A 110,187-nucleotide genomic window follows, 5' to 3' on the forward strand; every position below is an offset into this window, starting at 1 on the left:
AAAGTAAACAAAAGGCACAATATGCAAAGGTAGCACACGTGATTTGTCTAAGGGGAAGATACTTGCCTGGGATTACAGCTGTTTTGTGTGTCAGAGTTGTTGTTGAGTTGACCTCAGGGGGCCCTAAATGTCGAACAGTTCCTCTGTCCCTGTGCTGAGGACACACATTTTTACATTTCATCGTTACAAATCGTTGCCTTTGACTTTATTGTTTTCAATTCTATAGTGTTGCAATATTACATTTGCTGTCACAGAGGTCCGCACTCTGAAATAGGTGGATCCTAAATAGAACAGGGGGTTCCCAGTCCTATTCCAGGCAGGCGACGCTGTCTAGTGACAGACGGGATGACGGAGGATTTTAAAATCACCATCACGACACTCTAGAGCAGGTTACCCTCTGACACGCATTAAATCGTCCCTGTTCACCTTCTTGGGAAAATCATTTAGTTATTCATACTATCATAATTCTCTGGAGCCAAAGCAGAGCATCTGAGATTATGAGTTATTATTGCCCTCTCAGGCAGTCCTTACATTCTGCACATCAGATGGGGCACGTATTTTTTAGAATATGAAAAAAGCCCTGTGAACCTGGATGTAGCACACAAGAAGCACAAACTGGTGTTAACTCCCAGGGGTGGAATGTCAAAAATGGTATTTTAAACAAGTTCAGTACTTAATTTGAATTTGAAGAATTTGTACTTGAGTATTTCCATTTTATGCAGCTTTATACTTCTACTCCACTAAATCTCATGGTCAAATATTGTACTTCAGTCATTTTTTATGACAATTTTTTTTTTAAGATGACAGTTTTTCATATTAGATGTTCTTTTATGTGCGGAGAAAAATACACTAAATTACTTTTTAAGCCAAATAAACTATTTTACTTGGATTCACTGGAAAATGCATTGTTTTTCTAAGTTTGTTGACTTTTTAGAGCTGCATGGTTCTTACAGAATAGAAACAATACAAACACATTATAATCCTATGTAGTATGATGCATTACTGTAGATCAAATTTACAAACATGACATAAAGTAGTTAAAATATGCACAACCTTGAACAACTACAGCACTAAAATATACATTCATTCAACAGTAATATTACTTTGAAAACATCATATGTAATAGTAAAACACTGACGGGAGCATTACTACATAGTGTGGACTTTACCTTTAGATAACTACATTTTGCTGTTAATACTTACATAGTTTGACTAAGGGGAGTTTTTAAATGCAGGACTTTAACTTGCAGTGGAGTATTTTCACATTGTGGTATTTTACTTGACGTGATTACGTCTTTCACCACCGTGAACTCCCGAATCTGGTCATTTTGATTGGTGGAGATTTCGGCTGGCCCTTTAGCCTGACAGACCAAATACAGGTGGAATTGATCCCAACGCCTCCAGCGCGCGGCTACTGGCTGACAGTCGCAGCGTGGTGTCTGAGTTGACTATATATGGGCACAGCCAGGCAGAACGAGCGCTGCACCCGCTTCCGTGTTTGTGTGACCAGGGAGTGTAGTGCTCAGCCCGAGGAGCTTCTCTGTCTCCACTCTTTCATTCATTTACAAGAGTAACGCTAAGCAAGAGGCCAACAGGGAAACATGCCAGTCGATCAGAGTAAGTCTGTGTTTTTAATGTCAGCGGCTGGGAGAAAATACGACGAAACGATTTATTTTGGGCGAGACTTTGTCAGGCGATCCGGCTAGCCATCCTGGTAGCCCGCAAGCTAGCTAGCCTCGCCCATAGCTGCATGATTTTGACACTTCATCCCGAAATTGAAAGACAAAATCTCTGTTTGGGCAATATTGTGCCTGGTTTAGCACGAAGCTGTGTCTGAGAAGCACGGTTTGCTGTGAGGGTGCTCTGGCACGAAAAGCAGCCCGTCAAAAGCTGTTCTTTGAAGTCAGCGGTAGCTGGTTGAGCTAACGTCAGCCAGAGGAAATAGTTGTGCCCACATCGCATTGTTATGACATGTCCAGACAGACAGACAGGCTGTCTGACAGGGACGGACTTCTGCCGCGGAAGGAGATCACAGAAATGTGTGGCTGTTGAGATTTTTAACTGTAAATTTCTTGCTCAGTCGGTGCTGCAAGAAACTAATATCGTCGAAAATACAATTGTGTTATATGAGGCAATGCGGAAGCCCAATTTCAAGCGCACCAACCTCCTTACAAGCGTCTTGTTAGTATCAATGTTGTTGGTGCTCACATTCTTAATTAATGCACAATAAGTACATAATTATATGTACCTGTCTATATCGATAAGTGGTTGATCTTTTTTTTTTTTTTTTTAATTTTTGTATATATTATACTTGGAATAAGATGCCAACCAAATCCATGATATCGGCAATTAAAGATTAACAATAAACCTGGGATCATCGTACCACAATCCCTTCACATGGTAATGTTGTCAAAAAATTTACAAGAGCACAGAAGAAAGGCCCCAATACATTTATGTTGTTGTTGTTGTTATTATTATGCATTTTCATATGAGACAAGATATTGTCTTTGATCGCCTTGGTCCTGTACTATTTCCACTTTACATGCCTGCCACTGGGAAACATCATTAGAGAGCACAATGTTTGTTTTTATTGTTATGCAGATGAGCAATAATTTCCTTAAATTAAACGAGGATCCTCTTAGTCAGCCCCAAAACAAAAAGAGAAATCGTAGGAAATGATCTGGGGCAACTAACTCTGTGGATAAGATCAGACGTAACATGTCTTGGTGTAATCTTAGACTCAGATCTAAGTTTTCAGGCCCACATTAACAAAGTGATGAAAACATATTTTGTCCACCTTAGAAACATAGTCAAGGTGTGGCCGTTTATAAATCAGACAGATGCCGAAAAGTTGATTCATTTCTAGCTGACTGGACTACTGTAATGCACTTTTTACTGGCCTCCCAAAGAAAACAACAGATAGACTTCAGCTCATCTGCAGGAGTATTAACCAGAACCAAGAGGAGAGAACACATCAGTCCAGTTCAGGCTGCTCTGCACTGGCGGCCTTGTAAGACACAGGATTGACTTTAAGGTCCTCGTCCTCACCTACAAAGCTCTTAATGGGCTCGGACCGAGTTACATCTCCAAAGCTCTGGTTAACTATGAGCCTTCAAGAACACCGAGATCACCTGCTTCTGATTTATTGGAGGTTATCAGCAACAGTCGAAAGAAAATTGGGGATTCAGCTTTTGTCAGCTACGCTCCAAAGCTGTGGAACAAACCACCAGTTAGATATCAGGGAAGTGAGCTCAGTTAATACTTTCAAAAGAAAGCACAAAAATCTCTTTACATCAGCCTTTTAACTAGCGCCTCTTGAAGCTCTCTTGAACCTACCTGAACTTGAACTACTGCGCCTTTAAAATGCATATTGCTTATTTTACAGTTTGACTCTATTTGTGTTTAATTGTATGCATTTTATTGGTTCTCATGCATTTTATCTGTTCTTATGCATCTGAGATATTTGGTCAAAAATATTGTGATGTCTCACTTTGTCCATATTGTCCATTCATATGTTAGAAGACAATTTAAGCCCAAGAGACATGCCCTTTTATCTGATTGGTTTTCAGGTGTTTTGTTGCAATGGCTAAACATGCTAGCATTTTAAGTTGTTTCCTTTAAGGGGAGGAAAAAAAACCCACTGACCTGACCAATACGGATAGGCTGGGCCATGTATCTGTGGTTGTGTTTTACATAATCTGTCTGCCTCTCATCTTTCTTTTCGTGTCTTCTCTTTTTAGAACATGTCTTTGCCAGTCTCCCACAGATGGAGAGGGGAGTTGCAAAAGTGATTGGTGGTGACCCCAAGGGCAACAACTTTCTCTACACCAATGGAAAGTGTGTCATCATCAGAAACATTGAAGTAATTTGATTTAAATTTTTTTTTTTTTTTTAAGTTGCATCCACAAATGTTGCTTATTATTGTTTTCTTTCATTTATTTTAACAAACCTGGGTCTTGTTTTGGCCATTATTCATGTTAGTCATGATGACATTTTACTAAATAATTGCAGTTAATCGCGGAATGTAGTGAGTCAAGTTTTAAAGACTATTTAACACCAAACTCAAAAGCTTAATTTCTTTGTGCTTGTGGTTAAAAGTTCTGTTTACTGCCCTTCTGGGTACACTCCAAAATGTGACTCGCATAATGCTGGTTTAATCTAATTTCAGCACTGTCTGTGCCCTTCCCACTACATAACATGCTGCACACCAAAATAGAGTACAGCTTCTTTTCCACCTTTAACCACACCTGAGGGTGATGTCAGTTTGTATCGAACATGGATTACAGCAGCATAGAGAGAGCCTCAAACACTGGATGTCAGCAAAAATAAATACATTTCAATTGTCCTTTAACCAGGAAGGAAGTGAATGTTTTCAACTGATAATATGCAGAAGAAGTTTTGACTTTCATGTTAGCTTGTAGATTTTTAGTTGGTGGTTGAACTGAGTAATCGATAAAATGGGTATCACCTGAACACAATCAGAAACCTACGTAAAGCTTAGAAGCCACAACCTTGTAAATTAATCAAAGTTATAGGCAATGGGAATGATTGGCAGTTTTCCCTTGACCTTGTATTGATTTGGGAATGAACCACATATGTGCCATTTGTCAGATTTGTCAGACCTGCTGATATCTCATGTTTCCTGTGTTTTAAAGAACCCGGCTATCGCAGAGATTTACACTGAACATGCCCATCCAGTTACTGTTGCCAAGTATGCCCCCAGTGGATTCTACATCGCATCTGGAGGTAAAAGACACGCATGAACACATGTGGACGTATGTGTGCACATAGTTACCACAGTAATGTTAATAATAGTGAAATCATTGTTTTAAATTCTTAGATGCATCAGGAAAGATCCGTATCTGGGACACCACCCAGAAGGAACACCTGCTGAAGTACGAGTACACCCCTATTTCAGGAAAGATCAAGGACATTGCATGGACAGAGGACAGCAAGAGGATCGCTGTTGTTGGGGATGGGCGAGAGAAGTAAGTGTTTTTTTTTTTTTTTTTTTTTTTTTTAAACTTTAGACTGTATACAACTATTTAATAGTTTAAAGTTAAGTGTTAAATGAGACCAAACCTCATTTAACAATGACATGATCACTCAGTCTCATGAGATACTCTTCTCACTTCAAGCAGTCTCACTGATTAATTCCCACTTGGCTCAGATGTACTTTTTTGCTTTAGATATTTAATAGCTTTTATGTACAATGATAAAGTATTTAGTGTTGACTGGCTTGATCGTTGTCATGCTTGTTGTCATGCCTTTTGTCTAAAATATGAAGAAATAACTATTTGTGCTGTCAACCTAACGTGTAGGGAAGTGGTAAATGAAAAAAAAAAAAAAAAAAGAGGGCGAGTATTTTAGTGTGTTTGACTGCAAGTTGAAGCAGTGTGTTGTCTAAGCTCTGCTTTTGTCCTTGTTAATATACAAGAAAAACTCATCAGGCTTCACAATCCCACAAATGTGTAACAATTGTCTGCGTCTTCACCTGATTGTAGGTTTGGGGCGGTGTTCTTGTGGGACTCTGGCTCATCAGTGGGAGAGGTGTCTGGCCATGCAAAATTAATCAACAGTGTAGACATAAGGCAGAAGCGCCCTTACCGCCTGGCCACTGCCAGTGATGATACCTGTGGTTCCTTCTTCGAAGGGCCTCCCTTCAAGTTCAAATTCACATTACGGGTGAGTTGCAAAGGTTCAAATTTGCTTTTTAATTTTTCTAACCTCAGCCTTTTAAGCAGCTTTTAAAAAAAAATGGAATATTTCTGTTTAAACAAAGTAACTAGAGCCTGTTTGAGTTGGCTGCACGTGCAAGCATGGCTTTAGCTTTAAGACGTTTTCAACCAGATTTTGAACTGGTTGCCTTTTAACACCCGTTGGGAATTTCAAATCTGTCACACCCTGGTGGTTTGTGACAGTGTTGCCTTGTTTGCCTGTTTCCATATTACATAATCCACTTCTCCCATAAATTCTTGGCGAGTGTGAGTCACATTCACAGAAAAATCAAATGTTTAAAACATTTTTAAGCAGGAAGTGTTGATTATGTATTATTTCTAGAATGGTTAGTATAAATCTTCTTGGATTAAAGTAAATTGTTTTGTTTTGTTGTAAATAATCACATTTTAAATTGAATTACAGTTTTGTTAAGAAAAATATTGTTAACTTGTTGCACAGCTTTTTGAAGTGAAGAAGCATCACTAAATTCCTCCTCAGCCTATATCCTGTTGTTTAAATACCTTCCTCTGCATATCAACTCATGGGACTGGATGTTGTTAGTAGTGAAGGCTGCAGAGTTCAGGATGAGCAGCAGTTTATTGACATTCCACAGAGCCCTCCTCATGTAATTTTCTTATCAGGAACAAGGTTGTTTAGGGAAAGCAGCCACAAACTATTTTGATAATAATGTTCTTAAGAGTTGGCCCGGGACATCCATCGCTATTTCCTTATGCTATTTTCTGGTCTTATGCTGGTTTATTATTACATATTTTTGCAATGTCTCCCAATGCCCCCTTTTTTTTAATCAAACTGAGGCGTTGGTCAGCCATTATGGTCTGAAATGAGGAAGGACTGCGAGCTTCTGTCTGTCATAAGGATGACTGAGAGTGATAAACACATTCATTTGTTCCGCCTGCCAGTCATGTCATGTTTTATTTAAATATATTAGAAGTATGAAAGTATGCGACCTGTGTTTTCAGTGTACTGTTTAACCTATTTGATTTTAATAATAAATGAGAGCATGTACCCTCCACTTTAATTTAAAATGGTCACAATAAGATAACAGTTAAAATTGTGAATTTTTGAATGATTTAACATTTTGGTGATATTGCACAGGATCTTACTCAGGTTTCTTGTGTACTGTAAAAGAAAAGATGCTACGGACTGTATACTAATGTGCAGAAACCTCTATTTATGGATAATTTCCCACTACTTTCTTCTCTCCTGTCTCCACGGTGATGACTAAAGGACCACAGCCAGTTTGTCAACTGCGTTCGTTTCTCTCCTGATGGAGGTCGGTTTGTAACAGCTGGCGCCGATGGCCAGGTAAATATTGGATTACCAGGTGTGGACATGTGACAATAGGAAAATCTTTAAGGGATGGCTTCACCTAAAGATGCAGACTTGTATAGAAAAAGAAAATCACACAAACCTTATTTGAGTACAGAACTTTGTTCTCGTCTTCTTGACAAGTATAATTTCCACAGATTTGTATCTATGATGGAGCGACTGGTGAACGTGTTGGCTCACTGGGTGGAGAGAAGGCCCACAAAGGAGGAATCTATGCTGTAAGTGTTCTCCTTTAAAAAAATATATAAAAAATAATATATATATATAATAAAAAAAAAAATTATAACTCTACATCACTCAACTTATCTTTGTCTGTGTTTTCTGAACTGATCATCACTTGTGTTCAACATCTTTGAAACATAACAGGAACTGAGATGTGTGGGCTTTCAGCAGGCTAGTGAGTTCACATGCAGTCTGCCTAGAGTCTTTGGGCACAAAAGCAGACTTGACATCCCTATTCAAATGAGGGATTATGTGCCCTGAAATGACCGCTTTCTGTCCTCAAATTACTGCTTAGATGTTTCAATCGATTAATTTGTTTACGTACTAATGGACTTAGTGTTTCTCTTGTTGAATGGGCATTAATGGGTCACCTAAAGATTCATTATACACCCTTTACGCCCAAAATTTGCAACTTAAGTTACCTGCATAATACACTTATATATTTTTCTTTCAACCCATTTGCGTCATATCCTACAGGTCAGCTGGAGCCCTGACAGCTCCCAACTGATCTCTGCCTCAGGGGACAAGACCGTGAAGCTGTGGGATGTCGGCGCAGGTACGGCTGTCACCACCTTCAACATGGGCTCTGATGTGACAGACCAGCAGCTGGGCTGCCTGTGGCAGAAAGACCACCTTCTCAGCATCTCCTTGTCAGGATACATCAACTACCTGGACAAGAACAACCCTGACCGGCCCATACGCACAGTCAAGGTCAGACTCAAGAGTTTAAGGATTTTACTTCTGAATATTATCAATAGTTTCTTGATGGTAATAAAACTTTGTGCTACAATTGATTATTTTTTTTTGTATTATTTTTTTATTTTGTTCTTTAAGAAGGGGACAAGGCTGCTTTTAACCTTTTATGTTGAAAATGTTTTGGTAAAGTAGACAACATCACTGGATGCAACAGGTATTGTAATTTGTGAAATGTAAATAAGCATAAATGAATACCGAGGTAACCGTCCAAAATGTGCAAATACATTCTGTGATTTGCAAGTGTGTGATTAAGGAGCGTGTATTTAAAACTTTAACATTTAAAATTGGTTCACCCTCAACCCTGGATATATTTTCAAATTGTAATTTCTGAAAACAGTTGTGATCCATGATTGGGAGGTAACATTGTGCAAAACTGGTCTTAAACACATATATTCTAATAAACATGAACTTGTTCATCCTCCAGGGTCACAGCAAATCCATCCAGTGTCTGACGGTTCAAAAAAATGAAGGGCGAACATACATCTACTCGGGGAGTCACGATGGACACATCAATATCCTTTCCTTTTGAACATGTACACATAAAATGGGCTGTGCTTGTGTTTTTTATTTAATCAATAGCTGAAAACTTGAACCAACAGAATTAAAAGGTAAATGTTGAGAGCCTTGTTCTTGCAGTGTTTTTCCAACTGTGAACAAACTGCCCGTGTTAAACAACTTTAGGGAGCAATTGTTAAACTTAAATATTTTCTCAGATAATGTTTTATTTCATGTATTAAAGTGTGCAGGCAGTTAAAGTAGCCCAAAATCTTGAAACTCATTGGCTGTCAGTCTCAGGCTGATTTAACCTCCTGAGGGTAACAGCCAATATTTCAGGGGTTCTGGTTTAGCCAGCAGATATCAGGGCCAAGACTTCTTTTTACATATGGCTGTTGGAGATGTTGTTTACGATCCGATTAGCAACTTTAGACACGAGAACAGAGTTGTGAAACATGTTTGATGGGATTGTTTCACAAGAAGATAGTTCACTGTTAATGGCTGTCCTGTTCCCTGCAGATTCTGCAGTCTTCTGTTTACAGAGAGCGGGTAGCTCCATGCTCATTTGTCTTGTGGGCTCCACTCCACTATGTGAATTTATATCTTGCCGTATGCACTTTGTCATCACTTTTCTGCCACAGTAATTATTCATGTCTGCAGTTATTTCTTTCCTTAATATTTGCCTCACATTACTGGAATGCAGAAACTGGAGAGAATGATTGTTTCTCTGGGAAGGGCCACAGCAACCAGGTGAGCAAGATGGTGACGGACGATGCCAACGAGTTGGTGACGTGCAGCATGGATGACACTCTGCGCTACACCAACCTCAGCAAGAAGGAGTACAGGTGGGTTCATCACATGATGCTGTGTGGGTAGTAATTATGATATGAACATGGTGGTGATTGTGTTGTTTAGCATTTGGTCTGGTGATGATACTGGAAGTCAAATCTGGGTAAAGTAGTTTTCTAGTTATAAGGAGATTAGGTTTTGATGGAGCAGTCATTGAACATTTACAAATGCTGTATGTACTTTATGTTTTGTTTTATCTTATTTTTTTCAATATTGGCTTTCAGAAATCCACAATTGCCCCATGTCAAAATGTTTTAGTGGTTGTTTTCCCCCCATTTCATATAAATAACCCTAACTGTTGTTTTTCAGTGCCTCTGATATGGTGAAGATGGATTTCCAGCCTAAAAGTGTGTCAGTAGCAGTGGGAGGGCTGTCTCTGGCTGTGTGCATTGGCCAGGTAATATCTTTATATTAATCATCACAGCAACACTGATTCAAGTATAAAGTCTACTCATATCTTGATGATTAATTTTTGAGAACTGACACTCCTTATTCATTGCTTTTCCTAGATTGTCTTGCTGAAGGATAAGAAGAAAGTCTTCACATTGGACAATCTTGGCTACGAAGCAGAGGTTGGAGTTATCCATCCTGGAGGCACCACCGCTGCAGTCGGGGGAGCCGTAAGTGGGCATCTAAGAACACAGATGAACTTGGCACACATGAGTTTATTTGGCTTAGCTCCAATTTTGGAAAATTCTTTTGAGTACAAAGTACCATCAGTATGTCTTCGTAAGTAACAATGATAAATCTTAGAATTTTTGTTTTCCTTTTAGGATGGGAAAATCTACCTGTACTCAATTCAGGGTAACACTCTGAAGGACGAGGGTCAAACTCTTGAAGCTAAGGGGCCCATCACAGACATGGCCTACTCTAATGATGGAGCTTATCTGGCTGTCATTGATGAGAAGAAGGCAGCCACAGCATTTACTGTGGCTGACGGCTACTCGGTAAAAATCGCCTGTCCTGCACATCCTCTCTGTGGAATATTCAGTGTTTACCTCTTATAGCTGTTTTGTATTAATTTGAATTTTTAAATTTTTTATTTATTTTCTTGTCAGGTCAAAAATGAGTTTTATGGACACCATGCCAAACCCGTGACTTTGGCCTGGTCACCTGATAATGAGCACTTTGCAACTGGCGGGATGGACATGTTGGTGTATATCTGGACGGTTGGTGATGCAGACCAGAGGATCAAACTGGCAGGTTGGTCAAATATACAAGTGCAAATAATGGATGTTATCAAAAAACAGGCTCAATTTCATGAAGAATTTTAAATTAAAACTGAGCAGCTCAGCAAGTATTGATTGATAAGCAAACTGAACCTCAGATGTTTGTCTTGTAATGGAACACCTCTTTTTCAAGACATCTGTGTAACAAAATTGTTAAATACTTTGATGTACACAGACGCGCACCGGTTGCACCATGTCAGTGGCCTGGCCTGGATAGATGAGCACACTCTAGTCACCGCCTCCCATGATGCCACCATCAAGCAGTGGACAATTAAATACTGAGCTGCAGGCAGTCAAACATCCACATCTGCAGGGACAAGGACTACTCCAGAGTTCAAGCTTTCCTTTTTTTTTTTTTTTTTTCTAAACTGTACTTTCACTCTCTAAATGGTGTTCTGTAAACATCTGAATTGTAAATGGTTATGGTTGGGAAAATCTCCCGTAAAAAAATGATCTCTGTCTTTGTCTCTTTTAACCTGAACTTACACAGAGACAAAATGTTGAAGTATACAATGTAATCAGTGCTTTTACACCTCTTTGAGCATTATGGACCCAGGAAAATATTTGTAAGCTCATCATTCCGTAAGTGACTTCAGTTTAAACTGAAATCCTTGTCTGTGGTTGGGGTCAATGGATCCCAGCTTAAGGGAAGAACCAAAATCATGTTTGAAAGAAATGAAACCTTTTGGTTACATTCCTGAAATGAGCAGTAACTGGTCCTAACTGCAGCTGCCTGTCACTTTTTATTTTCTAGGTTTGAAGGGGGCGAGTGTGTTTGCTTTTTCCTTTGTCCTCGATTTCCTACTTTTTGTGATTCACAACTCTTCCTGTTGGACTGGGGAGCAATAATGGAAACTGAAAGAAAAAAGTATGTATACAATCAAAATGCTGTCTGCTCAGTAAAAGGTTCGGTGTTGTTGCTGTGTTTTGTTTGGGCCCACTTTGCTTGTCTCAATTAATTTGATTTTCTATGTCTTTATGCATCCACTTACAAAGTGGAAGTGATTCATTAATAATAATAAAAAAACTTTTTATGCATTTGCCCTTTTATCCTCAAATCCTGCTTGTCAAACATCTTTTTATATCCAGGTTTTCCAGTAAGAATGGTCACATTTCATGTTATTCAGGAACTGAACTGTATATGTTCACCAGTAGTTGCCCTGAGTGGGGTGTAAAAAGTGGGAGAAGTAGATGGTAAAGCTTTATTAGTTTCATTAATTAATGCTTTAGTAAACCTTTCTGATAAATTATGTGCAGAGACCTGATCATACCCATTACAGGGGACACAAGTTACTCTTATTCTGTGTATGTTACAGTGAAAGCACAATATAGATGCTAATGACTTAATCCTCATGTAGCCTGATTATGAGAAGCCTTTTACTGACATTGAATTTGTAGTGACGCTACATATTGTAATACGTTATAAGCACACTAAAAAGGTTCAGTCTGCAAAGAGTTTCTTTGTGTCAGAATTACAGTAAATGATTCTTTTTTGTGAATCTAAATTTCATGTGTGTTGTTGAGCTGATAGTTGCTGTCTCATGTGGTCTATTAAAAACTTAAAATTCATCCTGTATCACAGGGACTGTGGGCAGGTTGGTTCAGTATTTGAAGCTTTGGGGGGGAAGCGGCTACAGCTACTCCTGCTCACACTCCAAGAATGCAACTGCTCTCTACTTTTAAGATTAGTTTTAAAACTTTCTTTGTTGATGAAGCTATATAGTTAGGGATGGCTCTGATGACCCTGGATCATTACTTGGTTATCTTGGTACAGGCCAAGCCTTCTTGGAGACTTTCCATGATCGAAGGATCTTCTTATTTTTATTCTACTCTCTCTTTCACTCTCTGTGACATTTTTGCATATCATTAACTTTGTCTTTGCTCCCATTTTTTCTTTGTGTTTGTTCTGCTGGTATCTCTTTGTCTCGTGTTGCACTAACCTGCCACGTTTTTATTCTTTATTATCTTTCTATGCTTATCTTTTCCCTCTCTGCTCTCCCCTTACTCCAACCGGTGGAGACTGCAGGTGCCCTCCCACCACTGAGCCTGGTCAGAGGTTTCTTCCTATTAAAAGTTAGGTTAACCTTCCAGCTGCTGCTCAAGTGGTAAATGTTGAGTTGTTGGTTTTCTTTTTATAATACGTGTCAACCGGCATCAACCTTACAAAGTGCCCTATAAAATGCTGGGTTATTTTAATAACCCAAATGCTGGGTTGATGCTGTAGGTCACATGTTGGGTTGGTTTGACCTGACGTTGGATTGGAGAGGCGACTGGTCACTTTTGCAGTCTGCCATTATAATGCCAACTGCAACCCGTCCAGTACTTGCAGACGCTTTGCCACAGCATGTCAAAGGAAAAGGTAAGTCAATAAACTGTCATAAAAATTATGAAATCCAAAAAAGCGGGGTTATTTTTTTCCTTTTAAAACAGATTTACTCAGTTTTGTACAATAACAATAGCCCATTACTGCCTTGTCATTTATGTCAAGTGGAGAGTGGTTTGGTGTTTAACCTTTTGAAACAACTGTTAAGAATCTTCTTTTTCTCAGACTGGATCTCACATGGTGGACGACCTGACCAGAGACAACAGTGTCCACATGTTCTGATGCTGGGGAGCCCATCAGTGCATCAGTGTCAGTCCTTATGGTTTATAAAAAATTAAAAACTTTTTTTTTTTTTAACTGATGACAATTTAATCCCTGAAAAGAAAACCTTGCTTTTTGTTATGAATTTTGCATTGAAAGTGCAGTTGTTTTACAAAAGAAGGTTTGTTGTGAGTAACATGTATATGACATTAATTTGACATATTTCAATACCATTTTGTTCATGTTTTAATTAAATGTATTGGATCGTTAAATTAGTTATGATTATATTGTTTGCTTAAGGCAATAAAGAAATAGCTGGGACATGATGTGCTTGTTTCATAATTTCATAACAATTTAATTTTATTGATGCATCTTTTAAGTCAGCAGTGAACTGAAATGTAATTTATTAAGTGTAATGGACAACCCGGAATTTGGGTTGTATTTTTTTAACCCATTTTGTGATAGCTTTTTTTCTTTCAACAAAGTAATTATTTTACCCATTTTTGCATTGAAAATATAACTCAACATGATGGTTAAATACTTAACTCAACCCTAGTGATTTATAATAATGCATGGCTGGGTCGGTCCCTTTTTGGCCCAGCACTGGGTTGCCAAAATAACCCAAATTGGGTTCATTTTAACAGCCTTTTTTTGTAAGATCACTAAGGTGATGTGGCGCTATATAAATAAGTTGAATTCAATTAATGTAAATAATCTTAAACATGGTTAAAGTGAAAGTTTCCTGTGGTTCTTTAGATTGACTTCAGAACTGACAGGTCCAGACTCTTTCCTGTATGCACACTGTTGCTCCAGAGAATAGGTAGATGGATAGATGTGGAAAATAACTAAAATAAATAGTCAGAGGGGTTGTATTTCTCTCACAATATTTAAACACAGTTTGCTGCTTGAGCCGGTGAAGAAAGTGCTAAAGGTTAATGCAGGATTTATTCTTCTTTCCCTCTAGCGCCACAGGTGGGTCATGTGACTAACCATCTATTGGTTGACTGCACGGTATATTAGCACTGAGGTGCTTCTTTTAAGAGAAGCAGAGGAGAATTGAACAATTTCACTGAAACCCACCAGTTTTTGTGTTGAGATAAAAAGCAGCGTGGCCGTGTTTTTCAGAGCAACCTGCGAGGGGAAATAAAAAAAGGCAAGTGGAACATGAACATTCATGTAATTACTTTAAAAAAAATGTCCAATGGGCAATAAAACCTTAGTCATTTATTATACTATAATACATTATGTAACTTCACCAGATAGGTTATTGACCCAACTGAAAAGAAGGTTGCTGCCATCACTCTACACTGTGTCTCTAGTCCCTTTTGGTTGATGTCCATTTGCAAAACAAAATTAAGTTAGCCTGCTAGTTCTCATGTGATGATGGTGTCTTTTTAATTATGTGCTTACAGTTGCTTTTGTTTGTGGAATCTGCAGGAGGAGCTGGATTTTGGATGGCGAGAGTCATGAGATTGGTAAGTTTTCCTTTTTTAACAGATTTTTTTTTAACACAAGAAATGGTTCTGTAATGCAATGCAAATTCGACAGCTTCTAACTATTTCATACATTCTTGCAAGTAGTTTGCGGGCAGTCATAACAGTACAAATTGTTGCGTGTGGTGACATGGCAAAGTCAATGTTTAACACAGCTGCTGACATCAGTTTAGGAGCAGTGCACAAAAAAAGGGCTCTGAGATAAAACAAATTAGAAAATAACTTTTAATGTTGGCAGATTCACCCTTTGGTGGCTTTAACTATTTACTTATTTATCACAGGACATGAAGACACATGACACAAAGGCATTGATACTTATAGAGTGGACTAGTGGTATAGTGCATATGCAACACTATACAATATAATCTCAGATTTGTTATTAGTCTGTCACTGAGCACATTTAAACAGAGAAGTATAGAATACAGAGGCAGATTTTGGAAAAGTCCTGTATAGAAATAGATCACATTAAATTAATTAATTACACACATGTTGTAAATTATAAATAAAGGGGGAAAAAAATAAAGATTTTTGTCATCCCAACTATTGTCAGTAGTTTGATGCAGTGTGCCTGTGGATATTTTTCCTTTTGAAAGGTCTATCCTCACATGGGGAAACCCAATACCTCTGTTACCTAGACTCCAGGGCTGACAAAAGACGTCCCAAAGGAGGTATTCAGCTTACAACCCAGAGTTTCATTACTTGGCCGTATCTTTTTCCCACGGCAGCTCCTGAACCCTTATTTTTCCTGAGGATAGTCCACAAACCAAATAACACACACTCAGAGTTGCTCAATCCTCTATCCATGTGCAGCAGCTACCGAACTTAAACCATGTTTTTGGGTTTGTCTGTTTATGATGCTGAAGGTGGTATTTCATGCAGTTTTCAGATGGCAGAAATGTAGCTCACATGTTTGTAATATAGCTAGCTGCCAAGCAGCAGTTTCCTAAATGTAATTATAGTCAGGCCAAGGGAGAATAAAGCAGCCATTGATCAGTGAAATAGCTGCCTGAGGATAGTTTAAATTTTTTCTTCTTTTTTTTGGGCTTAAAGACCATTTTGTCTTGCTACATTTATGTAGCAAAATGCAGTGAGTCTTTAACAGCTCCAGCAGCAGAAACCTCTTTTTCAGCGTTTGAATGGTGTCGTTGCATCATTTTAACAGGAAAATGCATCCAACATTTTTCTGTGGAATAACTCTGATTCGATTCGCATTGTAACTGGACTGCTTGTAGAGATCTCTGATCTGCGAACCATCTTATGTAGGTTTTCCTTTCTGGACTTTGGCCACTTGTTTTGATGAAGGGATTGTACCTCTCACAAGGTCAAGGAATCTAGCAGAACAATGGAATGTTGGAAAACTGGAAGGCCACTCTTCATTTTCCAATGGCATGGGGTTTGTACATTTGTGATTTTAAAAACCTTGCAACTCCTCAGTGACAGGATGTACTTCATGTCCACTTTTCAAGGTGAGTGCCAGGATATCTTTGATTGACTTGTAACTAGCCTTGATTTGACTGTCCTAGCTGCAGAATTCACATGCACTAAGAAGGAGAGGGCTTAACTTTCATTTGCATTTTGTTTTTGATAAATCATATATTTTGGTTAACATACAAGGCCCTGGCAATTAAAAAGGGGGGAACTGGGGTCATGATATGACGTCTGAAGCAATTCGATTCTTCATTGACTCTCACTGTCTGGTTCGGCTATCAGAGTTGGGAATTTTAACATGAGGTTTGTGTTGCATTGTTTTTATAGTATATGTAGAAAGGAGACATTTTTTATCCCCAAGACTATGAAGAGAGTACAATATTATTTTCAAAGTCCTGCATGTGGGCCTTATCTGAGACACTTAGATCATCACTATCATTGTAATCATGTTTTCATTCTGGAAGCATTTAAACCACGTGTCTAAATCCAGCTCCAGGGGGGAATTATATGGCATTTCAAATTTTAAAGGCATAGTGCATGGGATTTAGTGGGCTTTAGTGGGCTCTAGTGGTGAGGTCGCTGATTGACTGATTGACCTTTTGCCTCAACCACACCCCTTCCAAGCTGTAAGAGAGCTGAAGATGCAAAAAGTCTGTAGAGTCAGTGGTTTGTCCATTCTGGGCTACTGTAGAAAAATGGCGGTGCAGCATGATGTGCTCCTCTAAGGTAATGAAAACATAACAATTCTTAGTTTCAGGTGATTTTACACATGAAACTTAAAGACCTGATTGAACTTGCATTTTAAACTCCATTACAATTCCACAGTATAATGTTACAGCAGTGTTTTCTAAGGAAGTTTAGTCACTATTTAATATCATGTGTTATGTATTTGTTATAATGTGCAGCCACAAATACTTTCAGGGCTATAAAACAGCCTGTGTTCTTCCTCATACAGTTTTTTTTTTCTTTTTTAAAATCGGATTAGACTGCCGATCACTTGCTGAAAATATTAATCAATAAATGATTAAATAGAAAAATTAAATCCACTCCAGTGCTCTGTGACATGTTGTTTTTTTGCAAATTAATTTCATGTGATTAATTGTTGCCACTATGGTCTCATTAGTGTAACTGGTTATGTTTAATAAAATTGTGATTATAGCAGGACAGTAGACGGCTCAGGTAATGCCTTGTTTTTCTTTACAACTACCAGCTAACACACCTGTCATTCATTTTTCTCCTGTATGCAGTGAAGCTGACCTCAAACTGATAACATAAGAAAGACAGTCATGCACAGGGAGGGAGGCGAGTCTTTTAAGTTAATCATTTCTAAGGGTTATTTTCACAGTTATGTCAAATGTTCCGGCAGTAGTCTTCTTTGGACACGCACGGCCTGACTACGGGTGAGCATGCCCATAGTGATACTTTTCACTCAGGGATATTCCTCACTTGTGGAATCACAGTGGGTTTTTGAGATTTTATTTTACAATGATGCTCAAAAGTGTGGTCTGTTAGTACTGCTTCTAACTATTTTTAGTTGCTGCCTTTTAATGTTTATTATAACAGTTAAATGAAGTTGGCACTTGCTCATTAGATTTATTGTTATTTTGTAACACACAGTGGATGTGTGTGTATCATGTTTTTGTCACATTTTGGTCTATTATAATGCAAAGAAAGTATTTGAAACTGCTTGCTTTTTTTGAAACATTTTGTTTGTTAGATCGTGGAATATGCACGTAATAGAGTTCTGGTGTCGATTCTCTCACTATCACATCAATCCTAACCCTCATGGTTCACTATGAGGATTTATTCTTGCCTGTTTGCTGCTTGATGGATATCAGAAGTGAGCAGAACATGTGATGGTGTGCAGAACATCCTCAGGACATCAAGAAACACGACAGTTAATGGTTTCAAAGAACCTCGGTTCCAGCCTGAGAGTTTGCGTCAAAGTAAACAGGTTCCTGAAATCAATGACTCCTGTTAATGAACTGAAAATGCCCTCGAGTGAGCGTTAAACAAACAGCAAAAACAGCTGACTCATCTTCATGCTCTTGAATGAGCTGAATCTGCTGCAGGTAGTGATTACAGATAGAGCCACTCCAGTCAAAATGCTAAGCACATGTCGTTACAAATAATGTAAATAGGATGCTAAATTGACTCTCATGCATCAGCAACTTCTCAGGCTCATAGTGTATTATGTCTCATGCCTTACTGTATTTTAGTTTTTTAACAGATCCTAACTGTAATTTTAAATTCTATTTTTTTTTTTAGTTTTTAACTCCATCGCACAATTTGTGCAGCTGGTATTTCTCGCTGTAACTTCAACATGATGTAAGATTTTCTATGTACAACGACTGATGAATTCTCACAGTTGTATGGTGATGATGGAGCTGTCAAGGTGAGTGCAAATTGTTAAAACAACCTGTATAAGTTTCTTAAATGCTCAGATTAGACTGCAGCCTTTACAGTTTTTTAGACTGCAAATGATCTCTAAAATCTTTGCATTTACACAGTAATATAAAAATCATCGACTTTGAACTGTTATTAAAATGAATGGTATTTAGTACTTTAACAACATTAGCATCCACATCAGTACGCGGAAGTTATGAAAAAAAATAAAGTATTGGTTTAATCAAATCACTAGTTAACAGTAATCCAGACTAGGTTAGGTTATAATTTTTTGATCTGTAATGCGTCTTCTTAAGAATCACTCCATGGCTGTTAATTCTGCTCCTCACCATTCAGATTCATGCTGGTTTTCATTCATATCCAATCAGGGACTCATTTACCTTCCAGAAGGCGACTGAATGCCATTACATGTAATTAACTTTGCAATAGGAGAGGAACCCTGCAGTACTATGCAACACTGACTTTTATCAGCAGCATGTGATATGTTTATTTCTGGATGCTGTTGTCTTTTTGTTATGAATCATAAAAGTTCAGTTGTCTTTTTTTTTTTTCCTCACAAAGGGCTTTTAATCTAAAATACATTGGACAGTCCAATGCCCTGTAACAACAGCATTGGTTGAAACCTTGCCTGTGGTTTATACTAACACTAATTATGAGACTTTTCTCCATCCAGTGTTGCTGCTTTTCTACCCACTAGGTGGCAGACTCAGTCTTTGTCCAGTTATGTAGTGCACTTGGCCGCCTTTGTGGAATCCAACACTGTAGTGCAGTACAAATCCAAACCATTGTTTATTTCCTTGTTGTTGAAAAACTCGGTAAAAATCACACACTTCACACTGCTGTCTGGGTGAGATTTCACATAAGATAAAGTTTTTGGATGCTAGAAAACTAACTTGAATGTTAGCACTTAAGGGGTTCTTCCTGTGTATTAATCCTGAACTTGTGACAAAGTTCTGATCTAAAATCCTGTGTGTTTTCATACCAGCTTTTGAACTGTATGTCAGCACACAGAGGTGCTGCCATTTCCTTTTCAGCAGATGTTTCACTCAGTAGTTTTTATGAATTTTACTTCCCCATGCTTGTTGTGAAACGTTTCTTGGATGTCTCATATAATAAATATGACCTTCTAATTTAAGGTTGCTGAAACTTGAACATGGACAAACAGGAGGATATGAAGGCAGATCCCAAGAGCAGCAACTCTCAGAAGAACTCTGGAAAGGTTAGTGATTAAGTTCCTTATGGCCCTGTACATATTTTTGACACATGCCAAATGATAGGAAATTATATCCTTTTTGAGGTAATAAATTTGACCAGTCTGAGGGATAGACAGTACTACCCTGGTAGCACTATGTAAGTCAGGGCTGTTCTTGTTATTTGTCAGTTGTGTAATATATTGGTTTGTATTCTTGACAATATTGCACTTCAGTAAATATGTACACGACCTTTATTATCTTGGCATCTATCCTGTTATCCGAAATCCTGCTGCTGCTTTCGGTGGCTTTGATCTGCTGAATGTGAACCCTCACCCCTATTTGTGCTAAAATCACATCAAAATTAGATTTCAGTGATGCGCTAAAACAGAATTAATGACAAAAAAAAGCACATCATCATCACAAGAAAATTTGCTGATTTACCACAATATAAAATGTGTAATGCAAGCGTAGAGGCAAAAACTATAATTCAACCATTTAGTCCAAAAAGATGTCTTTATACGCCACACACAGAAAATATCCCTTATAAGAAACATTTTCAATATTCTGGTTATGGCGGTCTATAATTGTCTATTAATGACAACTTAAAAGATGAAATGCAGACCACTCATTCATCCTACTCCCTCACCACCAGGGACAAACATTAGCTCTGATCTAGCCGCCTTTCCTTTGCCAGTTTTATTGACCACGTCCCACTAGTCCACATTAAACCATTCCACAGTATACGCTCCTGAACTTTGTAACTGTGCCTGCTCGGTCCCAGCGGACATGTGTGTAATATTTCTATGTAAATCTCACTAAAAACAGTTGTATAGCAGATGTATGGTACCTTCGTACCTGTATTTCTTTTTATACTTGTATTCACAACCAGCCACCTCAGACGAATGTGAGTGTGATGTATCTTCCCCTCAAAGGAGCTCTAATAAACTAATCCAATCTCCAAACATTACATTAAACATAAAATAACTTAATTAGTTATTAATTAATTAGTTTAGATTTTTCAATTCTTTTTTGTCAGGTATTGAAATCACATGTATCTGAATGTATTTTATAAGGGAGAGTCCAAGGACAGAGGATGTTACATGCTGTACAAATGGTGAAGCACCTTTGCGGAGAAGTTGTGAAGTGATTTTGTTTAATATAAATACATTGTAGTTGACTTGACGACTGACTTCGTCAAAACTATTTTTAGTGTCATTCATTGACATCTGCATTATAAGCCATATAATGAATATCTGTTCTTTACCATGGTTTTGCAATATTGGATTAAATGTAAATATGAATATAATTTTCTCTTTCTTAGCTTTTAACCTGCATAATTCTATCCTACTAATGTTTCTGCTGTGCATGAATTTATGAGATGTTTTATGTTCCTAGAAAAGTGACAGCGTGTATTTCTCTGTTATCTGTGTAACACCCTTTCCCCCCACTCCCACCAAGAGTCACATGGTAGCAGAAAAACAATCATGTGGAAATTTGTGCACAAAGATTGCTTCACTGTGCACAGAAACTGCAGAGCGATTTCTAGCCTGAGCACATGAAAGATTACATGGTGTAGTAGTCTGTGGACAGATTCAACTTTGAGTGCAGGAGACCATGTTATATTTTTATATCCCTCCGTCCTGTTAATGAAAATGTGCATGTGAAATACAGAAGTTTGTACATTCAAAAAGTTAAAGTTCAATTGTACAGTAACCAAGCAGGAAATTACAGCATTATAGGTTGAGTTCAGCTCTAGCTGATTGTCATTCTCCACTCAGTGTGTACAGAATTCCACATAAGTATTATTATTATTATTATTATTTTCTTCATGGTGTGAGCCTTAGAAGGTGGGAAATGTGCGCTGGTTTGTCATCTGATGTTACACAGTGCTGTGCTTAAAAAGTAATTGTCATACTGCACAGTGGGTTTGAATGCATCATTTTATCAATTTGCCAATACGATACCATCCCAGTAGCTTCCTACATGTATTTCTGAAGGATTGGTTCCTGCACACTTCAAGATTCTTTTTATTTTTTTATTTTAATTTTTTATATTCTTCAGTGAACACCTTTGAGATTGGCACCTTTAAGAAGCCCAACGACTCCACAGTCTTTGCGATACTGTAGCCTCTTGATGCACTCTATCATGTCTTTTTTCAAAGTCTGAATAAACTGTAAGCTCACTTTTGAGAATTTATAACCATGCAAAGGAAGTGTGGTGAAGGGGATGCTGTTGCATTTCTGGTAACATATGTAAATGAAAAAGAGGTACTCCACAGGAGCTCTGCCAGAGCTGCATGTGTCATATATTACAAGCTCCTCTTGCAAGCATGCTGTTCCCAGCGAGCTATCACCTTTAAAAGAGGAATGAAGATCTACTGTGGAGCCAGAAATAACAGATTTAACACACCCTATGCGTAGTACTTATTTCTCAGCTGTTAGTTGGTTGCTTCCAAGTTTGCACGGTTAAAAGTTAATATACAGTGAACCCTCGTTTTTCACGGGGGTTACGTTCCAAATAGAAACCGTGATAGGCGAAATCTGTGAAGTAGTAACCTTTATTTTACAATTGAAATAGATAGAACTGGACATTAAATATATATACGTTACATATAGTTGTAATGTGATTTCAATGCACGATGCAAATCTGTGAAGCAGCGAGACCGTGAAAGGTGAACCGCGTTATAGCGAGGGTTCACTGTACTGTAGAAACCCTGTTAATAAAAAACAATAATACCTTACAGTAGCCTTGTTTTTTTCCAGCTTCACATTTAGTCTCTCAGTAATATTTGTTGTTTCTCTGATCGTCACTGCAAACTGTTAATCTCCTTTCACTGAATGTGGTTCCTTTTATTTTGACCTCTTTTTTGGGAAGTAATTTAACAGCCAAAGTCAGTTTAAATGTGTCATCCAAGTTAAGCTAGCCCCCCTTACAGAGTCGGCTTACCACCGCATGTGCCTGATTTATTTTCTTTAGACTTTAGATATGATTTCTCATCACTGATAGAAGCTGATCATCCGATCACAGATACAAAAATAAAAAAAATGAAAAGGGAGATGCGTTGAATTAATTGTACCTTCTTTCTGCCTCACTACATTTTAGCAGAAAACATTCTGTGCTTATCATCAGGAGCTCCGAACGTTAACTTTGCCTTCATTTTCTCCTCCTACAGACTTAATCTCCCTTTTTATAACTCTTCCTCGTATTAGCCCTGCTTCATCTCATTCCTGCATGTACTAGATGTCCTGGCTATGCCTTCAGGTTGCTGCTCTCGCCTGTGGCCTGTTGGTGCACAGTATAGTGTTGACGCTGTATATACAAAAGTTCTTCAGACTTGACCCAGTAATGGATGAGACACACACAGGGGAGTGTTGAATCTGAACTCAGATCTGTGTCTTGGGAGGTGGTTTATAATGACTGCAGTCATTTATAATTCTACTTCAAAAAGAAAAACTCAACGAGCTCATCAGTATTGTTTTGACTTTTTATTATTTTTCATTAAAATAAGTCAATGCTTGAAACTCGTGAGCATATGAGGCTCTACTCAGGCACAGTGGTGCTTTGAGCTAAATGCTACAAAGTTCTGACACTGAATTCTGCTGCAGGTTGTCATTGGTTATTCCAAATCATCCATCGTGTCTCACACTGTTTTAAAGTGACGACCATTTTTCACTGTACTACTGTAGATCTCTGTTTATGGTGAACTCCGCCCAGGAATGGTCATTAATGTCTATCTAACTCGGGTCCAGAGCAAGACACTGTAAAACAATGACAGCCTGGGTTGCCCTGGTATTTGGGATATTCATAGTCCCCAGAGGATGCGTCCCAATGTTTCTGGTCCTCCCTTAACCCCTTCCTCTGCTCTGACAGTGAGCCCAATATTTCAACCTTAACATTTGACATATTAAAACCATGCAGACAAACGAAAATAAAAGTCGCAACTCATTTGTGCTCCAGAGAGTATGACTCATTCAATTAATACTCGACACCATCTTCTGGCCTAAATGTCAACTTTGCACATGGGATATGTCATAATGTAATTGTGCCATAAAATCTGTGACGCACGCTCACTCTCCCAGGGGAAACAATGGTTTGCATTTAATGACTCTGTGGCCTTTCCTCTTGTGCCAGCCTTTGGACAAACTTTACGATTTTAACCCCTCAAGTGGTGAAGGTCTTTGAGTGGCAAAATCTACTTTATGTTTTTTGTTCTCTTCTCTTTTGTATAATGGGCTTCAATCAGCTGCTTGTGGGCCTTCACTCTTTCAGTCTTGTTAAAATGTATTCACTATTTCCCATCATCCTTTCAATCTAATAATAAAACTATGTCCTGGCAATTTCATTCATTCTGTTCAGATTATCATAATGTATCCCCCTGGTACATTAAATATCTTCTGTAACAGCTGCTTTTAACATTTCAGCTACTGGTTTTGCTTTATTCCTGCACTCAACCTGTGTCAAACAGAGCTTGCACACACATTGAACTTGTCACTGTTTTGTTAGTATTTGTCGTTTAAGCAGTGACCTTCTCTAGTGTAAAGTGAATTTAATAACCCAGTTTCCCAGCCTGGATACCTGGACCTATCTAAAACGTCCTCTGTTGAGTTCCCTTGATTTGTTCTGATTTTGACATTGATATGCGACAACCAATAATTAGGCCTGTGTTTGTATGACTAATATGAATCTCTGTGTTCTGTTTGCCCTCTCTCCAGCAACCAATAACAGGGTGCCTATTGAGCGCAGCCTTCTTCGGTGCCCTGGGCTCATCTTTCCTTTACGGCTACAACCTCTCTGTGGTCAATGCTCCTGCTCTGGTGAGTCAAAGGTTGTCTCGTAAGCCTTTTTGGAGGGGGAACCACCATTGATTTCTCATGTTTTCTACATGTGTTAGCACACTAGAAATCAATAAGCGTTCATTTGAATGGTAATTGGGACTTGGTTTAAATACGAATATTTATCACAACTGAACTAGAGGAAGGACCCAAAAGCACAACTTCAAACTAAAATGCAAACAAAAAGACCATGACTTACAATGAGGATTGAGACACAACAAAATCCAGGACACAGGAAAACACTAGGGAAAAGCAAAGTCCTAAACCTGAGGAAACAGATGAGTTCAAAACACGAGGGAACAGATCAGTACAAAACACGAGGGAACAGATGTGTGGAAAAACACAAGGGAACAAGCACAGGTACAAACAGGATGTGCTGGAGAACCTGACGTACTGACAAACTGACTGTACAATCAGGCACCAAGTTAAGCCAAGCAGGGAATATATGTGGCTAGTGTGAAGGGTGAGCTGATTGGGGATCAGGGAGCAGGTGAGGTGGGTGTGGCAGGAAGGAGACCAAGATGAGGACGGAAAGAGGGAGAGACAGGACAAGAAGTCACCTCTGGTGGGCACATGGAGTGACACAAGGAGAGAGAAAAACTTTGTCCGTTCCAAATCACATACAATTTCTTTTTACTTTTACTATGGACTACAGCTACCCTTAAAAAGTATCTACTGTTGCATGTAGTATGAATACAATTGGTGGTGGCAGCTCAGTAGATGTGACGTATCTTCCACTGCGCAAAGGATTGTAGGTCAGAACAGCTCAAGTAGCATGCTAGCCTGCATACTGCAAAATACGACCGGATGTAAAAGGACATCCTGGTACTTTTGGCATCCTACGTCTAACAATCTAAATATTGTGACACACTTAATCTTTTTTTTGCCATAAATAATCTTCTGTTTGAATACCACAATGTATGAAGGGAACTGTCCTATTGGCTTCACTCTTTCTCTTTTAGCACACACAGTAGGAAATAATGAGCCTCAACTTACTGTGAAACCAAACACATGTAAAGCTACAACACTACATATGCATATTGTATACTAGTTCAGTTCAAATTAAATGGTCCACCTATTACTTAGAAATTGTTAGTTCATATTCTATAACCAGAAGTAATTCAGTCATCACAACACTTTGTTGTTCCATAGAACTTTAATTCGAACATCGATACAGAAGAACTTTGCATCCTTATTTTTTCAAAGTTTTCTTTTTGTGCAAATATGCTTCATTGACGTTTTTGTTTTAATTAAATATTAGCCGACAACATAGGGCCTTTAGCCAAAAGAGTCATCAGAGACACACATGTATTTAGTATTGCTTGGACGAGACCAGACATTTTCACAGTCTGTAAATCCCCTTTTGGTGGTGAATCTAAAATTGCAATTTCAAATAGCTTCTGTGTTCCAGTTCAGTTAAGTGGTGCCACTTTTATATGAGAAGCCGTATTTCTTTCAGAGGTCATCATTTCCAATCTGGCCTTGTGTTTGTTCAGTGGTAATTAGATGTCTCACAGGTCATTTAATTAGTATTCAGACATTACAAACCTTCAGCTCTGCGGCTGTCCATACAGGGAGCATTGTAGAAAGTGCAGAGAGTGCATTACTGAAAAACACTGAAGTAAATATTCAATTATGTCCCTTTTTCCTGGGAAGACTGCCGCTGGTTGTAACCACCAGCACTGTTTCAAAGATAATGAGAGGAGCTGCTACTCAGCTCTGCACCAACCACTGTCTGGACTGATTGATAATGACTGTAACTGGGATTGTGGCTGTAGCCTTGGCTCTGCTTTGGCTTTAACACATTATTTTGCAGCATGTAACACTAACTACTGGTTACATGCTGGGATTATGTGTGCGCAGTGGATTGACATAGTTGTGCTGCTTGGTGAGCATTGCTTTAAAGCAACTTTATTTCTGCAACACATTTGTCATATCCAATCGAAGAACAATGGGTTCAAATCTTTTGTGACATAGCAATGCTTTCTTGGCAAATGTTAATAGGCACAAAATAATCACGATTAGTAAGTGAAGGAAATTGGCAGAACCTTGGCAGAGAATGTTTTGTTCATGTGGGACTCCACCACTCAAAGGATTAAAAATATGTTTTGGCCTTTAAGTTTTCTTTTTTGCATTGTTCTTTTCTTTTTTTCTTTTTCTTTTTACTGTTTGACAACCTGGGCAGTCTCAAAGTAAAGTAAAGTTCTTTTAAATCCCCACATTTTTGTTTGACCTGATCTGACATACTGGAATAAAAGCAGATAGAAAAAAAAAAGCAGTGAGGTAACAATGTCAAATAGAAAATTGTTATTTGAAGCATTTAAACCTGTGAAATATAGGCAGGAAATTAAAAGGAAAATTATTCTTTCACTTTACCATAATATTTACTGTGATGGAACACTTCCATGTTTTACAGTTTATTCATTGACTGAGGTTTAAATGGTCAAAGGTCATGTGTGAGTTAATGTAACATTGCAAGGTATTGTGCTTCCATGAGTACATTACAGCACTGAGAAAGAAATATGAGAAGCAACTGTCTTTGCCATACAGCTTGTTATGCAGCTGCTTTCATGTGTTAATTCTTGTGTTCTTGTGCGTGGTACAAAAGGTTTAAAATAAAAATCTTTTACAGGAGTCATGAGACATCCAATGCAATCAGATAACAGTGGGGTTCTTCTTTTAATTAGATCTTGTCTCAATGACTTGAGCAACACAGACAGCAATCATGATTGGTGAGGTGAATTCCGCGAGGAAAAGGGAAAGCGAGGAAACCTGGCAGCCCTGACCTCTGTGTCTAATTGATGATTGCACGCTCTTCAGGAACAATACTAGTGTGCTTTAATGCTATATACACATTTATAGTGCAGTAGAGGAGGATAACCTCTACTCTTATAGGAAAGTGACAGAAAAATACTAGTGCAAAAAAAATAAAAAATTCTGCCACCTGGTCAGAATCCCAAGGAAGGCATCACAAGGTCTGCTGTTTTAATGTGTCCCCAGTGAAAAACAATGTCCCTAGTGTACCCACTAAGTGTCCATTTTCCTTTTGCTGTGTCTTCCTCGCCTTTCATTATTTCTGAAAAAGAGCCTATGATAGGCTCGTATTCCTGCAAAATCCACCCATTCCTCTTTTGTAGTACCTGCTGTAGCTGCACCCAAGTGCTTTCTTGTGTGTAAACACTGTACGTGAATGACTTCCCAGATATCCCCTAAATTTCTGGGCAACAACTGACTTCATGGGCAGTTAAAACGGAGTCTGCGTTGCTTTCAATATAAAATCTCTTTGGTTTGGCTTTATTAGACCCTGATTACAATTAAAGAGCTATATCCCACTCTACACTTTCTAGTAGGTATCAGCTGTAACATTTCAAATAGTTCACTCTTCGCTGTGCCACCTACCTATTCGTTTGTGCTTTTAATCTGGTCTTCATATTAACAATTTGGCCTAAAATTACTTCAATACATAGAAGTAATGGGGTTGTTTGAGATTGAAAAAAGAAAATAACATGTTGGACATATGGATGCACTCAAATAAAAAGCCTGGAGAAGTTAAAGTATCCCAATGACACATCCTTTCAACTCACTTAGTAAAAACTGAATCCACCTTAAAACTCGTTTGCACAAAATCCCAATTTGCAGGACTCACTAATCCATAGCCGGGGTCATTTCTGAATAGCTCCTCTCAGATACTGTTCTTCTGCAGACACAGCTTATTCTCTAGTTTATGTGAATGGAGAGGCACTGCTAGCTGTGGGAACACAAGCTGATCATGAACGTAGGGTTGACTTCTCTCTACCTCTGTACAGGCCCACAACTGCCCTGCTGTCTTTCCTGAATTCATACAAAATAAATCACCATGCATGTTACATCCACTGGTGTGTGTGTGTAGTCTCCCCACTCTCTTTTTGTTCTTTTAAATTCATATTTCATATTCATATTTGGTTTATACAGATTTTCTTCTTCTTTAATGTTGCTGCCATTGTGCCTGAATTGTTGTGTTATGTCCCTGCTACTCTGCAATTCAGTTATTTGCATCCTTGAGTAGTGCAATAGTTCATACTTGAGTAGTTTTAAAACTTTGTGTTGTTGCTAGCTTGTCCTTTTCGTTGTATGCATCTTATGATGATTGATGGCAATTAAATTGCCTAGCTGAAATGAAATGTACTTGCTACTTACTTTGTTAAGTGCTTGTTTGCGTGGAGAGAGCTTGTTTTTGCCGCTTTGTGTGTAGATACATTACTTTCCTCAGACACTTTGTGGTGTTTATTGGGACAAATTCATTTAACACCAGGAATTGTAATTTCAGTTTTTGTGATCCCATTGTCTGTAAGCACAGTCCTATTTAAGGCAGTTTGTACCCTTTGGTTTTTGTGTGTGAAACAAAAGTACAGCGTGGGTTTGTTTTCTGTTAAAATAAAACATCATTATTGATTGATTGGATAACATGTGGGCAGATGCCCCCTCAGGGATCAGGGTGGTGTTCCTGCAACATTTACATCGATGTTTGTTGCTGAAAAATTAAATGCCTGGTTAAGGCAGGCTTTTTTGAGGAAAAGGTGTTAGAGCCACTGGTGTGTCTGTATATCTGCTTGCTTTAATGGTGACTTTTAGGAAGTCTAACCAACACAATTCTCCTGACCAATCAATGGCACCTGACAAGGTTTTAAAATGTCTCCTTCCACTCTCTCCCTCTCTCCCAAATGTGATAGTTGGTTTATCCAATTTTTGCTAATCCCTAATGTTGCTGTGATTGAGCCAGTTGTAACAAGCATTTTTACTCTTTTATGTATGTTTTCCATTTATGCCAGACAGTTATGATCTTCAAGGAGCCTCCTGTGTGCTCCCAACATGAGCTCATTTGTAAATGTATAACAGAATACACCATAATGCCAAAGTTTCTTACAATGTAAATAACAGCATGAGTAATGTGTGTATTTTTCCTGTCTGTTACAGAATAGACAGGAAAAATACACACATTACTCATGCTGTTTTACAGTCCACTAAAACACAGTAAGCTCTCCATCATATGAAATCTATAAACCAACACTCAGTTTTCCTCATGCACAGCAGGTCCACACACATGCTTCAGATGTGATCAGCCCTCTGAATGAGTTATCAGGTGTGAACAGGAGAACAGATATGGCTTTTAGGCCCCTCCTCCACCTCCTACTCAGCTCAGGAGGCAGTTATTAATATAACCAACAACATATATGATCGTTGGAGAGTACCAGTGGCAGGTGTACCAGACCCGTTGTAATGGTAATGGTAACAATAAACATGTGGTTACCATTGTGACATGGCCAAAGTTTGGTTTTATTTAGGGAAAGTTTGTGGTTTAGGTTTAAAGAGGGTACTTACAAAATTTACACAATTTACGAGATATATGCACATAAGTTAATTTATGGACATAAGCTGACGTTGAGTTTTGTTTTTACGTGGGACAAGAACAGCGTTCTCCAGGGTGAAAGTGTTTAGTAACTCTTTATACTTTGTAGCGTGACGTCAAAAAGGCTAATACTGTTTTCTCAAAGCCGCTGGCGTCACAGAGAAACACACAAAGAAGGAAGTCAGGTGTGGTTGAATGGATTGAACATGGGACTTTCACCCAGGTGACAGGTGTTTTATTACCTCACAAATCAAGTCAACGTGGATTCATTTGAAGTAACGCAAATAAGTTAACATACATTACTTTATTCAAGGAGCATACTTAGTTTAACACATACCATTATCTTCTAGTAAACCAAACCATGTGGTTTCTTGCCTTAACCTAAGGCACTTTGTGTGTTTGTCTGAGACACCAGTGGGCTTTCACTAAACAACACCTGGGATGAGTATGGGTTAAATTACTATGGCCACTAGAGTGCATAGTGGGTGCAGTTGGCCCAGTTGGAAGCATACTTATGGGAATGATGACAACTGATACATTACAATTAATGGGCTGATCATATTCAAATCAGGTGGTCTACTTGTAGCATGCAGTGAACCATCTCAAAATATTGGCAGTTAAATTAGAATTAAAATTGTATGTCCATTGAATTTTAACAAAAATTTAGCTGTTTAGAAATCAGGCCTTAAATATATAATGAGAGTACAAGCGTCTTTTCTTGCCTCCTACATAAAAAGCAGGAACAATAAACACTTACTCTTCACTAATTTTTCATTATAGTTCCAATAAATGGCAAGGTGATGGGAATTTAGCCATCAGTGGTTACACTGAGTGTCTTTTCTGCAGAAATTCAATTTCCCCAGCTAAACATCTTTTCAGCAAAACAAATTTTCTTGGCCTTTACTGGCTTTCTAATCAGCTTTTTTACAAGCTCACATGTGCATGGATTACACGGGAAGAACGGCTGTGATAGCAGTGCAGTGTCATAAAAGGAAAGATCAAGACAAGCAGTGACAACCTCTCCTGTCCATTTACAGGCCACCTGTAAGGTCAGTGGCGCTAAGCCACGCCCATGGTCACGCCCCCAATAGTGATTAGACAGTTGATTTTCATTTTGACATGGACAGTGTATGTTTTCTCTACAGTAACACCACTCCTCAGTATATATTTTTTTGTTGTGTTTTTATATTAAACTAAGAAAATATAATGAATATGACAGTAAATATGTATATAAAAAGGAAATACAAATAGTGTGCATTGCATTTCACTGTTTTTTCTTTGACTTGTTTCATTTATGTATTTCAAATCTTACATATATGATAAGGGCAGAAGAAAGAAAAAAGCTGTTCACTGACCACTGACAGTAACCAGTGCACATAAATACAGTTAAACTGATTTCACATAACCTGATTTGTCTGGTAACTACCAAGTTACACTGATTGTGTTTAGAGGAAAGGATGCTGTTCAGGAAAAAATGTTAAGAGGAAGTTTTGGGTGAACACATTACTGACTGAGCTTAGTGTCTGCTTGCAGGAAATGATTAAGTAGTTAATATACTTGGTAATTATTGATCTTTTCCATGTAAGTTGGCTGGTCTGCAATGAAAATAGGGAGAAGGGTGATGAAAGCCCTGTGGAAACCAGTGTAACCTGTGACCCTCTTCTTCCTTTCTTTTTACCGCATAAAACAAATATATATACACACTGATATATTTCCGTAGCTCTGAAGTCACATCAAAGGTAACTTTTTATTCTCATGTGAAAACAAAACTGGCACTCGGAACTGTTATGCATAATGCTTGTAATTACAGCCACATGACAGCTGAATCACAGCAGACCCTGAAGTCACTATGGGACCAATGCCATTACTCTTTTCAGCACCGTCAGGAAAGTGGCCTGTTTTAATGTTCTCTGGCTGTATAATTGTTCAAGGGAGTTGCAGCTATGACATGAAAGTCAAAGCCGTTTTGTTTTTTATGCTTTTCCAGATGCCATCATCCATGACGAGAACACAGTCAAAACTTAATGCTTTCACACAAATGCCAATAATTTCAAAAACTGTACTCACTGGTTTATTGTAGCATGCACCACAATCAATACTTTGACATAATGTTGTTTATTTTCTGGGGTTACCAGACCACATTTAGAAATTTTGAGTGAATGCAATTAAACACATTAAGTCCATTGATAATTATGTATTTCACACACATACACACCAAAAATGGCTTTCTCTGTGATTGAGTGCCTTTTTTTTTTTTACAGACAAATATAAAACTATGCAGTATATTAACACTACATTAAACAGACACATTTACATTGTAAATCATCCCACATATCTATACACCTAAATGAGTAAGAATACCTCATATGATTGGGTACTCCTTTCTTGACAACCATTTTTTTATGTCAAAATCTGGGTCATAAAGCAGCATGAAAAGCAAATGTCCAGGTTCCAGGTTAGGAGAAAACAAGCCAGGCCTTGTCTGAGTTTTCAACCTGGTATCACAACAAAGATGCCCGTCCACAACAGCAAAACGTGAGATAGCAACGCTTTGCGATGGCTAGGTTCCAGGTTCTTGCATTTTCAGTTTTAAGAGCTGTTTTTACATTTGATTGTTACCATCTGTTTGAAAGATGTCTTTCTCTCTGTTGGTCTTTAATCTGCAGTACATTAAAGCTTTCTACAATAAGACGTGGATTGAGAGATATGGGGAGCCTATTTCAGCAGAGACAGCCACCATCCTCTGGTCCGTCACAGTGTCCATATTTTCTATTGGAGGCCTTTTTGGAGCGCTATCTGTCTCTATAATACTCAAAGTATTGGGAAGGTGAGTGGAATCATATGTGCTTCGAATAATGTATCTTTCCCGCAATTGTACAGCCCTGGGGATTTGATCTGGGAGCCTATTAACTTTGGGCTTAGCCGAGTATCATGAACAGTGTTTCCCCAATGCAGGCAGCCTTGGAGGGGCAGGAAATTCTATCTCTCAGTGTGTCTTCATGTAATCCCAGGCAGTCTATAATGTTAAGATCAGGGCTCTGTCAGGGTCACACCATCTACTGCAGGACTCTGTGTTGTTCTTATAGCTAAATGTATCTTTTCTGATTGCAATTTTACATATTTCTTACAGTTTAGGAACATTTGAATTAAAATCTGATAGTAGTTTTAAGTTTGTTTGCTAATGTTGCTGACAATAGCAAAGCACGTTTTTTTCTTTCCAAATTTAAACTTCGATCGATGCTTAACTTGGTACAATATAGCCATATTATGTACCAACATTTGTCCTATAGTGTACTTTTAAACACTTGGCATCAGTTGAGGTTCAAATCAAGGAGGTAATCTTTTTCTTTAGTTATCCAAACCCTAACCATGTTCTTTTCCTAACCCCAACCATGTGTGTTTTTTAGTAAACCCGACCATGTGTTTTTGCTAAAGTTTTCATTTTCCTGTAAATCACATATTGTAAGCATGCTGTAGGTTTCATTTTCATCCCCTAGAGGAAAACGTGTAATTTTCATGCCTAGCTATCGCAAAGCATTGCTATCTCACGTTTTACTGTTGTGGACGGGCATCTTTGCTGTGATACCGGGTTGAATACTCAAGACTAAGCCTGGCTTGTTTTCTCCTAATTTACCTGATGGCTCAGTGAGCGAGACAGACAGTCCTGTAAAGTACCGGCAGTAATGAAGTTGATTTATACTCGGTGCTCGTCTCAGCCTCCATTTAGAGTCATTGTGTAGTCTTGTGTTTTGGGATATTTTTCTCTGACTGATAGACAAAGGAACAGTTACTCATATATAGACTCCAAGGGCATTAATGTGAGGAGGAGCTGGAGAAATAGTGATTTGCTTCTGACTGAGCGGTGTTAGCTTATACAATTTATTCTGCACTATGAGATCCAATCTTTGCAGACAGTGTGATGAGTTTCTCAGGTTTCAGCTCAGCGGGGTTCTTTGGTGCAGGACTGCAGAGCTGTGTTTCCTCCTACTCCTCCAGGGACAAACTCAGGCACTGACAAAATAACCCCAGTGCTCTGAAATTATATACTTTCAAAAGAATCTATTATCCACTAATGATGAGGGTGTCACTCTCAGAGCAAGGAAAGACTTATGAAGCTTTTGTTCAGTCATTTGAGAAAATTAAGATGCCCTCAAGATTCACCTTGGATTTCTCAAGTGGCGATCATCACTGTGTTGATTAGGAAGACATCTGTGGGCCAGCTGGTAGTTTGGCCCAGAGTCTTGGAAAGGTTGAAATTCAGATGTCAGGGAGAAGGGTTGAATACATATTAGCAGATGAAGACTCATCGAGGAATGGAAAAGAAAAGTACTTCAAAGAATGACCAAGTGATTCATTAAAAGTTTGCCAGTGAAGCCATTGTAAATGTTTCCCTCTTTAATGATGTATATTTCATCTAAGAAATCATTTTGAGAATGAAGAGAGGATAAGAAGACATTACTATACATTTATGGCCAAATACATTACTTCAAAAGTGTGTTTATGTCATTTTAGAATCATTTCAGAAACCACACCAACAGCTCCAAAAAAAAAAAATCCCCTTAAATGGCTTCAACTATCCTGTCTTCTTTCTTGACTTTACATAAACTCTGTCAGGCTTTTCAGTTTCATCTGTACAGAAAAGAGTAAATCTCTACTATGCAATCGTACAGAACTGATAATGAATAAATCCATGTCCATCCTTAAACACAGTGCAGTTTAAACCTATGGGTAAATAATGGTAGATAAAAATAATAAGAATCACTGTAAAGATCAGCTTTAAAGTAGCCTCGGTTCAGTATTTCTTGTAATAACTTTGGACCATAAGGATTGAGGAGATGTTCAGTCAATAAATAAGATACATGTCATACCTTTGTTGGTTTCAAGGGCCAATTTAAGTCTGGTTTTGGAGTGGAAGGGTTCGAAGGGGTCCTTGATACTTACCAGGTTATCCGCGGTTTCTTGTCATATTCAGAGTAAGCCAAGGAAAAATCCCGTGCAAAGTGTAAATATGACAGCCAGACTTCAACAGCAATATTTGTTCTTGTTGTGAAGCACAGGGCACACACGGTAACAGCACTTAGATGGAAGACTTTACATTGACCCTGCCCTGCCCTGTTTTTTTGTGTGTTTTTTTCCAATACTGAGGTGAAACTATATAATTAGTTATCATACAGTTGTCCCAGTTTGTCGGTCATCTGAGGGCAACATCCTTGTAATGAACCAGATTGTTTTATGTAACAAGTGGATGAAAGCGGCTTGAGATCACCATTAGTTTGAGTCTCTTTGAAGTATCAGTTATGGAGGAGAGATCAAATCCAGTCTGGCCTTCAGATCCTCTCAAAAACCCGTACAAGAGTCTGTCTTCTTTGAGGAGCGGGCTACAATCCAACCACACGCGTGATTAGGTTGATATAATGTAACACCATAACAGATGGTGATAATCAAATGGTTTAGGTTTTCAGGCACATTTTTCAACAGATCCTCATGTGAAATTTCCAATGACATATGAGTATTTTCAGCGCCCTCTATGAGACCAACAAGTCCTCATACCTAAGTGACAGAATAACCCATTTACCAAAAATATAATATAGGCTATGATCGTTGTTGAGTACCATCACGGTAACAATAATAAATATGTATTATTGTTGAAATGTTTGTAGTTTGGTTAGCTTTGGGCACCAAAACTACGTAATTAGCATCAGAACCAGATTATGTTTGGGTAAAAATAAGTATGTTAGTTAGTTGTGTTAGGTTTGTGATGTAAGTTAAGTCGTAACATAGTAGTAAATATAAGTTCATTTAAATATGTAAGTTATCATAATTTTATGTTGACTCTTCACATAGGACACATACATACATACACTCTGGGGTAAAAGTGCTGTATTTGATCCATCCTTCCAACCCGACCATGCCCTCCTTGTGACTCTTTATACTACTTTGCCTGACTTCCTCCTTTGCTTCTGTCACAGTTACTATGACACAAGAGGTTGCACGATACAAACATAGGTCGCGTTAAGCTGTTCGCACAGATGACAGACGGCCGTGTTTTGCGGGAGGATGGATTTACATATATAAACATTTGTTACTATTCTCGATTTCATTGTTTTCACCTTAAAGCTTCAAAAAAAATTGCCAGAACAAATAAGAATTGATCCTTTATTAGTTGCTTTTTGTTGGTTTGGCACAAGCATCCACCCATGGAAAGCTGATTTGTCTGCTCGGATGGCCTTAAAGATTCTACATGTCCACTCTTTTCTTTATCCTCTTAAAGCCACAAAAGCCACTCAATAACTCTTTTTAAAAGCCTGCAAAACCTTGGCTGAAATGTTTTGACACATGTCAGATTTATTTTGTATCAAAAGTAAATCATTGTACATACATCATTAATAAAATGAATTTAAATTAATTAGGATTTGTATAAGATGTCTTTTTTATGTGTATACATGGTTTTTAAATGCAGCATTTTCTCACCATATTCTCTTATTGTATTTAGAAAGAGAACCCTCCTGGTGAATAACAGCTTTGCTGTAATTGCTGCTCTTCTGCTGTCCTTTGGTGAGATGTCAAGATCATTCGAGATGTTCATCATCGGCCGGCTAATTATGGGGGTGGACTCTGGTAAGTGTTTACACTACCACGCTGAAGAAGTATGTGTTTTTATACTCACCACCAATCAGGCAGTTTACAACAATAACATGAAGCTTATTTTGTTTAACCATATAATAAAAGCGATTCCACGATAAACCTTGAACAGTCGATCCTCCAAACAAATACACACACTGTATACCTGAGTTACTGAACGCTGCCTCAGAGAAATAATGTGTATATTGTATTAAAACAATGCTCCTTTCTTATGTATTTCTTCAAATATGATGAAGGTTTATAGATTAATTTCTCAAGAGGTTTGTTCAGCTAAAGCTATTTCCTCCTGGAAAAAAAAAAATATAATAAAGGTGGAAATCAGCAAGATTAATCTGGGCTTTTGGTGTTACTCCCTCACCCTGAGGGAAAAGAAAAAGCTGTGGGAATTGAGAGCGATCGTTGATAGTTTACTCGTCAAATATGAGTTTACTGGTGGTGTCCTATAAGAATCAAGACTTTGATTACTTTTTCTTCTGAGTGCTCGTCTGCAGTCACAGAGGAGGAGCCGAACATCAGTGCTCATTTATCCCTGACATTGTGGGCTATGTTGCTTGAGGACACCCGTTTTAGGGAGATCAAATTACAACAAGACAATGACTTCTTATCAGATATGTGAAACATGCAAGTAAAACACACTTATTTTCCATGTCTGACAAGTGGTGCCCAGGTCCTCAAGAGATTGTGAGGCCTTAATACTGAGGTACTCCTCAGTTTTGGTAACATCCGATTCATTGCATCCACTTAACATTGAACATAGCTTGTTGTGTTATGGAAAAAGGGCTAGAGTACCTCTGCATCAACATCAATGAGTTGCTGCTTACTGAAATTACTAGACACGCTCACCAAAGAGCACAATCACTTGTTTACAATTTGCAAACTGTGGAAATTGATTTGAGCTGAAACAGTTTAAGGATTTAATGTTCTTTTAGTGCCGACCACTTCAGATGTACAGACCATCTAATGAAGTATCCATGACAATGCCCCACAGTTTCAAGTCATTGAACAGTAAAATGTTTTTTTCCACTGGTGAGAGGAGTGTTTAGGCCATGCAAACATAAATCTGTCTGTGTGTCCTTTCCAGATGTTGATATATTATATTTTTTTGTGACAGGTATAGCTCTGAGTGCCCTCCCCATGTACCTGGGAGAAATTTCCCCGAGACATATCAGAGGTTTCATCGGCCAGTTCAACTCCATCCTGATCTGTTTGGGGGTGTTCACAGGACAAGTGCTGGGTCTGCCTGAGCTGCTGGGTCAAGTCAGTGCTATTGGAGGCTATAAACCATGAAAATATGAAGGTTTATGTTTTATGTTAAACTTGCAGGAAGTAGGTTCCTGAAGGAATGAAGTAAACATGTTGCTTTCTTTTTTTAACACACACGTGCCAGAAAATGTAAACTGGGACACCATAGTGGAGCATGGGTTGAGAAAATGATGCAAGACACAACCAGGAGAGAAACCCCCACAGGTTTTACTTCACTGTTTGTGGAGAAGATTTGTTGACATGTCTGAGGAGAGTTAATTGTTTTTTACCTCTTGACTTTAACAAAGTCTCAGTGTGCATTGGAGCCAGTATCCAGCAATCACATTGGATGTGCATCGAAAGGCATTTCTGCAAGCATTCAGTAAGTGTGAGTGCTGTAGGTCATCTGAATTAGATATTGAATTTTATACAGACTACCAGCAAAATGTCCTTAAATTAAATACATGTAGACATCTGTTTCCCCGGGAAAAACTCATCTCACTTTGTTCTGCTAAGTGAAAATAGAATGAGACGACTGATGTGCCTCGAGATGTCATCAGTCTTTCTTCCATTGAGTGAAAATATCAATACATTTGAGATGCCTTCGACATGATTTTTTATCTTTCACTCCAAAGCAGGGATAAACCTGTAAGAAAACAGGTTATACTGTATAGTGCTGCAGTTTTTTATGGCTTTGAAGTATTTTATCTTTTGCAAAGAATTGCACAGACAATTCCAGATGCTGCACAGTTTAATGCCGTTTTATATCACTCTGTATGCAGAAACAGGTGTTGCTGTGATTAATGTACCGGCACACTTTTATGTATCACCTTTACATTATTCAACAGTTAAGAGGAACAGATAATTACAGAGGCACTCAGCTTCTGTAAACGCTGTACATTGTTCTCTCTATTACTTGACAGTTGTTTTATAATAAAAGGTTAATGGAGGAGGTGTTGGACCAGCGTGACTCTCAACGAACAGTAATGAATTTGTCGTACCATTAACAACTTGATTTGATGACAAATTAAGAGACATAAAACGTATCCTGCTATTTGTCAGGAATTTAAATGGAAATGGATTTTTAAACCATGCACTGCACACAGTGACTTAATGTTATGTTAATGTGTGTACCTCTTCCTGTCGCGTGTAACAACAGGCAGACAGCATTAGATTCAAAGCAGGCAGGTAGTGGGTACTGTAGGTTTACAGTTATTAAGTGGCCACAAAACATAATGCTGCAGAGAAGAAGATGGCCATTCGAGACACTTGAAATTTTCTCCTGATTAATTTTATTATGGTTTAGAGAGTTCACATCAACTATCCCTACTTCAATTTATGGTGGCAAATCTTATGTGCCTTTAACTGGAAAAAAAAAAAAAGTGTCTGAATTTTTCGCTCATATTAATTCATTTTAACTTCGTCTTAAAAGAATCGGACATTAAAAGCCATCTGAACTCCTCAGTTTATCAAGTATTCATTTTTTTTTATAGTTTTGTTATGCATTTTTTTTTTACAACCATGACCCTCAAACTTTCTAAACAGACACAACTGCCAAAAGAAATGATTGAATGCTAGAAATTTGGGGGAGCAATTTAGAGAAAACAATCATTGATTTTGTTTAATGCTATGCCAAAAGTAAGCAGCGATCTGAAAGTGCCAGGACTCAAGCATTTTATACTATTGGCTTTCTGTACACATTACACATGGCTTCCAAGGCATGTGTGCGTTCGGCTAATATCTGTTTTGAGCCCAAAAAGATAAACGGAAAATCTGGCAGATAACTAGCACATCAACTGAATAGATGACGAATGGATCCCTGTTGTGAAGATGCACCGGCGTGCATAAAGTGAGAAGGTTGAAATAGATAATCTCTATGGATAAACAAGGTGTCTCTGTTGATACTTAATTGAAATAAGACAGATAGAACCATATCACTGCTGGAAATGGTTTGCAGGTGATACATTTATCATACACACACTATAAATAATCACAGCTGGGCATAGTAATAGCGTATAATGTCAAATGCTCTGATAGTGTTGAAGAACCTTGGTGATGCGGCACCCTGTTATTCATAAAACACTGTAAGCCTAGTTAGAGGGGCAAACAGGTAATTAATGGGGGGCCACATGAGTAGCAAAGCAGGGATAAAAATCAGGCACATGCACTCAGTAGAATGATTCACATTAATAAAAGAGAACCCTGTATAAGCACAGCTTCATAACTCTTGCAAAATGCACTTCCAGCTCTGTGCATACACAGAGTTCCAGCGATGAATCAATATAGAGTGTTAGGCTGTTGATATACTCGCTTTTTTAACCATGCGTTCTTGTAAACATCCAGCTGCTTTGTGAACATAACTATTGACATACTGGCCTATGTTATATGTGTGTTACTGGAGGGTCCCAGGGGAAGGTACACCAGTGAACAGAAACTGAAAACACACAGGCAGGCGCTGTCTGTTTTGAGCAGGTTATATTCGACATAAAAGATCAAAATATTTAAAAGCACTGCCTATTGACCAATTCATTATCAAGGAAAATGTCATCCCCAAATGTAGAAGACCCCATGGAGCTCGGTGTGCTAAGTGTGAGAGGGTCTGTGTGGAGGGCTGAGTGTTCAGAGATCAGCAAACCTCTTTGGCTTTCTCTGACAATTTATATGATATAAATTCCATTTTGCAATGCTTTTGTACATGATACCATTCAGCAGAGACTGATTCACACACTAAAGCCTTGTACTTGTTGTCGTAGTTCAGTCAGGACGACATTTGTCAAAGAATGTGCCTACATGGAAGATTAAGGCACGGAGAGCAGCAGCACGAACTCAGCAGAACAGAGCAGACATCAGTAGGAATGAGCTACTTGGCATATTTGATCATTTTCAGGGCAATTTGTGTCAAAACACATCTTCAATCATGGATATACAGTATCTGTTTTTCTTGGGGCTTATGTTTTGCACCGTACCCTATGTGCATAATGCACATTTTCCAGCAGTGCATTTCTTTTCATTCCAACAAAGATGATATAAGAGCCGCAAACATCCAAGCCATTGAATTTCGACGGAAGCTCTTTTACATAATTTCAATGGACCCGTGCCCATCCTTACTAAAGGCATGAGCGTTGTTGTGATTCATCTGTTTTCTGTTATCTTTTTGTGTCTTTTCCATTTTGGCCTTTTGATGTAACTCAGTGGAACAGAAAAATATGATACGATTCTTTGTCACATTTCTTGCTTTGCATTAAAAAGTGACTGCAACCGTAGAGCCAGAAAGTACACAATTTTCCAAACCAAATTCATTCTTTCAATAATTATTGGGTGTTTTTACTTTTGCTAAAGTAAAATAAACAGAGAAATCATTTCTATGTGGATTTTGATGTATGCAGCGATGCAAACCTCCTTGTTCTTGGTTTGATCAAGCTCCCCCACCCATTACCTTCCACTATTACTTTGCACTGACATTTACATATTGCTGTCGTGTCCAAACTCCTGTCAAAGCAGGGACTTATTCTTAATTCATAAGTATTGATTTGTCCCATCTGTCATTTTAACCCACAGACCACCTTTATAAATATCATATGAAGTTGTGTGTCTTCATACAGCAGCTGTTATGTATTCCATGTCACCCTCCTTGCGTCTTTCCTTGTCATTTCACGAGAGAATCACAGACATGTGACATATCTGATGATAATGCCTTGCCATGGTTTGTGCTGGCCTTTGGTTATGAGACTCAAATAGACTTCCTCTCAGTGGAGGCATCTGTTAATGGGAGCTGGTATAAGATGTCACTTGTTGAGGGGTGTAAAGTGGTGATGAGCTTTGACAAATGATGATAAATCTAACCTTCATGGTTAGTCACTGACCTTCTCCCAGTAGAGAAACATGCTTATTTGGGCATTACAGCATGAACAGGCTTTTAGCCAGACTGTCGCTGAGCATCCATGAGATACTGAAGCCTGCCAAACGCAGCTAAGCATTCAGTGGCCCAAGTGAGCCCTTCTCTCAAACACACATCTTTGGCTTCAGAAGGTTGTGTAAATAGATGGAAGAATTGATTATGGCAAAGTGCATTTTATGTTAAATGGTTGTTGGAGTGGGTGCCAAACAGTGGAGTGATGTAGTTGTACTGTGTTGTGTGTGCATTATGTGTCAAAATGCAGCATTTGATGCTACGGGATGAGACCTGGTTGGACTGCTGGTGATGGCTACATATTTAATTGATATTTATAAGAGTGCTTATATTTTCTAACTCTTGGCAACACATTGAGTAAATGTATTACTGAAAAATGACAGACAATTCAGTGTATTAATTCTTTCTGGACATATACTGTTTCAGTAGTTGAATATCATTGTAATGTATTACTTAAAATAGCCAGAGGTTTATTCCTTAAAGATACTCCTAATTAGCCTTTTCTGTAGGTGTGAGTCCCAGTGTGCCCAGTTCTAGGAATGTGGCGGAAAAATTGGCCTCCACCAAGGAGATTATGTTTTTTTGTGTGGTTTGTCTGTTTATCTGCAGGATTACAAAAAAACTACTCGCCAGATTTTCATGAACTGACATTGTCTAGATTTAAGAATAATACATACGTTACCAGAGGCAGGTCTTGTTTTATTAATTTTTTTTTAATTTTTTTTTATAACCCTAACCATGTGCTTATCCATTAATCCTAACCAAGGTTTTTGTTTCCAGACTCTAACCATGTGGGTTTCCATGTGGCTGTTTTTTCCCATGTGACAGTAATACGCCTCGTGTATGTATTACACAATTTGCTTGTTGTCTGCGATACTCGGTTAAACTTAATACAGGAAGCAGTTCTTCCAAAACTGGCACAACAGTTGAGATGTGACGCTTCAGCTTGCCGTATTTTGAAATCACCCCAATAGTTTTGGATATATATCCAGATATACAGTATATAGTGGTTGCAGTTGCAGATTTGCACATCATAGAAGAGTGAAATATTAGCCTTGATGGGTGTCTGCGCTTTTAAGTGCCTTCTTAGTTAAAGAATGAGGCACCTGCAAGGGCCAACTGTCAATTTGCTCTTCTGACAGACCATCAGGAAAATAGGCTCACAGAAAAGGTGACATTCATCCCAAACAGCTCCCGGCAAAGGGATGATGGGCTTTTCTTCTGATCCTGGGAGATGTGATGCTGTTGACGTGAGATTTTTTTTATCAACCAGGGTCTCATTTTGTGAGAATTCAGTGTGGAAGTGTTGCTAACTTTTTCTCATAAATGGACATAAAATAACTCCGGAGATATGTTTATGTTCCAAGTAATGTGTAATGGAACTGGAAGCAAACACTGTCAAAAATGAGTTTAAAGGGAAAAACACTGGATATATATGTGGGTGGATACTTTCCAATTTCAACTCATTTGGTGTGCCACATGTTCTTATTTACTCACTGATTAACTGCTCTCTGAGGAAAACAGATTTATATTAGTATCCGATCATGCCCAGGTTTCTTCCTGTAATACACACTGTAATCCTTCCTGCGTTAGTCTTAAACCAGCAAACGGTGAGTGACAGTCTTAATCTCACCACCTGCTGCAGGTTTTTATGATTTGCAATTAACTGTTGAGGCACCGAATTTAACATAGATTGCCACAGAACATGTACATTTCTCATCTGGGTAACTGACTGGTTAGGTGAAGTAATTGAGACTGATTTAGCACAGAAAATGTTAGCTTTTACAAATGGATATATCAAAGATGTGGTCCACTTGACATTTCCATTATCTCTATCTGAGAAGTTACCTGTTCAGACCAACCCCCTTTTTTTTAGCTTCATAAAGCCAGAGAGTGAGGATTCAACAGAGGCTTCATGAAATGCTAAATTCTCAGATCCAGACAACAAAGAATGCATCAACCTCTGTGTTTGTTCAATCACAACATGACAATGTACTGCCTCCAACCTCTGTGTTCTCCCTGAAAATAATTGAAAGGAAAAGTTACATGGCTCTTGGAATACAGCTATAAACAACCTCTCTGCTTTGTTTGTTTGCTGGAAGCAACTGTTGCTCCAGGTAAAAGCCGGGCTTTCTGAGCTATGATATGTTTTATCAGTCAGGTGATGGGATAAGGGCCCAAGAAGGGGGAGAGCGGGGTTGAAACTTGTCCTACTTAAAATTGACAGCTGGTAGACACCAAAAGGGGTGTGTTTAGTTTATACTGGTGACTACATGTGTGTGTGTGTGTGTGTGTGTGTGTGTGTGTGTGTGTGTGTGTGTGTGTGTGTGTGTGTGTGTGTGTGTGTGTGTGTGTGTGTGTGTGTGTGTGTGTGTGTGTGTGTGTGAATATTTGATATGAGTGTGGGATAGTGACAGGCCCCCCACTTGCTGGTGTTTTGATGCTTAACAGAAACCGTCATGAAGTGGCTCATGGTTTACAGCAGAGAGGCGGTTGGAAACCAGAAAGCAATTTCTCAAATGAAATTATTCATGAAAATGAGCCCATTAGGTATGAAACAATAGTAAAAATCAATGATATGTGGATTCAGGGACGATTGCAGAAAGAATCATGAAAATACTGGTTGCTGAAAGAAATGACAAAACAGACAGCGATTACATTACATTACAGAGATGTAAGGAGTATGGAGGCAAGTGGGGTCACTGCAGCATTTAGTTAAGATGGTTCTTCTTTTATATACTTGACATACCTGTTGAATAGAATTTTTTAGTTTGTGAGTGCAGTCGGCATTAGCAGTTTCCATTACATCCAATGAGATGCTTATAATTAATAATAACTACAGAAATCGTTCAGCGCAGGCTGTGAAACATTTAATCCAGTCAGCCACTCTCATCTCCAGCTGGGATAAGCTCATCCACCACTCGGCAGACCTTTGGTTTGTGCAGCATGCTTACATATAAACAGCCCACCCACGATTTGGTGTACAGGATCCTTGAGAGGAGTTGGACCGTTACCAATGTAAGCAGAGAAGAAAAGGCACACATCTTTTCATATTTTAAGAAATGTCACCGAATGCCAATAATGAGGAGCATAACTGAGCGCTGCACAACATAAAGTAATGATTCACTCATTCAGTCTGCTTCCTCTTCTTCCTTTCCCTCCTCACTTTCAGTGATTGTTAAATGTAAATGTAAAATTTCCTTCTATGACTAATTAAGTTTCTTGTAAGTATATAGAAATCTATGACATTCACACATCTTTAATGAGTGAGTACAACATAGGGGAAATATTCAACTCATGAGGGATGAGTTATGGAGACAAAGAAATACCTTAACATAAAAACAGCAGTAATCCCTGTCTCCAGTTTGTGGGAGTAGATTCTGTAAAACTTTGGATTCTTCTCACTGCGTTAAATGTAAACATAAAGCCTTTACTAAAATGAAGAAATATGCCTTCACCCCTGGCACAAATTTAAGATTTGTGCCTCTTTGCTTCCTGATAAAAGAGGATTTTTTTTTCCCACCGGTAATGGTCTAACTCCTCTCCAGGATCCAATCAAACACACTGAAACACATTTTTTACTTCGTGCACCAGCTGAAATAAACATTTCTACTTGGAATACAATGTCTTCCCTAAATGGTCTCTCTCCTCATGAAAGCAGCCTGCTCCTTTGATATGTTAAAGCCAGTAAAACAAATTCATCAGGTATTTCAATTATCATTTAAAGATGCCCTATTCCATATTTTTGTTTTCACTTTGGATTAAACTACGTGTGATGTAAACGGTTTCACTTGTAGAGACAAACCCACAAAAGACAAATCTAGTTACTCTCGATTTGCTTTAAAGTGATAAATTGTTCCTGCAGCTGGAGAAAAAACAACAACTTTAAAAGAGCCAAAAATGATCCCACCTAAATGGTTAATTTGAACAAGTTACACTGTTGAACTATTGGTTTTCCCATATTGTTGGATACAGTATAGCACATTGATACTTTCCTCCAGTCTGCTGACATTATGGTGGATAAGGACTGTAACTTACTGTATGAAATAATTCAGAGCTTTACACTGAATACACTGGAGTCATTAAGAAAAGATAATTTCATTAGTTAAAGAGTTTTGCAGTCGCTTTTCCTCACCTATAAAGGTTAGGGAACTGAATCCCCAACACACTTCCTATAAGTTGAGAGCTGACATTTTCTGTCCAAAGGTCATCTCCGTCCAAGTCTCTGCATAACCACCCCATAAACACTCACCCTTTCCCTCCCCTCCCTATGCATTATTCAATTCAATTCAATTCAATTCAATTCAATTCAATTCAATTCAATTCAATTCAATTCAATTCAATTCAATTCAATTCAATTCAATTCAATTCAATTCAATTCAATTCAATTCAATTCAATTCAATTCAATTCAACTTTATATAGCCCCAAATCACAACATAGGTTATTTCATGGCACTTAACACATTAAAGTCCTTACAGCAAGACTATACAAGACTATACATTCCATCATCTTACACAGACAGACAATGTTTTGTATGCATGTGCATACAAGTCAGTGTGATGCACTGTTAGTGGTGTGTGTGATGACAAGTCAGTGATCCTTCATTAACACAGACTCCTCACACTGTTCTTATTTTAAATCTGAAGTCCATGGGAGTGATGACAACTGGGTTTGGTGGATTCTTGTGATGCATTCACTTTTGAATGAAATCAAATCTATCTGAGGAAATGGAAACATTTTTGGAGTAAAAAGATGGGAACCTGTATTTTCAGGGGCTCTTTGTTATTGTTACGTATGTTTTGAAAAGTGAGCTATTGAAAATACGATGTTCAATATCTGCTTTTATAAATCTACATTTGATACATTTGTACTCTGTGAGGCATTTTGGGAAGAAATCACTGTTTTGCAACTGACACAGCAGATGACTGATAGCATCCCAATGAATGCACTCCAAAATATACAGTCATTCTGATACAGTATAAAAGGCACAGTTCCTTGCCTCTTGACGTTTGAAGATGTTTGAATCACAAGGATTTTTCTATGTTCTACTTCTCTGATTATGTAGTTGGATTTTTTTTGGGTTTAGAAACTTTGCAGAATTAATTTTAGTTGAGATTCACACATTCTCAGTATGCATTGATTCCTTGTAACATTGACTTTGGCATTAAGCATGAGACCATAAGTTGTACACTAAGCCTTCACATTCTTCAGGGAGGATATGCAATGAAATATTTTAAATGATAAACACATTTTTTTCCACAAATTCCTAAAGAAAGGATTTTGTGCATCCACTCATTCAATGGAGCGTTATATAATCCATCTGTTTTGCCCAATGTTTATATGCTGTGTCATGCTTCCGTATCTGAAGCTTTGATGTAGTTATTTTGTTTATGTTTCAACTGCAGGAGTCCAGGTGGAAATACCTGTTTTCCTTCCTGGCATTACCAGCACTACTGCAGCTGTGTGTGCTGCCCTTTCTTCCCGAGAGTCCTCGCTTCCTGCTGATGGAGAGGAGGGATGAGGCTGCAGCAGAAAGAGGTACTGCATACACAACAGAAACACATGCTAGTCCTCAGATTTCACGCTGGATGCCACACTCTGGGCTCTGATGTCTCAGAATACATTTGTGCTAGTTTGAAAAACAGCTCTCTGGTAATTACAACAATCACCACAAATCCACATACTTCTGACACTTGGAAAAGTGATTCTGCAGGGGTACATGCTGTCACATTACCACTGCACAGATTACCATAGCGCATCAGCAGGGGATTGAGAGAGTTCTTCACAGACCAGAGACTCACGATGACTTTCCCATTGCTGGGATTTTAGGTTTTTACAGGATTTTACAATTTTAGTCATGACTTCTCACACCAAAGTTTCAATGTGTAAAACTGTGAAAGAAGAGCTACACAATTTGTACATGTCTGTGAGCAATAAAGGAAATCTGACTTGCTACAAACACTTACAGTGCATCCGGAAAGTATTCACAGCGCTTCACTTTTTACACATTTTGTTATGTTACAGCCTTATTCCAAATGGATTAAATTCATTTTTTTCCTCAAAATTCTACACGCAATATCCCATAATGACAAAGTCAAAATAGTTTGTTTAAAATTTTTGCAAATCTATTAAAAATAAAGAACGAAAATATAACACGTACATAAGTATTCACAGCCTTTGCTCAATACTTTGTTGAAGCACCTTTGGCAGAAATTACAGCCTCAAGTCTTTTTGAGTATGATGCTATAAGCTTGGCACACCTATTCTTGGGCAGTTTCTCCCATTCTTCTTTGCAGGACCTCTCAAGCTCCATCAGGTTGGATGGGGAGCGTCGGTGCACAGCCATTTTCAGATCTCTCCAGAGATGTTCAATCGGGTTCAAGTCTGGGCTCTGCCTGGGCCTCTCAAGGACATTCACAGAGTTGTCCCGAAACCATTCCTTTGTTATCTTGGCTGTGTGCTTCGGGTTGTTGTCCTGTTGGAAGATGAACCTTCGCCCCAGTCTGAGGTCCAGAGCGCTCTGGAGAAGGTTTTCATCAAGGATGTCTCTGTACATTGCTGCATTCATCTTTCCCTCCATCCTGACTAGTCTCCCAGTTCCTGCCGCTGAAAAACATCCCCACAGCATGATGCTGCCATCACCATGCTTCACCGTAGAGATGGTGTTGGCCAGGTGGTTTGGTTTGGTTAGGGTTAGGTTTGGTTTCCTCCAAACATGACGCTTGGCATTCAGGCCAAAGAGTTCAATCTTTGTTTCATCAGACCAGAGAATTTAGTTTCTCATGGTCTGATAGTCCTTCAGGTGCCTTTTGGTAAACTCCAGGTGGGCTGTCATGTGCCTTTTACTGAGGAGTGGCTTCCGTCTGGCCACTCTACCATACAGGCCTGCTTGGTGGAGTGCTGCAGAGATGGTTGTCCTTCTGGAAGGTTCTCCTCTCTTCACAGAGCAATGTTGGAGCTCTGTCAAAGTGACCATCGGGTTCTTGGTCACCTCCCTGACTAAGGCCCTTCTCCCCTGATCGCTCAGTTTGGCCGGGCGGCCAACTCTAGGAAGAGTCCTGGTGGTTCCAAACTTCTTCCATTTACGGATGATGGAGGCCACTGTGCTCATTGGGACCTTCAATGCTGCAGAATTTTTTCTGAAAAAATGAATTTAATCCATTTCGGAATAAGGCTGTAATATAACAAAATGTGGAAAAAGTGAAGCGCTGTGAATACTTTCCGGATGCACTGTATACCATTAATACTGGTCAATGTATGAAGATAAACTGTGAAAATCAAAAACTGGCTTGCTGTACACCTTTTAAATACAAAATGCAATCCTTACATATAGCCTCAAACACTGAATCATATTCTCTCTCTAGAATACAGCCACCTCATTAATTTACTGTAAAATGTGTTTAAAATGGAGGGCAGGGAGCCATGACAGTGAACCAGCATGCACAATAGTAGAAGTTTTTAAAAGACAGGAAGCCTTGAAACTCTCTCCTAACATAAATACAATTTATATACGCTAATAGTATATACAGTACTCTGCATGAATCCTTTTGTCTAACCAACATTTTAATGCGATCTTGTGAGATGCTCCGATGTTGTGACTCTGTGAAAAGAAGCAGCATGTGGGTAGAGCTCAAACTGCATGTGTTAACGAAGCATGTAGAAGGATGAGACGTCAGACACGACTTTGATCATGTTGTCTCTGGGATGGTTTGCGCTCTTTGATGTCTATGTCCATTAAAGATGGGTGCTCTCTGGAGGTTTGGATGCTTTGGTTCTTTGTAACATTGAACATTTTGTTTGTTTCTTCTGAAGTCATTGTTGCGCAATTGCTGAAGGACTTTAGATAAAACTGTATTTATGATGAGCATATTTTTTGAAAATAATCTATTTATCTGGTTTGTTTTACTACTTTTGTCTGTACAGTAACTTTCAGGCAGTCACAAAAATAATACCATGTGAAACACACGAGTATACATGAATTATTGGCTTGTTTGCAAATAACAACAGTGCATTATCAAAGAAAGAAAACATTCAGTGTCTCATTACATGACAGTTGATTATAGTTGATGAAATTGCCACCAGTGTACAATATTTGGCTCGACTATATTATTGTGGCATCTGTTCCCTTGTCCCTTGTGTTAGTTTTAACATAATAACCTCTCAGCAGTATCTAATAGAACCCTCATATATTAAAGATAATACATGATGCCACCACAGGATTTGTTCCAAGGAGCACATATGGAACAATTTGAATTGCACTGAGGTTTAAAGTGACAGTGAAGCTCAACAAAATGTATTTTTTATTGCATTTAGTTTGTGTGCTGTTGGAAAGTTCAGACATGCAGATACGTCTTACATATTAGGAAGAAGGTTTCACTTTTGGTGATCACTGTTCTTTAAATGACAAATCTCTGTAATTGTGTCTTGTTAAAAACACAATCTAATTTTGCCGTGTACAGTTAATATTCAACCTTTCAAGGACAATTTTTTATTCTTGTCTGGATGGAGCACTTGTATTTTTAGCTCACTTTCTCATTTTGCTATCTGTCTGTGTTTATTGCTTTTGTGTTTATTGCGGTTGCGTTAATAATTCCAACCTTGAGTTGTTTGAGCAAATTGGAATCAAGGAAATATGTTTCTTTAATCTCTCTTCTTTACTTACAAAAAGGCAAAAACAGAAGTGAGCAATTCGAGGAAAGTAACAGTATATCAACAACTATAACAAATATATTCTGTTTGCAATGTAAAAGTCATGCTGATCTCTGAATCTATTTATCTGCTAAACTGTGCTGGAATATGCTCATGTCTGTTATTTATCCCAGAAATAGACAAGTGGTGACAATGACTGGCTGCATGATTAACTCCTGAAGGAAGAGAAGAATGGTTGGTTGAAGGACTCCCTGTCCGAACTCCCTTCACATCTTCCCTGTTACTGCCAGCCAACATTTTGCTGGCATGAGTCTTGACACAGTGCCGCGGGTCGTGTTGTTGGCTTGTGTTACAGCGCTGCAGTGGGGGGAGTTGTTGCCAATGCACACAAATCTTGAGGGCTGGCCCTGTAGTGTCCTGTTATCATCACCCTGTTCCAGAAGGGAACAGCATGTTCTCTTGCACCCTATCTTGTCTCTTGTCATGTCATGTATTTGCAGCCGGCCTGCCTGCCATTTAAAGGTCAAAGAGGTTGAAGATGAGATAAGTCTGTACACTAAAGGCTGTCAGCGCGATTGCAAAACTGCTCTTAATTTATGATTGCCTTGACTCCACAGTGTTCAGTCTGAGTGTATCTCCTTTTTCAGCTCGAAGCTCACCCATTGTTACACAGCATACATTTACTTTCTAACCTGCCAAGACTAGAAGCATAAATTGGGAAATATGACATGAGCTGTCACCTTCACAATGCACCAATCTAATTCGTAATGCATTGTAGTATGTGCGTGTTTATTTATTTTTTGCTTTTCTCTGTATTGTTATTTTTAGGGAGATTGAAGTCAGGCTGCCAAGGTTACAGGTATCTGACTTGTATTAGTGGGTGGGACGATTCCAGCAGGGTTATTACGTCGCTGGCTTTCAGTTTCTGTATGATTTTGGTCATATCAGAATGTGAATCCGCAGCTAAAAATAGTGCCCACGAAATGAATGACTTCCCTTTGTTTGCATGATTTTGCTAAAAATTGCAATACGCAGCTGAATATTCAGTGTTGTAGAAGAAAGCATTTTTTTTTTTTTACAAATTTAGAATATACATAAGAACAGGGTTAGGAACTATGAACCACAGACAATGTTGGGAAACCATAATTGAAAACTGAACTCAGGTTGGCTTCAGGACTGTAATGGGTCATGTTGACAATAATAAATTTTTTTTAAATAACATCATCTTTATCCTTTAAATTCATTCATGCCTCCACCGTAAAACACTTTTACTTCAGATCATCTTTGAATATTTTGACTTTTCACACATCTCTTGATGAAGGTTTTATTTCCAGTGTAACATTAGAGAATCAGTCAGGCTGTGTGGTTCATCGAGGGTTTTTTGTTGTGCCACATCCCTCAACCTTGTGGCTCTGTGTGTCTGGTGACACCGCCATCATCCTCCGTCAGGGAAAATAACATAGGACGTCTTCACAGTGACAATGACACTGTTGGACATCCTGCCATACTCTTACAAACATCAATATCATATCATGTCATGTGACTGACATGGACAGCCCCAGCATGATTCCTGATTAAACCAGGTTTCCATATTTTCTATCAGCAGGGTAAGACAATTAAATACTCATTTACATGCAGCAATCTAGATAATAATTATGTTGGGGTAAAGTTTCACAGGGGCAGTCACTCAAGAAAGAGAAGATCACCAAAGCGGAAATGGCATTCAAACAACTCTTTTTTTGTTGGTTTATTTTTTTCAATAATGGTTTCTTTAGACATTTTCATTATTCTTAGGTGTCTGTAATTTAAATAATAATTAAAAAAAAGTTTAGCAAAACATTTTGCACCTGTACCTGCTTCATTGGTGGCGTGACTTGGTCATCATTAATACATAACACTTTAGAGTTGAAAATATTTCCTGTTGGATGACATTTTAAGAGATGATTTACAGTAAAATTTCTGTCTGCATCACAACAGTTGTGAGAGGTACCTGTTTCACACAACTAATGGCATTTTACATTTAGAAATGATGACGCAACCTCAAAACTGCATACAGATGGCCATTAGTGGAGTGTAAATATTTTACCAAAGCCCCTGAAATCTTATCATATCATGATTCTCTGCATTCAAATCTACTTTTTAAGGGTTATATTAAGTCATGTTTTAGTTTGGTTAGATCGGCTTGTGTGTGCAGATTGTATTTACCCTGCACTAAAATTAGGCCGTGTTTGTGATCATATACTGTATATGTGAAAAATCTACTTGTGGGTACAGAATGTTTTCTCGCTCTGTTACGTTTTACGTGGAAGAACTGTACCTATAAGAATCCCAATATAGAGTATCAAAATCCTGTGCAGCGTGCTAAAGCTTGAGTGGTTGTGTGTGCACCCACAAACTGAACACACACAGACACACTCACACTGTCCCCATGCAACCCCGGAGACCGTAGACCAGGCTTTACTGTATCTTGTCTTGCCATTGAACTGCCACATCCTAATGACCTGTTTTAGTCCCTGCCTGTTTGCAGAGATTTGCTGTTCTGGGTTGTGTATTTAACCTGTACCCATGTGAGCTGCCTATAGCCTCTGGGATTTACCTTTACAGGAGAAAGGATCAAAGTGTGAAAAGAAGTAGCACAAGTTCAAATAACCTTACTGAAATATGAATTACTGCCAGAAAGTCAGTTTTTCAAATATTTCTCCAAATATGGACACCACAACAACCATGTTGTAGGCTAGCCACCAGTTTGAATTATTTACACCTGAGACTCCAGTCCGTACTGTGGTATCCACACCAATAACATATTACCATGGCTGTTAGACTATATCATTATAATTTATAATGTTACCCATGATGCTCACTTTGTGGAGGTAAAAGAACCAAAGAATTGGGTATATTTTAAGGTTAAAATACAGACTGTAAAGGTATGGGACCCAGTTTACCACTTGTAAATACATGTGATAAAGCTGCTGAGAAACGTGTTTGGATGTTTATAGTCTGATTCAATATTTGAATTTGAACAAACTGCTCCATTTTTGCGGATATATTCTTATTTGCTTTGGGCCTAATCCTCAGCATCTTTATCTCAGTATGTTGGGTGTTTATTAAGGTTTTCTCACTATCTGTATTTTTAAAGCTGTGCTTGTTTGTGTGTCAGCCTTCCAGAAGTTTTTGGGGAAGACAGATGTGTCCCAGGAGCTGGAAGAGGTCCACGCGGAGGCTCGAGTTCAGGACAACCTACACACCGTCTCTGTGTTACAGCTGCTGAGGAGCCCAGCTGTTCGCTGGCAGCTCATCACTATCATCATCACCATGGCCTGCTATCAGCTTTGTGGCCTCAATGCAGTAAGATGCAGATCTTATTTTCTTCAGATTTTCAGTGTAATTGTCGTCTACATACTAAATAACGGTGTTTTTTAGTTGCATTTAAAACACACATTTTTTATTTAAAAAAAATTTGACTATCTAGATAGTTAAAATCATTTAATCTGATTGAAATAATCAATAATGCAAGATTTGTGTGAACATTTCTTTATAAACGTTCCTTCTTTCAAAACCATTTCAAGTGCAAACATTGTGTATGCCAGCCAGAGACCCTTTATAGAGGTTCTCTCGGACCACGAGTTGCCTCTTGACCTGTTTTGGACCTTTGTTTATTTATTTATTTTGCAAAATTAAGTGCCAAAGCACTTCTTCTACAGCACAGTCCCAGCTGATTGTGATGTTTTCCAGGTTCCCTAATTTTAGGAAGTACTACCTCAGGCAAAAAGTACATGCTTAAAGCATTATTTGATTTGTTTTAGCCACTTGGGGGCAGCAAAACAAATTGAAAACCAACCATCTGCATATTGTTACCTGATACAGTTGTTATGGTGAATGTGTTACCAAACAGTAACTCCTACCTCTGGTGCATTAAATTATGTCCAAATAAGACATTAACATTTCATAGATTTTTTTTTGGTAAGTTTAACATATTTCAATGCGAGCATTTCAAGATCTTTAAAAATCAGCAGGCACGTGGGTTTGACTAAAAAAAAAAAAAAAAAAACAGGATTGTTGGTCTCCTGTGGAACCGCTCGGGTGTGCTGTCCAATCAGACACCTATAAGGAAGAAAAAAAACATACCGTCACAGGCCTGTTTTGCAGTGGATCAGGTGTGACAGCGTATTGCAACAATTCTCCACTGGGATGTGAACATTCGCAGGTGTGACCCCATATGTGCGATCTCCCTTGAAATTAATCTATTTTGTTTTGAAAAGGTAGTGTTTTAAAATCACAATTTGCAATAGTAGATATGGCATTGTTTAAATAAAAGGTTAAAGGAAAGGTTCAACAACAAAATGAGAGCTTTTGTGCAGCTGGTTTCTTACTCCTAATTGAGTGACTCACGAGGACTTGTGTGTGTGTGCAGAAGACACTGTGACTCACTGTGTCTTGTGTACACATTGTCTTGTTGTTGGCCAGTTGACAGTTTTAATAATCTTTTACCTGATTTGCTGCAATGCACTTGGGTGATAATAACTGTTTTCCAATGATGTGACTTGTCTGTCATGGGCTGATAGATAGCAAGAATAGCTCGCCATCCACTGTTGAAAATAAAGAAAATAACAGCGTAATGACAAAAGAACAGCAATGGAAACAAGTAGCAAAAGCTTCAAATTAAAACAGTTAATAGTGACCTTTAAAAGGCACTGATTTGTGTTTAAGTGCCTCAGAAAGGTAAGATCCCGAATGGAGATTCAAATTTATATTTGTCTATAAAGTGTTTGCAAGCAATACGAATAAAAATTAAGTGTTTGTTAGGATGTAAATAAAAAAATAACGAATATATATTAATGATGGTTGAGCTCAGGTTGTCATTAACAGCTCTTTGTATTTGATAGGTTGATGGTCCATCAACCTTTTAGTAATCTGCCGTAAACCTGGAAATCACAAAGCTCATCTGAATTATAATAGATATGAAAATGACTTCATTTACATACATTTTCATTTCAAGAAGATGGTAATCTAATTGACATTACTCTGGAGGTCTTTATTTTGGAGGAGGGGAATGACTCCTATAAACACCACAGTCTGACAATGATGTGCTGTTTTTTTCAGCAGCTTGTTTTGCTGTGATGAAATTCTTTAGTGTTGAAACTACGAGGACAGATAATAAATATTCCTGCAACTGTTTTCAACTTTTTATTGTTTCACCTTGTCAAATCTCATGATTTGTTTAATCTACAGCAAATACTTCTCTTTAATCTTAAATTCACTTCCTTTAGTTCTGCCTTAGATATCCACAGTGAATGGTACTGTATGTAAAATTGGATGTCGTTCATGTAAAACATATGAAAGACCAGTTGTATTTGATGTAATTATTTCTTGTAGATCTGGTACTACACCAATGGGATCCTTCGAGAAGCAGGCTTTGCAGAGAATTTACTCCCCTACATCACACTGAGCACCGGGGCTATAGAGACTCTGGCCGCCATCATCTCGGTAAGCGTGGCTATACTTGAGTCATTACATTAAGTCAGCAAAACATATCTGCTTTGGTGGATAAATAATGAACAACCACAATTCAGTTTGGTTGAACTGTATTGGTGCTTTTGACAGTCATTGGTTGGTTGTACAGGGGAATTTTAAAAGTAGGTTGATGTCGGTATTCTAATTGACAATGGTCAAAAAGAAGAGACTTCACAGTAAAATGTACATCTGTCTATTTGCCATATAGATATTTATAGTGCTGATAGTTTTAAAAAAAAAAATCCTTCAAAGTTTTAATTTAAAATATTTCTCCACCGTAAATTATTATGCAGAGGATCTAGTACTTTAAATAGGCAGTCACTGCCATTGAAATATGAATGTGAAAAGCCATAGTGTGGTGGGTGATGTGTACAATATTTTCCCTCATCTCCTACAGTAAATATTTTCCACAGAAAGGTGTCAAGGTAATCTGGCCATTTTAGAGGGTTTTTGCTAATGAGACCCAAATGATCCTCTCACACGCTGACTCTTTTATTTCAATATACTTATTACCCGCGTGATTCTAATGCTCTTGGCCAAAGCTGCTTGGGCTCGAGGAACCTTGCAACTGCAAGTTGCTCAGACATTGTCAACTCAGTTGTCATGATAAAAGCTTGGCTGTCAGCAGTACATTCCTGCTCTGGCAGATCTGTTGCTTAATGATGAAGCAGAAAGCGCTTTAAACCAAACAGCTTAATGTAGTAATTTGTTGGTTGGGGTGTCTCTGCTGGCAACTCATCGAGGAGTTACGGTGGCATTTGAAATTATATGATGATTTTCATGCAATAATAAATGTACACAGCATGCACAAACGTGTAACTGGGGATTAAAAAAAGACCAGTGGTGAAACACATAATCATATAAAAGCCACTAATGAGATCACCTTGCAGACGATCCAAACGAGTCACATTTCAGGCAACAGTATATCCTGACTTTAAGCAGCAGTATGTACCCAAGATATAAGTCCTGCTGCAACCTGCACGTTTTTTTTTTACCCTCCACAGTATAATCCTCTGTTTAACTGTAAATGTGTCAGAAAATCTGAGATTACATTTCGCTTGCCAGAGGAAATTTGTGATGAGGCATATTGGGTAAAGTTGAAGTGTTTTTAGTTAATTTACTGTATTCATCTTCATCGTTTCTTCTGCTCCCAAGCAACAAACTTCTTGAAATGACTTCTACTTATTAGAGGCTGAGTGGTTTGAGACTATTGTTAGTTGCAGCTTTGACAGAGAAGAGGAGTCAGTATTTTTCCTGTGTTCACTTCAAATCCTTTTTAACTGTTGCTCGAGGAACAATGACCTATTGATGACGGTTTGCTATTGATCCAGTTTCTATTGAATAAGTAACAAGTGTGCTGCTCATTTAGACGGCAGTGTTAGGGTAAAGTTGGCGATGTCTTTTAATGGTATTTGATTACATTTGCTTAAATTATGTCTTCTCACCAGCCAGTCGCTGACCTTGACTGTCTGCTGTTTAGTGCTACGCAGGTTGTGTACAGAGGGTTCATCGTGGCCTTGTCACTGAAAACAACAGCAGCTTGCTTCTGAACCAGAACAGTAAATTTGCAGGTACTAAAAGCAAAATAATACTGAAAGACAAAGTAAATCTCTGTAGAGGATAATAATCAGTGGGTTTCTCATCACGGAGGACCTATTTACATTACACATCTTACCCACTGTTATTATAAAGATATGGATCACAGCAGGTTTAAATTAATCTGCTAGTTGATTAAATATGAGTTTTCGTTTTAAAGAATTAAAAAATATTTTACTGTATTCAGTTGGTGATTTGTTGTTTTAACAGGGAAATGCACCAATTAGAGCATTTATCAATACAAGGATAATTACAAGGAATTTCTACTGTACGACCCTAGCCCGCTATTGCTCACAGCTTCATTTTTCTTTGCTGTGATTGTAATCTGGAAACGCTGTTTGCATTCATGTTTGAAGGGTGGACAAATCAGAGACCAATAACCAGAGATGAAGTTGAGATTAAGCGTTATTGGTTTTTTTCTTGATGTAGTTGCAGCAGTGGTAGAGCTTCAGTGCAACCAATGCCAAAGGGTTAAAAGCTGCTTGAATAGTTTCAAAAGCAGTCAGTGGTCTCCGCCCAGTAGGATGCAACAACTGTAAATTATTCTATATTATTCTCTATTGGCCAAAACCCTATATTCATGCAGGGAATTTGGGTCTAGCAACACCAGGCTGCTTTGGCCCATTACCATGGCCAAATATGCCAAATGAGGCCCAACAAAGCTCCCAAATCATTGTGACACAAAAACTCTTTCACTGCGATAGTGGGGCGATTGTTGAAGGACTTTGGGGTCTTGTTCATGAGTGGTGGTGGACAGGAATTGGAGATAGACAGGTGATTCTGACACTGCACCGGTCTGTCGTGAAGAGAGAGCTGAGCTGCAATGCAAAGATCTCGATTTACTATTCGATCTACATCACTGTTCGATCATCTCACGAGTTCTGGGAAGTGACCGAAAGAACGAGGTCGTGGATACAGGCATACGATATGTGTTTCGTCCATTGAGTCTGGACTCATATTCAAGGACAGAGAGAGGAGCATCATGAGGGAAATCATAGTAGAACAGCTGCTTCTTTCCATTGACAAGATCCAGCTAAGGTGGTTCAGGCTTCTGACCAGGAGGTCACCTGGATGCCTTACAAGGAGGATATTCTGAGAACATCAGACTGAGAGAAGACCACAGGGAAAACCCAGACAGGAGGGATTATATGACCTTCTCTGACCTGGGAAGGCCCTGGGATGGCTTAAACTACAGAAAGTGGCCAGAGACTGGGACACCGGGGCTAATTATAGGCTGCTGCCTATATCACAATTCCAGATAAGTGGCGGCAGAGAATGAGAAAAATAAGCTCTTAAAAAAGTATTATTGTTCTCTCTTCAAGCATCAGTGAAGTACCAGTAAATTAGAAAAAACAACGTGATGGCCATGTGTTATATCTCAAATGTATTTACCCCTTTTTAATTCCTCTGTGCTGCTCAAATGAAGAGGAAATATGAAAATGAACAACCTGAAGCAAATTTCCCTTTTGTTGAAGAACTATACTCTGAGGCACTTTAAAAAAAAATTGTATTAAAATAGTTCAGCTGTTTAATAATGCACCCATGCATCAGTATGAATTTCTGTGTATCAAGAGTTACTTTTCTTACAAGAATACTTATGCAGTAGGAAATGCACTCATTTATTTATTTATTAGGTGTGTTAATAGCCTGTGTGGGCTGCTATCTATTTCTATTATTACTGTCAGCGTGAAACCATTAAAGATAATCTTTGACCTGTAGCAATGAGAAGACCCCACTGAGTGATTTAGCTTCCAGGTGACTGACTTCAAACATGACCATGTACTCTCCAGATACCAGTATTCCCTCCAGCACTGCAGCATCTCCCCATCAGGCACAGCGAGCTCACCCAACAACCGCCTTTACTGGCCAACACCCTTCTAATGTGGCTGTTTTTCTTACATGCGCTAAGTAGTCAGAATCAAAGTTAAGCTCACACATCTGTCAGCTGTACAACTAAATTTCTCATCCTTCAGTATGACAGATACCATATACTGTATAGGACTAACTTCAGCTGACTTTTGCTTATTTTTGTTCATGCTAATGCTCCACTTGTTATGCAACAGACAAGATGTTCAAACCATAAACACTTGAGCTTTACTTTGTAACAGTATCTCAACCCCTGTCAGGCAGCTGCAAACACTTAAAAGATAGTAGTTTCTTTGGGAAAGCGTAATCTATCTGAAAGGGCAAACTCAAGAGCTTTACAGACCTGTATTAATATTTTATTGCCATTAGACATTTGTATGATCTTCATGTTCGCAATCAGGTATAGTTTGACACCCGATGAGAAAGATCAATTTGATTTGCGGTTTCAGGAACTTCAAATATTTATGATATTTAAATCAAAGTCTACCCCGAGCTTTAAAATGTGATTTAAGGGTCAAACATTTCAAAGGTGGGATTTAATCCTCAAATCCGGTGGTATGTGCCTCTTAATATGACAGATGAATGCACCGCGGGGTGCATTTGGCTGTTGCTGTATCTTTATTCTACCAACATTACCGTCCCACTGTCCAAAGCTGCCAACACACAAAAAATTATTTCGGGCATATCATACATACATACAATTTCCATATTGCAGGATAAATGCAATAAAGACCTAACGTCATATCATTTTCACTTGTTCATATACCTCAGACAAACAGAAAAACGTTCCTCCGAGCTGATGGCCAGTCAGTAATTTGTGTCTTCTCTTGAAATGAAGGTCCAATTTTCAGGAGCAGCACTTCAAGCTTTGTCCTACTCATACGAAAATACTTCTTGAACAGAGCACCATCCAACTTCATCTCTTGAACCAAAGCGATGGTACTTGCTAGGTAGTTTCCTTGCACACAAAATCTCATGAAGCCACACTGACTGGCAGGTCTATCCTCTTTTTCTACAAGCCTTAGCGTTTCCTTCATCCAGAGTAAGGGCCAGAGCAAGTACTCTACTCTGTGCTGACATTTTCACAACCAGTATTTGTTGATAACACAAATTATTGGTAAAATTAGGTACTTTCAACACAGAAATTAACCGTACTTCTGTATCACAGCAAACAAGTAATCTCAGCTGAAAAAAAGCTTTGCTTCTGAAGCACTCATGATCGCTACAAACTGGGCATTTTCAGAAGAGTCTCCACAAAGGTGTTTTTTCCCAGCAAAAACCACCTTTGTGGAGACAGGGCCTTACTTACTATAGATGGTGTTGCATGTGCTTGCTCACATTTAGGGCTTTCATGGTGTATTTAGCAACTGACTGTTTAACCTTCCCAGGTTGTCAAATACTGCGGTTGTGTCCCTGCCATTGGAATCTGAAAAATAAAAACAAGATAGTTGTGTTTTATGTGCTGTGACGCAGTGGGTTAAAAAAGGTCATATGACAAAGTACAAAGAGGGTTAGGTAGGGAGAAGGTCGGGGGTGGTTGTACTCCACTCAGAGATTTTCTTTAGCTCTTGTATTTTTTTTGTATTTCCTTTGCCAGTGTACAGGAACATATTCATCATATTTATACATGTGGTGCTTGAAGGAGAAAGGTGAGGGAGCAATTGTTTTATATATCCTCTCATGTAGTTCATGTAGTTGTGTAAAACAATAAAATTGAGGCAGAAAGTGTCAGAAAGTCTCCCACTGCCACCAAGATAGTGTGTGTGTGTGTGTGTGGGGGGGGGGGGGGACACATGGGGGTTAAAATTTCACAAAGCCATCAGGGTCCTTTTGATTTTGCTTTGTGTTGTAACCATGCATTTCTTCCAGAAGAGAAAAATAAATGAACACTGGAAAGTGTAGTTAGGATTGTTGTCAGTGTGCCTTAGAACTGTGATAAATAGGATGGAAGAGTCACTCCAGACTTTTGTTGGATTACTATTTTTTTACTTATTTTTACTTACTTACTTATTTTTTATTTTTTTTATTACTACTTTAGGGTGGCACGGTGGTGCAGTGGTTAGCACTGTCACCTCACAGCAAAAAAAGGTTCGGGGTTCGAATCCGGTCCTGGGCCTTTCTGTGCGGAGTTTGCATGTTCTCCCTGTGCTTGCGTGGGTTCTCTCCAGGTTCTCCGGCTTCCTCCCATCATCCAAAAACATGCACCTCAGGTCAGGTTACCTGGCGCCGCGGTCGTGGCAGCCTGCTGCAGCATCTCCCCCCTGAGAGCCCCCCTGCTGTAGTGAAGAAATTTCCCCTCGGGGATTAATAAAGTGTATTAAATAAAAAAATAAAAATAATAAAGTGTATAAAAATATATATTTTTTCAGCTGTGAATGAACACCTTCGGATACCTTTGGGCCAAATAGGAAAATCGCTTGGAGCTAAAAGGCTAAACAGAATACTTAGTTAATTAATGGCTACAAAAGACTCGTACAGTATAAAGTTAATAGTTGATGGTATCATTATAATAAATTACAAACAGCAGCCTGCTTCATTAACTGTTGTGACTGACAAAATATATAAGTACCTGTGAGTTCATTTGGTGATTTTTGCAATCAATTATGTGAGGATTATGTGGCACTCCACATTACTTCACACACATCCGGCTGTGTCATCACACTCTGGCGATTAGACGTCTAAACAAAAATGAATTAGCACGGAATACAAAAAAGACCTTCTGGTGGCAAAGAAGCACTTTAAAGCACAGTCATATACAAAAGTCAGTTAACATATGAATTTGCTTTCATCAGAAGATTCTGTCAGAAGATTCTGTGACAGACATGGGTGGATTGATATATCAACATACCGTTTTGACTACAAACCTGTTATTATTTCCATGCAATATGAATATAATGATCTCCAAATTATGACAGCAGTAAAACATGCTCTAATATCTTCAATACTCCTCCTTACTGCAGGAATAAAGGAAGCAGAACAGCAGCCTAAATCCTGTTGACTGTTGGCATAAAAGACAAACATTTTAATACCTGTAATATTCTCTTCCTCCAAAGTAATTTAGATGTTGATTGTTGTTGGTGTAAAACCAGCCACAGCATCAGTGTCAGTGTGTGTTTTCCTCAGTCATATCCTGGTGTTGTAGTGATTGCAGTGGAGATGAAGGGCCGGTGATGCCTTAAGCTGTGGCCAGTTGTCTTTAATGGCTCATCTGCTTCCTGATGTGATGAATAGTGACCCGACATTTGAATCCTGCCAACCGTGAAGGCTGAAGTTACCAGTCTGACCTCTGTCGAGTCTGCCAAGAAGTGGGATATTGTCTTGGGTGTATTATTATATCCGAGCTGTCATTTAATCCATTTGTCAGTAGCTCATTGCGTAATTTATATTTCACAAAATAGACCAGCCCTGGAAACATATGATCATAATTTGTAATTACAAGTTATTAAAGTGATTTTCTTTGTCAGGAAGTGATATGACCTACTTGCCTGCAGTGTTACTGGTAAATTTTCATTAGCAAAAGAGTGCTGTAATCAGATATTTTTCAGCACGTGCTCGTCCAATCTAGGAATTACAGTGACATGCAGCCAAATTTGTAACGGTGATTACTAAATACACGAGAGCAGGAATCAAATGGTCAAAATGCTTCATGCACACAGAGGACTAAATGAAACAATCAGATATTCACACAATAACTGTCTCACAGGTCTCATCATGTTACACTCTCCTACAATAGACAAACATCTGTTTGTCACACAGGCTCATTCTCTCACACACACACACACACACACACACACGCACGCACGCGCGCACGCACGCACGCACACACACACACACACACACACACACACACACACACACACACACACACACACACACACACGTGCAAGCTCATAAATATTCAGCCTCTCTCACACACACATTCAGAGACTTCAGAGACCTTAATGAGCAGCGGGCATACCAGTGAATCTGTCTGTGTGTGGATGTAGAGTGGGTACTGTCTCAGAGAGGATTGTCTTGTGCCTAGGGACCAGTGGGTTATGTGTACTTATTAAGTGAATTTGTGTGCTTTTGTAGGCAATCCAAATCTAAATCTTGTGCATTATGGAGTATACCGACAGGAAACTGCTCAAACGAAGAGGATAACAGTCGATTTAGACTTTGAAACAGCGGGATGTTCTTTTTGAGAGGGTTTCCTTGTGTACATACTACACACAAACACACATCTTACCTTCTCTGCTCAGAAACCCCTCGCTACAGGGATACATACTGTACAAATACTAGTGACCCTATCCTGGAACTTCATGAAATCCCACTGGTTAGGTGAGAGAGGTGCCATAAATACTTTAAATCTCTGAGGCTATGGTAGTGCTTTGGTCAGGCTTTCATCTCATACTCAATGCTTCATTCATAACCTGGAAAGACACTAGGGTGAAGAGCAAAAACGGGACTCCGAATTATTGATGAGCCACGTTAAGTGTTGAGTATGAGTAAATCTTTATGTCACTATGTACAGTATGTACAAAATAGTCTCGCATAGTCACACCTGTCTGGCTGCAGCCATATGTTATGCTGGTGTAGTCAAAAAAGTCACCGTGGTTTGTCTGAATTTCTTTTAACTAATCGCAACTACCTTGGATGGATGCAGCAAAAGTACCTTTGCAAAATAGTGTGTAGGGCAACTTTATTGTAGATATGATGGATTATACATGGGGCAACTTGTACCCCTAAAATGGAATTAACTCATTTTTGTTAGTATTGATTACATGTACGTTTCCCCTTCTTATGCAAGTCAAAACGTCTGCTGTGAAAATTGAATTTTGACCTAAGAAAGATGCCAAGCGCTCATTTTTAGAACTCATTCTTTTGAATTCAATCTAAAGTAGTAAAGACATTTAAAACAAACAAAGTTATCGCAATCCATTTGGTTGATTTAAGTCTGGACCCATTGGCAGGCTGATTAGTTGATGAATTGACATTCCTGGAGCCATGATTATAGCTGGGATGGAAATAGGTCTATCATCATAATTTAATTGTACAGAAAGCCCCAGAGTTTTATACTGTTTTTGTGCTTTATCTAGGGGTTGGTGGTTGAACGAATCGGTAGGAAGCCCCTCCTCATATTTGGTTTCACTTCCATGGCCGTGTTCTTCAGCCTACTCACAGTTTTCCTCAATTTCCAGGTAAGCCATACTTCCTCTTCTTGCTGCTAGACATACAGTATGTGAGTGTGCACATAGATGCTGTGTGCTCCAGTTACTCCATGCAGTGAAAAAATGACCATCAGGATTTCTATTCTGTGGAAACACAGCTGTTATCACCACACATATTAAGACACATTTTGGGCATTGTTCCATATTTTCAGAACTTTGAACAGTAAGTGCTCATCAGCAGAACTTCCACATTTCAAAAAAGTAAATATTACACAATACGTGTAGCTTAAAAATAATAATGATGTCCCCTGCAATATGATCTCTCCCCCTGTGTCCTCCCAGGATATTGTATCATGGATGCCCTACCTCAGTTACATCTGCATACTGGCTGTGATTGCATCATTTTGCTCTGGACCAGGTAAAACTACTGATATACATATTTACTGTCTAAGATTTTCTCAATTTCTCTGTTTGGATTTTTCCCTCTCTGTTTATTATTCATTCCCACTTCACTTAAAAATGCACTGGAAGTAATCTGAGTAAATACCCTGCAGATTTTTAGCAAATTAGCTAATTCATGTTTTATATTTCAGTGAAGTAGGTGTTGAATAATGAATGTGACTTTCCCAACGCTGGTCTAGAATAATCAGGCCGCGAGAGTGTCAGTAATCATCACAGTGGAAGTTGTTGTCATATATTAGCATACTAAATAGAAGCCACACCGTGTATATTGTATATGGAATGACACCGCGAATGCCCAGTAGAGAGTGTGAGTGTGCACAGTGTCTTGGTGGGAGGTTGACTTTCAAGGTGAGGCTATTGTTGTCAACGCACATACATATTCTCTAAGAATAATAATGCCTCCAGGGAGGAGTTCGCTCAGAATACTGCCTCAGCTGCATCAGAATGAGTTGAGACCAGTGGAGTAGCAGAAAATATGGAAAAATGGAGACCGCCTCACAATTATTACAAACAGTGGGTGTATAAACATTTGCTTTTTCAGACCAAGTTCTGTAAAAAAGACAGTGCTGCTGCTATCCTCTGTTAGAACTCCTCTAGTCATTCGATGCCCTGCTCAGGCACACTTATCATTAAGGGAAGAGATTGTTTCACTGCCTAGTGATGATTTATGACTTATTGACACACATGAATTCTCACACTGCTTTGAAATAGTGAAAGACTGGGAGGGGAACAAAAGGAAATTTACAAGAGAGTTGGCCCCAGTAGCGTTTTGAGCCCTTGAGTGGGTAAATGAGGAGCTACAATTCCTCTTAAGTCAATTCACTGTGGCAACCATGACCCAGATATTTCACAGTTCAACAAAAACACAAAGATTGTTTTTCTCAATAGCAAAATGGGTAATGTTTTTTGTTTTTGACTTAAGTGTATAACTTCAGCATATTTGTCCTTTTTTTCCCCCACTAAAATATTCATCAAATCTTTTGAAGTTTTTTCTTTCTCTCTTTCTGTGAACCTTTCTTTTTTCTTGAATCTTTCCTTGATCATTTTTTCTTCTTCAATATGTATATGTATTTATGTGGAATCTTTCAATTTCCTTGGAATCTTATTGATTTTATTTTAATTATTTTTTTAATGTACATTTTCTTTCTTTCTTTTTGAAACTTTTTAATCTTTTACTTTTTTTCTTGAATCTTTCTTTGCCTCTTTCTTTGAACCTCTCGTACATCTTTTAAATAGTTCAGATGAAGTCAGACAGTATATAGGTTCCCGACAGCTGGTTTTCCCCCTCTGTGAGAAATCTAAAACCATTTTTAATGAGTCACCTGCCCACAGAGCTTTTCCTTCATTCCCAATTATAGACAACCTATTTTTCTGTATTTTTGCAAGATGATGAATATTGCCTCTACCCATTCTTGTTACCTACTGTAATTTCCTGGTTTGACTACTTGTTAAAAAATATCCAGTATGTTTCCCTTTTCCAACCTGCCCTCAGTGCCAGATTTAGATGATACTGTTTTTCCTACACTTCTCATGTTTCTGCTGCCTGAAATAGACTCCTGTTGCCTTGATGCCTGCTGCCCATCTGGGGCAGAAAATACCAAGAGTACATAACATTAAGCCAGACTTATTATTTAATTTGCAATTGAAATACAAACTGTGATGATAAAACAGGTGCAGTGTGTCCCATGAAGGTTCTCACTGTCTGTAATCACAAAATCAAACCTGATCTTTTTGTTTTGTTGTATTCAAAGAATATTTTTGTTTCTAAGAAACCATCATGAAAGATGCATCTGATTGTACTCTGCTATTTCTTGGCATTGTGCTCTACATTCCTATCCGTGCCCACTCAGTATAGAGTCCTCCTGGACAGTATTTCCTTTAGTCGTTTCTATGGTTCTCAACAAATAAGGGGTGGATATGGCTGTCATGAGCCATAGTGCAGTTGTCAAACTTGCACAGTGTCAGCACAACACTGCAACACACTCGCATCAGGAATGGCACACCAGTGGTGTTGGTACAGTACTTGGAAAGTGGTAGGACATTTTTAGAGAGCCTGTATTAACCTCAGAAACAGATCAACATAGTGGGTCTTTGTTGGTTTTGCTGATGTTGCAGAAAGACTTGCCAAAAGAAAAAAACAGCCAATTTGACATCAGTTTTAATTTCTTTCTTGTGGCCTTAAGTATGGCCGATTTGATTAAAATTTAGAGACGAAAATGTGTAATTTACTGCAAGTCGTTGCCCTGTGCTGGTTTAAAGCATGGATGTGGAAGTTTCTGATGACTGTTTGGTGGCCTCTGATTTACTATCATTATCAATATTCAATATTATACTAAAGCCATAGTAGACTTTATTTGGCTTAGTATTTAACTTTTAAACAGTATGCCAGCCTTCTAAGATAAGATGTGTGTAAAACAACAGAGAAATATTGTAAGAGTTCACTCCTGAACACATGCCATGTCAAATGACACAAGGTGGAAGGCCAAGAAAAATAAAAAATAAAGCTGCAGTCTAGTGAAATTTGTTACAAAATCCATTAAAAAAATAGTTTTTTTTCAGCTGCAATTTCCCCCTTTGGAACGTGTTTTGAGTTACAGGAGGCACTTTCTCAGTAGGCTCTTTAGTGTTTGGGTGAAATGATAGTGATAATAAATCCTACGAAATCCAGCACTGCATGCATCTATGGCAGCATGGGAGCAAATAAAATCTGATAAAAATCCATGTTGAAAAATGAAAAGGATAATGTGGTGCTTAGTTCCCTGTAGTCCAAAAGCAATGAAAAAGACATCAAACTACCACTGCATTGGGTGACATTGTCCTTCATTATTATACTGTCATCTGTAGTGTTGCATTAGAATAAATTAGCCTTGTTACACTAATTGGATTTACTTAAGTTACTGTAAAAGCTTTACAATTAACCTACATTTGTAAGTTAAAATATGTAAACGTTAGATTTTTTTTTCACATGAACAGCAGTCTCCTGGGTGAATGTCCCATGTTTGACCGATCTCACCACACATCAGCTCCTCCCTGTTTGGGCTTTTTCACAGATCCCCCCATGTTGCACTGCTGTGTTTTTACAGTAGCCCAGAACACACGAACCAGACGCTGGCTCCAGAGAGGGCCCTTTGTAATTTTCATGAGTTTCACTGCCACCATAGATTCTCTTACATGCACTAGGTCAAGGGTCTTCAACCTTTTTCCTCCTGCAATCTTGTAGTTGGAGACCCCTGCACTAGATTCTGCTAGATCCTACATACTACTCCTTTAAGCTGTTTGTACTACCTGTACAGATATGTTTTAGGGGAGGACCGACTCAACTCTATGACGCAAATCAATTCTTCTGCCAAACACCGGAGCTGGTGAGGAGCACCCTTGGAGCAGATACATCTAGTCAAGGTTAATTGGGTCCTTTCATTGCTAGAGGCTGTATCTGGGAATCACTGTATATGCTCCTGTATGGAGAGCAGACCTGATTTTTTTTTTCAGGCATGAATACTGTTAGATTATAGTTACAGAGAAATTCTTGCCATGTTCCGTTCCCTGGTTTTATGTTTTCTGATAAATCAACGATGAGTATTGCTGTAGAAGCTGACTTGTATACTTTATATTCCACACTGAACTAGTTGCTGTTTAAAACCATTTCTATATTCGAAAACAATTCAGTGATTTTCTTTTCTGCTTCTGTGAGGCTGAGTCTGTCATCTCATTAACTGGAGATAGGGGGCAACACTATTGAGTGTTGCCCCCTATCTCTATGCCCCCTTGTCAAACCAAACAACTCTCCCCGAGATGTTCCACCACCCATGTAACTCTGCTGCCCATATATGAAAACTAATAAGACCACATATAGCAAACTAACAGGACAATACACGACTGAGTCACATCACCACTCTGTTTCTGCATTCTGCAAGAAGAATGGGATCTCTGCTGGCCTTTCTTTTTTTTTATATGCGTTGTATATAATAAAACAGCTGGAGATGCTGGTGTAGAAGGTATCACACAACAGAAGTAAGTCAATAAACATTGACATGTGAAATTATATTTCCTGCAACACTGGGGCTGGTCTGTTAAAAAGTTAACAGCAACTCCAGTGAGCAGGTGGTGACTGTTCCATCGTGAGACAGTGGAAACAGACACATCCCCAAAGGTGTTGTGTTCATTAGTTTGCTGTCTCTGTAAGTGGAGGTAGCATCCTTTTTTATAAAATGATTATAAATCAAACCACATAAATTTTTTTCTCAGCAAAGATGTGGTGAAAACAAATGCAGGATGATGATAACATGTGTTCAGTTTTACATCAATGACTGAGGTTATTTTTTTTATTTTTTATTTGTTGTCATTTTATTAACATTTTGGACATGAGGGTTTGTACAGTATATAATGTTTCTGTGGCATTATATAAATTCACAGTCATTAATATCCTTTCCATTTATCTCAACAGTCGAAAACATGCAAAACTGCTGCTTCAGAGTATTTGATGTTTACACTGTGGTTCTAAGTCTAACTTTCATATGCAAATTATTCCAGAAATTATGATTGTTTCAAAACTGAGGTCCCTTTGATTTATTCTGCATGCAGTGTAACTATACGGCACTCATCTCATTCAAGGTTGCATTATTGTCAGCTCGTTTCTTCTCAGGATATTCAGTGCAGCTTGAGTGCTTTATGGTCCCATAGCTCTCAGTGATAGCGGTGACTCAGTTACATGTTTATCCACTTGTTGCTCCACAGCCTGAATTATTCAGATTCAATTTAAATTTCAACCCTTGTGCACATCACATAGTTTTTTAAGCAACACAGCGGCTGCAGAAGGGGAAGTTATTACAGCAGCAATCATTTTAACAACAAATAAACCAGAATCAGAGGGGTGTACTTTAATTAGTGGGTTAGTGAGGTATGTTGAGACTAAAGCCAGCATCCTCAATGTAACCTCTCATTTCACCTTGGTAGATCACCATAGTAACAAATCCTGCAAACTTAACCTACAGTGGGTATGGAAAGTATTCAGACCCCTTTAAATTTTTCACTCTTTGTTTCATTGCAGCCATTTGCTAAAATCAAAAAAGTTCATTTTATTTCTCATTAATGTACACTAAGCACCCCATGTTGACAGAAAAAAACAGAAATGCAGAAATTTGTGCAAATTTATTCAAAAAGAAAAACTGAAATATCACATGGTCATAAGTATTCAGACCCTTTGCTCAGTATTGAGTAGAAGCACCCTTTTGAGCTAGTACAGCCATGAGTCTTCTTGGGAATGATGCAACAAGCTTTTCACACCTGGATTTGGGGATCCTCTGCCATTCTTCCTTGCAGATCCTCTCCAGTTCCGTCAGGTTGGATGGTGAACGTTGGTGGACAGCCATTTTCAGGTCTCTCCAGAGATGCTCAATTGGGTTTAGGTCAGGGCTCTGGCTGGGCCAGTCAAGAATGGTCACAGAGTTGTTCCGAAGCCACTCCTTTGTTATTTTAGCTGTGTGCTCAGGGTCATTGTCTTGTTGGAAGGTGAACCTTCGGCCCAGTCTGAGGTCCAGAGCACTCTGGAAGAGGTTTTCTTCCAGGATATCTCTGTACTTGGCCGCATTTCCTTCAATTGCAACCAGTCATCCTGTCCCTGCAGCTGAAAAACACCCCCATAGCATGATGCTGCCACCACCATGTTTCACTGTTGGGATTGTATTGGGCAGGTGATGAGCAGTGCCTGGTTTTCTCCACACATACCGCTTAGAATTAACGCCAAAAAGTTCAATCTTGGTCTCATCAGACCAGAGAATCTTATTTCTCATAGTCTGGGAGTCCTTCATGTGTTTTTTGGCAAACTCTATGCGGGCTTTCATATGTCTTGCACTGAGGAGAGGCTTCCGTCGGGCCACTCTGCCATAAATCCCCGACTGGTGGAGGGCTGCAGTGATAGTTGACTTTGTGGAACTTTCTCCCATCTCCCTACTGCATCTCTGGAGCTCAGCCACAGTGATCTTTGGGTTCTTCTTTACCTCTCTCACCAAGGCTCTTCTCCCACGATTGCTCAGTTTGGCTGGACGGCCGGGTCTAGGAAGAGTTCTGGTCGTCCCAAACTTCTTCCATTTAAGGATTATGGAGGCCACTGTGCTCTTAGGAACCTTGAGTGCTGCAGAAATTATTTTGTAACCTTGGCCAGATCTGTGCCTTGCCACAATTCTGTCTCTGAGCTCCTTGGACAGTTCCTTCGACCTCATGATTATCACTTGCTCTGACATGCACTGTGAGCTGTAAGGTCTTGTATAGACAGGTGTGTGCCTTTCCTAATCAAGTCCAATCAGTTTAATTAAACACAGCTGGACTCCAATGAAGGAGTAGAACCATCTCAAGGAGGATCAGAAGAAATGGACAGCATGTGAGTTAAATATGAGTGTCACAGCAAAGGGTCTGAATACTTATGACCATGTGATATTTCAGTTTATCTTTTTTAATAAATTTGCACAAATTTCTACATTTCTGTTTTTTTCTGTCAAGATGGGGTGCTTAGTGTACATTAATGAGAAATAAAATGAACTTTTTTGATTTTAGCAAATGGCTGCAATGAAACAAAGAGTGAAAAATTAAAAGGGGTCTGAATACTTTCCGTACCCACTGTATACCTGAGCAGGTTATGTTTGAGATATCAGATCAAAAACGGACAAAAGTACCACCTACTGACCAATCAATTCTCTCAGAAAAATGTCATCACGAATCAGAGAAGATCCCACGGAGTGAGATGGTCCTCTGTGGAGGGCACAGTGTTCAGAGACCGACAAACTTCTGGCTTTCCCCTACGATTTTTATATGAGGTATACATTAATTGAATTGTTTTTTTTTTACTAATATCATCCTACAACAGAGACTGATTGACTGGTACTTATAAGATATGATAGCAAACCGACCTGCTGCTTTGAATTATGTTTTTATATTTATCTCTTATTTGCTGTGTAGTCTGTTTGCCACGTCTGGGGCAGCAGGTGAAAGGATAAGATTGTAACTGTCATACATGTCACGAGAATGCATCTAAGAATGAATTAATTTAATGAAATACATACATGTAATTAGAGTCAGATCTACGTGTGCTAGTGATGGTAAGCTAATATAAGTATTTCAACTTTGCCTAAACATTCTCTTAGTCAGCATTTTTTGGCATATCCCTCTTGCATTTGGCAGCTGCAGCTGTGTTTGCTCTCGCCCTGGATTATGTGTTTAATTTCCGCATATTTTTCAAAAATTATAATTTGCTTCTTTTTTGTAAAATATGTCACTCTGCTGTCAGTACTCTTGTCCATGTCAGTGATTGGTCAGACACGGCAAGCATCTCTTATTTTATGTGAACACAGTCAGAGCTTAAAACAGAGCGCCTGGGTTAACAAAGAAACGTGATAACCAAAACCACAAATAATAGTACCGATTATCAATGTGAGCCGGCATGTATTTGACTGGCTCATTCGAAGTGTGTTGAGCTAAATCTGTGGTTGTTGTAGTTGTGGCGGAAATGTGGGACCCAATGTATTTAGTGTGACTGCTGAACCGACCAAGTAGAATATACCTGCTGACATTTTGTCAATAAAGTTCTGCAAGTCAAAACGTTAAATGAAAACAAGGTTAAATTAAAAATCTTTAGCACTATAGTGTGAAAGTTGATTTATTTTTCTCCAAAGCGCCGTAGATAATTTGCGCTCATATTATCCTTCTCCTGACATCTCTCAAATTCGGACACAGTGTGCAACCCAGATGTAAATAAACCCATCTGGCAGTCTTACAATGGTGCTGCACAATTTAACGTTTAATGCTTGCAGCTTATTTTGATTCTCTGCATTGTCCGCAAGCGTTGAGTGTTGATGGACCTCATGCTGTTCGAACAGATTAGTGGCCCAGTGGAGTGGTGTCGCTTAGCAAGTGAAAAAAACACTTATTTGACTGAAAATATCATAATATTATCTTAATATCGAATCAAGTTTGAAGTTTGAATATTAAAACAAAATGCACAGTGATTTTTTTTTATACATATTTGTATATTTGTTTTGGCATATTTTGGATGAGGAACTTCCACATTATATTTGTCACTAGCAAAACTTTCTTACTCCGACAGCGGCCTCAGGAACTTATTTTTTCTCACCTAATATCTGTGATGGCTGTCCCCTTGACTGTCTCTCACATTAATCATAGACTGCATAGTATATTGCTGTCCTGGGGGGTTGTTCTTTTGCAATTAGAACAAGGAGGTCCTCTAACCACAGACAATGTTTTTGATATCTGACAGCAGACACTTGAACGTCCACTGTGTGAAATTCTTCTTTTTACTCTTTGGTACATTTTTAGGAAGAATACTTGGCCCCAAACTGAGTGACACAGGTAGCTTTATATGATTATTTTTACATTTCATAGATTATATACTGCTGAGAAATAAGCAGTGCAAAAGCTAACATTCTCCCACTCATCACTATTTGTATGGTCTAAACTCTTCTCTCCTCGCTTAATTTTTCCTTGTCTCCCTCAATCCCTCTTTGGCAGTGAACACACTACAGATGAAATTTGCAATCTAAAAAATGAGAGACCTTTTCCTCAGCAGGAGAACATGGGCGAGGGATCAGTGGAGGCTGAAATCGAACAAGCCTTGCAGCCAAATGAGAACGTGTTGCCATAGTAAACTTTTCTAACTTTAAGGAGATGACACCATTGGTATTTAGAAAAGAAGATGCTAGGAAAGGGTTTGTAAGGACCTGACAGTGGAGTCAGCCATGTCAGTTAAAACTTGCTGCCACTCCTTGAGCTCATTATTTTAAGAATATCCTCATTTTTTAAATTGATGGTAGCTGATATTATTCAACAGTTATTACTATGGCATGTTCACAGTAAACATTGTAAAAGAAATTTGGAACAAAACAAAAGATTGTCACGCACAAACTTCACATTTTTTCTACCCACTGCAATAAATTGCTATAAACACAAAATGCTGAGAGAAAGCCTTTTGCAACCTTGGTGGAAAGAAACAAAAACATATTGCTTTCCTGTCTTTACATGGCTGTGAATTTTCATAAAGCTATTTTATGATGACATCTGGGAACATTTTGAGTGAAACATAATGACCTTCAGAGCCCTGCTCGCACCTCTTTTCTTGCCTCTTCCTATGTGATCCCGGAATCGCTCCTCCTAGATTAAACCCCTTTAGTGTTGCTGAGATCATTTGTAGAGGAGACAGAAAACAGCCTCCATCGTAGAGGCCCTTTTAGCATGTTTAAAGTTCATTCTCAGCTCAAAACAGTTCTAATAAATGTTCTCATGCATCAATTCTTTGCACCCACCATTCATTTAAAGTGAGTTTAGAAACATTAAAGAACACGTGACAGAGTCAATAATAATAATTTACACACAGCTACAAGCTTCTTTTTTCTGCATTTGTATTTTGGATTATTTAGACGTTGGATTATAGCAGATGCTGTAGCAAAATTCTGAGAAACTGATAACCAAAACCATTAATTTAAATAGCAACTCTTGCTTTCATGCCTTGCACAAATAGAATCCAGAGCAGAGCAAGAAAACATCTGGTATTATCATTTGCATATTGGTCTTCCCAGAAATTAGCTTCAAGCTGTGTTTATATCTGTAGCCTTCAGACCTATTAAGCACCTAATGGACTGACGTCAAAGTACAGGGCACAGTTTTTTTCAACATCAATATGATGTTCAAGAATGAACATCAACAATGTTTTTTCTTCATTATCGTTTCTATTGCAGGATCGAGTCAGGAGTCAAACATTTATTCACGAAAAAAGCAAGCAAATAAGCCTGACCTGTTTCAGATTTTTGTTTGTGAGATAAAATTAAAAAGATATGCTTTTGTTCTCAATAGTCAGAAGCTGCCTTGACTTGATTATGGAATGAGACATTCATGATGCACATTTTTCAGTGATAAAAGGGAAATTATTGTTGCTTCCTGTCAAATCACACTGAACCCTTCATTGTCCAAATGTAAATGGTGTAAAGACAATGAATACGTACTGTTCACGGGCAGATCACGAGGTACAAACATTCGTTTTCTGTTTGCGCCTGCTGAATACATTTTCTATCAAAATATTTGTCTCCTAATTCAAATGAAATATTTGGACACCAGTGCTAAAGAACTTCATTTGCTTTTGACAGTTGATTGGTATTTATCAATTAATTCAAGAACAGGTTAGCCATTCAAGCATATTATTTACTGCTACTTTGTAATCACATAACAGCAAACTATTTGTCAGATGTGTCAAGGTTTTTTTTTAGTTTTGTTTTTTTTACCTGTATGTGATTTTACTGCAGGAAAAGTGTGAATAAAATGTAAACATGGTGCTAAAAGTATGGCTGTATAATGTTGCTAATATCACAATCAGTACTGAAAGGAAGAGTCCTCATACCAAAACCACAAAATAGGTGTATTTCCAATGACTCCAAAAATCACATTGTTTTCAGTGCCCTCTGGAGGACTGAAACATCATCAAACCTAAAGGACAAAAGGTCATTTACCAAAACGACATATATGATGGTTAGAAAGTATCAGTGACAGGCGTACCAGGCATTCGTCATCATGGTAACAAGACTAAACACATATTAACATAAGTTAACCTGATCCATACCTGCGCCTTTCAGACCCAACTCAAATGAACTTCTGTGGCTCTGCCAGATTTAAGACCTAAACCTTAATCAAGGCTTTCAATTTTGTTACCCCCGCCCTTAAAGACAAAGTGATATGCTTTCTTTGAAATGGCTTTCCTATAAAAAAAAAAAATCCTTTTTAACAGTGGCAAAGGTCCAACAAAGAATTAGGCACCATAATCCACCAGTACTCTAATTAAGAAAACTACCTCCTTAGAGCAGGACTAAAGATTTATGTGCGTACACTTTTATCTCACCAAGTTGTACAGCACTCACTCATCTGCGAGTGAATGACAGCAATGTTTTATGGCACTCATATTTAGCTAAAACATCACGGACAATCCATGTGTAATCCTTTTTCTAATCATGGTGGGTGGTGGAAAGTTTTTAATACGCATATCATTGGAGCTGTGAGGGCCAGTAAATGAAATCACAGCTGCTGTGTTACAAATGATCAGTGTTGTGGATGTAATGAAGATTTTCAATTACTTGTAAATTAAATTGTAAAACTAAAAGTTAGATCAAATATGCATCACTCTTTAAATTGTGTGCCAGTTCAGACTATGAGGAATTGAATGCTTGTTGCAGTGTAAACTTAAATTGTATTACGATTTTTTTTTTTTTTTTTTTAATGCCAAGCCATTAAAAATGTCAATGTTAAAAATAAAAGTCATCTTACTTTTATGTTATAATTCCCAAGCGAATTATAACATAAAAGTAAGATGACTCGATCGTTTCCAAAACTCTCAAGTCTCAGCAGTTCATCCACAATGCACATGAATCACCTGTGAAAGAAATGAAAGATCTTTTTTTTGAACAAGGGATGGATTTTTTGTGGTTGAACAGATTCTTTTGGTCTCATAGTAGCTGGACACCGTATTTGCCTTGAAAGACCATATAGCTGGAGAAAGACAAAGAGATGGCTACAAAGTGCTGACAGACAGGTCATCGCAGATAAGACAGGCGACCACTGAACAAGATGAATCACCTCTTACCTGGGAATGGGACAATAATCATGTTGGGGCACAAGACATGTTATTTTGAGAGTTAGTGGGTATTGAGAGATCCCAGGGGTGAGAGGAGATATCTTTGTGACAAGAGTGGCATGTGCTTCTTTTCAGAAGCAAAAACAATAATAAACAGCGACAGAGATGACAGGAGCAAACTCTCCATTGCATAAACTGAACACAAGCTTAAACTTAATGACGTTTGATAGCCAACTTTACAGAACATTTTGATAAGAAGATCATAAGAAATAAAGAAGAGAAGTAAAGGCTGATAGATTATGAGTCCTTGAGAGTGAACTCATCATTGCACACCTGGTTAATTCATGTGTGGCAGTATCCATCATTTTTGTGTTTACTACCTCATTTGTTTAATGTCCTGTTGTTCATTGAATCTCTACAGTACAAAGATACATACTTGGATGTATACTCAGATATACATTTTTCTTGCAGTTTAGTATATTATTTGAATACTCTATCATTTTGACCTATGAATAAAAACATAAATCAAATAAATGAACCTCGTCAGAACAAGTTTTAAGTGTTTTTAACATAAAAACACAAATGATAATCATAAATCTCCCAGTTGTCCCTGATTTGACTGTCACCCAGTCTTAATAGTTTTCATTCCTTACCTAGTTTCTCACTAATATTTTTGTGCATCCTGATGCTGATGTCTCCTGTGAGAACTACATAAATAATATTTCATCCATGGACTCACTATAAAGCAGTAGATGATGTTTTGTTCGTTGGACTGAAATATTGATCTTCTACCAGGAGCTTGTCATCCACAGGAATTTATTTACTTTTCTTGAGGTCCCAAAACATTCACTGTGATCAGTTCGGTTGAGACACCTTCACCTCGGGATACATCACTGCCTCTACATGACCAGATTTTCTTTTGTTGGAAAGTTAAATGAGGACTATACCCTCGTGTTGAGCTTTTACACAACATCACAGTAAAAAACTGGCAGGACAAGGGGTGTCGGTAAAGATGAGCTCATGGATTGTAATTTTGTTGTCAATTCTGAAATGAAATCATGTTGGGGTTACCATCAGCTCATGAAAACGCATGCCCTACCAGCGCACTTAGACCTGAGCTGCACCTCGATTGACGAAAACAAAGATTTTGTAAAAACCACAGTTGCTTGTGTCCTTATTCCAAACCAGCTGCCTCTTGTTGTTTCCTTTGAACTATTTCTCCCTGCAATATTTGAAACATCTGCTAGATAGAATATTTCCATATCTTGCTGTGAAAACCAGTATTTAATGAAGAAAAGAAAATTGTTCTTTACCCGGCTTTAATTCTTTAATATTTGCCAGTGTTGCCACAGCTGTTTTTATGGCTTTGTCTCCTGTACTACTGCTGCCATTGCTGGATCTACATTTTGAAACAGCTTGACTTCAATGTCATTGCACAAAGCCATTCCCACTGGTTACTGATTGGCCCACCTTTTAGAGCAAACAGGGTTTCCTGACTATAATTACAGCGAAGGCTGAAGTTGTGGGTGAAGCCAGGCAATTAAAGCAGACTGATATCTCAACATGACCATAGGAGTGCAACTACTGTATGTGTCTGAAACACCAGCAGGACAGTCTCGTGATGTGGGTGCAGATCAATAGAAAAGAATAGGCCAAGAAAAAGCAAGCAGCTTGTTATGACACACAATTACGTTTTGAAGTTAATCAACCTCGAGTGGTCATATAGATAATAATGTCTTTTACCAGGGAAGTCACAGTTCAGATGAAGTCTATGTAATGTGAATTTTTCCTTCTTAGGAGGGGTTAGGATGGCGTGGATGGTTTGATCTGAGCGGACATTGGTGGCAAAGATTGGTATCTGCGTTTGAGTACAGTGACAGTTTTATTGGACCCACATTTACTGTTGTCATGAAGATGAAGGTTTCATAACTTTAATGGAAGATCTAACTTTAATGCACAACACAGTTAAAATCATAATTTTAACCCGAACCATTATCTTTTAATTAAAACCCAAACCAAGTCGTCTTTGTGCCTCAACCTATCCAGGGGCGCTGATTTAGGAAGCACTCCTGTGGGTCGTACTTAAAAGCAAGAACAAACAGGACTTCTATGACTCTATTGGTTAAAGGACATGTTTTTCTCTAGCATTAAGAGAACTGATGATTATGGACATCTTACGGACTCTTAAAACACACAGATTCCTACTCAGTACCATCGATATACAGTATTTGCGTCACATTTTAATGGGATATATTTAAAATATTTAAATCTGAGCTCAGTGACAAACATCTACAAAAGTCATGTGTAGAACTACTTTTCTTTCTTTCTTTTTTTTTTTTTTATAAAACATTTGAGATAATTGGAAAGATAATGAGCTGACATTTACAATCCATAGGAGATTTTGTTATTTATTTAATAATAGTTGATTCCGTATGAAGTGACACAAACACAGGCAACCACAGGATTTATCTTCAAGGCCCATTTGTCATTGTGTATCAGTTTAGATCTTGCACTTCTTATCATTTTTTTTGTCACATCAAAATGAAAAATTATGGTTTCCTTTAGTTTTTTTTTTTTTTTTTTTACCCTCTGTGATATGTTTCAAAATCCCCTTCAACCATGTTTTGAGATAAATACTCTACTATGAATTGTAATTTGTGATGTGTTTTTTCCTACCCAATCAAATTAGTTCCTCTCACCCTTTAAAACCGCTGTGGCGCAGTGAACTGTCACTTTGTAATTGCTGAAGAAGGAGCAGACCAGCCAAACTTTATGCAGGAGGAAGCTGTTCAGACTCATAATCACCAGATTTATGGAACTACAAATCGGCTTCCATGGACTGATGATGTCAAAGTGGCTTGGGAAGAGGTGAAAAACATAAATGACTGGTATTATGAGAACCACTGCCTATTGTAAAAAGCGGTTCAATGATATAAGACAAAAACCTTAATTTGTTTGTAATTTAATTGCAATTCATTTGTAGTCAACCACAAGCCTTATATATTGTATGGCTGAGACTAGATACTGCATCAAGACATGTACCAACTGCCTGATTCACATCCAATTCAACAGACAAGAGTCAGTTTAATTTTTCACATGCATAGCTGAATCGGAAGATTGTATTACAAAATCTTGTTTTCATTATTTAAGTGTGATTAAATACGTAAGACATTCACCAAATCCATTTATGGCATTTTTGATTGGTCTGTTCATTTGTGCTCTTGCCCACTAAACCCATGAAAATAGCCCTCTGCTGGTTGCACTGCACTTAGACCTGGTGTGAGCTGGCTGAGCCACAGGTATGCAACTTTACCCCAAAATTGACACCAAAATTGTGTTGTACTGGCGCATCTTTACCACCACACCCTTGTTGTGTCGTTACACCCATCTCAGCGCAGTCAGGTTCACATTGACCCATGAAAATTGCAAACTGATGCAAGCACGGAAAAAAGCCCTTGCAATGCACCTAAATGCCAATGTGCCTGGATCCGGCAACGAAAATAAGACACTTAGTTTTAAACTCTGCACATACATCATTCTGTGCTGTGAAAGTTAAAAAAATCCACTGTATGAACAAGAAGAAAAACAGTTTTGAGTGGAGAAGAACTATGTAAAAATGTAATCCCAAAACTGCTTGCTTACATTAATTATGACCCATAGCTTTCAACCATTTTTGCATGTTGCTGAATAGCTACTATAAACCAAACATTACACACGCACTGTGTCAGTATGCATGCACATTGCATGTGGATTTTCCTGCATTAGTGTCCACGTGTTTTTGCACTATGCTCATGCTGCTGTTTTTGTGACATGGATGTTTCATGGGCTTGTGTGGGAGGGCAGTGTTCTGCTGGTATGACATGATTATCCTATTATATAATTAGTGTATATTTATAGTGCGCAAGCTTTTGTTCGATAATATCACAAGCATACATCTGTGAGCAGTACAAGGGTAAAGGTAATGCTACTAGAAAATCCTCCATACCGAGGGAAAGAAACAGAAGTCATTTATCATTGTTGGCCAGATTAATAAAAATGTTTTTTTTTTTTTCATTATAACCACTTTATGGCATGTTAAAAGAAACAGCATGATCTTAACCTTCTCACCAGAATCAAGCAGGACTGCCGCTACACTGATAGACTATACAGATGAGCTGGTTAAAACCTCTGTCAGAACCAACTGCGAGTGAGAAAACAACAACATTGGCCTCTGGTGCTGCCTTCTCATCGCTGTCCTCTCATCTGCAGCTCTCTGCCTGAGGCACAACAGATCAAGGCCCTGGCACTGGTAGTGTGACCAACCTACCAAAAATGTGATGTCTCAGGAGGTCAAGCTGAAACAGAAGGCAGTGCAGTATTTCTTGTCACCTATCCAAACCAGAAACAAATTTGTATTTTCTGTCTGATCAGCTTTGTGCCATTTTGTCTTTTAGTGCTGTGATTTAGATCTTTTGTAATTGTGCCTTTTATTCTCTGTGCCCAGTAATTATCTCTTTACTTAATTAATCATAAGTATAGTTGTCTATTAGTCCGTACCAAACAGTTTAAGTTAAGTTCATTTAAAACAATGTTTGTGACATATTTCTTTAAAAAAAAAAAGACAGGATGATTTCCCAGGACTGATTTCAAATTGAACTGCTTAGCAAACCAATTTTCAACACTGATTGCGAGGCTCACGGTTGTATGTTTACTTTTGAACTCTCTATACTTTTGGATGTTTGTGATGTACAGTAGGAGGTAGGGGAGCTTTGTAACAGCAAAACATTTGTTGAATATTTTTATAGCTGTGATCTTGAATGTGTTTGTGTCAGAATGGAGGACTTTAGGCATAAATTGCCCACCTGCTCGGTGTGTACTCCACATACAGCATAAACAGATTTTAATATTAAAATGTCCACCTGTTGTAGTGCATTAGAAAATTTGAGACATGTAAATCCATACAGCATAAATACAAATATTTTGCGTACCCATATGCTGGTAGAAATTAATCTAATGCAAACAGGCCACCATTTACACACAGCCACAGGTCTTTTAGATGGATGGTATGCAGAGTAAAGACTAATATTTAGGCAGCACTACAACACAGAGGATATAGAGTGCATTTGGTGTAGTAGGGAATATTTAATCAAAGCAGGTTATTTGTTAAACTAATCATTTGCTCACAGCTTGAATGTCCACTAATCAGTAAGTGGGTGTTGTGGTGTTTGGCTGGAAGGGGAAACCTGCACACTTTTATCCCACATTATTTAATGACACATGCTGTCTCCACAGAGGCCCTCCGCACAATAAATGCTGGCCAAATAACCTAAATGACCCAATTACTGTGCATTCCCTGGGCTCAACCTCAGACTTCTCAGACCAGAACATGCTGTGGCGACAAGTTCACTTAATTAGCCCGCTTAACTCATTTAAGTTTTAAAACTGAAAATACCCAATCACCATTATGGATTGATCATATTTGTGGGAAATATGACAAATACAGGATGCAGCTAACAGTTATCTCTACAGCTGAAGGAGGTCCAATGTATCAGTATTTACTGGACTACTATATTTGAGCTCATATTTTTCCATCCACCATTTTACTTTTCACAAAAACTCTTTTCTGCCTTTCACCCTTTTTTACACGCACACAAGCTTCACATGTTAGTTGGGGCACAACTGTCTGGAAAACACTGTTTTGTACTGTGCGGATTATCTGTGAACAGATTTAAGCTCACACACACACACACACACACACACACACACACACACACACACACACACACACACACACACACACACACACACACACACACACACACACACACACACCCTCCCTGCATCATGTGTGAAGCAGATGTGTCCTTCCCTCTGTCCTTTTCCATTGCTTGGTTGTCCTGCTTGTGTCATTTGTAATGTATTGCATTTATAGTGGACTTTTTCTGTTAGTTTAAATCTTCACTGTTGGGAGAAGCAGAACTATCCAGCTATAATCTCACAGTTAGTTACCTCACATTATGATTCCTCTTGGCATGCAGCTTTGTAGCCAGTAGCAATTGTAAGCACAATGTAAAAAAAAAAAAAAATTATTAAAGCAGGACTGTGTCAACAATAACTCCATCTGTCCTTTAAAGACTTAAAGCATTGATATTTTTTTGATTTTGTTGTTAAATCTCAGGCTGCAATGTGCTACCACTAAAGTGAAAATGGTACTTTATATTTTTTCTCTCTTTTGGCATTTTAGATAAAGACCAAAAATATGTCTGTTAGTTCAGCTTCCCTGAAACACAATTCAAGTAATCAGAAGGAGAGAAGAACGGCTGTGTCCTTACTACTCATTCCCTGCTTTAATGCACAAGGGGATCAAGGCAAGTGATTAGTTTTTAATATGCATGATTGTGCGCAATCTGGTCAACTGTGTGCATGCCTGAACTCACACATGGTCACTTTTAATCAGCTAGTCCCGTTCATTAAACAACTTCTTGCTTGGATAATGACAGGGTTTATTATCAGAAGCAATTAAATCTAAAAGGATGGTAAGAGCCAATGCAAGCCATGCCTCCCTTCATTCAGCTCAAAATGGAAATGCTCCTGTGATTTCTGTTCATTAACTGTCTTCTCAGAAGCAATTATGTGACAACAAAAAGCCTGCTGCGAGGAATAAATGCATTATCCACTGATTTAGAAGGACATTGGAATTGTGTCACTTAAACTGATGTTTTTGTGGGTATTTCAGAAGGCAACAGAACTACTGTCATAAATCAAACCAACACCAATGAGGTTATAAACTCAACCTAGTCTGTATATCTTAATTTAGCAAGACTCATTGTTGGGGAAACTAAGATATGCTGCTATGTGTTCAGCCAACTTGCTGAAATTGTTTACAAGCACCATCTGACTGCATGCCGTGCCCTACACAGACCACGATCTGCACCCCCTTACCAATACCCTGTCCAGCTGCAGCTTATTCAAAAGGAGCCAGATAACACATAGTCCAGATAACACATAATTTATAATAATATTATTGAGAGTGTCTGCACTGTGAATCATAATATTTACTTTTGTTTGTGCCTCTTTACCATCACCTTATCTTGTTGTCTGTGTAGAGCAATGCCTCTAAAATATGCCCGTTCATGTGTGAGCAGGACATATTTGCTGCAAATGCCATGCTGCATATTTGGTTTGATGCAGCATGGCCCCTTAATCATGTTTTGTTGTGTAATATACTGTAAATGCTGCACGCCTGCCACAAATCATCTGGAGCCATAGTTTCTCTGCCACCTCCATCCACCTTAAGGCTCACTGCTGGAGAAGGTGGTTGGCTTGGAGTTCTCTCTGATGAATATGGTTCACTGTCCATTACATTTTTAGCTGTGGCATTCTTGTTGCATTCATAATTAAGGGAGGCAGAGCTATTTTTTTAAATCCTGTCGATATGTATTTTGTGTGTTTAAAAAAACAGTATAACTGCATTCTTTTCTCTTTTCACAGAGTCCGACCTGTGTTGTTGTGTCATTAAGATAGCACTGGTTAGACTTTTTTTTTCAGCTAGAGTGATTTAAGTTGGCTGTTATTCTCTAATAAATGCCTAGTCCTCGATACAAGAATTATTTTTGTCCCTATGCCTAGCAATGTTGCAACCCAGTATCACAGCAAGGCATGAAATATTCACGCCTAGACATGTTATCATCTAGGAGATTGGCATGTCTATTTCACTTTTTGCTGTGATACTGGGTTGAATACTGTTAGTATATAAACTCTTCAACAACCAAAAAATGTTTGCAGTCAAGAGAAATATAAGAATTTTGTATTTTTGTTTTTCATGAGAACAAAAGAGTTGTATTCTTTTCTTTCTTTGCATAGGCAAAGGTAGAAAACGTGCAATGTGACAAACATCAAGTCATTGGGCTTAAAGCCACACTTGATCAAGGAGCTTTAATAATGTCTTACTTATTTAAAACTATAGCTTCAAAATCCTCAAAATTTCCCTCTGCATTCTTTTCATCCCCCAGAATCTCATTCTTTATTTCTGCTGTTTCTGAACTCAACTGCGTTGATGTTGCAGTTCAAAGAAAATAATAGAAGTTGTTGTTCAGAAGAGTAAATTTTTTTAAGTATTGTTTCCCCTGCCTAGTGTTTCAGATCTTATTCAACACATTCCTGAATGGATCATTTAGAGTTCTGGATCCTTTTAAAACCTGAATATGGTACACCCAGCTTTCATGGGTTTCACATAGGTCCAAGGATTCATTCTGATACTGTAACATCCGCTGCCTGTTGATCCACCGAAATTCTGTGTTTCGGACAGACCTATTCTCCGATAGCAAAGTATTTTACTTTAAACTTACTCCTAAATTAGGACAATAGGGTTTTCCATTGTCTCTCGATGCTCTCTTGTGAGTTTGCAGTTATCTGACAGGAAGAATACATTTTAGATTTTAAATCAGGGGGCCAAGTGTTTCGATTTCAGCCTCCTGACATCATCACCACTCAAAGCATCCAAATATCAACATCTGCTCCTGGAGATTTGCAAATGTGTGTTGGACCTTGTACTGGAGGATAGGCCAGAGGAAGTCCTGAATTTGAGCAGTGGGGTCATCATATTAAAAGAGTTCAACTGTGACTGTGTTAGGAATTACTGAAACACATTCATATAACTTAATGAGGCTCAAAATAAGTGTGCAATGTTATTATTCTGTATTAAGTTGAAGTACACATGTTGATTCAATGGTCAACGAAAGTTTTAAAACTGCTCATTTTCATCCTATTAGTCAGACTCAAATGGATACAACCAAGATTTTAATTCAGTCAAATAAATACCTGATGGCATCTTCAAAGTTAAATGGTAACATGAGCTCAGGTCACGATGAGTTTTTCTGGTAAAATGAAGTGTGTGTTATGGAAACAGGAACATGAGGACGGTATAGTAGTGACCGACTTGCACTTCCACAGTTGGTAAACAATTCATTACACTAAGTGGTCAGACGGCACTGAAGAAAACAAAAACAAAGATATCAGTCCTTATTTTTACTTTGTGTGTTCAACCCACAGTAAAAGCAAAAGCTTTGTTGTAAGTAATGGAGGGTCAATGTTTTTCTTTTTCTCTGTCAGGTGGCATCCCCTTTGTTCTGACTGGGGAACTGTTTGAACAGTCCTACCGATCTGCCGCTTTCATGATCGCTGGCACTGTGAACTGGCTGGCAAACTTTGCAGTGGGCCTCCTGTTCCCAATCATTCAAGTGAGTTACAGCATCTAAATGCACACCACACATGTGTACACACTGTATTTAAGGTTGGGTCAGGTTTACAACATCAGAGGAGGTACTTCAGAATACAGAAGTAACTCTTCTTCAACTACACACAATAAATCATTGGCAGATTGTCAGCTAAACCCAACGTACTCGAGCCGTGATTATCACTTCAACCTAAACAGTCCATTGTTGTTGGCTCCTCATTAATCTCTGTAGTGGCTGCCTGCCACACCATGTTGTCAAGGGATTTGTCGCATTTAATCGGAGGGGATTGGATCCAAACGGGCGACACAAAGGCAGGTGTGAGGTAAACTTAGAACTTTAGTAAGAGATAATTGGGGTTACAAAGTCCAGTAAAACGTAGTCCAGAGTCTTTACTGTGTCCCAGGAAAACAGAAGAAACCCTATCGAAGAAAAACTGCACTTGACAACACAAGGACTTGAAACAAGGGTTTCTTTCAAAGCATTTAAGACTGAGATCTGTGCTGCCTTCCAAATTGCTTTGAACACTTGTTTTCATTCAGTCATATAGCCTAATTAGAATTCATGTAAATATGAGCAAACAGGTAGGTGAGTGTGTGCAACCACCTCAAAGCCCAAAATACAACTATAAATGTTACAGAGGAGGTTTTCCTTTCCACGTTTCAGCACCAACATTGGTCCATAAATATCACAGAGAGGGCTCAGCTCATGTGCCTAGTTGTCAGAAGCGCACACACAAACCTCTCCAAAATCACTAAACACCTTTCATGCATGTTGAGTTTTGCTTTTTTGATGTTGCTCTACAACTTTATATCTATCACAAATCATAATGTCCATATAAAAACATCTGTACTGCAATGAAGATTCTGTAACAGGTTCAATTAGTGAGACATACCAATGATGGATGTAAACTGAGTTTAGACTAACAGGAGCTGAGGTGTAGTTTGTTGATTCCAGAAATGAGTCTTTCCTCTGAATTTATTAAATACCTGCAGCTTCATACAGCAGCAGTATCCATGTAAGCGTCTCCAGAGAAAGAGATTTGCACGCATTTACACACGAGTTAACTTCATTTATAAATATGCCCGACATGGAGAGCAAATTGATCAGGATTTAATTGTAGGCTAAATGACAATGTGTAGCTGCTCTCCTTCACCTCAGACAGTTCAGCTGCCACACAGAGTCACAGTTTATAAGCTGCAGTTAAATTACTGTTACACAGCATCCGTCCTCATATTGAGGCTGAGTGTCAAGCTGTCAGGATAATTGTATTTCCTGTCTTCCTGTCAAGTGTTTTATTACAGAAAGATATCCATTTCACGGTTTCAGAGAAGGATATTTGCGGTGCATTATTGTGCAAATTGATGCGCTCCCATGACTAATGAGACCTCTTTGATCAATAAGGTAGCCTAATATGGAAATAGGTAGCGGAGTAACAATAAACACACGTTGAATTGCTTTATAAATTACCATTACACATGGAAAGCATTTTCATTTTTTTAGGGAATCATAAATAAACTATGCTGTTAAAAATATTGTATCAGCTACACACACATCAGATTTGACATGACTGAGATAGGCCATTTATTTGGAGCTGATTCTTGTGTTTTAGGACTTCATGGGAGGTTGTCCACGTTTGTACAGCCTGCATGAGACAACATGGCAAGATCGCACAGGACCAAGTGTCTAAGATATTTATTTTGTAGTCCATCTTCTTAGTCTCACCAGGAAGACTTCATTAACACCCGCAGTTGTACAATTACATTGCCTAGTGTAAATGGAGTTGGATTCTCTTAACACCATGGGTGTCTTTTCCTTAGTCCTAATGAATTCTCCTTTTCATCTTTCCTTGACATACTGCATCGAGGTCAAGTGGTTAGGAAAGGATTTAGGAGGTCATTTTGTTTGACTATTCCACCGCACCCTTATTTTCTAGCAACAAATGCTGTGTTCAAATGAGGTCGCATTTACTGTGTCACAGCCCCTTGTGGTATCCACAACCTCACAACTCAAAATTGGCTATTTTGACAAGTTGTTACGTGTTTGCTGACACTTATGAAAAAGGCAGAGGTCATGGATGTTGTTTTTCGTTGGATGCTAGGCTAATTAATTGTATTTTTAGTCATGCAGGGTTGTTCTTCATAACTTAGATAATAGCCTACGTCTGAGGAAAATATCAATCTTCCTAGCAGCCTCATCTTTTGCCTTTGCATTTCCCGCATTACATTATTTCCTTGTGAGCTTGCTAAATGTTTAGCCTCTGTGGCTTCTAGATGCCATCCATGTTGCTGTTGCCTGGAAACAGTGTTTATATGACATAACCACTTGTATTCAAAGCATACAGTGCACACGACTTCCAAAGTTGTAACTGAGCTGAGAGAGACAGGAGTTGATGACCTCAGTGACACAGAGCGCAAACCACAGTCCCCTCTGGACTCTCATTAGTCAATATACTTGTTATTGAATGTTTCTATAGGCCTATCATGTAACATGTATTTCATGTTCCAATTAGATGCAGTGGCTGAGCTCTAATGACTGGCCTCACAGTGGGCAAGTAATGCCTCCTAAATGCATTTTTTCAATCATCAAGTGAACACGCTTTTTTCTTTTCTTCCTTTTGGAGTATAAGTGCTCCAGCACAAACAAGCTCTGACAGACACTTATGAGAGGAGTGAGTCATCCTTGTTAGCTGAACTGTTAAAGATACAGGGAGGACGCTGATAGAAAAAACAAACAACTGTAACCCATGATACACCAATGTATGTCACTTTACGACATTTTGGAAAGGAGCCGTCTTCCAGGTGCACTCAGATCTCGTGCAGAATACCTAAATAAGGCAAAGAAATGAAAACTCTGGTCCCTCTTCCATTACCAGAAGCCACTGTGATTGTTGCGTCGACTGTCACAGCTGTGAGGTAGAGCAGTTAAGCTTCTCAGGATGTTCCACCAGGCATTTGCTTTTATTGCTCAAACAGGACTTTGGCACAGTTTATATATCCCTTGTTAATGTGTAATGTGTAATGTGTCACATTTTCACTTCATAACTTAATAATAACGGCAGTAAAATGAACTATAAAGGGACACTTCACCCACTTTACACGTTACATTGAATTTTGATGAGAAGTACTGCTAATCCTGTGAAAACAGTTTGATGATGTCCTCTCTGGCTTGGGACATGATTTCAAAAGTTAAACAACAAACCAGATGATGTCATGAATATTACATTACAAACAGGAGGTGGGGAGTTTGAAAGAAGAGTGCACTTAGCAGGAGTTTTAGATGTCTAATGAAAGAGGCTGTTGAGCTGCGTAATGGATAAACGTCAAGACAAAGTGTATTTAGAGCTTGGCCATACTGGATACTATAAAACAGGACATCTCTGCAGCTTTGATTCTCATTTACAGATAATGAACCTTGTCTCCATCGGACACGTTTGCTCGTCCCTTAAGTCATTCAGTGCAGCTGTCTACACAAGCCACATCATCGCCTAATTGCCATTGGCTATTATGTTGAGATGTCGCTGTGACCCTTGTTCCGCAGACTGATTTACATTAGTTTGTATTGGTGGTGAGCTCGGTCAAAATGCCTTTGAGTGTCTGGCATCACTGTGGTGGAACCGATCTAGTGTGGACATTAACTGCTGCCGTGCTGCTGACATGCTGCTTTCACTGCTGGGCATTTGTTAACAAGGTGTTACAGGTGAAACGTGAGACCTGACAGGAATGATGAATGGATAGCTGTAGAGACAGATACATTTTCAAAGCTGTATAGGAGCTGTAGTTGTGTGAGGCTAACAAAATTAAAAATTAAAAAGGGTAACTGATGTTTTGTTTTTACACAAACTATTCCATTCTGGTGGTCCCTATACCGAGACCGTATCAATCGTTATCCGTTATCAAAACACAACCCATTCAGGAGGGGAGGGAATGCCTGATATTGTTATTCTTCATTCCTATTGATTCAAATTGGGTAAAGCTGTCGCTGAGAATTTTTACAATATGTTTAACAGTATCAGTGTTTATTGACTTGTTTATTCACAGCCCTAATTCATTGAGGTACATTTTTCTTTTTTTCTTTTTTTTTTTTTTTTTTTGCTGTTATTGAGATCTTAATGATGTGGACAGAGATATTTGTTGTATTTAAAAATTATTCCAAGTGTCTTTCATCCATAGAGTCAAGGGTTGTTCATTGTGGCCTCACAGTTGTTGAGCTGTTACTGACTGAATTGGGTTTTGACAAAAACATTTTTTTTACGTCTTAAGGATTTAAATGAAGAGATATTCAGGTGCCTTTCTAGTCAGTACAGATACCTTTAGAATAAAGAATAAAGACTGAAAATCCCACTATTGTGTTTTTAGCTGTTCAAAAGAAGTTAAAAGACACCCTCTACAAGAAAATAAACAGAACGGTAAAAGGTAGTGCACAGAGGCTAACAAGGGAAGTGTCTGGCCACACTTTGGTCCTCTGCAGTACAATCCTTTAATGCAATTCCTCCAGTGTTAAACTACTGAAAAGGTCATATGAGTCCCTTGATCCTTGTTTGTTATGAATTACGATCATCTGTGAAGTGCTTCATATGGAACCCAAGAGATGGCCTCTTTCAGGATGATGCATGTGCTTCTTCAGAGTGGAGGGGTAAACAAATACAAGTGTTTGAGACCGAAGGTAGGTAGGTAGGTAGGTATATACTTTATTAATCCCCGAGGGGAAATTTTTTCGCCACAGCAGCATACATACAGGAGCAATAATAGAAACAATAGAATAAAATAATAATAGAATAGAATAATATAATAGAAAAGCAATAAAATAAAAAATAAAAAATATAAAATGCACAGTACATACAGTATATATACAGTACATTAAATATCTATATATATTATATACAACAAACCAATAAACACAGTCAACATATATATATATATATATATACATACGGTACAGTATATATCTATATATATAATATACATATAATATACAAGCAACCAAGAAACACAGTCAACAGTGTTTTTGTACTGTGATGGATTTTGCCAGAGGTGAGTTATTGTAAAGTCTTATGGCAGTGGGCAGGAATGATCTCCTGTATCTGTCCTTGTGACAGCGGAGCTGGAGGAATCTTTTAGAGAAAGTGCTCCGCTGTCCCTGCAGCAGGTGGTTGAGAGGGTGGACAGGATTATCCAAGATGGACAATAGTTTGATCAGCGTCCTCCTCTCCACCACCTTTTCCAGACTATCTAGTTTGTAGCCGATGATGGAGCCGGCCTTCTTAACCAGCTTGTTGAGTTTGTTGGTGTCACCGGCTCCAATGCTGCTCCCCCAGCAGACCCCAGCGAAGTACAAAGCACTGGCCACAACAGACTGGTAAAACATCTCCAGCATCATGCTGCACACATTGAAGGATCGAAGTTTCCTCAGAAAAAAGAGTCGACTCATCACCTTCTTGTAGACAGCATTGATGTTGGTCTTCCAGTTCAGTCTGTTGTCGATGGACACACCCAGGTACTTGTACTCCTCCACCATGTCCACCTCCTCTCCCAGAACTCTCAGCGGTTGTGGAGCCGTCGTCTTCCTCCTGAAGTTGACCACCATCTCTCTGGTCTTGGCCACGTTCAGGAGCAGGTGATTCCTTCCCGCCCACTCCACAAAGTCCTCCACTACTGCCCTGTACTCATCCTCCCGTCCGTCCCTTATACATCCCACCACTGCAGAGTCATCAGAGAACTTCTGCAGATGGCAGGACTCTGAGTTGTACTGGAAGTCAGTGGTGTATAAGGTGAACAGGAAGGGAGACAGAACAGTTCCCTGAGGAGCTCCAGTACCACTGACCACCGTATCAGACAGCACACTGCCCAGACGGACAAACTGTGGTCTCCCTGTCAGGTAGTCAGTGATCCAGGAGACGGTGGACGTGTCCACCCCCACCACCCGCAGCTTCTCACTCAGCAGCAGTGGTTGGATGGTGTTGAATGCACTGGAGAAATCAAAGAAAGTGATTCTCACAGAGTCACCGGTTCCATCCAGGTGAGACTGAGCTCGTTGCAGCAGGTAGATGATGGCGTCGTCCACTCCCACACGAGGCTGGTACGCAAATTGCAGAGGGTCCAGAGAAGATTTCACCAGCGGCCTGAGGTGGGCCAAGACCAGCCTCTCCAGCACCTTCATCACATGAGATGTGAGGGCAACCGGACGGTAGTCGTTGAGGCCAGATGGAGTCTTCTTCTTGGGGACAGGAACCAGGCAGGACGTCTTCCACAGCACCGGGACCTCCTCCTGCTTCAGGCTCAGGTTGAAGAGGTGTTGTAGGACCTCAGCCAGCTGGGCGGCGCAGGTCTTCAGGACCACGGGGCTGATGCCGTCAGGTCCTGCAGCCTTGCGCTGGTGGATTCTCTCCAGCTGTCTCCTAACCTGGCCAGTCGTCACAGAGAGGGGGTGAGGGGTGAGGGGGATGGATGGAGGAAGAGCCCTGTGAGATTGAGGGCTTTATGCAGTTCACCAGGGGGCGCAGAGGGGGGAGGGGGGAGGCAGCAGAGGTGTTTTGGAGGTGTGAGGTGTGGAGGAGACAGATGAGGGCGGTGAACTAAACCTGTTGAAGAAACAGTTTAGTTCATTTGACCTCTCCAGGGAGCCCCCTGGTTGTCTCTCTCTCCCCTTGAACCCAGTAATCTCCTTCATACCGGACCACACCTCCCTCACGTTGTTCTGCTGGAGTTTGGCCTCCAGCTTCCTCCTGTAGGAGTCCTTGCACTCCCTCATCTTCTCCTTCAGGTGGCGCTGCACTCTCCTGAGCTCCTCCTGAAGAGCCTGTTAATGTCTGAAACTGGAATGTTTTCTTGAAAACTGCAGGGTCCTCTTTCAACTCCTAAAACCGCACAGTTGCTCCAGGCAGCTCCACATCACTGCCTCCTCTCATTTTACCCCTCTGTACCACTCTTGCTCCTTTATTGATCTCATAGCCTGTTTTTTTTTTTTTTTTTTTTATCTCTTTTATCTCTAAGTCTTGTTCTTATGTTTAACTTGAGTGTTTTTCACTCTACAAACTGTAGATGTTGTTAGGGGATAATATTCAATAGCTGCTTTGCACGCTTGATGGATTGGCTGTTTTTTTTTTTTTATTAGTCTGATACAGTAGTTTAGGTTGCATTTAAGATGATTAAAACCATGATATAGTAACCCCAAATGTCCTAGTTTTCGATTTAGCCTCTCACTCAAAGGCCCAGAGGGTTAACTACTGAGCGGAAGTGTTGAATTCCTCTTTGTGCTTGGAATATAAACATCCTGCAAGACAGGAGTGGCCACAGTTCTCCCAACAGGAGCTGAAACACCTCCCACACAGTTACTAACTGCACTCTGTCACTTTGGCTCTGATGGTGAAATCAGGCCAAGGGGCTGCGGGGGGGGGGGGGGTAATATACAGCAGACACCACCGGTGTGCCATTGCATTGTTTTCTGCCACACCGAACTCTCAGAGTGGCCTGCACATACAGTATCTCTGTCAAACCTGGCTGACAGACTGAGGATTTCAGAGGGCTCTCGCTGGACTGGAGGTCTGTGATTCCCAGGATCTCCTGGAGTTGTGTGCAGTAACAGGAGATGTGTGCTGTTCCACACTCTTACTGCACCTGTGTGACAGCTCAGCGAAGGTGATATAAGCTACAAAGTCGATGTAACCTGCTGATAGAAGTCATTATTTGGGGATTTTTACTTTCCCTCCTAATCTGAAGATTTGTATGTTTTATTGAGTTATTGAATTAAAATGTGACAGTCAGATTAAAAACTCTGCAACTCTGTAATCTGGGTCATACTTTTATTAGAAACTTTACTGCACACACACCGCAGTACTATCACAGTTTGCTTCTACTGGCAGGAAACAACTTATTGATGTATGGAGCCATGAAAACCACATTAGTTTCAATCCTCATAATTTTGGGTTTTGTTTCCTACACCTAAACCTGCAGTGCAGATCTTTTGTCTCCCCTTTATGCCAGTGAGAGTAATTATAAAAACACTGTCGACACGTGCTTACGTCTCAGACTCCACAGTTACCTACTGTGTCACTGCAGTGTCTCTGAAAGATGGTGAATAAATTGCTTTGAGCATCAGAACCAGTAGCGTTTGGCAAGGGCTTTTTTAAAGGATAACCATTTTTATGTAAAAGTCTTGCACTAAGGGTTTACACACCAGGGATGTGATGAGTAAATGACGCAAAATGCTAAATACTTGCCTACGAATATTTTGCATCGCAACTATTGACAACGAAAGTGATGCGAATATGCTACAGATGTTACTTTTTATTTTTTTTAATTTTTTTATAGATTTGCGTTGGCTCATTCTTCAGAACAGAAAAATGACGGATTCAACATCATCCAGTGATGATGATCTTGTCACAAACTATCAACATTGTCTTTAGGAGTTGTGACGTCTGGTCCTCTTCCACGTTGTGGGATTAGTTGATGTGTTTACTCATGATGCAAGATCGAAAAGACGCTTTTTTTATACTCCCTCAGTGTGTAAAGACTGAAAAATAAAGTCCAGTGTTCCCACTGTAATTTAATCCCATTTTAATTGACAAATACCTTTTGCTGAGATATATATTTCATGAACAATTTCTGTATATCATGTCTTTTATATACTTAGTGTGGTTTCCTTAGGTTCCTTAATGTTATTTATAGAATACACGACCATATCTAAAAAATAATTTTTTGATACATGTTCCATGGCAAACTGTCAATACTCCCACTCCTAGAACCTATTAAGAGACTTGACTGAAATGCTGCTTTATGAGAGAAATTATGAAAATGTCCCATTTTAGCTGGCACTGAGCTGTTAACAGGGTGAGAATTACTTTGTACACATTTAAGTAAGGGAATTACTGGAAACATACAGCCTGGAAAATACATGTAATCTGCAGACAAAATTAGCTAAATCGATAATGTGCCTGATTATGTGTATTTGGTCATTACTGAAGGTTTTTATTGGGTTGAAAAAAGAGAGAGGAAGAAAGGAGTTTTGTTCGGGAGACAAAGCGTATATGACAGCTTAGATATGTTTTCTGAACTTACTGACCCTCCCTCTCCATCTTGAGTCTCCACTATCTATGATCTTTTGTAGCGGTCTTTAATGTCTTGACAGGTGTTCTAAGAAAGTATGTTCTTCATCACAATTACCCAAGATGGATCCAACAGGCTCTGATGTACTTTGAAGCTATATTTAGTCATCTTTCATTGATGTGTTTTATCTTTGCACATCAAATCTTTGCATTCATCTTTAAAAGAAATGTGAAAAAAGGGTTATATACCTTGAAAGATGATATGACAAATCTTTCTCTATACACTACAATATGACATTTTTATTCATGCCTTGGCCCATAGTAAAAATTAGCTCTATGTGTTAATAAACTCAAAGCCACCATTGATAAGCATATGGGTTATATTTGAATTATTGAATAGGTCACATCTATAGAAATATGGTTCCTCATTTTATTTCCCAAGTACTTGTTCATCAGTCCCATGCTCCTTTCCTTTCACTCTTTAACAAAAGCATTTTCCGAGGTCACAAATAAAATCAGTTTGGTGTGTGAGCTCTGCGTTTTAAATGAAACGTGTCAAGAGTAGATTATCTGTTTCGTTGCCAGCTGATGTTTGTCTAAAGGCTTTTTTCCTCTGTACTCTTCCTAGCACATACACTGATTTCATATGCATTTAAAAAATACAAATAAAAAGTAGTTTTAATTTGAGGTAATATGCCTGTCTTCTCCAGACTTAGATCGGAACAATGATACTATTTTAAAGTGTGAATGTTAGGTTAAAAAATATGCCTGCAAACACCTGTAAAGGTCATTAATTAGCATAGTTTATCTTGTTTTTCAGCACGTGTTAAGCAAAACATTCCTCAAATCAAAATTTTTCAGATATTGAATGCCAAAAAAGTATTTTGACACCCAATAGTGGCTTCACTATATTTACAATGTTTTAGTTTGCATCCTTTACCTTGTTCTTGTCAATGTCCAGCTATTGAGTCACCCAGTTTTTGTGGTAAGTGTTTCCTCTATGTTTCAGCCAGCAAAGCTTTTAGTTTATCCAGAGATAATTTCTTTAAGTTTGCATCCAAAATCCCTCTATACACCTTAGGTTTCACAGTTAATATAACTCCCTCAGTTAATATAATTTCACCTATACCATTGCAATTAAAAATACTGCAGACTTTGACGTTCCCATCTCCACGGTTTACCGTAACCTCAGTGCATTCTGTTTGAAATCATCATTGGCATTTCTTTCTTTGAGCTTGTGAATGGTTTTCTCTGTATCACTCTCCATCCTGCTGATCCAATTCTGAATGGTCTGTGAACTGAGTTGTATCTGGTAATTCTCATCTACTGATTTTTATTTTGCTCACAATGTCCAGTCTGCTGCAAAAATTTTCTGGGTCTTCTGGTGCAACTTCTTTTCTTTGTCACAAATCCTGTATTGGTAACTTTAAGACAAAATACCCTAAGTGTGGTCAATCGACAATATTTGTTTTCCAAAACCTGCTTAATAGAGAGGCGCTCTTTGTGCAATCACACCATGACAAACCTTCTCTCAGAGGTCCTTTTTGTGGTACTTTTTATAGTTGCTTTTAACCAACCACTTCCAGGGTCATATAGTGGATGTATAAAATCAGTTCATCTTAAATTCACACAGTTGCCCCTAGCAGAGTAACCTCAGGCACAGTTTACCCCAAGAATGATGGACATGTTCCATTAATTTTGACTTTTAGAACTTGTTCATATATTTTTTCGTGGCCACTTAGAGGGCTGTGCTCATGATTTCTAAAAGAACAACCTGTTTTTTTTTTTTTAATTTATTCTAGTTGAATGTCTCTTTACAGCTGTGCTGCAATATTTTTCTGCAGATCAAATACCAGTTTCTACTGTAACATAATTTTTTTCCTTTAACTCTAAATAATATAATGATTGTATTACCAAAAGTGTTGAACTATTCCTTAAGGCAGTGAGACACATGCATAGGCAGACCATTGTGAAATATATTAATTATATTATGTATGATATAATTTTGTTCATAAAAGACACAATGTGACTATCTATCTATCTGGCAAATTTTGAAATCAATGACTTATATGAAACCATTAATCCAAAATTATTTCAAAAGTATTACCTTCACACATCGTTGGTTTACCTATTCTCGAGTGAGAGAAGATCTGTCTGCCATATACTGTAATTGCACTCTGTGCCGAGGACATACTTCCACCCTTCTTTTTATAGACAGAACTTTGCCCTTGGTCATAATGTTCTGATTGTCTCTCATTTGACTCTATTGGCATTTGACATTTCAATCTGAATGAGATGGAAAAATATAGATATGTTCACTGAAGTTCATTCCTCTGAAAATCTACAGTGTGCTCAGTTTAGTGTAATTTGAGGTAAATTACATCTCCACTCCTTGTTTTTATTGATTAACAAATATAAATTTACTATGAATAGAAATATCAAAGTGCAGGGAGAGAAGTTTATTTCAAGGCTTTCAGAGACATTTTATTGGAGAGAGAGTTTTTTTTTTTAATGTGATTTCAAAGCAGTGCACTCTAAAAGATCATATTTTTTTGTTTTATTGGATTTATGATTGACTGACTATATAAGGTACACAAGCAATTTACTTCACATTACAGAATTCTTTATTGCATACCTTTATATAATTGCATCTTAAGTGGAATAAATTGCTTTGTTGAAAAGCTTTTTATTTTTCCTAGAATACCTCCTAACAAACATTAGATGACTTTAACTGAATGCTGGGAAACATCCAAATTAATACTTAAAAGCTCTGACAGGCTGGACAGTTAATTACAGTGAATCTTCACTTCTACTTGTCATTCACTGAGTAATTGAGTTAATTAGTGCCCAGACTACTAATATACAATCCATAAAGCATGCAGATTAATATGTCAATATGTTTAGTTCTGTATTACATTTTTCAAACACACTTCCATGCCTAAAAATTCTGTGTAAAGGTGAACATCCCAGTAGTGTAACTTTGGACTGAATCTGACCTCCAACTGTATCAGTTGGATGCAAGCATGTAGCTCCAGGCATACATCAGTAGTATGGAGAGCAGGACTCAGTTATGGTCACACTCGGCTGAGGATAACTATAAACAACATGAGCTCCGGCCGTTTCAGTCATTACCTCGTTCTCAAAACAGGAGCAGGGATTCAGAAACGTAATATTTTGTCGCAGCGCTGTATTCATCAATAAACCATATGTGACGGAGCTACACAAAGAAATGCAAATTGCTTTGTGTTACAGTAACTATCTCTGCTTTATGGGGTGAACAATACATTTCTATTAATCCACACGTGCACATCACAGCTCTTGTCTTTAAATAACTGCTGTATACTGTATATGCAATGTAAAACGCTAAATAGCCATAAATTACAGTAATTACATTCTCATTCTACAGCTACAAAACAGTTGAATGTAAATTATTATCAACCTAATTACTACAACTGCAACCTTTTACTCTCTTTTAACAATTAAAATGCATTATAAAACACACGCACACACACACACACACAAACACACACATACACACACACAAGGTTGTCTGTAACTCTAAGGACATATTCACAGTGCGAAAGAGAAAGAGTTTGACAAAAGTCAGCCCAGAAGTTGGAGATCAGAGTGAACCTTTGCTCGAGGCATAGTGGACATTGTAGTGACATTGTTTTGACCTTCTGTCAAATGTTTTCTGCCTGTTTTGTCAGCAACCCCTCCAGATAAACCTAATTTTGTCCTTTCAGTCAGCTGCACCAGAGTGTCAAGTGTTAGAGGCGAAGAGTGAACCTAGAATGAAAATAGCTGTAAAGGGCATATTAAACATTCAGATGGTGGATTCTTTGAGGAGGAAGTTGTTAATTTTTGCTTTAGTCATATTGATTTTTAGAAAGAAACCAAAAAATAAAACAAACTTTCCTAAACATAAACTCACAATAATCTATCCGTCTGTCCGTCCGTCCGTCCATCCATCCATCCATCTATCTATTGTCTGTCTGTTTTTCTGCCTATCTGATCGATATATTTACACATATAGATTTATGAGCACGTCTGCTTAGCTGTGTCATCAACAATAGGAAAACAAAGAGAGGAAATATGATGTGATGATAAAATTGATAACTTTTTCATTTTGATGAATATACAAAGAGGCAATAAATGTCAGTAATAGGAAGGGCAAGTAGATGTAGAGCTGAATATGTATTTAGACAGGTAAGAGGCATGCAGAATAGAGTCGGCATTGCAACAGGAGACCTATAGGGATGGATTTGGAAAGGCAAAGAGAAGAAATCAGGAGATGAGGCTGACCGAGCCGAGGACGGTGTGGGAGACGAAAAGCAACAGAGGGATACTTTCAGACAGCCAATGCCACAAAGATTGCAGTGTTGGTTTTGTTGGTTGGGTTTTGCTGGGCCCACTTACTCCGAGGCACATACCAGGCATCCAGATCACAGCAGTGACTTACCAGTTTGTAAATGGCCTGACCTAAAACCTGCGCTGAACCTTTTTTAGACAACAGACCGCTGTACTGTGATGTCATGTGGGCTTCTGTGGTTGCTGTACTACAACATTTATGAATGGGGGATAAAATAAAGAATCTTTAAATATTCTATTATGAAATTATATCAGTTAATAACTGCTATTTGTAAGTATCTGGAAGCCTACATTGATATTCAGATTAAAACAACAGTTTTGTTTTAATCATTTGGTGTGTTTCTGATCAGTTTAAGTCTTTTAAGTTGTTTTGCATGCAATGTTGTGTTCAATGTTAGTCATTCTGTGGCCTCTTAAGGTCTCCCAATCAGTTTAGATTTTTTTTGTAGTCAATTTTGGCATCTTTGGTTCTTTGTGTTTTTTGTCATTTCCCATCCTTTCCCCCCGAAGGATCGCGGCAATAAGTTTTGTAAGGACTACTTTTGCATTTCCTCGCAATACATTTCTTCTTCTGTACACTCTGAACCATATGTCTGTCTGCACTCAGCAGCTCTGGTCCACATGAACACTACATTGGTCCATTTCAGCTATAACATGCTTCCAGTTCGAGAAAACACTCTGCAGAGATGATAGGTGATACTGTGTGTTGGATTTAGTGCCCGTTCATTTTAAAAGGCTGATCTCTGAAAGAATTCAGCTTCTTGTTGTGAGGAGATCTGCAGGTGCTCTGTCTGCTGTGATGGGTGAAGCTGTGGCTATATGGTTATTGTTCAGGCTTTGACTGCTGCTGTCTCAGTCAGTAGTGTTATGGATGTGTTTAGGTGGTACTATTTGAATCTGCAATGCTTCTATGACAGGATGTGTTACAACTATTAAAAACCAGCCGTAATTGTAACAAACAATGTATAAAGTCAGCTTCTGCTTTGTAGCTTCCAATTTGGCACTTACTGGTTAAGGGAAATTAATGAGAGCTCTGAGTTACACAGTTTATGATATTCTAGTCCTGGCTTGACATGTCTAAGTATAGTGGTTTTATATCTGGACCAATGTGGTCTAGATGTGAAAAAAGCTGTGTAATGTCCCCTTTTTTAATATTCACAAATAGAGTTAAGGTTTTACAAATCAGAAACTGTGTTTTAAAGTGTCTAAGAGTCGGTCTAAGTGTAGACTAGTGGCTTTACATTCAGGCTAGATGTGTAAAAAGCAGTGTAATTTTTTTGCTGCATTATGACAAATAGACTGAAGGTTTTATAAATCAATAATGTTTTGAATAATCTTTAGCCTCTGTGATAAAGTCCAGGTTTGACTTGTCTAAGCACAGTGGTTATAAATCTGGACCAGGTCTAATGTGGTCTAGATGTATAAAAAGCAGTGCAATGTCCCTCTGCAGCATTTTTTTTTCCAAACAGAATAAAGGTTTCACAAATGTGAAAATGTGTTCTGGACAGACTTAAGGCTTCTTCTGAAATTTAAAAAATGCTTTTACGGCATTAAGAGGTGCTAAAAATGGAGAATGACTCACACAGAGCTGGAAGTCAGGTTTACCTTAACTTTAGGGTCAGGAAAATGCACCGCAAAGTGTCACATCATCTCTCCTTCCCTGAGTATCTGCAAAGTGTTTCCTTTAACTGGCAGCGTGTTATAGATGAAAGTGGACCAACACACTACTGTTAATGAGGACCAGAGCAAATGAGTGTAAACAGACATACAGTGCATCCAGAAAGTATTCACAGCGCTTCACTTTTTCCACATTTTGTTATATTACAGCCTTATTCCAAAATGGATTAAATTCATTTTTTCCCTCAAAATTCTACACACAATACCCCATAATGACAACGTGAAATAAGAAGACTTGAGGCTGTAATTTCTGCCAAAGCTGCTTCAACAAAATATTGAGCAAAGGCTGTGAATACTTATGTATGTGTTATATTTCCGTTCTTTATTTTCAATAGATTTGCAAAAATTTAAAAAAATATATTTTCACTTTGTCATTATGGGATATTGTGTGTAGAATTTTGAGGGAAAAAATGAATTTAATCCATTTTGGAATAAGGCTGTAACATAACAAAATGTGTAAAAAGTGAAGCACTGTTAATACTTTCCGGATGCACTGTATAGCTCAGAGTGAACAGAATAAGAAAAGTATTGAATAGTATGTAGTTGGTTTTTTTTGTCATTGTATGGTGTTTTTGTATTTCCCTATAGTACTTTTTGTTTGTTTGTGTGTGTTTATTTTGGTTGATTGCTTTGTAATGGTTCTAATTGTCTGAGCCTCTGGCATTAATAGTTTGAGTTGGAATCAGGTTGATTTAATGATGTATTGCCTCACAATATGAAGGATAACATTATCTTGGAATTCAGTGCTTAACATTATTATGCTCTGGGGTTGCATGGGAATCCCAGTGTCTCATTTAAAAAAAAAAATTCTGATTGCTCTACTTAAATATTAAACACTTTTAAAGGAGCAGTCATCATTTCAGGTAAACTCATTAAAGGAAATCAAAGTTAAGCAAGACTATCATACTCCCTATATGTGTATACATTTTTTATTCAGTTCAATTCATAATTTATTTTTATTTAAAGTTGAACATTGTTGCAATAGTCAGAAACACAATTTCATTTCAGTAACCTCTTACATTTTTCCCATCACCAAATGTTAACCAACAGCGGTGCAGCTGACCTCACTGTTGTTAAGGCAGATTTTGATACGATACAGTTAATGTAGCGCTGTGCAGAATATCAAGCAGTTTGTTGACACACTATCGGTAACCCTTTGCGGTTTTACACACTGACAGTCGTATATAAAGTTTTGACAAAGGTCTTTTGCCCCTTTCTCTATTATCTTTATCATACTAATTTTCAGTCTCCAGACACAAATACACATTTGGAAAAAATAGACTGGAAATAATGGAAAAACAGGATTGTTCTGCGCATTCTATGAATTGCAATAAAAACACTAACCAAGCAAACGTGGTGCATTTCTTTTCAAAGATTGATCTGCTGCCACAAATCATATGTTATGAAAGAATCTTGCAATTTAACAGAGCTACAAATGTGCCTTAATTAAGTTAAACGGGGCAGCAACAACAAGCTACTGTATTTATGTGTGGCATCTGTTTGAATTGATGACCCATCACACTCAGTCACATGCATTAGTACTAGTTTGTATGCATTTGTGTTCGCCTTGGTAATGAGTTAGGGTTAGAGTTATGATCCATAACTGTGCTGCTAAATGATTATTTGTCTCCCCATTGCCACACTACACCGGTGTAAAGGCATTGATACACTGTGTAGTAATCCATAAAATCACTTAACAGCTCAGTTTGGACATTTGCAGGGGTCATCTGTCTGTCATGGATTGCAGACACTGTCCTTGAGCGTGCACAACACAATCTATAAAAGTCCACACATGCAAATAATCTCCCTTTACCTCAACAGCACACAGCTCACACCCATACCACCAATGATGACTCGCTGTTGCCCCAGAAACCAGTGACCGTGACAGTATATTTCTGAGCATGGACACTCACTGGACCAGGACGTATTTTTTATGTAGTCAGCTGATTTAAGTCCACGGTGAATATTTAAGCATTCTCCTCTCATTTACCCTTAGCCCGTCCTGTTTTGTGCTGTTCTTAGCTCTCCTGTTCCCGAATACCTGAGTCTTCTGTCTCATTCCATCCTATCCTATTCTATAACATCTGGTACTATCCTGTCCCATCTCATCCGATCCCATCTAGGACTGTTCTAGGTTAGGCTATCCTGTCCAACACTGTTCTGTCCTATCATCTCTCTTCTTGTCTTGTACTGTCTCATCCTGTACCGTCCGAGTCTTATCCACTCATCGTGCACCTGTTTTGCCCTAAAATGTCCAACCTTTTCCAATTTGAGTCTGTCCTTCTGTCTCCCCCTTTGTCTTGCAAGACTCTGTACCAGACTGTCTCATCCTGCCCTTTCTTGTTATGTCATGTCCTTTCGTGGCCTTTTCTGTCCCATCCTGTCTCAGAGCGTTCCATTATAGACCGTCCTTTCCTGCTCTATCCTTCCTGTCCTTTTCTGTCTGACTTGTCTTATCCTGTTCTGTGCTGTCCCTTTCTGTCTTATTCTGTTTTTTTTTTCTGCACTGACCTGTCCTAACCTCTCTTGTCCTGCCTTGCTCCTTCCTAGATTGCCCCGTTCTGTGCAGTTCTGTTTTGCGTGATTTTGTCTCTCATCTAAGAACTGTCCTGTTGTGCAATGTTCTACACTATTGTGTCCTGTCCCTTTCTTTCCTGTCCTAGCTATATCTGTTTTGTCCTATCCCATGAAGTTCTGTCCTCTTTTGTTTTTTCTGTCCTGTCCCATCTTGTTCTGTCCTGTCTTGTCGAATCTGTCTTGTTTTACAATGGCCTGTTCTATCCTAACCTGCTGCTTTTTGTCCCATTTCTCCCAGTTCTGTCCTGTCCTGTTCCATCCTAAGTCTATACTTCCCTGTGCTAGACTGTTATGTCCAGTCCACTCAAATCCTGCCTGTCCTGTCTTGCACTGGCCTAGTCTGTCATATCTTGTCTTTCATTATTCTGTCCGAGTTTTTGCTATTCTATTTTCTGCCTGTCACGTCTCCTCCTTTCCCGTTTGATTCTGTCTCATCCCTTACATTCTGTCCACTCCTGTTTTGTCCAATCCCATTCCATCATTCCATTCTGTCCAACTGGTCTCACACTGTTATTTCCTGTCCATTTTCATCTTGTCCCATCTCAACTCATGGTTCCCCATCACTGAAGGTGCCAACTATGGTCTTTATATCATGTCACTTTGGGTATTTACGCATGAAATATCAACATATGATTAATGTGTGTGTCTGCAGCACAGGATGGCTCTTTGTGTGCATGCCTAATTCTTTGTGTGTGCACCAAACTACACTTGACTGATCGACCGCAGCAGATCAAAGGATTATCCAAGAGTCAAAGGCAGGACTGTCTCATTCTCCGCAATCCACAGAGGTAGAAAATATTCGATTAATGACATACAAAGTGGAGGAAAAATGCCTTGTTTGTATCAAAGACTCATCTTCTCTGACAACTGCGTGAGAAAGGCAGTGTTTTCTGAACAACGTGCTAATTTTGCAGATGAGCATTATGTCACAGAGGCGACATGGAAACTGGGTCAGGGCATTTGCATGATGCTCTGTTTGTTTGCCGCTATTATGAAATACACTCAACAGAGAGAGACAGTGTCAGAAACGACCAGCAGCGGTGATATAACTGCTGAAATCAAAACAGTAAGTAGTTCTTCATTGAGGTCATGGTTGTTTGCACACTGCAATTCTAATGCCAGGTAGAAAGCTCTGCATTTGAGGTCCGTCCCGTTATGAGCAAGAGATTAGAGCTTGACACGCTGGTGAGGGTCAGTCAAGTTTCTCTGCCCCACACAAAATCTCTCTCACTCTCTCTCACTAACAAACACACACACACACACACACACACACACACACACACACACACACACACACACACACACACACACACACACACACACACAAACAAGCACATAACCCTCCCTCCATATCTAAATCTCCCTCTGGGTAATCAGTCAGTGTGTATTTTTAAATCTGTCACTAATCTCTATTATTGGCATGGCACACTGGACAAGGTTAGCTTCCACACTTTGCGTACTGCATCACACGTATGCATGCAAACACGTAAATATACTGTTCAAAAAATCTGAGTTGGAAATATGACTTGCACATACGCTCATACAAGAGCCTATCAGACCATTCACAGGCAAAATCTGTGGGATGTTCACCTCAGCATGTCCTCAGCATGACACAGACAGATGACAAAACAGATGCCACAAATGATGTCTCTCTGGAGTTGGCAACAGTTTAGCAAAGCTGAGAAATGGCAGAACGTGGCTCTGTGGAAGAGGGGGAGAAATATTCATCAAATGATTTAAATGATGAGGCTAAAGAATCCAAAAACTAATTTATAAAAAGCTAAGCATCATGTTAGATTTAGGAATAATGCATTGTGGGTACCAGTGATCATGATTTCTGACAAAACTTTCATTTTAGAAGCAATTTTTTTAGAAAATGTTTGCCAAAGAAATTGATTAAATTTGGTCTGTCTAATTTCAAAAACCCCTGTGTATTTTATGTTTGTGTAGGAGAAGCTGCAGTCCTTTGCCTTCCTGGTGTTTGTGGTGGTCTGCATCTTTGGATCTATCTACCTCTACATCATCCTTCCTGAAACCAAAAATAAAACCTTTATGGAAATCAGCCAGAGCTTTGCCAAGATCAACAAAATACCCATTTCCTCCCCTGGCCAGGAAATGGAGCTTGTTCTGTCCATTAAGCCGGACATGAACAGAAAGGACCAAGATGTCACTAAAATGGAGAGTTCCTTCTAAGGAAAACAAAAAACACTAATTATGGGGAAGCAGGGTCAGAGCATGAAATTCAATTATTTCTTGTTTTTACATATTTATTTGATGACTGCAATTAATAAATTTAAAATGAATGCTTTTTGTATGTTTTGTATAACTTCCCAGTATTTCAGTTTACAGCTTTTATTTGTACATTTCTGCTATTAAAATTAAAGAAACCACTAGATTTAATGTTCTCTTTACAAGTCAGCCCTCGTTTGTTGAGGCTGTGGATGTATAGGAAACTTACATAAAATATTGGTTAAAATATTGTTTGATTATTTACAGATCACACAGATATGGGGACACATTAGCATATATCTGCAGTTGTGTTTATGTCCATTTGACAAATAACATTGATTGTTAATATTACATTTTGATCAAATGTTGATAAAATTTTGTAAATAGATTTTCCTTGTTTTAAGAACAGACAACTGAGCAACTGGACGCTGATCATTGTGCATCATCCTGGGCAACTATAGCAGCAAGCAACACCCCCTCATCTCAGTTAGATTTAATTTAGCAGATTTCTTCTTTGTCACCTTCTCTAAGGGCCCTCATAAAGGAGTGTATGTGTGTGTGGGGAGGAGGGGGAGGGAGGGGGATGTGTGTCTGAGTGTCTGAGGAGATGTTTTGCAGGATTAAAGCCGTAATGCTGATGTCTTGGTTAACTTCCTAATATAGACAACAAGAGGGAGAGAACGAGAGGGCAGTAAAGCTGACATTCTTCTGAAGCCTCTCCAAATCTGAAAGGAGCCAAGGCTACTTCCCACCAGATGGCAGGAGCCAACGAAGAAGTGATCTGAACAGAGGTAGACAAGCATCTCTTTCAGTTTGATTCTTGATTTCTTGATCCAGTGTTAGTGCCACAGATTTCCTTTGCCCAACCAGCAAGCTAACAGGGAAGTGAGGAGAATAATAAGTGGTGTTGTCTGTCATAACTCTGTCCCAGTATGTTACTCTTGAGGAGTTATATTCTCACAAGCATTAAGTAGAGGGTAAATGACAGAAATAATTGCTGGTGGGACAGTAATTATGGCACTGCATAGCTGCAAAGGCATATATATGTTTATTATGATGCACTTGCTGTGCTTGATGAATTACTGTTTATTTGACCTCTAAACGAATGTATTATTATGCAAAGTAGGAAGTGGGTGTTGCGGGGGGGGGGGGGTGCTGTGTAAATCCCACTTGCATTTGCTGTGAGGAAGTCTCACTGAACTGTGATTCTTAATCAAAACTTGAACTTCTGTGGAATTAATTTCATTACAATTCCTTTAAACCTTATTTCTCCTGGTTATCAAAAAGGTTTAAAAAAAGAATAATTTAATTTCACACCTCCAGCATTTAACAGAGTTTTGTTTCTAATAACTTTGCAAAATATAAAATCACCCATTTCAGATTTTCCTTTTTTAACATTTTATTCTTAACCCAGGTTGAAGCTGGTCTAATTTTAGAGGTGTTTAACAGCCTCTTTTGATCTAATGAAACATCATCTATCAGTTCTGTCCAGTCTGTGCTGCATCTCTGCTGGCCTAATTTTAGCTGCACCTTTACCCAGTGAGGATACTCTGGATGACAGTTACAGGTCACTGCAATTATTCCTACAGTTTGTAATGATCTGGTTCCACCTGAAGAGATGGGTGATAGAACCTAACGCTCTCATTTTGTTAAAAAAAAAATGTATCTGAATCTAAAAGTGTCTTTTAAAGGGCCTTTTTTTCTCTATCTATATTTCCTTGCCAAGTTGCAGTGAATAACATCAACACAGAGGCAATTTAAACACTAATCATGGTAGATACAATCTCGCACCAACTAATTCAGACTGCTGAAGCCTCATTTTAGCTCCAGCTAAACTTTTGATTTCAAATGTACTGTGGATTTTACCCCAGTCTCTTATATTAGAATCCCATTGAATGAATCTCATTACAGCCAGTGTGTGCAAAAGAAAGAATTTCAGTGATCAACAAATATTTCGTTGCAGATTCTGGCTTTTTTATTGATTTATTTAGTGAATTAGTTGTAAAAATATGGTTGTCCATTCTTCCAAAAATAGCTTCTCTGTGAGCCAATGCAGTCTCCTTTATCTCTCCTCAGTGCCTGTTCGCAATGGGCATTAGTATCTTTTTCTGACATTTTTGTGTTACAGTTTTTTTATGGTTATGTTTGATCAAAAAAAAGTTTTCATGTGCACTGCAGATCAGACTTGTCGACTCTGACTCCGCTTAAACACTTGAGCTGTAACAACCAAGCAGGTGTCTGTTCAACTTGCATGAGTGTGCCTGTCTGTCAATCACAAGCTGTTCATCAAAAACATTACCTTTGCTGCATAAGGTTTGCCACCTTACAGGAGTGTCAAACCAAATGCATTTCATCAAGTAGTTCACAGATGTTGATTGACTGGTTTTGACAGATACGATGATCAGATGGAACAGACACTATAACCTGTCCATTCATCTCCCGGCGTGCATCATTCAAAAAAAAAAATTACATTGTGTCTGTGTGAGTAGGCATTACACTCAATAAATTCTCTGCCACTCTGTCTTTCCTCAGTTATCTCAGTAGAGGATTAACCCACTGTAGTTCCTGCCTGAATACTGCATTCACCACTCCACTGGATTTGAGTCCTGCATCTGATCATCACTTATGGAAAACAAAAGTGACAAGCAACAACCAATTTATCCCCCAAATTACCAGTGTCACATCTCTATTGTCAGTTTGGTGTGTAAATTATAATTCTGTCATTTGTCATAATTTCTCTTTCTGTCTGCTGAGGTGCACAGTGATTGAGCATCTAGACAATGCAAGCGCACACCATATTGTAGGTAGGTAGGTAGGTAGGTATATACTTTATTAATCCCCGAGGGGAAATTTTTTCGCCACAGCAGCATACATACAGGAGCAATAATAGAAACAATAGAATAAAATAATAATAGAATAGAATAATATAATAGAAAAGCAATAAAATAAAAAATATAAATATAAAATATAAAATGCACAGTACATACAGTATATATACAGTACATTAAATATCTATATATATTATATACAACAAACCAATAAACACAGTCAACATATATATATATATATATATATATATATATATATATATATATATATATATATATATATATATATATACATACGGTACAGTATATATCTATATATATAATATACATATAATATACAAGCAAGAAACCAAGAAACACAGTCAACAGTGTTATTGTACTGTGATGGATTTTGCCAGAGGTGAGTTATTGTAAAGTCTTATGGCAGTGGGCAGGAATGATCTCCTGTATCTGTCCTTGTGACAGCGGAGCTGGAGGAATCTTTTAGAGAAAGTGCTCCGCTGTCCCTGCAGCAGGTGGTTGAGAGGGTGGACAGGATTATCCAAGATGGACAATAGTTTGATCAGCGTCCTCCTCTCCACCACCTTTTCCAGACTATCTAGTTTGTAGCCGATGATGGAGCCGGCCTTCTTAACCAAAGCTTCTTTGGGGGAAACAGCTTGTGTATTACAGCTTGTGAAACCTGGGATAAGATCTTATCTAGGTATCCAATTTATTTGCATCTTCATATGCACACTCACTTGATAATTACTACAATGTAAACATGATCCGCGTCAGACATTTTGCACAATGATACAATCTTTTTCCGGCTTTTAATAATGCACGCACTGCTCATTTTGCAAAGTAACATTGACCTGTTGTATCCCAGCCTCCCACACCTGTGTCTTGAGGCCCTTCTGCATGTATGTGTGGTATATTCATCTTCTGACCCTCTTTTGTAGACTGGTTGGACTGTTGATGATTTGAACCCTTTCACCCAACAGGGAGGTTTGAGGGTCTTCTTAATACTGTGGGAATTTCAGTTTTGTTGTGGTGGCTGTAGCTTCAAGACCTTTGTTGACATTTACGCTTAAGAAAACAGTGATTTGGCTAAAAGGACCTTGGCAGCTCCATCATAAAGCTGCTGTGGCCCTGAAGCTCCTGCTTTCTCCTTCAGCCTGTGTGTGTGTGTGTGTGTGTGTGTGTGTGTGTGTGTGTGTGTGTGTGTGTGTGTGTGTGTGTGTGTGTGTGTGTGTGTGTGTGTGTGTGTGTGTGTGTGTGTGTGTGTGTGTGTGTGTGTGTGTGTGTGTGTGTGTGTGTGTGTGTGTGTGTGTGTGTGTGTTCAAGTAAAGATCTAAGAGTTGTAAAAGTTGGCCTTGCTTTGGATGATTTCTCCCTCTGGTTAATTAGTCAGCCAGGCAAAATGGAAAATGTTTTATTAGCACAAGTTTCGCTTCACTGCTATGTAATAACAAGGACAGGTTTCTTTTAATGAACTCTGTCTGTGTTCATTAAAAAGAAAAAGAAAACAACAACAACAACAACAACAAAACAACAACTATATCACCTATAATGCAAGTAACAATGGGCTGATTGGCTCTTGGAATTAAACTTCATTATTCAGTGGACTTAGAGCCTTTGCACTGTTAACTCCAGTACCCTTTGTTACTACACTTCACAAG

General features: G+C 38.6%; 2 protein-coding genes across 4 annotated transcripts; both read left to right on the forward strand.

The window, feature by feature from the left end:
• The first annotated feature begins 1,498 nt into the window (after positions 1 to 1,498).
• On the forward strand, positions 1,499 to 12,187 carry wdr1 (WD repeat domain 1). The gene is made up of 15 exons (XM_069712493.1): positions 1,499 to 1,616; positions 3,740 to 3,861; positions 4,655 to 4,745; positions 4,840 to 4,987; positions 5,504 to 5,684; positions 6,966 to 7,043; positions 7,205 to 7,285; positions 7,767 to 8,000; positions 8,470 to 8,562; positions 9,234 to 9,385; positions 9,699 to 9,786; positions 9,899 to 10,009; positions 10,163 to 10,336; positions 10,448 to 10,592; positions 10,794 to 12,187. Exons 1-15 carry the CDS (start codon positions 1,601 to 1,603, stop codon positions 10,898 to 10,900), a joined length of 1,821 nt encoding a protein of 606 aa, XP_069568594.1. The 5' UTR covers positions 1,499 to 1,600; the 3' UTR covers positions 10,901 to 12,187.
• A 2,458-nt stretch (positions 12,188 to 14,645) lies between these two features.
• On the forward strand, positions 14,646 to 106,226 carry slc2a9l2 (solute carrier family 2 member 9, like 2). 3 transcript variants are annotated; one of them, XM_069712515.1, is made up of 13 exons: positions 14,646 to 14,677; positions 19,666 to 19,748; positions 24,435 to 24,536; positions 32,607 to 32,767; positions 36,434 to 36,558; positions 37,694 to 37,839; positions 47,141 to 47,273; positions 53,542 to 53,729; positions 55,758 to 55,868; positions 64,436 to 64,537; positions 64,850 to 64,925; positions 85,680 to 85,807; positions 105,420 to 106,226. In XM_069712515.1, the coding sequence occupies exons 2-13, from the start codon at positions 19,683 to 19,685 to the stop codon at positions 105,660 to 105,662; spliced, it is 1,581 nt and encodes a 526-aa protein (XP_069568616.1). In that variant the 5' UTR covers positions 14,646 to 14,677; positions 19,666 to 19,682; the 3' UTR covers positions 105,663 to 106,226. The 3 variants fall into 3 exon arrangements, with proteins under 3 accessions (XP_069568616.1, XP_069568624.1, XP_069568606.1); XM_069712523.1 differs by lacking the exon at positions 14,646 to 14,677 and adding an exon at positions 17,509 to 17,523; XM_069712505.1 differs by lacking the exon at positions 14,646 to 14,677 and adding an exon at positions 18,444 to 18,518.
• Positions 106,227 to 110,187: the final 3,961 nt, after the last annotated feature.

This window comes from Brachyistius frenatus, unplaced genomic scaffold, assembly GCF_029030835.1.
Source record: "Brachyistius frenatus isolate BFR_SWC_R1_liver_20210118 unplaced genomic scaffold, ASM2903083v1 Contig_4, whole genome shotgun sequence".
Classification (NCBI taxonomy): Eukaryota; Metazoa; Chordata; class Actinopteri; family Embiotocidae; genus Brachyistius; species Brachyistius frenatus.

Coding starts and splice junctions, on each gene's coding strand:
- slc2a9l2 (XM_069712515.1), top strand. CDS start 19,683: ATGGACAAACAGGAGGATATGAAGGCAGATCCCAAGAGCAGCAACTCT. Junction 47,274..53,541: donor TGAGGCTGCAGCAGAAAGAG/GTACTGCATACA, acceptor TTTGTGTGTCAG/CCTTCCAGAAGTTTTTGGGG. Junction 85,808..105,419: donor TCCTGTTCCCAATCATTCAA/GTGAGTTACAGC, acceptor ATGTTTGTGTAG/GAGAAGCTGCAGTCCTTTGC.
- wdr1 (XM_069712493.1), top strand. Junction 5,685..6,965: donor AGTTCAAATTCACATTACGG/GTGAGTTGCAAA, acceptor TGATGACTAAAG/GACCACAGCCAGTTTGTCAA. Junction 9,386..9,698: donor CTCAGCAAGAAGGAGTACAG/GTGGGTTCATCA, acceptor GTTGTTTTTCAG/TGCCTCTGATATGGTGAAGA.